This window comes from Chlamydotis macqueenii, chromosome 3 (genome assembly GCF_036417535.1).
Source record: "Chlamydotis macqueenii isolate bChlMac1 chromosome 3, bChlMac1.mat, whole genome shotgun sequence".
Classification (NCBI taxonomy): domain Eukaryota; kingdom Metazoa; phylum Chordata; class Aves; order Otidiformes; family Otididae; genus Chlamydotis; species Chlamydotis macqueenii.
In genome coordinates this window covers 124,561,005-124,705,183 of record NC_141558.1, presented here as the reverse complement: position 1 = coordinate 124,705,183, position 144,179 = coordinate 124,561,005, and the positions used below count along the sequence as shown (strand labels likewise).

The window sequence follows — 144,179 nt, the reverse complement described above, 5'->3', positions numbered from 1 at the left end:
CACATGAGACTTTCTGTTAAAAAAACACAACTGTAAATCTGTTTTCTCATGCCCAAGTAGTGCTTTACAAGAGATGTAAGGAAAAGCAGTGTGGATTGTCATGAACAGTGTAATAATAATAAAATTAGAAACAAAAGAATCAGACAGAACAAAGCTTTTTTTTTTTCAAAAAGATTTGAAGCCACACACAAAACATTTGTTCTGCTCCAGCTCTTTGTGAACTAATTGGCTCTCCTGGAGGGACAGGTAATTGTACTTGACTACACAAGCTGTCCTGAAGCTCCCTTGGAAAGCTCCAGTAAGCTTCCAGTGTTAGCAGCCATCAAGGATTTCACAGGTCAGGCATCGGATCGATACAGCTAAAAGCAGCAGGGACTGTAATGTCGACAGCAGGTTTCAGAAAACGCTGCAAGTGCCAGTTTGTTCCCCTTCATGCAGAAGCTCAAGACAGCTTAATTAACCCTTGGAAAATACAATTTATCCAGAGGCTCTGCAGGTCTGTACTAGGCCTTATTGGTGAACTGATAGCAGAGGTACTGCAGCTGGCAGTTCCGAATTCCTATTTCCCCCTTTAATGCTGTTTCAGTTAGGATGCAAACAAAACATGATTTTAGGTGGATGTGTTTGCCTTGTCCTGAACAGCATGCTACAGGAGGCCACGAAGGCAGCTATTTTGTTAGAACTCACTTGTGGTTTCAGCAGGAGCCTGGCCCAGCAAGTGCATTGATCACTCACATCTTGGGTTGTGTGTGTGTGCATCTGAGTGTGCGCGTGTGTGCGAGGGAGAAAAAGAGAGAGGGGGAAAGAGTCATCTCCCACAGGTCTAAATGCTTTTTTGCCCTCTTGTAAAGATGTTCCCTTGTTAGTTGTCTATTTTTACTGTCTTTTAATACCACATGGCCATGAAAAGTACAGACAAGGTAATTTTCCACATCCCAAAACACCTACATTTTAGAAGACAAAGAACTTGCCAGGAATGACAGAGCAGTAAGAAGTTAGCTTGTCTGACGTGATATTCAAGTTTGTGTCTCCAATGTCAGGCCAAGAGGCCAAAGTGTTTTTCCTTCTACAGCTCTTTTCAAGCTAAGGAAATCTTCTAAGACATGCATAGAGCAACTAAGAAAGAAAAAATATCCAAGATACTGAGGCTTAGTAATTTTAACATATAAATCCACCTGTGAATTCAGTCGAAGAGTTATTTTAAATATTAACTACTTACACCTCCAGGACTTATGTTTTTAATTTGTCTAATTTAAATTAAATCATGTAAATTTATCTTGTTCAGTTTATATTTACTTTCTTTAGTGAATGAAAACATGCCGCTTTTGTTCCAGAACAGTGAACTCTCACTGGAAAAAGTAAGGTAGACGCTACTTTCCTTCCACTGGTTTCTAACTGTTTCTTATGGCAAAAGACTGTGTGAATGAGTACAACGAAGTAGATAAAATCAAACTAGAAAGATTTTTTTACATGTGTGCGTGCATACCATCATATACACTCACACATATATGCGAACACTTGTGGCATTAACTATGCAACTTTGAATCCACGTTTTCATCTTCAATAACTATTGAAGACATAGGAATTTATGATGAAACACAAAAAATGCTGAACAATAAGCAACCAGGATTATTAAAAAAGCAAAAGCAAGCTGGTCTACATCCATGATTCTTGTACTAATGCACTCACAACAACACAGCACAAAAAGCACTTGATAGAATTATTTAATGTATCTATGTCACAGTCCCCCTATCCAAGCAACTAGATATTAATTTTTCAGGATAGCTTGTAGGAGACAGTCTGCCAGAGGTAGTGAAAGATGCTGCCTGAAGGCCTGCAAGCAAAGGGTAATGATAGATACTTGACACATTTCAACCTGGTATATTGCTACCTACTGGGGAGCCAGAATGTTCTGAGGTAGGCCCACGCTCATTTGACATTTGTACTAATGACAGGCAAGAAAAAAATAAAACAGGGCTTGGAATGACAAATGCAGAAGTGGAGAAAGGACTGGACTGTGTCCAACGTAGGTGTGCAAATATAGAAGATGCATTGTGGAGGAAGAACTTGAGCTTACTCACGTAAATGCTAATTTCACATGAGCGAAATCATCTTAAATACAAGTACACTGCATTCTCCATGAGGAGAGGGTTTTGCAGATGAATTGGCAACAAAAAAAGGACATAAGTAGGCAATAGAAAACAAGTTCTATGGCTGCTTACACCAAATGTAAGTCTGTCTCCATAATTTGAGAAAACATCCTACTGTTTTCAAGTCTTCACTTACAGTTTGGACTAGAACCAGAAGATGCTTGAAAAGACCACAGAATCCAGCTGGTTATCCAAGATTTATGAGATCAAGAAGGATAAAAGAAGCGCTCCTAAATGTGTTGTCCCAGTTCTTAGGAAAGCTTGAAGCTGGACTGAAGAACGCACAAGATATTAGACAGTGCTAAGGGCAAGATTTACAATTATTGTTAGAATGTCAATTACATAAGTGAACATTTTGATCACAGACTATACATGCATGTCCACGGCAAGACAATGAGGTATGCAGGTATGAAAAGAAGAGCTGAATTATCTTAATCTCAGCCACCAATCCCCTTGCTGTTTCTTTTTTTCCCCTGTCACTATCTCCTTTTATCTCTATCCACACCTTCAGTTTTGTTTTGTTTACTATTTTGTTTTGTTATGGGGGTTTTTTTGGTTGTTGGTTGGTTGGTTGGTTTTGGGTGGTTTGTTTCTTGTTGGGTTTTTTTTTGGTTGGGTTCCTCCCCACTCCCCCAAATATTTGCCACTGTAAGGACTTCATCTCTACTGGAATCGCTTGGTGCTACCATCACACATAGCAACATCTGACCAGCTGGTGTGCATGTGAGAACAAACACAAAATTTGTAGTTAATGCCACAATATGCTCTTGTGCTTAACAAATTAAGTATTGCAAGATATCACACTCCAGAGCTGTTCAGAGGCATGCTAGTGTCCATGCTGGTTAGACTGCTTGCTTTCTTCTGCCACTGCTTGCAATCAACTTTAGAAACAAAAATAGGTGTTGTGAGCATTTTTCTTCAGGAAATACAAACGATTTCTGAGGACACACAACGAAGTGCATTTTATGACAGTTCCAGAATATAGTAAGTAAAGATCCTTAAAGAGAGCTCTACCCTGATATATTCTAAGCAGTGTTATTCATTAGAATCTGTAAGAGCAAAATCTAAATCTGTCATAGCTCAAAAATTCCATTTTAATAATATCAACAAAGAGCTTTTACATTCCCACAATACAGTTTAAAAACTAAATCCTCCTGTTAATTATCAGGGAGTGCAGGCTCTCCAAGGTTGAGTACCTATTTCTGTTTAAAGGTCAACACTTTAAGTGCTCTAAAAATCCACATACTTGCTCAAATTGCCTTGAAATTTGGTGCGCCTCTTGGGGATCCAAGGCAAGGTTAGAGTCACAAGCTTAGGGTCACGTTTGTCTGTGCTTTTCAAGATATGGCTTGAAAAAAACCAGCTTTTCCTAAATGACACAATTCTGATAAACGTTTTTTTTCTATTTTTGCATATCCTTAGTGGATCAAACAGTGCTCCAAATGTTCTTAACATTCAACATTTGCCACCCTTCATAGGTAAGTGTCTAAATTCCTGACTCTAAGAGACTATAGAACATATTAGGATTCTGAAATCAAGAACAGCTTCAACCTTACTGACCAACTTTAAAATCAGCTGAGTGGTACAAGAGGATGTATAATATTTACATACTCTATTTTATTTCTAGTGGCAGTTTGTATTTGAACAGCAAAACGAATTCTGAAAACAGTAAATATTTCTAATGCAAAAACCTTTGACAAAGGCATTTTATTATTTAAGGTAAATAAAATTATAATATTTTGTAAAAAGACAGTTACAGGTATGAATTCTTTCCTGAAGGACAGAGGAACTAATGAACAGTGAGGAGATCAAGGAAGGAAGAACATTTTAAGTGCAGTGGGGAGCCAGACAGGTAGGTCACAAGACTGAGAAGAATCTGAAGACCAAGAAGGAAGAGGGTTAGCAATTCTCATCCTCTTTTTCTCCTCTTATGAGTGTTTCAGGAGTTTCAGAGGCTCCTCCACATTTGTGTCAGGTCCTGGGGAAACACTGTTCCTCTGCAAAGAGAGGATAGGTGTCCAAAAGCGTGTCCTGTCCATATGCAAGGAATACAATTTTAAATCTGTGAAAAGCAGGACATTCAAAATAAGATACCTGCCACCTCTTTGGAGAGGTGGGATGTTGGAACGGGCCAGCCCTCACAGCTGACTTGGAAAAAGGCACAGGGAACAAGGCCACAGAGGCAGGCTCATGAGAATACAAAAAAGGAATCTTGTTACCTTATTTCTAACAATGAGGGTGGTGGAACACTGGAACAGGTTGCCCAGAGAAGTGGTGGATGCCCCATCCCTAAAAATGTTCAATGCCAGGTTGGACGGGGCTCTGAGCAACCTGATCTGGTTGGAGATGTCCCTGCTCCTTGTAGGGGGGTTGGACTAGATGACCTCTGAAGGTCCCTTCCAACCCTGACCATTCTATGGTTCTATGATTTCTAAAGGGATATTAGCTTAACAAGACAAAAGAAAGACTGGAAATGGTGACTAGGGAGGTTCTTTTTTTAGGAAAATTAGGTAAGACAGACTCACTCACTAGTTTTATACTACATATTTAAAATTCCTGTAGCCATCCTGTAATTAAAAAAAAAGCCTGAATGTTGGGCAATGTGTCATATTTGTGATTTCTCTGCTAGTAAGCAGGAATTTCTGATTACATAAAGCATCTGCTTGCTGATGGTGTGTGAGGAAAATATGGCATGACTTGATGACCATACGCTTAGTCATTTCCCTGCAACAATTTGTTGAGGCGACTGTCTCAGCTCAGGGCATGTGATGTCAGCCTTATCAGAAGAAAGTAAAGTTGAGCTTTAATGCTGTTTAAGCTCAAAAAGTCTTAAACTTATACACATCCCTACATATATAGAGATGCATGCTTCATTTGTACTCCATGCAATCTGATCAGTTTGTTTTTACTGAGAGCTTTGATATTGACAGTTTGAAAGAGTAATATACAGTCCAGTACCACTGGTCCCTCCTTTTCCACTTTAACATGCCTGTACATTTTTGGGGGGACATTGTTACCACAAAAATGTACAGGCATGTACCACAGAAATGCAGAGTTTGTACAGTCTTATATACATGGAATAAGACAACTGTGTATGTGCTACTGTCAAGCATTAATCAGCAAAATGTTCTGAATAGTAATTTTCTCAATAGTAAGTGTGGTTTAAAAAAATACTCAAGCTTTTATTGTAGTCAGGCTGGATTAGCTTAGAAGTTCCAACTGTAAAGAGTACCTGAAGAGAAAATACCCCAATCGGAAATCTCCAAGAGAAAATTTGGCTAGCACCAAAAATGGGTCATTTGAAGATGTGCATGTACAAAATTTAGTCTAAGAAACTCTAGACAGTAATATAACTTTTTCTAAGTATGACTACTTCTGCCATCGTTTTCCAATGAAAACAGTCTCATTTTCCATGATTTTCCATATCAGTATGTAACCTTTTGCATTTGATCTAACTAGACTTTTAATATTTCATTCATCTATTTAGTCTGGTGTATTACATAAAAATCATGGAAAATGCAAGTTTATCAAGCCACTAATACTTTCCTTTTAAGTTCACCCTTAAGTTTAGCCAGTTAACTCCCAGTCTTTCATCACTATAATCCACAAATGATTTTGGAAAGCCAAAAGGCATCAGGTAAGTCTCACAAAAACTACACTGGGAAGGATTCTAACACATCTATTGTCCCCTTCTGATCACATTACAAGGAAGTTGGTTGCTGTTTCTTTGAAGAGTCCTCATTGTAGTTTGATATACATACACCTGCTACAGCATTCAAGCATTTGAGTTTTCAAGTATATACAATTCATTACAGAGAAGAAGAATTCTTACAGAAGCCAGGGAAACAGCACTGTAGAAGTCAGTCTTGCAAACATGAGCACAAATTATGTCCCTGTAACAGCAGACGGCAGAAACTGCAGATGTCCACAGCATATTACCGAGAGCATGCTAGAGGTCAGAACTGCTGTTCCAGGTCAGTGCAAAGGGAGTGAGAAAAGGAGGCAGGTAACATAAAGACAGTAAATACAAACCCAAGTGACAGACAGAAGTGTAGTTGACACTTCTGGGTGAGCAGCATCCTGCCCATCATGAAGAAAGTCTTAGCTTCTCATAATTACACGCACTTACTAGAGTTGAGTTTATGATGGGAACCAATAGCTGTATTTCCTCCAAGCCCAGACAGATCACAATAGAATTACATTGTGCAAGATAGCCCAACAACTGGACAAAACCTGGAACATTAGGTGTCACCAGAAAAGACCACCAGAGCCATGAAAACCTACAGCCATTGCTCTATCCTAGAACAGTAGAGGACTGGTACATAATCAGGACAAAATCAGCTCAGGAAAATCATCCTACTGCTCCTATTGATGCCAGAAAGATAGAGAAAATCTTGCTACTTTTGAAAGGAACAACTGCCTTTTGCAGCAGTTTAAGACACTTGGCCTAAACACTCCAGGAGAACTAATCTGCTTTTCAAATCTAGCCAAGCTATACCAGTGTCCAGCCACATTACTGAAAAGTGTAATGGTTAGTGACTTTACAGATAGCAAAGAGATTTTTCCATAAGAAATAATGTAATAGAAAAGATTTTTTCCCTAATAAATAACATAATAGATGGATGCAGAAACTTAAAAAACTCACACATTTAAATGCACAGAGTCAGTACGGTGAAACAGATCTTTCCAGCTATCATAGCAAGGTTGCTCATAACAGTAAGATTTAATTGTGGGAATCCAGAAGAAACATGCTACTATATAGCCACGCTGGTGATCCTCCATGCATTTCTATCAGCATTGAAGTGACACATGTATTACTTCCATATTAAAAACACTGAAGACTAGTGTATCTTTTATTTTAACATAAACAAGTTCTCAACAGGCACCACTTCAGTGCAGCTGGGTGGCTCAGAGTAGTCTCTGTCAGGAGAGGAAAGAATAACGATAACGGGATGATGGATGCTCAACCTCTAACACAATGGCTAGAGAAGTCACGGGTACCGACACAGTACTGTATAGACACAACAGCTCCCAAAGCCAGAATTCTTTGCTAGCTGTAGAAATCTGTTGCTCTGTCTAACTACCCACAGCTGAAGTTAGTCCAAGTTCTCTCTTTAGAGGTGTTGTGCTCCATTCTCTGCGATTTTTAAGGGCCACCCCTCTGAAAGCAATTGTGGGAAACAAGCATACATAAGAGTTTTTTTTCACTGCTAGAAAGAACATAAGGAACATATGGTTAGAAAGGGACAGGCTTCAGTTTCTTTGTCAGCATGAGGACTTGCGCACAACAGTACAGAATAAAGCTTCTGAAAACTCTGGGAGAAAATGCCTAGTGTAAGCTATTAACTCTGTAATTTTCTACATGTGCTGGGCAAGTATCCTGCAAAATAGCAGGACTCTCTCTGTGGTTACAGGTACTATAAAACAACCCTCAGTAACTGTTTAGATAGGAACCTAGTTTAAATCCTGAAGGCCTGGGATCACTTTATTTAGTCAGCAGTGAGCAAAAGATGATTTAGAAATAGCTTCCTGGTGAGTCTGGAAATACATCTGTATTTCATCATATAATGGAACAAACATGGCGTAGTTCAAATGCAGGAATTGCTTACCTAGATGATGTGTTCATTACAGGTACAAATTCGGAAGCTCCTTTGGGAAGATCAGCCTATTCTGAAGGTCACTGTCAGGTCAGATATATTCCAAAGCAGCTTCTTTTTACAGAACCTGGAACTAACACACTTCTCTCACATGCTCAGCTTTTGTTCAGCTGAGTTTTCATTTGTGTTTTGCTTTTTAATTTGAGAAGCCCCAAACTCAGGCAGACTCATTGCTGTCTTCACAAGATTTAAAACCTTGATGCTGCAGTGTCATACCCTGTGAGAGCTGACACTTGCCACCGCTGTCACTCCATTTCTGCTGCTGATGTGAGGCTCCTAAGTCTGAGCTGCGTGCACTTAGCCCTGTTTCCCCTGCAGCTCTACTCCAGCGAAAGGAGACTACACTTTGGACTTCTGAGCAGAGGAGAAGCAGCATAGCTGTCCCTTATCCCTCTCACCCTAGTTGGATCTCACATCACAATAAAGCAGCGTTATGACTGTACAGAAGAACTAACCCTCAGCATAAGGACCTGAAAAGTTTTACTGTGAAGAAGTGAAAGGAGTGTGGAGTGGTCTAGAAAGGAAGACCTGAGTTGGAAGATGAGGCTGTTCCAAGAAGGGAGTGCAATGGGAATGGAAAGCAAGGGGAAAAGCAAAGGGATCAATAGGAAGAACAGAGTGAAAATGCTAGCAGACAAGGAAGGAAAGGTCTTGCAGCTACACATTTATGTATATACATACTCATCTATTTTGGTCTTTGATACTGTTTTCCTGAAGGACTTCAGAAGACGCATGACTTTCATGTGCATATGTAAAGTGAAGACAGAGACACTTCCACTTGCCAAGTGGCAGCAGTTTCAGCTACTTTGAAGGAAATACTGCTGCTTATATAGGCTATATCACACCAGAACAACTACTAGTGTTTTTGCGTTAAAAGCCGGTAGTGAAAGTAATAAATGCAAAAGCTTAAGTAGTTTATGGTGGCAAGCCAGGCTGAGGAAAAATACGCAAAACCCTATCTTTTCTTCTCTGAGCAGTTAGCCAAAACCTCAAGAGCCTTAGAGTTTATTCTAGTTAGAAGGCAGAACTGGCAATGGAGCTGTGTGTCCCCTGCAAGCAATTCTATTCATCTGTGAAGAGCATACAAAGCTCCATTTCCCTGCAGACAGCAGGACTCAACAAGAAGCGCTTTTCTGCTCAAATTCCAAGACCCCTTCCCAATCAGTGCCTAAGCCTGTAGTCCTCCTCCCCGAGATTCTTCTGCGACCAAAACATTTGGCTTTGTTTTTCTTCTCTCTCCTATACTCAGAAACGTAGAAGCACACATTCAGTTAATTCAGCTGGTTAGTGTGGCAGATGTGTCAGTCCCTGGAAATACATCTTAGTGCTATTTGTCCTCACTTCTGTTTACTTTTGACAGACTAAGATATGGTATACCAGATTTCGATCAGAATTTTTTAAAAAAATTGCCCCTTCTGAAGCCTAGATGGCAGGACAATTCCTAGACTCACCACTTATAGTGGCTTGTTCACAGTACTAGCCCCTCTCAAAAATGAGCAAATGATGTAATATTAAAGTAGTATCTGATTCCTACTTTTTATTGCATCAAGGATCTTTTTTATTCTCCCACTGTTGTCCTCTGATACTTGAAGTATCTCATAAAGGACTAGCCTTCTTAGGGCATTGTGAGTCAATGAAAGTTTCATCTCTTATTCTGAAAGATTGCAAACCTTGCTGTTAAAAAGAAAAGTTGGAAAACATGAAATCATAGAAGCCTAAGAGAAATAAAAAACCTGACAATTATTTACTTAATCACTTCAAGTCAACACTACAACTTTGCAGAAGTGGATATATAATCTTTGAACGTCTGACAATTCAGCAGATATAAAACCTGAGTTTTGAAGTTACATAGAATTTACACAACAGATGAGAGACTTACAGCTACTTCCCAGCAAAAGCAAATCCATGTCCATAGGAGTTGTGTCCACGACCATCAGAAAGCATGAATAATTTTAACTCTACCTAGTTGAAATGGAATATAGGTAGTAAGTCTTATGATATGGTCCTTATAGAAGATTTTCTTTAGGCTAGAAAATATAAGAAGATACTTGAATATAGCAAGAAGCTGCAGATACCTTCAGCTTACATTTCTGTCAAAATTAGGATTAGAATTTGAAAACTCTGATTTTTAAACCTGCAGTTGTGGGTGACTGCCTCTCATGCAAAATAGTAAAAAGTACTAAAAGGTAAATTGCTTTCAGAAGTCTAACTTTTCTTTAAAGCAAAAAATCCCAAACCAACAACACCAAAACCCAAACAAAAACCTCCCAAAACATAATCTTTAAAATAGAAGTAAAGAGGATGCTCTAAGTACTTGCAGGAATTTGGAAGTTCTGTAGATTTCTGAATAGCAAGATATTTCTATTTCTATTAGATCACAAATAATCTTGTTGACTTTTTAGGTCAAAAACTTAAATTGTTAAAAATGGGCTCATATTTTATCACTAAGTGAAAGATTCTGCCAAGTACTTTCAGGGAAGTCGGTCAAAACAATGGATCACTCTGCAGATGCATGACTTTCTGCAAGTTTGGAATTTACAACATTATGCAGGGATGGATAGCAGAAAACTGGTCTGCAATCACCTCCTAAAGCCAGCTGAAAAATACAGAAATTTGGATGCAGTCTTTAGCTGCTTTTAGACACAATAGATCTACCATCACCACAGTAGTTTCCAAGAATGAAAATTCTGCAACCTTGCAGAGTTTCGGAGGAAAACTGAATCAGACTGAAAATACACCTAGCCCAGTGAAGATAACTCTGTTAAAAAAAAATTGTGTCCAAGACCCATATTTTTTTATGTTTATGTGTAATGACAAACGTCTTGTTGACAGAATTGCTTGGAAGAATCTCCTGGAAGACTGGGATAAATGTCAAATCAGCAAAAAGTAATTTTGGGGGACATATTTACAGGAGATAACTGGGGAATAGAGTAGAAACTGTTAAGTACAAAGCAGTCCGTTGAGTCTGGCAAGGCAATCTATTAGGAAAACACGCCAGGGCCTAAGGAGTGAATGTTCCCAATAATGTGCTGCAATACTAAAGACTGCCAAACATACTTAAAGCAACACAGCTTCCAAGAAGACTTATGAAGTTCTATTTATTATGGGGCTTGCATAAAAGCTTACAAAAACTTTTCAAACATTCACCTTTATATCTGAAGAATTCTAAACATTTACAGGAAAAAATACGGAACACACTGATTGGCTTCTTATCACCTTGACTCAAATAGGTTTGCAAAGATTTTGGTCCAAGTATCAGCATCACAGGAACAGTAATTTTGGGAAAGGTATCCTATTCACTCTATTGATGAGTCACCACATAACTATCAATCTCTTCTTCCTGTACTGACCTCCAAACAATACAACATTGAAGTCCAGCTGACCTATTTTAAAATATTGTCTTTGAATCCAATTTCCATTTTCACACAACAAAAGAATCACATGATAAACAGGAAAAATGTGAGAAAGAAGTGAAAGAAGGAAGCATAAAGTATTCCGTTCTAAGCCTTGTTTCCACAGAACACAACGGGGAGTTTTCCATTGACTTCATTGAGCTGGGAGTTTACTTCAAGTAAGTGGGGAGAAGTAAAAGGAAAAGAAAATATAACGGTACTTAGGCTTGTAAGATAAGTTGTGTTTACATAATGTTAAAAAGATTGAAAGGAACTGAGCTAAGTAATTTATCTAGTAGATGCAATTATAAGGCTTTTCAGATCTTTGAAAATCTTCTGCAAGTAGAACTTGTGCAGAAGACAGTTACTTCCCTTTAGTTATAAAATAAGTCTTCATACCACTAGAACAAATATGACTTTTTGATGTCATACAAACCTTTAGTAAATTCATATTATTCTATATATTGCTCTATATGTTACAATTTAGTCAGTGGATTTGTTCAGAATTACAGTAAAATGACAAATCATTAATAATTATATTCCTCAAATGAGAATTTTAACAAGCGGTAAAAACCAGAGGAGAAGGCAAAATACTTGAAAGAATTTTCACTTGATTTAAAAAAAAAAAAAAAATTAGCCTGTGTCTAACAGTGAAAAGCTATTTTTGCAAGGGGTTGGAATATTACATATCTGTCACACAAGATACACTTTTATGAAATAAAATATAAAAATAACATACAAATATGTTTTAAATACATTCTTTGTAAGCTAAAAATCATCTGGCATGGGACTACCTTCCTGGGCTACCAACAGCACTGTAGTCTACTTTAAAAAACACTAAGCAAATGCACTTTAATACAGGCTTGTTAGTTTGCTGCTACTCCTGGGAAGTCAACGGTTTAATTACAAAAAACCTAACCACAACAAACAAAACAAAACTCCCACACGAATGTAGATGTTTTGTGGGAAAAAAAAAAAAAAAAATCCAAATTCTTATGAACACTTATTATACACCTTGGAAAGGCATCAGCACACTTGCAAAACAGATGCAAGTTTCAGGAAAATGCAAATACTGATAATGGTGAGTTTATTTTGTTCCCTTTAGTATATCACGCTCCTGCCAAATACCCATTAATTACATCATCAAACTAATAGCCTGTTCTCGCTCACTGCAGCGGAGTCCTGAGATGTGCTTGGATTCCATTTAAACCCTAGGAGCAACTTCAATGCTGTCATCACACCAGTAGAAGCATGTGCTTGTACTGTACTTTCAACTGCTTCCCCTTTCAAAGCAGTAAAAATTCTTTAACAGTTTTGGGGGTTTTGTTTTTTTGTTTTGTTTTTTTTTTTTTTTTTCTCCTTTTATGATAGTCCATAGTCTCAAGCTTGGTGCAGACAAAAGACATGCAGTTGTAAGTTTGTAGTTTGATACATAAACTACAAAGCTTTTGCTTTCTTTGCAAAACTGCAGAACCCTCAAATGACTCAATACGTGAGCGTCATGTGTTGCTTGGGACAGTTCATCACATACTCACTCATAGCACATTATGAGATATGAGGGTGGTTTTTCTTTAGAAAAAAAAAAAACAAAACAAAACTCACAACTTGAAAGCATGCTGCATACCTTAATAGTAACTAGCAAACCAGAAGAATAATGCACTGAACTCTTAGACCTTCAACACTTCTACATTTCTGTTTCATTTGTATTTCACAGCTCATTCAGATGTCAAAGTGAAAATCACACTTATAAACACAGTCCTCTAAGTATTTATAGTTTTTACTGTGCATTTTGAACAAGCTTTTTGATATTTTCATTTTACAACCAATTAATTAAAAACCACTCTGAGCTGTAAAGAGGAAATAATGTCAGGTTCTGACAGATGTTTTTCATGCATGCTGCATTTATTACAATGTTTTCACTGAAAAGCTAGAATGAGAAGCTGCAAATATTTTGTTTATCCATCACACCTTAAAAACACATCTTGGGGAACTCTCAAGAAAAAAATAAAAGAGAAAAAAATCATTCCAGACATTGAGAACAAAGTTCCTCGAAGTTACAGAAGCCTCCAACATTCTTGCCCAAAATAATAAAAAGTTAAGTTCTTTCCTTATTCTCTTTTTACAATCTCTTTAAACTTGGAATGTAAAAGATCTATTACCCTTTTTCCACGTACTACACTTGGACGTCCTTTGCCTTCTGTTCTCTGGATTTCACTGCACTAATCAGAAGCTGAATATCACTAGAACCATTCTGCAGAGGCTGAGCCTGTGTATCAGAGTGATTATCATTTGCAATAATCTCATAAAACTGTTCTGTCCTCATCTACAGAGTTCCAGAGGAAGATGGTTTTTATGCTCTCTGTTTAGAAATTATCTCTGTCTAAACCACAAATCTTCTTCTTCCCCTAAATATTTTTAAAGGTATATTATGCCAGTAATTTTTCTTCTTCCATCAGGAAAAAAAAAAATTCTCCTTGCTATAACAAAAAAAAATTTCAAAATCAAGTTACCCTTGAACTTTACCAAAAGGCCTAGTACAAAACATCCCAGACCAGCTGATAAAAAGTACATAATTTTTTTAACACTTAGACACTTGCTTCAGGTTCTGCCTTTTTTAACCAAAAATTACAATAACTTTTTCATCAGTCTGCCTCACACGGTTGCATTACAGCAGTATTCAGCATCAGCAACAGTGTCATCTAGGGCAGCGTGGCTCTGGGAAGGATAGAGCTCAACTGAAGAAGCTGATTCCTCTGAGGGCTGCAGTGTAGTCCCTTGTGAAGCTCATCAGGAATCACAAGCGCAGCTGCATTCAGGCTTTCTGCGCTAAGCAGCAGGTTGCTCCTGACAGCAACCGCTCACTAAAAGAGATAAGCGAAAACAAAGGAGCAGGAGGGTTTCCACAGGGCAAGGTAACTTTTCTGCCATGGAGTGACACCAAGTTTTTGCTCAGTGTTACCAAGACCCTCTAGAGAGGCCATTCTCAAAACAGATCAAAGGTGATCTGGGCAGTTACCAAGCATACGCTCCTATTTAATCAGGAAGCCTGCATAAGGACACTGATGAAATTAGAGCCTTACATTAGACAAATACAAAAGCATCACAGTATCAAGGAGTCAAGAAATACAGAGTAGTGCCAAGAGAGTGCATTTGGAATTCTCTCATTCTTCTTTTCAGCAATAAGTAATCCTGTAATACCACAGAAGAACCAGGAACAAGAAATATCTCTGAAGAACTAGCAATGAACCGCACTCCCATATGCGTTTCAATATTAAAAAGAGATTTTAAAGTCACAGTGAAACTCCACCATAGAGTCAAGGAACAAAGCACACGAGCGCTAGAGAATGACAAGATCACTGACAGCTTGAATCATAGAATGGTTAGAGTTGGAAGGGACCTTCAAAGGTCATCCAGTCCAACGCCCCTGCAAGGAGCAGGGACATCCCCAACTAGATCAGGTTGCTCAGAGCCTCACCCAGCCTGGCCTTGAACGTTTCCAGGGATGGGGCATCCACCACCTCTCTGGGCAACCTGGGACAGTGTTCTACCACTCTCAGTGTAAAAAATTGATTCCTAATATCCAATCTAAATCTACCTCCCTCTATCTTAAAACCATTACCCCTCATTCTATCAAAACAGGCCCTACTGAACAGCCTCTCCCCATCTTTCTGGTAGGCCCCCTTGAGGTACTGGAAGACCACTATCAGGTCTCCCCAGAGCCTCCTCTTCTCCAGGCTGAACAACCCCAACTCTCTCAGCCTGTCCTCATAAGAGAGGTGCTCCAGCCCTCTCATCATCTTCATGGCTCTCCTCTGGACCTTCTCCAGCTGGTCCATGTCCTTCTTATGCTGGGGGCTCCAGAAGTGGACACAGAACTCCAGGTGGGGTCTCACCAGGGCAGAGTAGAGGGGGAGAATCACCTCCCTCGACCTGCTGGCCACGCTCCTCTTGATGCAGCCCAGGATGCGGTTGGCATTCTGGGCCGCGAGGGCACATTGCCGGCTCATGTTGAGCTTCTCATCCACCAGCGCTGCCAAGTCCTTCTCCTCAGGGCTGCTCTCAATCCATTCCCCACCCAGCCTGTATTTGTGCCTGGGATTGCCATGACCCAGGTGCAGGACCTTGCACTTGGCCTGGTTGAACTTCATGAGGTTGGCACGGGCCCACCTCTCCAGCTTGTCAAGGTCCCTCTGGATGGCATCCCTCCCTTCCAGCGTGTCGATGGCACCACACAGCTTGGTGTCATCGGCGAACTTGCTGAGGGTGCACTCTATCCCACTGTCCATGTCACCAACGAAGATGTTGAACAGGGCCGGGCCCAGCACGGACCCCTGAGGGACGCCACTCGTGACCGGTCTCCACATGGACATTGAGCCGTTGACCACCACTCTCTGAGTGCGGCCATCCAGCCAACTCCTTATCCACTGAGTGGTCTGTCCATCAAACCCATGCCTTTCTAGTTTAGAGGGAAGGATGTCGTGCAGGACAGTGTCAAAAGCTTTGCACAAGTCCAGGTAGATGATACCTGTTCCTTGTGCCTTGTCCACCAATGCTATCATTCCATCACAGAAGGCCACCAAATTGGTCAGGCACGATCTGCCCTTGGTGAAGCCATGTTGGCTGTCACCAACCACCTCCTTGCTCTCCATGTGCATTAGCATGGTTTCCAGGAGAATCTGCTCCATGACCTTGCCAAGCACAGAGGTGAGGCTGACCGGCCTGTAGTTGCCCAGGTCCTCCTTGTTCCCCTTTTTAAAAATGGGGGTTATGTTCCCTCTCTTCCAGTCATCAGGGACCTCACCTGACCGCGACGACTTCTCAAATACAACGGCCAGTGGCTTGGCAACTTCATCCGCCGGTTCCCTCAGGACCCGCGGATGGATCTCGTCAGGTCCCGTGGACTTGTGCACCTTCAGGTTCCTCAGATGTTCCTGAACCTGCTCTTTGAGTACAGTGGGCAGTTCTTCATCCTCGCAGTCCCTACTTGTGCCTTCCACAGCTTGGGGGGTGAGACAAGAGCCCTTATTAGTGAAGACTGAGGCTTGAGGGAAACTTCAAGAACTTAGGAACAGGAAGAGAGTATTGTGAAAATTGGGCAATTCTAACTCATGTAATTGTGAGGAACAGGTACCTTCTTGCAAGGCAGTAAAACAGTCTGAACTGACTTTTATTTGGATTACAATATTATGTTAAACTACTGAGCACAATTGCTATGAAACCAGAAACAATGCATGTATCAAATTAACAATATGCTACTGCTAAAATGTTCAGATCACTGGATGCTGGCATCTGTTTTCAAGTTCGGAGCAGGAGCAATGACACAGAGATGGAGAACAGAGTTTCCTTTACTGAAAAAGGAGTGGCAACCAGGGCTCCAAATATCCACTGGGTACACCTTTGCCTGACAGCGCATACAGTTGAAAGGTCTAGAAATTTCAGAGATGTCAAGGCTTTGACAGCTACCATGATCATCTGTTCAAATAATCACAAGCTATAAAACTTCACCCTGTAATTTCCACACCCAGCTTAGTCAATGGGACCAAACCTGTGGCCTGCCATAACTTGGTAGGATGGAAATGCTGACAGAGCTTTACTCTGAAAGATTACTGTTTATAGCCTGTAAGCAAGAAATTAATCTCAAGACACCTGCAAATCTTTCTTCTCTTCCATACTTCATATCTTACACAGTCAGTACTCAAGGCAAAACAAAGTGGTTTCTAGACATTTTAAAGTAACTCAAGTTTTGGAAAGCTGAGGTATGGAGTTGCTTCCTTTCTCCCAATCTTATGACTTGACCATTAACTTCATCTCATAACTATTAGCTGGGAGTTTTTGGCTTTGTGTCATCAAGTCTTTTTAAAATAATCTGGCTGCTTTCCATAGATAAAAAGAATCTATTTGTCAATATTCATTGTGTGTAGCCATACATCTTAGAACACCTATAAACAGTGACTGGCCGTCTTCCCCTCCTGTGGCCAGTTTTGCATTACATGGTCGATGCAATGGAAAGCCATTCCCTACACAGCATACTTCAAAATGTGCTGTTCCGGAGTTTGGGAAGGGGGTTTAGCAACACTGAAGAGGTTTTGCAGCCTGGATTAGTGGTGGATTAAAGCTGATCGCACAGATTCCCTGCAGGCCATTACCTTTTGCTTGTCATGCTCCTTATATGTTCTTACTGTACTGTGTAGTACATATAGCCCTTCTAAAATGTTAGTAGAGGGCAGGCACATCTTCTGTATGGGTAACATTTACCTTGGCTGCATTATTGCTTCCTCACATGCCTCGTGAAAAATTTACAAACAGCTTTATAGATTTTCTGCCATCTATTAGAATAGGGAAGGTAACTCCATTTTCTTTATGCATATTGTCTCATTTGGGTTCAGGTGCCCTTCACTTCTTAAGAGCAGGGTCAGCTCTTTAACAGAGAAAAAGTGCAAGATTGTATTTCTCCATCTGAATGGGATGCTATCTATATGGTGATACCGCTGCTGGTTTATACATTGCTCTTATGGTGTTTATAATGGTTTCACAAGAACGCAAATGTAATTCAATGTAACTTTATAAAGCTATGTTGCATAGAATTTTTGTACAGCTACTCTCCTTACAATGTTTCATGTCTACCTCTTCCAGAATTTTAGCTGCATGGCTACCAAAACCTCTCAACAAAATCCCTAGGATGTCAGGTAGTTTCTAGCACCCTTTCCCCAAGCATTAACTCCATCAGGTGCTGAACTGAGCCACATTGACTGAAAGGACACAACAGAGAAGATTTACTGACTTACTGTGTGTACACAGGCAGTGGTGTAACAGGGGAGAAGAGAAGGTGTGGTTTTTTCCCTACACCAGCCCCATAGAGACACGAAGAGAGCCATATATATGTGGGTCTCTTTTTTTCCAGGTAAAGAGTGATAGGACAAGAGGAAACTGCCTCAAGTTGCTCCAGAGAAGGTTTAGATTGGGTATTACAGAAAATATCGTCACTGAAGGGGTCATCAAGCACTGGAACAGGCTGCCCAGGGAAGTGGTTGAGTCACCTGACCTAGACATGTAGATGTAGCACTTATGGACATGGTTTAATAGTGGACTTTGCAGTGTTAGGTTTACAGTTGGACTTAATGATCTTAAGGGTCTTTTCCAACCTAAATGATTCTATGATTCGATTCTATGTGAACAAAGGGATGGACTAGGATAGATTAACAGAGCTTAATGACCCCTTGAGTAATTTCTTGTTGACATTTAGTCAGAGGAGGCAGCAGGACAAAGAGAGCCATAAGCAAAGGAAAGAAAGTCCCTGGAGATTGCATAGGGTTTGGTGTGTGTGTAAACTGAGTTAGTACATGCCTTCAACGGTTATGCTAAACAGCTGTTCCATTTTTTACTTAAAAAGTAGTAGCATATGAAGACTAGGACTCTTGGAAGGAAATAATTTTCCTTTTCCTAAAGACATGCCTCTGAATTCCTGCAAGGGATGTTTATATCCTTACAGGATTTCATCAAATGCCTTCCCGTGACAATCTACATTCCAGAAAGCCTCGATCTGATGAGACACTCAACTACAGCAGGTCACTGTAGTGACATAATGGCAATGTCAGGGACAGGCACTTGTACAAGGCAATAAGACAGCTTTGTCTTATACAAGCAGAAAAAATTGTACTAGTCTCAGCTGAATTTCCAGATATTTGAGTTACAGTGCTTTATTTTGGAGTTGGTTTTATCCTCTTGGTGCAATCTTCCAAGTGGGACTTGACATAGTTTGCAAACAGTACACTCAGCACAACAAAGCCTGTGCACCATTGGTAGTGCTGCTGGAAAGTTCGCTGCGTAACTAAGGAATTCAAAGATGGTCTAAACATCAGCCGCTTCCAAAACCTGCCTGCCCCATGTCTCAGTAGCTGTCTCCTTCCTACCTAAGCTAGTCCACCCACAGGCCACTCCAGAACATTGGCTGCAAGGTGGACAACACAAAGCCTTGAATATCCGCTCTCTATCTCATGCTCCCACCAAAGGGAGATTCTCGTAATCTACATTCTAATGACGATACCATGTAAGTCTTGTGATTTACACACAATGTTGTAAAACTACAATGAGCTCTCCTTTGCTCCTTTTCTACTAAGTTTTTCTCCATTCTCTTCTAAACTTCAGGAATGTTTCTGTCATTTGGACTAACTGAGCAGAATTCTCTCTGAATACTCAATTGCTCAAGTCCCCTTGGACCTCTGTAGCCTCACGCATGCAACAATTCTGCTCTGTTTCAGCACTGCAGAAGGCACAAGATATCTCAAAGAATTGTCCAGAGCTTCCAGAATCGCGGCCAGAGAGCACGAGTATGGCCACTGCATGACTCCTTACTGCACAACGAAACTGATTCTGCAAACATGTGACACTGTCTAAGGAAACATCCGGCTCAGATTTCTACTACTCAGCAATCCCATGACAAGGTGGTTTCAGAGTTAATAACTACTTTGCCTTTCTATGTGAGCAAAATTTATAAGCACAGAATTTTTAAAAAGTCTGTCAAATGAAAAGACCCTCAACACTTGCTGCTTCTGGCATAAAATTCTGTAATCCATTCATTAGTTACCTCAAGGTCATTGTTTCTTCAACAAATTTATAACTTTTAATATCTTGAACTCATCTTCTCCAACAATGCTGAAACACAGACATTATAGAAGTAGGATAAATGGTATTTTTAGAGGCTATAGGTATCTCAATATAAAAAGCCATGGACCACGACTGAAGTGTAAATGATATTGACATTAATTATATCATAAACTACTTCAAACCGATGTGTACAAGATATATAATGCTATAGGCACTGCTAGGTTGCCATGTATAGACTTGAATGAGTACTTGTGCATCTTTTTCTTAAAGGTAGCAAATAAAAGCTTGTTGATTTGGGTCGGATGAAATGCTGAATGTCTTCCACTGATAGATTTGTTTGGGAACAAGAAAATTTACCCTGTGTGCACTTATTGTTCACATAGCAGATGAACCAGAGTCATGAATCTGCACATTGTCTATCAGGTGCTGTACAAAGGAACAGAAAGATGGCTTCTTCTACCACAAAACATTTAAACCTTGTGATCATAAACTACATTTCAGAGAGTAGCCACTTCTATCTCTCTATTTCTACCACGTTTGCTATGCAAAAGATCCAGTCCTAACAAAGGCCTGTGGATGCCACTGCAATATACATCTGTTATTACTGCAGGATGAAAGCAATCAGAAAAAATGTAAATTGTAATAAAACTGCCAGACATTCAATAACAAACTATTACAGCTTTCAAAAGACAGGGAAGCTCTGGCCCTGAGCAATTTGATTTAACTTTGAAGACTGCTGTAACTTCAACATTGGTCCTGCTTTGTGTACTGGCATTTGACCAAATGACCTCAAGAGGTCCTTTCTACGATTTTGTGAAATTATAGTCACCAAAGAGAAATATAAATAGTCTTGAACTTTTATGCAATATTAATTTACACCGTCAAACTGTAACTTGCATGTATATTACAACCAATACCATGAGCAAACAAAAAGCCTTCATGATATGTGGAGCATCACAAGAACTTGCACATGACCTAAGAAATCAAATCCCTGATAAATAAATCAATACAGTGCATTGCCTCATAATGCACAAAGAGAAATCAGATATATCATACAAAAGCTTTTTATAACCTAAGTCCTTTTTATCATCACATGCAACTTGCATACTCTCCTATCTAAAGATGGTAGTTTAATAGTAATGCTTGAGATCTGGACTTGTTCTTGCTTCACCTTTTCTTCTAAACTATGGATGATCTCCACCAGTGTTTCTTAGTTCAGATCAGGGTTATACTTTCAAATAAAAACTCCTGATTTTCCCCCCTTGTCATGCCTTAGTTTGTGTAACGGAACAGTTGGAGTATGAGAGCTAATTTCTTTTGGAGTGAATAAAGCTATGTTCATGTGAGTTTTGGAGTGAAAGTGAATACATCTAGAAAAGTATTTCCTGGTGAGTTCTAGGATACTGATGCTGTTAAACTGAGTTGCCTTTTTCAGCTCTGCATATCTATCAAGGGTTACTAAAAACTAACCCTGTGATATACCTAAAGGGTGAGTAAATACAATCCATATATTACTGATGATGGGAAGAAAAGCTGAATGCAATGGTTTACCCAGTTAACAACACAGCATTGGCAGAGCAACTGATAGAAAGCTGGCAGCGACAGGACTTCCTCCTCCCCTTCCTTCTTAGGTGTTGAAACAGAATTCAAATGTCAGTAAATGAGAACTATTGCAAGCTACTGCTCAGTAAGCCAAAAGTCCTATTAATGCCCCCGCGCAGAAGGAACAGTTTATGGCTTTCATACAACCTTTGACACCCTATTTGCAACTTTGAGATACGACTGCTGTAATTTGCCCTAATGCCCATCCCTTGGCTTGCTCACGAATTCACAGTTTCACTGCTGTCTCTATATAATACCTTAAATATTGGCAATATAGTCTCCATTCAGCAGTTAAAGCAAGTATGGAGTGTACTGTAGTAAAACAAACAGCTGCACCCTACCCAGAATAGTTCAAACCTCCAAATGAAATACTGAAATGAATCTCTACAGTGCATCTAGCTTTATTGCACAGAAAGATGAGTCCATGAAGACTATGTACACAGAAGCATTACTTTTTGATGGAAGTATAGTACTTAGCTTTTAGAAAAACAGTGTTGACTGGTTTTCCTGTGCTCTACTTGTAAGTACCATGTACCCAGCTGTCCCTTTTACACAGCTTTATGTATCACTTTATGTATTATTTATACTTGGAAAAGGCAGAGCCACACAGGAGTCAGAACTCTTTCACATATCAGTTATGTAGTAAGCTATCGATGCTATTGTGTCAAAGGTATTTTTGTTTATTCAGCACTCTTACAACTCACAGACGATGAAAATAAATTAAAAAAATTTTTAAAATGAAGTTTCAATTATGAGATAGTTGTGGTATTTCCCCCCAAATATAGTTTTATATTGATTTAATAGCCTGTTACTTTTAAAGTGACTGCTTTTAAAACAGTTGCACATAATTGCCTTTATTATTACAAAAGCACTGCCAAGTGTAGAAGTATGGAATTAGTGTACTTACGTTAAAGAAAATTAAGGCAGAATGCCCATCTTCTTAACTTTATGTTCCTTTAATAGACACTCATTCTTCATCTTTTTCCTTTCAAATATAAGAAAGCTTGAAAGACTTAAACCGGGTTTAGTTTAATAAGAGAAAATAAGAGGACTGCCACACAGAAAACTACTGAATTGTGCTCAGTTTAGGGGTTCCACTTTCCTCTTTTGCCTCAGGCTTTTGGGACATTAAGGCTATGTTATAAATCCTGGTCAGTGGTTTTTTTTCTAAAGAGCAGAAATGAGAGTTTATTAGCATCACAGTGGTTGCCTCAATAATGACAAAACAGTTGCTCATTACTGCTCATTAGATTCATATTAGATCCATTTGCAATAGCAATACATCTTCTATTCATACTCGACTGCAAACAACAGATATGATTTGACACCTGCTGTAGTATAGAATTCATTAGAAAGTAATAATACGAATAAGAATTCAATGAATGGACGTAGTCTTCTGTTTCTGATGGGTCTAAAATTTGTCATTTAATGTAAAATTTATATAAGATAAACACCACAGGAGGCAATCAGCTACTTCAAATCATATGTACTCCAAGAAAACATCACACACAGAAGCAGATATGCAAAGAGCAGACAGACACATAAAAAAGCAAGTTAACAATACCACACACAGTATATTATGTAAACACTAATATACATGAACTGTTTCTGTTGATATCCTTAGTATATAGATTAATGTAGTTACTAATTTTTTAAATCAGAAAAAATGCAGAAAGATACATTTTCATCAAAATATTCAGTTAACAAGTAAACAGGTCTGATTTTCCTATGAAAACTTCTGGGACAAACTCAGCCCAGGATGTTACTGAAATGCTACTTAAATGTTGTTCTCTTAATTTACTTGAATAGCATATAATCATTATTGCATCGCTATACTTGGGACGTAAACTAATAATGGTGCTTAAAATCAGCCGAAATATCTCCTTTTTCTAGAAAATCTCAAGGAGAAAAAAACCAAAATTATCTCAAAACTTAGCCGTTCTTGCCTTTTTTTCCTGTGCAAGAGATGAAAGTATACCCAAGTAATAGGTCTTCACATCATAAAGAAGTAAATAGAAGGATAGATTGATTCCAAAATCTAGCCCTGCATATCCCAAAATAATTCACATTATATTGCCCTCAGTCTCACTGTTACCTTTCATGTATTTCTGACGTTATTTCTCAAGGTACAAAACAAATATCTCATTTCTGTCTTCTGCCTAGCTCCTAATTAATTCCCTACCACTTACTGTTTATGCAAAGGAGTTTCTGTGTGTTCCTACTCCTCAACAGACCTAACATCTGAAAAACTATATAACTTTGCTAACTCTACCTCTGGAAATAAATTTCTTTGCAACTTTTTAAATTCGTTTCTCACAAGAACCAGTTTCCAGCAGAAGAGGTCCTCTTCCAACGCAATTTACAGTCATGATCTAGCTCTGCTTTCCACAGCAGAACTGGATATGATCATTGCCCTCTGCCTGCACCATTTTGGAGACAACATTCATGATTTAACACTTAAGGAACACACACAGGACAGTAAAGACGAATTCTCAATGAAAGACTGCCAAATATGTAGTCTGAATTTCATACTAAAACTACTTGATCTGGCACAACCTAGGATTAGGCCTGACTTTTCTCCAGACTCGTTAAGTCACATTACCAGCCCATGGCCATTCTGTGATTCTCCTCTTTTTCCCCTCAACACCAGCAGTCTCAAGAAGTGGAGTCTCAAATTTGTGTTATGAAATTCTGTTCTGTTTTTCTTACATCAATGACTACAGTGCTTCACAACTTTATATTCATCAGCAAATTGTATAAGGACATTTCTATTTTTATGTTGTTGCTCATGAAATTAGTAACACTGTACTGAACAGGTCCTGAGGAAACTGGTAACCTCTGACATTCAGAATTTCCCCTTTCAGTTTATTACTCCTTGCCCATTTCTCAACCATTTTACACTTATTTACATATTCTTCAGCTTAATTAATATTTTCCCATACGATTCTGTACTAAATGCCTTGCTTAAGGCCAAATGAATTGGTTCTATCACACTTCTGTCTAGCAAATCAGCTACCTTAGCAAAGATAGATGCCAAGTTATTTTGGCATGATGTAAAGCAATATGGCATTTTATTCCATTTTCCATTTATCGTCATGGACTGTTATTATTCTTTCTTTGAAAATTAGTTCTAAAGTTACAAACTGTTGAAGTTAGACTACCAGATTTTTTTAGTTGCTCAAATCATTTTTCTTCCTTAATTTTAACTATTTTCTGTATGATAATATATAATACAAGACACATTTTCCCTTGCTCTCTGTAAACTATGGAATGGAAGTTGTCATCTTGCCTCTTGACTTATGTCACCTGACACAAAACCCTCAAAACATGTATTAAACAGCATTTATAAAAGGCATACAGGTATTCCTCCTCTGTTTAAGGGGGCACTGTTTTCCCAGGACCTCTAGAAACTATACAGTATTATTTAAAGGCTGTTTCAATGCATGATCTCTTCTCTCTCCTCTTTGTAAAGCAGACTTTATGGAAAAGTCGCATACAATCCCTCTGTGAAGAATATTTACAACCAACATTTGTGTCTTGGCTCAGCCAACCATTAGAATAGCAGTTCTACGCCTGGATTTTTGAGAGTCACTATAAATGCAAAAAAAAAAAAAAAAAAGGGAAAAAAAAGTCACACAGCAGGGCAAAGCCTCACTTGAATAAACTAACTGCTTTTAAAAATCAGCTGTTAAGGAAATTACTAGCATGATTACTGGAGAAATCAGAGCTTCAGATACTGAACCCAAAACTGTCAAACTATCCCATCAGTCTCCTTTCACAACTACTGTTCTGCTCCTGGAAATGACTGCATGGCAATGGGTTGGTGGAGCACTATCAAGTAAGGACACCACCTTGCTTTCTGGGCACACTGGAAAAGTGACACATGGCTATCTTATTAGATGTATTATACAATCTATTTGCCACTTCACTACTGTTTTTAATTACAAAAAAAAAAAAAAGCACAACAGCAAATTGAAAGCAGTCTGAACAGTCATTAAAATCAACGGCTTCCTGATTTCTCCTGGGAAAGAAGGCATCAGCACCCTGCCTCCTTCATTCTGGATGGGATCTGAGAAATAACAATGAAAGTATATTAATACTGCATGGTCAGGGCTACTTTCTATTAATATGTCATTAATATAGGGACCTTTGCATTATATTTAAAGATCACGAAGATCAACATTTATTCTGAGGTCAGGAAAAAAAAAAAAAAATCAATCTTGCAGTAAAATGAGTCATATTTAATATATCCTATAATCATAACTATATTTGTATTAAAAAGTTGTACTGATATGTGAATAATGAATGCTATGACAGATGGGTTTCCCTTCTCAAACAACACTAGGTGAATAATTTCAGAAGTGGAAAGATTTAAACGAGTATATGCACCTTCTCCCCAAGTGCTTTGCCAAATTCCTTTTTGTTTCTCTAAACCTTTTCACATACAAAGTCACTGCTGCCTGTGGATCAACAGAACTGGTGTGCTACTACTGATGTCTCTAATTTCTTCACTTCCATTCCTAGACACCCTTTGACAAGGTCTAATGTCTAAGTAATAACTACAATGGAAGCTTAGCAACCTTCCTTCTGCTTTTTGGGCCAGTGTCCCTTCACTTTTATCCCTAGGAAAAAGCACACGAGAATATCAGTGGAGGCAAACATACTTATTTCCTTCACAAGGCTGCGATAACTTTAACTTCACACAATTTTTGTGTTCCATATGTGTTAGGTTTTGAAGAGGAAAAGCTAGAATAAAAAAAAAAATGCTTGAAACTACAATGGAAAGAAGAACATATATTTAAGTTGCCTATATAAGAAACCAGTTCTAATGCATCACACATCCCGTGATAACGTAGGGCTAATGTCCACCATCAGATAATAGCCATAGCGATAATGCATAAACAGTAATTCTCACCTGCAAAATCTCAGTGCCTTAAAACAAGCCACTCAGACTGCTTCAGATAAATAAAATGAAATAGATATGAAATTATTCGTGTAAGGTCAGTCAGAGCAGAGCCAGGATTAGGATTCCTGGAATTACTCCCACAAGGAAAATAATTCCTGATCCCCTTCTCTGCTCTAACCACTAGACATTCTGCTCTCCCTGCAAATACAATCTGTTCCCACAACAACAATAAACTTACATTATCTCTGTACATTTCTGAAAGTAAATAAAGATGGCAAAGAAAACAGTTTCTCTTCAATGCTCATAAATAATTGCTTTCTAAAGGTATGAGCACTAAAACCTCTGACATCCGAGAAGAGATAAGGAACACACCCAGAGTCTGACTGTCTTTTCAGTTATAGAGATTGGAACTAGGAGCAACATCTCATCCCAGCAGCCATTAAAATGATGCAAGAGCAGGAACAGATTTGGGGAGAGAAATCCTGGCCCTGACTGGGCAACAGAGATTCTGTAGCTCATTCAAAAAAAAAAAAAAAAAAAAACAAAAAACAAAAAAACCCAAAAAAACCAGACATCACTTCTTCCCTGTTTCAGAGCTTTTGGTGCTTTTGTTGCCAGAAGGTTTGACATTGTTGTATTAATCCCCTACGCTGGTTAGTTAACATTGTAGAAGTAGTTACATATTTCCATGGTATCAGTAGCAAGGTGAGCATTAAGGGAGACCAAGTAGACAAGCTGCAGAGGCTAAAGCAGCCTCTCTGGAAGCATGGGGGTCATTCATCCATTCAGGCTACTTGGCATTAAAGCAAATATCACCTATCGCCATTGTCATCTCCTAGACTTTAACAGAACTTTTCAAATAATTTGTTTGCAGTATTATATTTAAGATTAAATTTCCAGGAACTCCAATTTTTGTACTTTCTTTGAAGCAAGGACTAATTTCTTGCCTGCCTTTTAAAAGTCTTAGCTGTTTTCTCCTTTGTTTAACATGTAAAAGCCTTTAATACTTTGAACTTATTGTGAGAAGCAAAATACAAGAACTGTCTACAAGGAAAACCTTAATCAGTCAGGAATTTGGTAAATTATATCTTCATGCCATCCATATTGAGTGTCCATTACTCCTGGACATAGCACATTAACTGACTCATTAGCTATTTCAAACCATATGGACTTAGGTTTGGGTGGGTTGCTCTGATAATATCCTGAGGTGAGCTTCCTAATTATTGTAATTATGTGATCTCAATCATGGGGCCAGTCACACAAAATAGAGTCAAGAGTCTTTAAAATGGGTGTCAATGCACCTAGACAATGACTGAGCTGAGCAACATGCCCCTTGGATGTTGGAGATCCCTTGATACTGCAAAAAGCAATTACTTTAAAAGTTCTAAGAAACTGGCAGCAAGCACAGCAACAACTGAATAAGCACAGCAAGCGCATGGGACTCTGCACAGATGCACGAACAGGAATAGATTTCTCAACAGAAACTGGGAAGCAGTCTGAAACTTGATGCCTTGTTGTCAATGGTCTTAATACAAAGATGTTACATCTCCAGTGTAAATTTAGCCATGATATTTTAAGCAACAAGGAGATCTGGAGTGGAGGAGGAAATTAAATGTGGAAGTGCTAAAATGTCAGTGTTAAATACCACAAAAGCATCACAATGCAACAGTGAGAGAAGATACTAGTTGCTCACATACTATAGCAAATTTAAGGGGCTTTGTGTTCGTGATACTGCAAGATCTCATACAATTGTCTGAAATCTTTTATATTCAAGCTTAGGTTTGAGCAAGAAGAGGAAAAAAAAAGATTTACATAAATGGTAAATTGACCTAATGTTTAACATACTGGGCTTTAAAACAAAGACAGAAACTAATGAAGCCTCAAGACAGGGATAAAAATAGTTTCCTGTATTATTAATAGTTTAAAGAAAGTGCTTACTCCCTAAGAATCTCACCACACTTTTAAAATGCAACCAAAGATAACACAGCATGACTTTTAGTCACCCCTTAGAACTTATTCCAGAAAGAGGATTAGGAGTTGAGTGCTGCTTCCAAGCCACAGATCATAAAAAAACTTGCAGAGTTTGCACCTTACAGGTTTACTTCCAAGTTTCAAAGTGTCTATTGGGCACCTACTAATCCAAAAGGCCAAATATTAAACAGCACCAGACACCCGAACACATAGCTAGATAGCAAAGCCATACACTCAAAAGTTACTTGGGTACGTAACTTTGTTCGACTACGTAAAATGATGTACATTCATATCTTTGCTTCAAAACTAGACCATTGTATTTACCCTGCAGAAGATCCAGCCACTGGTGTTAGCAATGATCACAGAATAACCTAAGAAGTATAGCACCACCGTTTCCTTCAGTAATACGACAGTGAACGTACCTGGACCAACTCTGCAGAGAGGGATAGAAAATTTCTTCTGTATTGTGCATCAGTAAGTGCATACCGAGCAAAACATGTGAATAAAACTCTGAAGACAAGAGGAACACTAAAGCAACCATCAAGAGCCTCTTCCACCACTTCTAATGTATATAATTCTGACTAACGAGAAAATGCCCACCTGAGCTTCATGAGGGATAGATTCTTCATGAGAAGGGCCTGTGGCCTTCAGCTGTTTGCAGCAGTGCCATTGGTAAGTAAAATAACAGCAATTTGCTAACATTTTCTGTTGCATGCTGGCAAGATTTGTGTATTTTTTACACTTATTAGCATACGCACCTTTGTCCTTGTAGGATTCTTGAATTTAGTCATAATGCTGACTATATCACCTTGAAGGGAAATTGCTTCCATCATAATTCAGCTTTCCTAAAAAAAAAAAAAAAAAACAACCCAAACAACAAACAACCCACCCCTCCCATCTGTAATTATTTTGGCCATTCATCCCCCCTACATCACATTCCTAAACTGCAAATTTGAAGCTACTGTGAAGAAGCAATGGAGGTTTTAACCTGAGTAAATGAAGCTCATGTTTCCTGGGAGGGTTGCTAATTGGCTGATGATAAGCAGAGAAGAAAAAAAAAAAAAAAAAAAAAAAAAAAAAAAAAATCCCTGTCTCCAGTTCAGCCCAACAGGAAAAGAGGTTTTCTTAGTCCCACCCACAAAACACAGGGATCTGCTATTTATAGGGCAAAAGGCCCCATTGTCAAGTCCCAATCTGCTTAGAGCTTTCTTTAGGTAATGCCTCTGATCTTTCTTGATTTTTAAAAAGATGTGTTTATTTTTTGTTTTATCTAGAACAGAATTGTATGAAAAATTTTCTAGTGATGTTTTTATTAATTTTTTATGGGCATACTACATGGTTGTTTATTAACAAAGATCTGGATTTGAGTAAAAAACAGACTCATTCTTCAGGAGTAGCCTGGTGTGTGCAGAAAACTCTTATTTTTAGTAAAACTTTTTTTATTTAGGTGATATTATTAGTCTCTATTATGTTCCTGTGCATTTGTCTTTGATGGGTTTTTAACTCTAGTAATGAACGATAAAAGCTTCCAAGCCTTTAACCTTAAAACTAGTCTCTCTTAAAAAAAATAAAAACCCTGAAAACCAAATACCACAACCCACAACTTTTTTTTTTTTTGTGTAGAACCTATTTTGGTAATTTCTAAGGTGTATGTCTTAAATCTTTTTATATTACATGATAGTGTTAAACTGCAAGAGTTCTGCAACAGTTGTATGGTGTTAAAGATGGCTAAGACTTCAGACACTCTTGCATTTGGATGGAGTTGGAGGTACGGACTTGCAATTTCTTTTCTTTTAGTAGTATAAAGCAACTTTCATTTAAAAACTAAGGACCTTAAACCTCAGCTACCTATACAGGTGTCCGTGTTGTATGAGTCAAACAGCTGCTGTGGAGCCTAAGTTTTCAAAAACAGTAACAGCTTGTATTTGATACTGTATCCACAGACCCTTCTGTATCTATTTCTACCTTTAGTTGTGCTACTAACTTACAATGACTCTTTTTTGAAAATAATCTTTTCTGATTATTTCATTGTTCTTCAGAACTGAATAAACTTGTTCTCTTTTTGTGATCTTATCCTTGCTTGTGAATAAAAAGCACTAAATAAGCTCCAAAAACTTATGTTTTTGGACTGGAACTGGTATGCTGAACCCCAACCTTTCATTAAATCAATGCATTCCATTAACTTTCTGATATTAGAATATTCTCAATGATTTTGTGGGGACAAAAAGGAAATAAATTCCAGTCCTTCTGTATTTAAAAACAAAATAGGACTATCTAATCAGTTTTGTTTCTTTAGAGTTGTGTATTTTTCTATTAATTCATAATTAATCTGTTTTTTTTCTCCATGTGATTTCTACAAATTCTGAGTTTTTAATTTGTTATGTGGTTTTCTCTTGCTTCTAAAAAAAAAAAAACAACCCAAAACCTTAAACTATATTAAAAATATAGGTGCCTGCCAGCAAGCTAGTGTTATCACTGGTATCTGCTAAAAGTCTAGAAGATGGATGCAAGCCTCACCTGATTTGTTTCAGTTTCTTGTCCTGACATCATACTTTTGTGTGCTGGTAAAGACTGCTCAGAAGCAGCAAGCCCTCTAACACATGCTTTCACTTGAGTTTAATCATGTGAATACTTCTTTGCAACAGTTGAGCAAAAACATCTTTCTCCTTAAACAGAGGCTGCTTCTCTGATTCCCAGGCAATTTGCAAATTATGTAGCTGCTGAAGATGTCCTGGATTTTTATTAGTCTTGAACACTTTGGTGAAAGGATTTACAGTCATTGCTTGGAAGATGCGGAGGTGTGCAGTGAGCTCTACCTAGGTGTAGTGTGCTGGCTGGGTGGGTAGACCCTGCTAACAAAGCAAAGCTCACACAAGATGGTGGCTTGTGATTGGAGGTATGCCCTGTGAGATGAGGAGTTAAAAAACAAACAAACAAAAACCACACATTATTGTGTCCTTTCTTACCAACTCACAAGCTGATGGTGTTGATGGGGCTGATCCACCTCTGGGTGAGCTGTATCTGTCTTTCGTTCCTGCCTGGAGCCACGTCTGAGCAGCCCGTGAGGCGGCCGCGGCCTCTTCCCGCTCTCCTGCGGGGCTGCTGGTGGCTCCCGAGGCTCCAGGCACTGGAAGTCTTGGCGCTGTCTAAACTTGGAGTGAATGCAGGAGGTGCCGATGCTGGTCGGGGGTAAGTTTCTATGTGTAGAAGCGATCCTTGACCAGTGCCAGGAAGATCTTGAGGTAAAAATGAAGGGCTGGCACCGTGGCAGCTCTGTGAGTTCATTACAGCTCTTGAAGTCCTTGCTGCACCCTGAAACCACCGTGAGCTACGATTTTTTTTTTTAATTTTTTCTTTTTTTTTAAAGCTCAGGCAGAGAATAGCCTGATCAACTCCTTCTATATGCACCAGACCACTTTAGGGAAGAAAAAATAAAAAGTTTCCTCACTTGCGAAGCGCAGCTTGAAAAGGGGGGGGGGGGGGGGGGGGGGAGCAGCCCCCGGGGGCCGCGTGCGCCCTTTCCCGCCCAGAGGCGAGGCGCTCGCGCACCGCACGGGCGGGCTGAGCGGAGGCGGGAAACGGCGCGCGCCACCGTCCCCCCCCCCCGCCTCCCTCCGCCTCCATGTTGGCCCCGCCCGCCTGAGGGGAGCAGGGCGGGCAGGGCCCGCGGCCCTTCCCCGCTCCCCGCCCCGGGGTTTCCCGCTGGAAGACGGTGGCCCGCCTCCTCCTTCGGCTGCCTGCGGGCTTTCGCCGCCTGGGCCCGGCCTACGGGAAGTTCCCGCTCGGGAAGTTTGTAGCCGGCGCCGAGGGGAGGCCGCGGGCGGCCTGCGGAGGTGGGTGCGGGGGGGAACGGGCCGCTCGCTGCTCCCGGCCCGTCGGCCGCTGCGAGTGAGGCGCCCCGGCCTGTCGCTCAGCTGAAAGGCCCCTTGGCCCTGAAGCAGAGCGAGGGAAGCTACCTTGAGAATAGAGCCGCGAAGAGGTGGGCCCCTGCTCGGTGCCTGTTGAGCAAAGGACAGCGCGGGATATTGTTTCTTCTGCCAAAAGTAAATTTTTCTTTCTTTTTCCCCCCCTTCTCAAGGTGCGATGCCGCCAAAGGGTCGCGGCGGAGGCAAGCTGCCAGTTCCTCTCCCAAGAGATATGATCCTGAAAGACACCGAAGGAAAAGTTTGGAGGCTGGGGAGTCAGATCGGCCAGGGAGGATTTGGCTTGATCTATTTAGGTAAATAACCTAAATTTAGGTTAGAAGTGTGACTTGTAAATTTCTTTGTAACTTTCTGGTGTGAATAACACACAGTTAATTTAAAGTTACTGCTGTTTACATGCTGGTGGTCATTTGTGTTGAAATGTGGTTTTCTGAGGCTTGCAGTGCCCTGTTGGGTGTCCATGTTGTTCTGAAGTGTTGCTGATGATACAGCCTGTTCTCCCTGGGCTGTTCATCCCAGTTTAATGGCTCCTAGTATGCTTTTCTGTGGAGTTTGGGTCAGGTAGGCAAGGTGCTGCTGCTGTCAAAGATGACCAAAGAGCGCTGCTGGGCGATGTTCTTCAAAGTAATGATGATGCTTTCTTTAGCCATCGCTTTGTGCTCAGGAGCGCTCTTTGGGTTTCCAGTTATGTGAAATGTTATCTTCTGGCCAAGACTAAATCAAATTTCATCCAAGAAACATAAGAGTAACAATAGTTAGCTGGATGTTTGTGTGAGAGATCTCAGTGATGATCCATGTAGGGCCACTGTGGGAAGCTACAAGCTGCACACAGCTGTGGGAACGCGACCTTGGAGAGGGGAGCTAGGAGGGTTGTTATCTCAGAGAGAGGAACTAGGAGGGTTGTTATTGAGCAGTGTGTTGCTGCTATCTGGGAACTGCTGTTAGCCAGCAGGGCACGTACTTGGCAGGCCTTGCTGCATGCGCTGGCCACGCGTGCATCAACACCTGGTCAGTACTCTGCCACTGAATCTGCTGAGGGGATAAACAGAGGTGGCTCAGAGCAGAGAGGGAGAGAAAGGATGCAGAGCACACTCTACGAGCAACGGGGACGCCCTGAAGGTGCTGCACCTATCTCCCTTCTTTGCTATGACCCCACTGATAGTAATCCTCCTGCTCGGCAGTGTCTCTGGCTTAGTCGGGTTGGGAAGACTCTCATGAAGGGAAAAAATATGCTAGTAACTGTAACTGCTTATGCAAGGCTATAACAGAGCAGTAAATAGTGTTGTGTTTCTAAACATCATATGTTGGGTGAACTTTGTGCATAGGAACCCTACGAACCAGTTACAATGTTGCCTCTGAATTAAAACTTTTCACCAAAGGTGGAAATGCTGTTCTTTATTTGCCCTAGCCTAGATATCCTTCTGTATTTTCTTCAGAAGAAGCTGCTGCATTCCACTCAGTCTCTGTTTTATAAAGAATTGTTCTGAAAGTCACTCTGTAAAGCATTTTGGGTCACTGGAGAGGATATAATGCATGGTACTATTGCTGGCCGCTGTGAAAGAGCAAATCCTGTTTTCAAGGCAGTGTTATGAGTTTGGGTTTGCTGTTTTGTTTTCCATTTGGTGTTTTTTTCACAGTAAACATATACAGGCAAACTAGTCCACAGTGACTGTTAAGGACTAAATTTAGCTTGTATTAAGACAGCAGTAAAGAACTATCTACAAGTAGTTTAGTACATTATCCCTGGAGTAAAAACATGATTATCTTAAGTTAGAGGTATGTTAACTCTCTATTTGGAGTATTCATGCTTAAAGCTTGATGTGCAAGTCACTCCTATACATAAATCGACTTCCTTTTATGCATAAATCAGCTACATCTTTTTTTTTTTTTTTAATCTTTTCTTTTGTGTGTTTCTGCCATGGAAAATAAAGTTTTGATTGTTTCCCACTCTTGGGTTTTTTTTTTTTCGCTTGATCTCTTAATGATGCTTGCTTCACATTGAGTGATTTGTCAGAAAATAATCTGTTAATACACTGTTATGCAGCATGAGCTTTCTACTTACTGTGATTTCCGGATTTTTCTAATGAGGCAAGTTTTCATGAGAACAGGTATCATATGTCATGCACCTTCTCAATTCTTTTGTCATTAGTAAATTTTTTCAAATATGCAGAGCTGTGCTAGATTTGGCGTGGTTTCATGGAGGTGAAGGAGTTGTCCTTCAGTGTAAAACTGTAGCATCAGGCACCTGCTGTAGAGAGAAAGTGTGCGTTTTCTGTAGAAGGGTTAGCATGTTTGCTGGTTTTGTATTTGCAAATGTAAATGTAGTACTTGTGTGCGACGGGTCTCTTGGTAACAGATTTACTGTGATCTTTGTTACGTCTGTCTGGCTATCTCATGGTGCTTGTCTGCTTTCAGCTGTTCAGGAACATTTTATATTGCACGAAGGTCCCTCTTTTTTTCCTCCTCATGTCCATTGTGATTAATCAGAAATAACTGGCGACTGAAGACTCGTATTTTATTTTGTGGTGTGATAGTCCCATATACGGTCAGATGTTGCTTCTCTGATCTGTTCTTCCAGCTCTTAATATGTACCTGTAAACTATGGCAGAGTGGACAATTTTACTTGTGCATCTGGACTGAAGTTGCAGCTAGACTTCAGGTTTGAGTGGAGAAAGTTGAGGGGGACACACAAAAGGAGTAAACTGGCTTTTAGATCAAGAGGAAAGTGCACTTTGTTCCACTGAATGTCTGCAAATTAAGCAAAAAGATTTCAGTAACAACCTAAACGCTACTGCTTCTGCTTTTCTGCAAAGTAAACAGTTGCTGGAAAAACCTGCAGGACACTGAGGCTGTGTATATGTTTGCAAGTAGTTTGGTGGAGAAGTGAGTAAGTAAGCGGCGACAGTTGGTGGCTATGCTCCTACATCTACCCTGTATTTAAGTTGAGAGTTTGTTTTACTTTGGACTAGATTTGGTGTGGTCTGCGGCACTGAATTTCCTCACCCAAGTGCATGGTTTGAGGCTGTTTGAAGGAACTGTTTTGAATTCTTCTGTTGCTGTTAATAGCTGGAGTGCATGTGGTGGATTCCTGCAGAGGAATTTCTGGTTTGCTTTCCTCTGGAGTTTATGTAGTTCACACATACCTGACTGCTCTGAAGACTGAACCATTGGGGATGAGAGGGGTTTCAGCTAAGTGCAATTACAGAGGAATCAAAGGCTAGCACACTTTTAGAATATTCCCATCCTATTCTTTTTCCTTTTTATATATTTGATAGCTTATTTTGACCTTCTTTGAAACATCAGTTGGTTATGCTTGAGAGATGCAGTGTATAGAGCAGATATGAGAAGTTACCGTAAGAAAATAGACCTTAGCATGAGCTGAGAAGTGAAGTTAAGGTTTCTCTGGATATTGCCATTAAAGGATAAAGGAAAGGGAGACAGAAACTTGCAGAAAGCTCCCATGGAGAGAAGGGACTGAGGAAATTGGGAATGCAATGCAGAAAGCATGGTTGTGGTGAGTGTAGCTGTCCAGGTGTAAGTGTTCCTGAATCTCTCAGAATATAGCTCTGCCTTTTTCTGTTGCAGTCTAACCACATGGGACCTTATGAGTGGCGTAGCATGTGGGATTCAGTCAGTTTCATTTCCAGAATGATCCAGATTTGATTAGTTTTCTGCCTGATCAACAGACCACTGAGATGATTTCATATATTGTGGTGTTTGTTGCAGTTTGGCTCCCACTGAATTGAGGTGGAAAGCAGCCAGTGGATTAGCTGAGAATGAGAATACAATCTAGGACAGTTGGTGTTGCTGTTCTGTGTTTTATCATAAGTGACGGGATGGCTGAAGAAATACAGCTGCAACTCCTATGATGATATTTGTGTTTGCCTTCTTTCAGAAGGGGTAGTGAATGTTACATGTAGCACTGAACTGAAGGCTTACTTCCCCTTGTAGCTCATCCTACAATTAAAAGAGGAAACGGGCAAGATGTATCCCCGAACATTGACACTGAAGCTTTCCTGTTTTGCCCACCTCTATCTTTGATACTTGTTTATATTATGTAAAGTACATCATTCATTAGCTTTTTTGAGCTTGATCCTGTAAGAGAGTTCGGCTGTCTTTGAGAGTCAAGAGGAGTGAAGTAGAAGATGAACCTTTGAGAGTAAGATATGGGTGCTTAGTGCTGAGAGGCACTGTGCTGTCCAGACTAAAATAGTGCATATACAGCAAGATGTGAGTGGACCACTAAATTTTCAGTGAGATGCTAACCCAGAAAGAGCTGTAGAGAGAGAGGCAAGACAGGAGAGTGGAGAAAATTCAACTGCCTGCCAGATATGAACAGCACAGCCCTTTTATAAAAGTAAAGGTTAACTTTGCGAGCTATATCTTTTAATAAGTATTTTTACAGTAGTGGTATAAAGATTTTGATGTGTGTTGTTATAGCTTAATTTCCCATTAAGGGTACTCCATACTCCATTAATCTGTAACAATGTTCTTGAAAAATTTTATGGTATCTCTGTGAAATATATTTACAAGGGATGCATTCTGTGGAAGGTTCTGTTCACTAAATCAAGGCTGCTGAAAGCCATTTACTGATCCTGAGCCCTAGGATGCAAATAGACTCTTCAGGTGCAGAGCTTTTAAATGTCTAATTACATACATGAAAGTTACCACTACCTATGAGTTCTGGCCTGCCTCGTGTTTTCCCTGGCTTTCTGATTATTCTTTCTCTTTCCTGTCTGTGCCATCTTGTCTATTTCTTTGACTTGTTCCTTTCCTGGAATTCCCTTTGCATTTTTTATCTTGACCAGAGCAAATCCAGCAGTAGAAGGCTTACAAATACTGATTCCTCCCAATGCTTCTCAACAGGAGAGCTTCCTCTGCTGCCCGAAGCAACAGAAGCTGTCTGGAGATGTTCTCTCAAGCATTGTTTCCTCTCATAGCGAGAGCAATATGGATCATATGTTAGAAGTTTATTTTTGTTACTGGTGATGATTTGCTGTCCAGCATCTCAGACAGAACTGGTTTCCCTTTTATATGGGGGAGCAGAATCAAGAGCAACCAAGGAAGAATGTGACATATTAGTGGTCTCACCACCAGTTTGTAGCCCTGTGGAGAACAGTGGCAGTACATTGGAAAATTAAGCAGGAGTTGAGGAGGGTGCTACTGAGAGCCTTACATTGTCTCATTTATCTTCCTGTTCACAGTCAGTAATTAACACCAGTCTTTATATAAATCATTCTCTAGTCTTCTGCAAGTACTCTATTAATGCACAATTTGGACTAAAAATTTAACTGCAGAAAGGTCACACAATGTTTTGTTAAGATTTCACTATCACAGTGAAATCTGCTACACACAGCATTATCTACTTGTAGGCTTCTTTCTCATGGAAACTGATGAGTTTTGATACGTATGTAAACACATTTGTTAGATGTTGTCTTTTACAATAGAACTTACTACACTGTAAGTGTGTTTTAATTGTATTATGCATGCATATTTTAATGGAACTTTGTCAGTGATAGGAGAAAACAGAGTTTTGAAACTATTTTTTTGTAGCTGGCTTTGCAGCAGGTGTTTATATGCTGCTGTTTGCTATGTTTGCATGTGTTGTTACAGTATGAGAAGCTTGGGAAAGTATGCATTTATAAAGTCATAATCAAATTCTGCCATTCTGCCCTGCTTGGAGATCTGTCACCAGTATAACCAGCACAGTATCCTTTTCTTGTTCTTTTTTTTTTTTTTTTTTTTTTCCCCCCTCATTTTTTCCTGAAGAGGCAAAGCATATCTTCTTGGACAGTAAACTGATTAAATGGGTGAATATTGTCTTTTAATACTAGCAATACAGGGAGCTCTGCTGCTGGTGGAGGTAGGGAAAAGGTGTGGTTGTGGCCTTTGTGCTTTTAAACTTGGACCTTTCTATGCTCTGCTGTTGATGTTCTGAGGCCTGGTGTTCTGGGAATCAGACTGAGGTGTAAAAGAAAGTTTATTTCTATTTTAGAAAAAGTGATTTCCATGGATAATTTGTAGAGCTGTGTGGCAGGGAAGAGAAGTGCTGACGGAAGTGCATTCTGTCATTGTCATGATGTTCGTTCCTTGGTTTGCACTAGGAAGCTGGCTTTAGCAATTGCTTCTAGAGAAACAAAGCACTCCAACAGTTGCTTAAATTAACTTCACTGAAAATACTTACTATAGTGCAGCAAACTATTAAAATTAATTAATTAAATCTAAAATGCAGTAAAAATTATACTGAAAGATACATATTCAGCATGACTTTTATAAACTTGATGAAAAGAACAATATTAATAGCAAACTCCTGTAATTAATAGCACTAGCAGGTAACTATCTGCTTAAGAATGGATTTTTTGTAACCTTCAGTTGTTAAAATGCATTTCAAAGGTCTCAACGTACCTGTAGGTGTGAACCTTAGTGTGAAAATAAATTCCTTTGCAGACAAACACCACTTCAGGAAAGAGACTCTTTATCTAGTCACTAATTTTAAACTGTATAAATATAGATATAGCAAGCAGATTATCTAATTTTTCACCCTGTCTGTAGGAAAACTAAATAATAAATGTAGCCTGATTTTGCTACTCGGTGGGTACTTACGGCTGACCACCCTGCACCATCTATTAAAAAGGAAATATTCCTTACCTCAACTAGTTCTTACTGATGACTGCTTCGTCTTGAATCTTCCTTTTTTTTTTTGTCTTTTGTAGGCTAGAAGTCTTAACTTCAAAAGCATAACTGATTTTTACACAGTAATCTAAAGCTTATTACAAAGTCTACAGAGATCATTACTATTGCTCTTCAGTGTTTTGCATTGGTTTTGGTGTTTTCCCATACGTTTGGGAGCTGTTGTCATGCTTATCATTTGTCCACCTTGCAAAAGTTCTGGTCAGGGACTGAGACCCTAGCATGCTGAGAAAAACTAGAAAGTCAAGAGCAGATTTTCTTTCCCCCCGCCCCGCCCCAGGGAGGGGATGTATTTCTGAGCAGTGTCATATGGAACAGGAAGAGCTTTGGATGAAAGATAGGGCACCTGTTGCTTTATGGAGGGCACTTCTTTCAGCTGTCTTTGGCACCTGTACCCTGCTGAAACTGGCATAGTATCTTCTCAGTGGGCACTACGTCAAACTAGCAGATGGGCTGGAGCAGAATCTTGCCAGAAAACAGTTTGTGCATCAAGTTTTAAATATTAGAGGCCTGGACTCCCACCTGAGAGTGCTGTAAGAGCAGACCATGCATAGCTCTTCTGCCTGGGGTTAAAGGATGTGTCATACCTATTCCAGCTTAGAGTAATTAACTTTGAAAGTCAAACAGTGGCTTCCATTGCTATGGAATACAAAACTTTGCCTCTAGTGAATCAAGATTAAGGTTTTATAGAAAGATGAGTAAGAAATGTAGTGAAATTTCCTACCAGTACTGAATATTCTTAACTTGGAGGCATTTGCAGTTATCTGCAAAACAGTTCAGCAGTTGAGCACAATTTTCTACCAAAACCAGTTTAGTTAGGTCTTGTGGAAGACAGTTTCACAAGCATAGTACAGAGGGTGATGCATATGTAATTTGTATAATAAAACTCTATGTTCATAAAGCTACGTAGAAGAGATTCTAGAAAAAAAACCTGTTCATAAACACCACTCAAAAAAGAGTCTGTCCAGGAATCCACGATGTATCTTTAAAGTAGCAATATGAACAGAGAAGCAGGTCTTCCTTAGGCTACATTAGAAATGGACTGCAAACACCCTTCATACACACTGAATGTTTGAGTTGGGAAATACTGGCTATTGCAGAGGCAGGAGGGGGAAAGCGATGTGCTTTGTTCACCTTTAAATGTTTGCCTATGTACCTCCATATACAGGAAATATTTGAGGTTGTGTGTTAAATAGCAGATGTTACTTTTAATTTGTTTGTGTACGCTTTGGTTTTAGTCGCTATATTCCTGCAACTTGGGTTGTTTTTTTATTGTTGGATGCTTTGAGCAACACTCCCCCTAGTTTGTTAGCCATTGAATTTAGCAGCTCTTGGCTTGACTTAAATGGGGTCAAAAGTTTTCCAGCTTTTTTTTTACAGGTAGCCTGTAAATTTAAAGTGTGGTGTTTTTGAGGTTAGTGTTTATTTCCGCAAGAAACTAAGCTGACAATATAACTCTTCAGGATTAGTTAACCAATGAAACAAAATAAAAATAAAATACCAGCAACTCAAGAACTTCTGAAAATAATTTTATTCATGTTTCCCAAACAAATATATCCTCAAAATATCCAGCAGTGGCGAAGACACCAGTTGCGGACAGGAACAGGGATGTTTTTTCAAACTGCCAAATCAATGCTGTTTTCTTTTCCACTGTGTAAACTTTGTCAACAAAGCTGGTTCTGAGAGAGCCATTGAAAATATTTCACCATATTCCAAATGTGACTGCCACAAATTAACTGCTAAAACTACAACAAGCACGTTTGAACTGGCAAATAGAATTGGCACATTTCTTTGTCAGACTGCATACAATTGTGCCGTGGTTGTAGGAAGTTGCAGTTCATCCAGAAACACCCTTTTGTTCCCATGTCTTATGAATGTTTAGAAAGCTATATTAATTAAGGTTATGGCACTCAGCAACGAAATGGATGAAATTCACTATTAAAGTGGATAAGACCATGACTGCTGTGCCTGGGTGAAACTAGGGAATTCTGGACATGGGTTAATTTGAGGTAAGTTATTTGCTGTGTTCTGTAGGTGCAACAGTTGGAAATTATGGCAAAGAATGTGAATCTTACCGCACTGCTGTCTTTCAGAGTGCGTTTTAAACTTGTATACTTTTCACTGGCATGCTAGCTGTGATTGTGGGATGAAGGGGAGGAAGGGAAAATAGATCTGTATTCCTTGCTCTTTGCAAATGTTTTGTGATTCTTGTCTTGGCATTAGACAGAACCACCACAGTGCCCTACACAGCTTCATCTTGCGCCAGTGTTCCCAGTTAACAATTATGCAGACAATTGGTTTTGATTGTGTGCATACATCAACACCCCTCCCTCTAAATGTAAGGAGAGTGTGTGTTTTTAGTTGATAAAAGCAACATAAACTGTAAACTGGGAACTCTCACACTTGTTATGTTATTTTAAGATATCCTTTGCAAACATAATCTTGACATATAGTGCTCCTGGTACTCTGTGTGTACTTAGACGCCATCAGAGACCTCCTGCCTATCGGCATTCCTCTCCTGCAGGGTCTCTACTTACTGTCCTGCAGTCTAGCATTTAACTGATTGTAATATTATAAATAGCCATGTGCTACCACACAGAACGAGGCTAGCACATGGCTAATTACGAGTATAGAGTAATTAACTATGAGCTAAACTCGCAGGAGAGTATGTGGTGGTGGTCTATGAGGTATGTAATCAGACTGTTTGTTAAACCTTGGGAGCCTTTCCAGTCTGTTAAGTGACTATACATAGTAATGAGACAATTTTAAAAAAAAACATTTATGTTTATTTATGGACAAAAAATAGTCTTTTTCCTGAGCTGTGGCTAAAGTATTGCTGCCTGATATATGAATGGTTAATTACAATGATATAACAAAATGTACGCCTGCAACTTTTGCTTATCTGTATGCATGAGATTGTCTAAGCATCTGCTATGTAAGAAGTTTCGAGTGAAACATTGTGAATGTTAGACCTTGTTTCATGTATGTGCAGTAAAAACAATAATACCATTTCTCCTTTTGTAGATTTGAATGTCATATTACTCATTTTGTGGAGCAGCTGTTCTTGTGTCTTGTTGAGCTTTGTCTGAATTGTCTCCCTTTTCACATTGTAACAATTGCCAGTTAGTTTTGGTTTTATTTTTCTTCAGGATGTTCTTTCAGTGTGACTCCAGAAAGCGTCCGCACTGGCATAGTGTAAGAACCACAGGGGTTAGGCCCTTTTGCTGGGCTACCTCCTGTTAATTGCTCTTCTTCATTACCCTGACAGCTGTTACTGTCTGTTCCAGATTACCATGAATGAGGCCTCTCTTTATAAAGTGTCAAGATGTCTACAGGGAAGTTAGATCAGACTCTTTCAAATACATTTAAATTTAATACATCTCTATACCCATCAAATCTCTGTTATGTAACTTGGTATTAAAATACAGTTTCTTATACACAGATTAATTTGTGTCAGTAAGGGAGCACATCTAAGTCTGTTTGGATAATGTGATGTTGTTGAATGCAATGAAAACACATGGGATGTGTTCCTTTTAAACTAATGTTTTCAGCTATTAATACATAGTCTACATGTGGCAGAGAAAGACAAATACTTAAGCACCTGTGCCTTAATTTCCAGTTCAGTATAAGAACAAAGTTCACCAAAATTTCCTTCCTGGTTGTGTGATAGTTTTAAATTGTATTCTGAATGTGACTGCTACTCATCTGAGTCTATGAATAGTTCACACCTTCCAGAGCCACTGTTTCAGGATATGTTCATTGTATCTTACTGTGTTATTAGCACAGAAACATTCTGATGGGGAAGTGTCAAGCAGAAGACAGTGGTGACTGTGCAGGTGTTTGGGGTGTGTATTCTGCCAGATTCAATCTAGGTGCTGAGTAGAATTGAAGGAAGAGAGCAGCTGAAGGAGTCTGTTCATTGTAAAAATATTTTTGTGCCCTCACCATCAAAAAATGGTTTGATTAGATCCAAGTTTACTTGATTTTTATTATGCGGTTAAAAGTAGTCTATTTTTGTGTGAGCTGACAGTTGAAGTGTTTCACACCTGGACTGTTGTTGGTATTTGATCATTATAAGAAGTTTAAAAGGGACACTTATTTCTTAGGAACTGTATTCTTTTTAGGTTTTTTTTCAGTGATGATTCTAAAAGGTGATTTAGTCTCATTAAATTTTAATCCCAGTGTAGCTCTGTGTAGCTTCAGTAGTATCAGAGAGAACTGATAGTTCTCTCAGGGTCAGAAGAAAATAGGATTGCATTGTCTGTGCAGAGAGGTTCTGTCTCCTGGGCTGTAATTGGAACATGTGGTCAATTATTGTTTTGAAATTTCTGCTTGCACTAAGAGGCACAATCCCTCATGTCCCCTTTAGGCAGGTGGTGGCTGTGCTATCCCTAACTTAGGCCAGTGTCTAAATAATGTCAGAATAAAAATCAAGAGGGCCAAATTAATTTGTCGTGGAGGAAAGCGGACAATCCTGTCTAGAGGCGTAATGTAGGTCATAACTTTTAAGTGGTGTCTTTCTCAGGACAGTGGATTGACAGCAACCAAATACAGAGGTTAGCCAATTGACTGGAATGACTTAAATGTGGTCTGTTATAATGGAATACCTCATTGTGGTGCAAACGTGTGGTAGGCATATCCTGCTTACTCCTTAACCAGCATCGATAGAGAGTGTTCAGAAAATGTGGGTTAAAATTACTTCTGTACTTGTTGATTAAAACTTTTGTGTGTGTTGTTGCTGTTTTGTTCTTCTTTGAACTTGGCAAAACTCTGATCTTCAAAGGCAGGGTTTCAGACAAAATATTGGGTATCTTTGTCTATTTTTTGGTCATCTTATGCAATGTTATCTTGGTCTTTGTTTGCAATTATATTTTATTTCATACAGCTTGATCTCAATCTCGTTCTTATTTTGCAGCTTCACCTCAAACTCATGTTCCTGTGGAAGATGATGCAGTACATGTAATTAAAGTGGTAATGTGTAGATCTCATGTCTAAATTAACTTGCATGCAGTTCTTTCTCTTAATTATCTGTCCTTATTTTCAGCATTGCATCTGTATTGCATGCTTGCGGCTTTTGGTTTTTTCCCTATTTTTTTTTTAATATCTTGATATACTTTCCCTGCTTGGGGATATATTTGGCATTTCCATGACACATAGTATTTCCTTGATTTGATTCAATCCTTTCCTTAATTGCTGCCCTCGACAGGTTAGTAAGGAAAATCAGATGATGAACTTAAACACACCTGACCTGCAGTATTTCTGAAAACAGTATTACAAGTGATTCCTGAAATAATCTGTGTTGTTTGTGAAAATGTATTGCCAAACAACTTTTCTTTTTAGCTACTTATTAAAATTAAATTTAAATGACATGGTATATGGGAGGTGGGGGAAAAAAAAAGGACTTTGAATTTCTCATGCACTTCTTTGAATTTCTCGTGCACTTCTTTTTAGAAACTGTTGTCTTTCTAATGCATTTTATGATACTGAGTTTATTTCTCTATAGGAATATCTTGAAAATGGCCCGTTATTTTCTGAACTGAAATTTTACCAGAGGGCTGCAAAACAGGAGCATAGTAAGTAATATATCAATTCTGATTCAGGTAGATTTAAGTACATGTTTGAGTTTAACTACTTCTGATAAGAACTGTTGCTTTAGAGCTTGTTAGCCAACTCATTTCATATACTCTGAACTAATTCTAGTTGATGCTGTAATAATTTTAGATTGCTATAGATTTCTTTATTTGGATATCTGTCTTGTCCTTTCTGATCAGAAAGGAGGACAGAAGCGTGCCCAACTTATTATGTGCACACTTCAGAGTGCACAACAATGAATGGATGGGCCAGGTAGTATGTGAACTAATTGGTGACCATATTTCTGCTAGTAACTGTTTCTGTGTAGAGTTAAACGTGTGTGTAATCATCGCAGGGTTTAGTAGTAATCATAGCACTTAATTCTGCAGACACTTAAGCATGGATGTGATTTATTCATGGGAACTGTCCTAAAGACTGTAGATGACTTAGCTGGTAGACATAAGCACTTGTGATGACTTGAAGCATTCTGTATTAAATAAAGTAGAGCTTCTAAAGAAACTGTTTCTTCAGCTATCAATAATTGCTTGTCTGCCTTCTAAGGGAACAAGGTGCCACAATGCTAGAACGAAAAACTGCTGCTTGTTTTGGAGAACGTAGAGAAATTCACACAGTTATGGTCTGAGTTGTTTGCTACACAAACTGCCGAATAAGTCCTCTTTGATTCCTTGTTTCATTCAAAATCTTGGCTTGATAGCTAAAACAAAAGGAAAAAAAAACTACACCAAACCTGAAATTCCCTAGCTACCTTTAACGCAATGTTAATCTCTTTATTATTATTACAGTAAGAAAATGGATGGATCTCAAAAAAATAAGATGTTTAGGAATTCCAGTGTTTTGGGGATCAGGCTTGACTGAGTACAAGGGAAAAAGGTAATAAGATGAATTGTAATTAAGCCTCAAATTGAGTGAAGATCCATTTTCACCAAAATGGAGATACATTCTTTCAATCAGACCCAAGCTTGCAGTCTTGCCCTAAAGGATTCCTCCTTTGTATATATTTCCTGGTAGCTATAGATTCATGGTCATGGAGAGACTGGGGGAAGATCTTCAAAGAATCTTTAAAGATTGCGGAAGCAGATTTAAGAAGGAGACTGTTCTGCAGCTTGGGGCACGATTGGTATGTACACAGAGGAATAGAGGAATTTGTTACGTCTCAAACTTGCTGAATTAAACTACAAAACGATCTTTCTAATATACTTGTTAGGCAGCTATTGAGTTTAGATTTAACTGTGTAAATGCTATGTATTTTCTTATATTTAATATTTTTTTTTTTAAATAAAATTAGTATTAAGTTGAAAATCAAGACCCTCTGCAGACTGGAAGTTTGTGGGCTCAAACCAGAATTTTTTTTTCTAATAGACTAAAGCATACACTTCAAGATGTATGTCTAGACTGAGACATGTAAACCTATTCTCATATGCTTTAACATGTATTGATTTTTTTTTTTTTTTTCCCAGTGTCTGAAGGGTATTGTATTAGACATCCATATTTGTCAAAGTTCACCATTGCATGCCTGAATGCAAAATTTGCAGTGTGTTTGCTGACCACATTATTTGTACATGCCAGGATTAGGCTAGTCTGCAAATACCAATTTTGTTTTCAAATGTGTGTAGACTGGCACATGCTAACAGAAGATTTTATATGTGCTCCTTTGGAATATCATTTGTGTTGTGAAAGACTGCTTTTACTGAATGAGGTGCACAGCAAATGCAGTAGAGGCAATGGTCATAAGTTGCAAGAATAACAACTCCCACTGAATATAAAGGAAACATTTTCACAGAAAGAATGTCTTAGCACTGGAACATGCTTCCCAGAGGTTGTGAAACATCCGTCCTTGGGGACTTTTAAAACTTGTACTATTCTTGTACAACCTGATCTAACTTACATTACTCCTGCTTGAAGTAGGGAGTTTAGACTGGATACCTCCAAAGTTTCCTTTTAGCCTAAATAATAATAGCAAAAAAGTGAAGGGCTTTCGTAGTCATATAACTGACAAACTTGTGTTACAAGTTATACTCTCCAAAAGCCAGGATTAGATTGTCTGACTGTCCTTTATATGAGTTGCAAACATGTTTTTTAATTATTAGAGCTATTGTACCTCAGTAAGGTGCTGAAGAAGGGTCATGATTGTGGGGTGGTGACATGAAATGCAGGTCATGTAATAATTGGCAAGATCAAATATATTATAAACCTTCAGGGCTGACTGAATGTTATTTTTAAGAGATTGTTCTCAACAGTTCCTCGAGTGTTTTAAGTACTAGTTTCACTCTTGCTTTGTGACCTTAGAAGCTGGTACTCATCAGTAGTTACCCAGGGATACCTCATGGCAAAGTATGGCTTGGCTGTGATTTGCCATCAGCTATGTGTGTGGTGGGAACAGACCCTGTGGACAGAGTGGGAAATTCTGGTGCTCTAACTCAAAACCAAATTTGTCAGCTCATTCTGTGTAGCCTTTGATTTCACTGTATAAGTGAGAAAAGTTTGGTGTGCTACGGTTAGGGCCAGAGTGGAGATGATGATGTTTTGTTTTCTGTTCCAAATCCTTTCCTAGTTGGATACTTTGGAATATATACATGAAAACGAGTATGTTCATGGTGACATTAAAGCAGCAAATCTACTTTTGGGCTACACCAATCCACACGAGGTAAGCATGTTTACTTATCTACACTGTTACTCTAATGTGTTTAAGACTGTTTAATAGTTTTATGTATATTCTGCGTTAACAATTCACATATTGAAGCTTATGCACGAATATTCACATCCTCTCATGACGAAACTGAGAGTGGCTCTGTGGAGCTTAAGATTTGAGAAAAAGCAGGACAAAACTCTTCCCTTTGTGCGGTGCTGACTGAGGTACAGGTATGCATGGGTAAACTAATCAAGAGATTAAGTTAGAGAACCTAATTGCTGTTCTAGGTTATGCCAGTTTAAGTGTATCAGTAGAGTTTAAGCATGTGGCCCATTGTATTTTCATTCTTGGGAAGTTCTAGCTTTCTACTATTGTTGTGAATTGTGTTTCCATGCCACTAACTCTTATGTCCTGCTCGTTGTAGTAGATGTAGCAGGTGAGTAGGATTATGGTTGCTGCTCTCTAATACTCTAAAGCCTAAAGTTAGCCTTGAAATTAAAGTGTTTCAGTGAAATGTTTTGAAATGAATCTTTTGATCCCGTCTTACACCCTGTGCTCTTGCAATGTCTTTTTACTTCAGTTAATAAAATCTAAGTATGCTTTTTTCTTGGAAAAAAAAAATCTCTAACTTCACTTAACTATAAGCAATACTTCTTTTCTTTTTTTTTGTTTTTATGCTGCAATTATGAAGAAACAAATCTTACAAAATAGCTCACTGCCATTGGAGGTTGAACCATTGAACTGTATCTACTTTTTTACAAGTTTAAAGTTAAATAGTTGAGTCAAATTTAACTTTTTAGCTTTCTAAAACATGTTGTTTTAAACAGCCGTTATAGTTTTTAAACTACCATGGCTTTAGACAGTGGTAGTAGCCAGTACATAATCTCAGTTTATGCTGTTTACCAGCCTGCTGAATCTGAAGGAGGAGGCTATTTAAAGGCAAAATGATCTGCCACCCAAATCCATTAAGATAACTCAAAGGACTTTTTTGTCTTGGCTATTTTGTATTTTTGACAGCAAGATATGCTGTTGTTTTTCACATTGAAATAATTTTGAAGTGTCGATTTACAGTAATCACAAAGTTTTAAGATATGTAGCTGATTTTGATCAGCTGCTTTTGGATTAGTCAGATTGTGGGGTAATTTTCTGATTTTTCTCTCATGTTGTCTGCATGAAGATTGTGCTATAATAGTATTTTGTTTTCATGAGTAGTAAATTAATTGACAGATAAAATAATAAGGGAATTTTGAGTTACTGGACAGAGGTTTTAGGTGGAAATAGAACTTGTTATGTTAAATGCTTATTAAATAAAAGAAATAAATAGATATTCCAATTTAAGTAGCTCCTAGCTGAACAGTACAAGCTGTATGCTACTGCTGAGGTTTTGTGTAGAATTCTGTTTCAGTAAAATTTCTTTTCCACTGAAAAAATTCTATAAAACTTTTTTAAAAGTTCACATTCTAATTCAGAAGAGCTAACAGGAGAGAACTTTAGAATTTATATGCATTTGTAAGATATGAATTAAACTTTCAGTTCTGTATGCTTAAGAAAACTTAGAGCTGTTCAGAGATTATTCAGATAAACTTACCCATCATGGGCTACAGAATTTCTGCAATTGGCCACAGGTCTACTGGTTTCACTGAAGCCATGATACCATATACCACTATGCCCTACCAGTCTACAGCCATATAGACAGTGATGATATCTAAGTGTATTTTAAGGTAAAGTATACTATATTTAGCTTACACAGCAGGGCAGGTGGCTCAATGGGACTGCCCCTGGTCAAATACAAAATTATTTTCCAGATACAACTTGCACTATATTCTGAAACCTGTGTCGTCTGTGGCTTGTGGGGTATGAGAAGAAGGAATAATCTCACCAGCATGACAGTTAGATCTTTCAAACTGGCAGATATACATATGCCACTAATTGAATATCCTTCCCTTGGATTTGTTGACTGTGATGTGCTGTCTGCCCCCATACTTCATACTTCTTTACCTGGATTAGGAGCAGTACTAGACAGTATCCTCCCACAGATTCAGATATTCAGAACTGTGCATATGTACTTGCACAGATGATTTTGCATTTGTTGGGTTCTGGCTATTTGCATGTGCCATTAATTCGCACGTAATTTTGCCATGAAAGTTGCTTCTTCCTATTCCAGGAAGTCCAGGTCCTATGTAAGACTTCATGCAGTTGTGACAGGTTTTTCTAAAATCGGCTCTCTAACATGCTGGTGAGCTGAATGTATTATGTATTTAGCAGAACAGTATTTTGGGAGGCTCTGTGGAGCATTACCACTGACTAAATATGGAATATCCTGCCCTGTATCCTCTAAACTGTTGTTGGAGATGCTGTATTTTCATTTGTCAAATTATGCTAACCTTAGACGCTTCAGATAAAAAAAATTAGATGCTGTTGGTTAGTGCTACCAAGTGCCTGTGAAGTGATTTGTCCAACCTTCTCTCTCTGTTAAAATGAGGGATAGCTGGATTGCATTGGTCTTGTTTTTTTTTAAAAACAATGGAACAGGGAGGTAAAGTGACCAACCTAATCTTATAAATAGGGAGTGAGAGCATCTAGCCAGTGGCAAACTCAAACTCAGCAATACAAGCTGAGAGACCTGTAGCTCCAGAGGGAGTTGGCCTAATAAAACTGTCTGACCTAAGAATTTCAGTGGTGATTTTTTTAAAGAATTTTATGCTAGAGGGTTCTTGCTCTTTAGGGTCTAGGATTTTCAGAGAAAATAAATTGGAAGCATTCCTTAATTCTAGAAATTTGTTTTTAAAAGAAACCCAGAACTAATATCTTCAAAATAAATAAAAAAAAATATTCAAAATGTATTTCTATATTCTGTTTTGGTGTCTTCAAAAACACGTGTACCTTTAGGCTCAACTTTGCATTTTTTTGTAATTTAGTGGCTGTCTATGTGTACTCTTATATGTGAATTTCACTGACTTCCTACAGTTCCAAAAAATATAATTTTTCTATGTTAGACTTTCTGCTGCTACTGTCTTCTGTAAATTAACCTGGTAAATTTACACCACAGCCAATAAATATCATAGTCCCCTTTTTGAAAGAACGTGTAAAATCCATACTGCTGTCCCCTACCTTCTGTAGCAAGGCAGAGAAACAAATAAAGTAAAGGTCTTGTCACTCTGTGACCTCCAAATGATGTTTAGAAATGGTTAGAAGATCAGAATCCACTGACCTCAAAGAGCAGCTTGCTGCAGATCTGTTCAATAGAAGGGAGTGAGGCCATTCAGTGAGTTACAGGTCAAAAGATCAATTCTCTAGTCAATATGTTTCTGAACACAGACCCAACACAATGACTGACAGAACAGGAGTGATGTACTGAGGGAAGTACACAGCCCATGAATCTTGTAGAGGCCTGAAAGAAAACTTGAAGTGATCAGACCTATAAATTACGGAACAAGTGAAGCACTGTCTCAGTGTTGCGGCAAGTTAAAGATAATTTGGTGCATAGTAGTAACTGTGTGATAAAGCAGAAAAAGCATTGTTGATGTATACTGTAAAAGAGAAATTCAAATCCATTAAACTCCTTTAAATTGTGATAGAATTAAAAGGGACAAGTGGTCACCGGACAAGCACTTAAAATCGTTGTTTATAATAAATTAAATAAGGTTTGGAAAAATGCCTCTTCAAAAAAAATTACTTTGCAGTATTCTCTTCCCACCCCCACCCCGATGGAATACATGGGCAGACACACTGCAGTGTTGCAGACTCAGGGCTCTAACAGGAGCTGCCTGTATGGATTTTAAAGCTGTAAATTTTAATTGCATTTGCACCTCGCTTCTGATTTTGATTTTAAGTATTTCTTAGACAAGATAGTTGCAGAATAAAACTGTGACTTGATTATCATAGATAGCCCTAACTGAAAAGGAAAAAAGAATACAGAAATATTTCAAAATGTTCACGTTTAAGACCGGCTTTCAGTGCATTGGCACAGAAGATACAGAGCTCATGCATTGATTGTATGGGAAGAACATGCATGAAAATAATTCCAACTTTAAGTAATTTTTCATTGTGAGATGAATCATTGTGATTCCTGCTCTTTAGTCCAGTATGATAGATTTGCTAAAGAGCAGACGAATTGAGAAAAATGAAAATCTTTTCTATTTTCCTTCCCAGGATTTTAGGAAGGATACAGTGTGCAGAGATGTCATATAGAAAGAGTTGAGTTTTAATTAATGAATGCTGGCTACACCCCTGATCTGAGATGTCGCTTCACAATCAGATGGCCTTAATTTTATTTCATCAGTCCTACTGCTATATTTGCATACACGGGTTTAATTTATTTTTGTGGTAATGGCCCAAATACCTTGGGGTTCAATTGGTTCCAGCATTGCAATCTGTTGCTGACAAGTCATAGAAGTTTTCTTCCTCTCTCTCCTTTTGTTTCACCTGCTTTCCTCCTCCTTTGGCTTCTGTTTTGGGGAAGGTGCTCTTTCTCTCCCAAACACTATACTTCAGACTTCCTGTGCCTAGATGGACTTCAGTCCATCTTTTAGCCTCTTTGTAGCGTAGTGTCCAATTGAAGTTGGCAGCACTGTGGCCATTAGCAACCAATCTGCCTCTTATTAGTAAGTATCTACTTAATTATTTACAGTGCATTACATAAGCCTAGTAATGGAACCACTGGAAAGAAAATGTATAAAGAAAATCACTGTATGGTTATCTTTTCAGCGATAAATCTCCTGCAATGTGTACATCAAGATAAAGAGAATGCCTTGAGAATCTAAAGTGCCGGACTTGTGGCTTCCCAGATCAGTGCGGTTGTGTATCATAATATATACAAGTTGTAAGAATTCTATAAGTTTAGTGGATACTTAGCACTCCAGACATAAAGCACTGTGAGGGAGTCATGGACAGAAAGGACAAGAGGACTGCTGAATCTATGGCTGGGTGCTTGTGCACATAAGCAATTATTTGTGCCTGTGTGGCTGTTGGCTTGAATAAGATGGGAACATTCATGTTTGCATGAAATTAAGTGTGAAAACTTTAGAAATTGGCTCCTAATCTATGACAAAATCTATTAATAACAGACCATGCTAAGGACTGCTGTGCGGACTGGGATGTGTAAAAAAAGAGAAACTTTAACAAAACCAAGAGTTAAAATAAGTGTGGGGGAAGGAGCATACAATGTACCACAGCTAAACCCAGCTCTTCTAGGCTTATGTCACTGTTGCACCTTCATCTGTGTTACCATTTCTCATTTCAAGTGATTTGTTTATCTTACTCTGCATATGTTTTGTTCTCTTTTTGTTCTTATTTGGGTTTTTTTTTGTTCCTAAAAAAAAAAGCATGCAGATGAAAAATATTTATAGTATTGAAACACATATTAACATGGTCAATTTTTCTCTCTTCTTTAACACTCATTTTCTTTTTCTTTCTCTGCACACCTAAAAAAACCCACCCAACAACATATATATTCCTTAACTATCCCTATTCACCATTTTCTGAGCAAATTTGGAAGGGCACGTTCTGTTATCTTATCAAAAAGTGACAACTAGCTATAAAAAACTGTATATCTTTTTAATGATGAAAGGGTTATAAAGAGAATTGATGAAATGAAATGAACAGTAATTTAAAATAATGTAGTCGTTCTGATAATGGTTGTGGCAAGGTTGTAACAGTACATTGCTAATTTTGTACAAGCTGAAGGGGATTTTTGTTTGGGTTTTTTTGTGTTTGGTTTTTTGGTGGTGGCTGAGAGGCTTTGCCTTGAGAGGCTACCATCGGTTGCATGTCTGTGGAAAGAATCTGCTGTTTAAGTTGTGGAAGTGATAAATGGCTCAGCTAGAAGCTGAACAGTGACACTCCTGAAAAACTTGCGGAGCAAATGTTGGTGCTATCGTAGATGATGTTGCAATTGCACGTGAGTGGCTTTAAGAAGTGATTGCTTCTTGGTTTCCAGGTCTTGCCACTATCAGTCAAGGCAGGATAACCTAAAGCTACTTTTCACTTTTAGAGGGGTTTTTCAGTATATATCTAAAACTGCTGTGCTGATACTACTACTGCAGATATTTTAAGCAAACCTCTTGCTTCAAAATAGATTGAGAGCACATAGTTACTGTGATTTATCTGTAGGATAATTGGTAACTTTTTTACATGGTTAGATTTGACTAGGAAATATTTGTGGCTACTCTCTAGATGCCATTTTAAGATGGTTTAAAAGACCACCAAGGCTGGGCTGCCATATGGGAGCGTCTATCACATAAGCTAGTGTTCCCAGCCTAGACAGAATCAGAGCTGGCAGAGATGCTTTTCTTCTATTGTTTTTCCTAACAGTTAAAAATCTCATTTTAATATAAGGCATAGCCTGAATTTGTAAAGGTTGAAATCCACTCTGTATCTCATCTTCCTGTACCTGATCAACTAACTGTACATGTCAGAAATCTATAGTCAAGCAAAGTCCAAAATGTACCACTTAGCCTGGGAAGAATACACCTTCTAGCCTACTCTCGCTCCTTCCCAGCCCACAAAGGATGCAGAAGACTTGCAAAACTTTATATTAGAGTAGTTTAAATTAGTTCTCTCACTAACTGTGGGCTCAATTAGGACAGGTACCAGAGCATCAGGAATACGCTGGAGAACAGATGCAGGAGAAAATCAAATCAGTCAACCCAACAAAGTTTATGCCTTGTCCCAGATTTTCTAAATGTGCCTACGGTCTTTAATCTTGTATCACAGTTTGTATAGTCTGTCAGGTGAAAAACATCATCGGTAGTCTTAAAAGCCATCACCCTGCAGGAGATGAGTGCTGCACCCCAGCTTACACGCTCCAAATAAGCACAGATCCTGCAGCAGAAACAGTAAAATCAAGAGACCAGCCATCCCAGGACTTGAAGCTGCCTGGAGCACAAACAGGAATCAGTAGTTCAACAGAATGCGCTAAAAATAATGCGTTACGTTTTCTTGAGGGGTTTTTGTTTGTTTTTCCTCCACCAGGAGTGACATAATTAAATTAAAAGTGAGTGTTAGAGGAGTTTATTTTAGACTTTTAAGGTATGAACTGTAAAGAGGAAACAAAACTGAAGTTCGAATAAGCGAAAGTTTTTCTTTATGATATAATATAATTTAGTAGAAATTATTTCTATATGCCTTCAGATGGCTTAGCTTTTTCCCCAGAGATCTGTTCCATTGACAATATAACAGCACTCCGTAGCATTTTTTTTTTTTTTTTTAAGTTAAAGTACTATATTTGGGTATTTATAAAAAAAGCAATTACCTAATGTGAGAACTGGTCAATGTAAGGAGCAAAGGCCAGGTGGGAGTGTGAAAATGACAGTGAGAAAATAACCTATTGGATATTGTGGGGTGGGCAGATTGTGATTCAGTTCCAGCTGCTTTCAACAAGTTACTGCGTGTCAGCTGCGCTGCAGTAATTGACCATGTGCATGTATTAAGTCCATACCTGTTGGAGGGTAGAAGATGTGAATCTGAACTTTATGCAGTGGACTTGTCCCCTTAATCTAAATTGTGTGAGTGGCAGAATTGACATGGATGTGGTACTGTGTGCACTATGCCTACAGCAAAATCAAGGCGTGGGAGCCAGATAGCATGTTCGGGTTTGTCTTGTTGACAGGCAACAGAAGAAAAGAAAGTAAAATTCAGGTCTCCTGAGCTGTTCTTTTTTCAGCTTCAAGTACCATAAAAGTGAGCAAGACTAAGTTTAAAGTCAGTTAATGCTTTTATATTTAAGTCCCAAGAATATGCAAGTGCATCTCCCAGATAGGTCATTCAGAGCTGTGGGGCTTCCTCCCTCTGATTATCAATCACCTATGCCAGGATGGGAAGGTAAATGTGCAGCAAGCTCATGCATTCTGCCAATATAAGTGGGGGTCCAAATTTTTTCTTACACTGTTTTAGCTCCGTGGATTTTCTTGAGAGTAACTTAGAATGAAGTCTGGCTCTGTGCCTTTTAAAACTTTATTACAAATTCAGGAGTGATTTACTGAGATTGCTCTCTGGGTTGGGGGGGGAAGCTAGTTTGTATTGCTTTGGTTTATTTCGCTCTTCACGTTTAGATAGTTGTTGCCTGTATGAAGATCTGACAGTGACATTCAAAAAGATGAAACTACAGTTAGGCTAATGCCCAGTAGCCTTGTGGTCATGGTCCCTGTTAGTGCTGGAGTCCTGTGTCCAGTCTGGCTAGGGGAAGCTACTGCCTCTTGCTTCCTCTGGCTTTTGAGTTGCACTACTGTTACGAAATTGGACGATCTCAGCTGATGGAAAATTTGAACAGGAGTGTGTATGTGCCTGTTTAAGTAAAGAGAGGAAGGGGTCCCATAAGCAACGTGAGGATACATAAAAGGCATATTGCAGTTTATGATGTCTAGATGCCCACCTAGAGAGGAGAGAGCTTAGGAACAAAATAAAAAGACTGAAATTCTACTCGACTCTAAAATAAGATAAGAGTATAGTAGTAGAAGGATTTAAATGGGGAGGGCAGCTGTTATAGCCCCCAGTTGTACATATTTTATCCTGAGGCACCATTTGGTTTAATAAAATTTAGATCTAAGGCTGTCCTTAACCTATCAGTTTCTTAAGACTTAATTATAAAGGTTATACTTTCAAAGGACAAAAGCATTATTCATTTGTCTGTTCATGTCTTGCAGGTTTATCTTGCAGATTATGGACTTTCCTACAGATATTGTCCCAATGGGAACCACAAACAGTATCAGGAAAATCCTAGGAAGGGCCATAATGGGACAATAGAGTTTACCAGCATAGATGCTCACAAGGGAGTAGGTAGGTTTCTTTTTTTTTTTTTTTTTTTTTTTTATTTCAGAGGAGTGATTACAGAATGAGTAATCAGGCTGTGTGGGCTGATGTATACAATGGAAGTAGCTTCGGGAATTGCTCAGGGTTGATCAGACCCTTGTGTGGCGACTTCTTATTGTACCTGGGAATGCTTCTGCAGGGCTGGTCGGGGAAGGGGGACAGCACGATTAAAACAGGCTGCTGCACGTGTGGTGCTAGAAGGTGGACCAAGACGCCCTAAGATGAGCTTGCTGTTAAGTTTAATTGGTTCATGTTGGGAGTACTGGTTTGTGTTTGCTATACTCTCTAGAGGCAGAGGCAATACTTGCTCATGTTGCATTGCCAAGGAAAAGTGTTTCAAATCTGCACTGGCCTTCAGGGAGAGCTGTGTCTGAGTGTCACCATCTGTGTTATGAGAGGATGCTTCAAGATGACATTCCTTCTGCAAGGAGAAAAACCTTTTTTGAAGCCATAAAGTGTTAACTTTTGGAAATCTTTTTCCAGTAGCCTTTCATATATCTTACTTATTTAAACTCACTTTGATGGTATTGGAAACACATTTGCAGGTAAATTACATACATAGTCCTTTTATTGGATATTGATTGTACTGCCTTGCATTCCAAGGCAGACTTAATTCAACAATTCCCTAATTAGTTAAAGTCATAACCTATGTCTTGTATTCATTTACCATTAATTAAACCTTAGCTGTTTATTACACTGCAGTCCAAATCCAATAGCAGACCCATAGAGCCATGGAAAAGGGAATGGGAGGTCAATATTGAAAATATATGGTGCAAAGTCCCACTGATGGCTGCATTGTTCACAATCAATATGGTCAATGCAACACAACTTTCTTAGTTGCTATGTCAGCAAGACAAAAAGTCAATTCTAATGTTATGCTAGTGAAAAAAAAATGGTGATTATTGAAAAAACTTTGACTCCTGCTACGAAACAGTGTTTTTGTTAACTTTTCTTTCCCCTGTTGCCCCCCTCACCCCCAAGATCTCCTAAAAGAAAAGGAGAGGTTTTCTGCTGCCAGCTGTGCTAGGATCATAGTGTCACAAGCGATAACTGTAGAAATTTGTGCTTGTTAATAGCTGCTGAACTGTTACCTTAAACTAATACTTCTAACGAGTTTTAGTTGGCACAAACAACTGCATATTATTGCTTTTTCTATTAAAAGGACCATTGACCATGTAATGTAGAGGGTCTCGATAATTTGCCAGCGCTGTTAAAACCTGCAATCGTTTAACTCTGGTCATTAGGAAAAATGAAATAAGACTGTCAAGTATTTGCTGCTAAGACAATTGCACAATTTCTCACCTGCTAAAAAATATTTTGTGGTGAAGAGGGTGTCTGTTTCAGATGCTTCTAGCCCCCCCCCCCAACCATACAGCACATATTCTGGAGATCTGACTCTGGCTGTTTTTCCTGGTAGTGGGAGTGATGCTGTTTGAAGAACAGGTGGAAGCTGGAGTATTTGGGATTTGGCAGCTGGATAGTTACAGCAGCTAGTTTGTCTAGTGGACGGGTGTCTGTTGATGGATATGTGATTACAGGACAGCTAATTCCATGTGTGGGTTAAGTTGTTGTGTTTTGCAATCTATGGGTTACATTAACCCCTCGAGTAGCCAAAGCCACAATGGCATTGGTAAAAAGCAGAGGACTCCAGAAAACAAAATATTCAGAAAGATAGCTTGAGGGAGCATACCTCCATCTTTCACATGAAAAATTTTTACTTGTTAATAGCTGCAAAGAGAAAATCTGCAGATTTTTCTGATATTCCTGCCAGAAAAGCCTGCAGAACATGATGTGGTATCTGGTGTGTTGCAGAGAACCCAAACCATTCACACTGAATCTCTCAGCTCTGACCTTGTAACCGCCTGAATCTATTAAGGTCAAATCACCAGCACTTCCCATTTGCAGCAGGTCTCTCAACATCCCAGGGAAAATACGCATGTGCAGTGACTTCTGTTGGAGATTGCACGGGTCCAGGTGGCAGAACATAGCAACTGGTTCCCCTCATCTCATCTCTAGTGGTGAGGTTTAGAGTTGCTGAGATGTTTCAGAATGCTAAGACTTGGAACAGCTGGGGCAAAGTGCTTCTTTGCTCAGGTCTCCTGTACTCCTGACTCATGACTGAGTCTCAGTGCAGTCTCACGTACCGAGTGAGGTGAGGTGCTCTTCTGAAAAGTGTTTAAAGACTGTTTCACTGCTGGCAAATTAATGCTGCATAGACAGCCCTCATTCTGATGCTACCTGTTTTTTCAGGGTGCAAGATTTATTTCCATGCCTTTGGAATATAGTTCCAATTTGTAAATGTTATTTTATATAAATTAGATCCTTTCCAGAGGGCAGTTCCTGAGTGTATGTAGCAACATAAATATATCTCAAATCTCAAAACCCCTAAATTTGAGCTAGACAAATTAGAACATTTTGACTTGCTCTGCTTTTATTCATAAAGTACCTGCCAGAAGACATACAGTGATCTGAGGTACATGCTGAAACTTAAAACAAAATTATGAATTTGTTGCTTTCAAAAGTGCCTATTGGCAATGTTTAAAGCTGATAAACTCCTTGCATAAAGCCAATCAGATGCAACCACTTTCCACTAATTTAAATCAACATTGGTGTTTCCTAGTTGAATTCAGAGATTAACCCAGCTGCATAACCCAAGCTTTGAGTGGAGTTCATCAGGTGTAGAGGGTATGCAGTCCACTGAGATCCAGAAAGTTTCCTCCCAGTGGTAGGCTGTGCATGGTAACACTTCTGGGTGGTAGAATTAGTTTCTATTCTTCTGACAGCCTCTGGTAAGGGCTGAGTCGGACATGCTGTTCCTGTGCCAGCTGATGGTGAATTACTGCCTTTAAACTTCAGGGCGTGCAGTGAAGGTGCTGGTGACTTTGACTTTGCACTGGAGCTGAAGATGAATTCCCCCTCAGTTGGGAAAGGCTGGGAGCAGCTGCCCTGCCTCATGTCTCTGTTCTTCATCCTGGTTTTGTCTTTAGTTTTGCATGGCCCACCTGCACTCCATCCAGTGTGTGTAGGCCCCACAGGCTGGCTTTTGGGGGCTTCCAGACTTGTTGGGCATCTGCAGGTATTCAGGGTAACCTCCGTTACCTCCCCTGTCTATGTCCGGAGTTCCCTTTCAACCAAGTCAGGGCCAAAGTTGCGCTTTGCCACAGGAGCTGACCTACACCATCAGCATTCCTGTATTTGGTGGCTGGATCTTGTTGCAACCAGTGTGTGGGTTTTTAAAATTTAAAACCTTTTTATTTTGATGCAAATTTCATGTGGCACAACTGCACTGTTAGTTTTAGTTAGTATTTGAGTGTATTCATTTTTAAAGACTATACTGTATAAACAGTATTACATGTTTGTTTGTTGATTGATAATTAAAGAGAATTATATCTGTACCTACTGTACGTTTAAAAAATTGTTGCATAGTTAGTGTTAAAAAGTAATATTTGGATCAATGCCTCCTATGGATTTTTGTAGGTTTTCTACTCGCTGAGGTATGCAGTCAATACCTAATTTCTCTGGAGATGTACTGCGCTTAACATATTGAGTTTTTTTAAATACTCCAGTTCTGTGCATCGAGTGCATAAGACCAGTTTTAATTTGCTGTCATTGATGAACATAAGAGTATGAACTGTCTATGCTGAGTTCCCTCTAGTGTATATTTGTATTTGCCACAGATTTCAAGATAACTCTCCTTCCTTTTAACAGCCTTTCACAGTATCTACTAGCAGTTTTGCAGTCTCTCGCGTTGGGCAGAGCTCCTACTGAAACCCTTGCAGAACTTATATCTACTTAAGGATAAGTAGCGTGTCTGATGAAGTTGGCCTGAATTAGGCCCACTGGTTGTATTTTTTTTTTTTTTTTGTAGCTGGTAAATCAGTTTTCTCTGAGCTGGTTTCATTGAGCAGAAGTGTTTGTTTATTTTTTATCTCCTGCACTGGGGAAGGCAGTTGCAGCTCTGATGCCACAATTAGGCCAGTTCTTTGCATCCCTCATGTTGGGTTATTGCAGCACTGCTCCTTGAGATCTGTCCGAAAGCTCGTACACTATGTTTGTGCAGGGCAATGCAGGCATCGGGCTGATAGCGGGGAAAGCTCTCCAGTGCTTATTTTCCTCACAGGTCTGACAGAACTGTTTTTGTTTGATACTAAAAACAGAGCTCAATGCTTGTCCATTTTTCTTTCTTTTACATTCAGGGGTTGACTAGAATATATGCAGGCTTCATTTCGTGAGGAAGGATGTGTGAGAATATAAACACCTATGCCTGGAAACATATTTTTTCTGAGCCTGCATGGCTTTCAGAGAACTTCAGCTCTAAATGGCTCTGGATCAAGAGGTTTATTTGGCATCTGTCCATGTATAGTTAAGAGTCAGAGGGAGCCTGCTGGATTTTTTTTTGTCGGTCAAATGAATTATTGATTTGCTGCAGTTTGGTATGTGTTTCCCAAAGACTGTGTGCAGGACAAACTGTAAATCCTAAAAATAAAAGAAAAATACAGCCAGTCTGGCGAAAAATGGGTGGAACTTTGCAGTGTGAAATAAATAAAAAGATGTTTTGGTTTCTGAGTGTTGGATTAGAAACGTGTGCCCAGCAGAAGAGGGAGCAGGTCATTGTAAGCGAAAGAAGAGTCAAGCTTTAGCAAGGAGAATTTTGAATAGGTTCCTATAACCACCTCTGTGTAAGCTTATTCTGTCCTGCCAAGAATGTCCAGAAGCAGCAAAAATAAGATGATGAGCATCACAGCTTCTTAGCACAACTGATGAGTGTGGCTGGGAACTGGCTGTTTAATTTTGGCTCTTGTTCTCTTCATCAGGAATTCAAAAAGTTAGTGAATCTCACTGCTGCTTGTCAGCTCCTACTTGCCAGCCCCTTACCTTTGTGATTTTTTTTTTTTTTTTTTTTTTTTCTTTCCCTCCTGCCACTCAGATGTGAAAGAAGAGTAAAAATTCCTGTCCCCACTCTCCTGCCACATGTTCTCCTTACTGCAAGCTTGGAACCTTTTACTTTGACCAGGTACCTGCACGTCTTGCCACCACCATTTTGTCTTCCACCCAGGTCTTGTGGTGAAGTTCCCTTGCATCTTCCAGCCTTCCTGCTACATAAACTTCTCCCCTCCAAATCAAGACCCCAGCCCTGTTTCTTTCAGCACATCCCATTCCACCAGTCCTGATGATTATTCACTCTGTCCACGTTCAGAGGAGAACTGTGCTGCTGGCTGCACTCTTCTATTACAGATGCAGCAGAGCAAGTGTGAAAACAAGGAGGCTCTGCAGTTAGATCCTGCTGGTCAGTGGATGTGTGTAACGGCTTATTTGGAGGTTGCTCTGCACATGTCTGCACGTTAGGCTGTTGTGATTGTCCAGGACAGCTGTGCTATTTTGAAAAGGTTTGAGGATCACCGTGTGGGAGCTTCTGGCCTGCAAGACCTGCTCACAGTGTGCTCATGAGCTTGGCCGTGGCAGGACAGTGGCAGTAGTGTTGCTGCTTTTGTGGGTCTTGATGCGAGTTATCAGAGTACTGTGCTGGGACTGCATCCTGTGACTGATGGGACAGCGCCGATGTGCGGGCTGGTCACTGGCTTTGATGCTGCCCTTGGGAGGCCGCGAGCGCTCAGCACTGTGAGGCCAATATTGTCAGCACGGCACCTCCGTGACCGCCCAAGGCGAGGTGAGTGCTGAGGAGTCACGGTTGTATCCTCTGCGGGAGCTCCTGCCAGCTCTGCAGCGTATTTCGTGCCGATTAGCCGTATGACAAGTTGAGCGTGTAGCTGCAGTATCTGAGTTTAGGAGAGCGACTCTAGCTGGCGCAGGAAGTTGTTCGTTGCCACGTCTCAGACTGAGTTCTCTGGAAGTGTCCTGGTCTGGTTGTGGTGACACGGTGCTTGCACTGGATTTTTCTTTCTAGCATTCCACGGTGGTGATTATTGTCAGTGAGTACTTCAGCAACATGCCAAGCTAACAGTGCAGAACTGTACATGAGGGGAGGACAGATTGTTCCCAACCCCTGCTGGCAGTTGCCCTGCTTGAGACTGGATAATTCCATACAGAATGGCCTCCAAGTATTAAAATTCATCATAAATTTAACTATATTTATCTAACATTTTCCCTGTAGCCACCCACTCTTTCCAGTTAGTCACTGTCCTGCTGCAGTGAACTCCTCAGACTGACCAGTAGGGAAGCAATACTTATTTCTTATTAGCTATACATATAAATATAATAGTTATTAGCTTTTTTAAACTCTCTTCCTTTCTCCTGCTCTTAATATAGGCACTGATTTTTGACAAGTCTTATTGTCTGTTTTATCATCTCAACTTTGAATTAAGAAGTTGTATCACTTTTAGTTCATTTATTAAAACATTGCTGATACATTTCCAACAGAATTGTATTTCCTTATGGTCATGTTAACACTCCTTCCTTTATGGGCTTTTGGATTAATGGCCATGGGATGAGTTATATTTGTTTGCGAGTTAACGTGAATTTGTATGCTGTAGCACCGGTGAGAACTGGCGGTTCCACAGCATGTAGATGCAATATCAGCAACTGATATGATCCTTTTTATTAAAATCTTCCAATCTAAAGAAACACTAATGGTAAGCTTATAAGGTAACAGTGCTAATTAAAAATAATAGAAGGACATATCTTCTGTCACTCGTTAGCCTCCTGGATCTTTACAAAAGGCTTGAGAAAGTTAGCTTAAGGGCTGTAGAGGAAAATTCACTTTTTTCTACATGGGTTTCAGATGAATTCTTGGGAGCAGTCTAGCTTTGAGAGCATATTGTTGCCACTGTGATGTCATTTATGATCTATTTTGAAATAGTAATCTGAATATAAATTAAGGCTCAGATAGCTACCAAATGTGGTATACAGAGATACAAAATTTGTTTTTCTTCTCAGGGTTAATTCCTTCAGATACGTTATTCTGAGTTATCGTTGAACCCTGTGCCTGCATGTTGAGTGTATGTTTATCACGTATATAAAGGTTATTATGATCTGACTCTGATTTTCTTGACATGGTTGTTAATTCATTAACTTCAATTGAGTTGTTTCTGATTTATCTTGGCAAGTGAGGACAGAATCAGGCCTTAAATCCTCAAATTCAAAAATTAAGCTAGAAAAGTTTGTGAAATAAAATATTGCAAACGTGTTCCCATTAAATAGTATTTCATACAAGACTAAAATAATAATTTTTAAAACCTAGTTAATAGAAAAGCAGAAATCAAATATCTGTTAAAAGAGAAATAAAAAAACAATAAATTTTTAGTCTATAAAGAAGTAAAAACTTGATTTAAATAAGTACTGTTTTGAATGTATACTCTTGTCACTGTTACAAGAGATCAAGCAGAATAATTTTAGTTTTACATAGCTATCACATTTAAAATGAAGCCAGGTTGACTTCTCTCAGTTGGTGTTTATCAAGAATTCTTGTAATCTCCAATTTTATTAACAGATTTATTTTTTCAAGTAAACATCTAGTTGAAATTTATGTATTGGTGCTTTATTTGAGTTTAAAAATCTAATTATTCCATTGTTCATACATAATATTAATTCATTAAAGTTTAGTTAGTTGAATACTTTAAAAAAATCATTTAGGTACTTTATAAAAATTGTGGAAGTTAGCATCTCTAATAGCAGGCTGACAAAGGAACAGAGAGAATGAGTGAGCTAGTACAGTCAAACAATCAAACACTGACATTTTCATGTGGTTCTATGAAAAACACATGTAAATGTCTTTATGTAGTAACACTTGCAGTGACCTGGGAGATAAAACACGAGTTTACCATCTCCGTGTAAAACATTTCCCCTTTTATTTGTTAGTGATGTATGGCTAGTTACATGTACCTTCTTTTTTATTTTTTTTTTTCTCCCAGCTGACTGCTGTGGCTTTAGGGAAGGCATTAGTAAAGTCTTACTCGCAGGCATCTCCCTGTTTGTGATGGCTTTGCTCTAGTGTTAGTCAGGAGAGGGCTGGAAGATCTGCATGTGAGTGAGAAGGTAATTAGTCATGGCCAAACCGTTAACTGTGAAGTAAACTTGACACTCTGGGGACTGTTTTGTCAGAAAACGAGTTATCTTAGGTTAGCTTCTGAAATCTAATTGACTTAGCGTTATTTACAGATTTGTATCAATTAGTCCCTCAGTGGAAAAAGTGGTCCATTGTAATCTTGACAGTTTTTCTCAAAAGGCCACTTTCCATAGCCTGTCTTACACAAGCAGGTGCCGGAAAAGCCTTGTGTAAAAATTAGAGGATCTGGAATTAAAAAAAATGCTGGCTTATATGGTTTTAATCTGGAATTGCCATAATGGAAAAAGGAGTTGTGAACACATGCGTATGAATGGAATTGTTCCACAGTTAACAGGAGATTTATGGCTGAAGAAATCACTACAGAACAGCAAGTGGTAAAGATTGTGTTTTTCTTTTAATATGAGAGCCAAGTCTTGCATTAGGACTTTGCTGAATCTAGTGCAGAAAATAAACGACACCCAAGGGACAGTGTCGCATTCTGATAGATTGAAGGGCCTTTAATAATCCCATAGGCTAATAGCGGTTAAGATAGAGACTGTGTAAGAACTAATCTTCTGCTTTTACAATAATGTGTGTATGGTAACAAGAAACAGTTACGATGTGTTGGCACCATAGCTTTTAGCAGATGACTTTTAAAATTAAAAGATAAGTTGCTGACTAACTTTCTGGAATTTATTTAATGAAGGCCCATAAAATATGATATCTGTTTACAGCTGGATTAACAGCACTATGCTCAACTACTAGTCTTTACACGAGACGAAAAGTACCGAACGAGTCTGAAATCTTCTTTTGTTCCTGGAAAGTTCAAATACATTTTAGAAAAGTTTACATTCAACTTCTACATCTGGCTTTCTTTAATCACGATTAACAGTTTGTTTTTGCGGATTCCATGTGGTCTTGAGTTGCAGACTATAGGCTGCAAGTGAAATGCTTACGAAGAAATATTGCAGCAATCCTGCTTGTTCATTTTTTTCAAGTTTGGTTTCCTTTGAATAGCAGCAAGCAATAGCAATTTTATTAGTATTGCACTTTTCCCCCCCTCCCTCTTTCCCTTGGAAAAGTCAATCTATAGATTAACTTCTGCTACCTGTTTTTTCTGCACAAGAGGTGTTTGGGGATGGGTTAACTTTTGATGGAATTCTATCTACTGTATTTGTATTCTGTAGTTAGCATATCTGTTTGGGGCGTGCAGGGTGAGAGTAAGTTGTTCCTGAAATAACTTCCTTTTTTGGAAGCAGTATTGGCATGTTTTACACAGGACTTGCTAAACAGCAAGTGTGTTTTAGCCTGTGCTAAAATGACTCTTTAAACAAACAGTTCGCTGTACTTGTAAGCAGACAACTTTGGCGTGTTCGTGTACACTAGATGGCAGTTTTGTCATACCTTCCAGGTTCAAATCGCTCTGTAGGAGAACAGGAAAGGCCATCAGTGTTTAGTCTGCACTCGCAGGGTCCCTGCATGACCAATGTGGACCCCATGGACTTCCTGGAACATGTGTTAGCAATTTAGCAGCAGACATTTATTTCTTTGTTTTACTGCTTGGCTCTTTGAGAAAGTGTTGGTACTCAGTTATGGGCTGTCTGGATCATGTCAGAGGCCATGGGGATCAAGTCCATGTGACAGGCCAGACTGAGGAAGGATGAAGTTGGAGGAGGTGAGGAAACTGACCCTTACTTCAGCAGTAACAAGTCACTGCCTGTCTGTGGACTGTGGCCAAATGCCGGGGCCTTTTAGGTCTAATACAGCTGAATAAACAAAACACTTTGCCCATTTGGCTTTTTCATATTTCATCAACACTAGTTCAATCAAAGTCTTTTCTATTTCCTAAGAAGAGGTTCTTATTCTTAATCTTTTTTTTTTTTTCCTTTTTTTTTCTCCTCCCCGTTTCCCCCACCCCATTTTAGCCCCATCCAGACGAGGTGACCTTGAAATCCTTGGCTACTGCATGCTGGAGTGGTTATGTGGGAAGCTGCCCTGGGAACAGAACCTGAAGGACCCTGTAGCTGTCCAGACTGCAAAAACAAAGTAAGAATAAACAACAGACACGTGTACAGATGTGCACACACCTCCTACCCTAGAACCCTGCAGCATCCTCCTCACTTAACACACCAGGTCTGAAAAAGGCAGCTTTACATCCTGCAGAATAGCACCCTTCGAGAAAGCTGAAACAATTTCCCATAATTGAGAGACGTTAGAAGTGGTTAAAAACGTGAACTCTGTGTGCGTGTGTACTCTCTTCTGCATGTTTATGTATGTACTGCTGTAGAGATATAATAAATTCAAATGCACAGTACAGGCACTTAATCTGCCGTGTATTTTTAGTGCTCTCTTTTAAAAGAAAACATTTGTGAACTAGTTACTGCACATACAGTGAATCAGGCCTTACTGCACATACAGAAGTTTGTTGTGTGTTCCCATTGAACTTCATGGGAGCTTTGTAGAGACTAGCATACAAACATCTCTTGGAAGTTTTTCCACATGTGCATTCAATTTATTTGACTTTCTATATGATACTATTTTACAGATGTTTTTATGTAGGCTTTTAATGTTATATAAGCCTGCTGCTGTTACAAACAATTAAGTACCAAAATACTAAAGAACTTGATTAAAATCTTTCCTTTTTCCCCAGCCCGGCTTGTTTAGAGCTTACTACAGCTACAAGAGTGTGTTAGTGTTTTCTTTCTCTGCTTTCACAGTTGGGACTTGAGAGAGTTAATTGCATGCGGTACGGTGTAGCCTGTAGAAGGCTTTACAGAATGCTGGTTACCCATAAATGTAACATCACAACTGGAGAAGGCAGCAAACTTTTAAGTAGGGCAAGTCACAACAGAGGTACACAATAGGGATAGCTGATCCACAGAAATCGATCTGCAAATTCAGTGTGGCATCGGCTCTCAGCAGAGAAAAAGGTTAGCCTGCAGACTGCGGATAATACAGATTCCATCTTTAAATGTTGACACCGTATGTTATGTTTAATATTTCTCCTTTAGAAGTTCTGATCATTACACAACCCCCTGCAAGGTAACACTTATACAATTCAATGTTAGATCAATTTAATCAATCAAGCTGCTTCACTAATTCTTCCCTTGCAGTTAACCCTTAGATTGCTAGCGTTTTCAGATGCCAAGCAGACAGATGCTTAGAGGCAGTGAAAGGAAATTCCGTTTATCAGAAATACCATATTAGTCTAATGAATTATGTTCTTGGTATTAGGTAACTTGCCCAGGTCATCCCCTACTGTAATTTTTAATGCCTATACTTTTTTAAAGGCCAGAAAGACATCCAGATGTATGTGCATATCCAGCTGCTTGTAAGTTAAGTACATTACCAGTCGAATCACTTCTGAGCATGCCAGTGCCTTGCTGAGGAGCCTGTGTGACGGTGAGGAGGAAGGAGCTGGGCCTGGAAGGTGGGATGCAGTTGAAAGGCAGGAGCCAGAGCAGGACCACAAACTCTGTCCACCAGTTGTTTCATCCTCTCATCCCTTTGCCAGAAGTTCTTAAGTCTTTCCTGCCAGTCACACTGGAGTGGTGAGGCAACTGTGCCAAAGGTCTGGGCATTGCTAAGGGGATGTTTAAGGACTGCTGGTATATTTGAGTTTAGATATGTTCATGTGTCGTGGCCATATTGGTGGAGAGGCTCCATTTGAATTTGAATTTAAGGTAGATTACAGGAAAATGTTTGTGTTGAAATATTTCATTTCCCCAAAATTGGAACCCCTATTTCTGACATTGAACAACTGAATTTTGAAGGTTGTTAGCCTACGTACTCAAAAGATGCATTCGAGAACACATCCTGTTACTTATTGGCAAACCTTTATGGCTCCCTTAAAACAAAACAAAACAAAACCCCAAAGAAAAGGGATCCTTTAACAGTATTAACAGCTAAACTGGACTACTAGATTTCCCTTACGCAGGGCAAGGGGGCTGCAGGTTCCTACAGGTGCTCAGAGATCATTGTGGTTCATGTCTGCACAAAGATGAGAGCTGGTGTTATTTCACCCGTTCTTAGGGTATGATTGATTCTGAGCTCCAGTGTCCTTTGCTGTTGCTGTTTCTGAATAGATAGAAAGTACCTCTGTGGCCCTGCTCTTCGGTTTATGAAGTGCATGGGACTTAACGTCGTTTGACCTCCCTCTCCCCTTTTGTCTCTGCCATGCCTGCTTGTAATTTTGACAGCCGTCCCCCAACTGCCCCTGGGCCGCATGGCAGGAAGAACCTGATGCCAAATAACTGATATGCAGACCAGAACTGCCCCTTAAATGCCAAAATACAAATATTAATCATTAAGCTGAAATCACAGCAAGCCGTTTCAGCTCAAAGGATTTTTATTTTTCTTTTCTAGAAAGCTTAAAACATCTGCAAAGAAAAGCTTAATGTTGAAGTGCAGTCTTAGCTGTAAGCCTAGTCTTGCTGAAATCAGCAGTCTCCAAAGAGTTAAAGTATAGCTGGTAAGAGGAGGTTTTGTTTTAAAAGCAGTACTGTGAATCATTAGCTATCCCGGAGGTCCACTCCCTTTGGAATTGAGACTTGCTGTCTTCCTAAATCCCAAATGAAGAATCACCTGCTCCAAAACCACATTAAATTGTTGCACTCTCCTGTTGTTTCAGACTTATGGATGAGCTCCCAGATTCGGTGATGGAATGGGATTCTTCTGGAAGCAGCTGTAGTAAGTGTGCTTGTACAATGTGTCGTGCAGCTCTTCGGTCTGTTAAAAAAATACTTAAATGTCTTCGTCTACTTGGTGAAAGCAGTACAAAAGTAAAAGTAGCACAAATTTAACAAAGTCTTCACTTTAAAATCTTAAATGCAATTGCTAAGTTTTGCACTTTAAGGTAGCTGCCTTCACCAGGCCTGAGACCACGCGGTGTTGCCGGGCTCTGGTCTTAGAGCAAACTACAGTGTGCAAGCAGAAGTCATCCTTGAATCAACCCCTTGAAATCAAGGCTGCGTGAACCACTCTTACACGTACTTACTCAACAGAAGAGTTCAGCCTGCAATATCTGTATTTAGCCGATAACACAGTAGTTATATAATACTTGTCGTTAGACTGTGTGTCACACTCATTAATTCAGAGTGCGGTTTAATTGAACTAGTATTTCTGACCGCGTTGGAACTGGATCAGGCCCTTCATGTACAAGCTTATTATATTTTAAGCATTTTCAGCTCAAAGGCTTGTTTACTGCAAGGGCAGAAAGTAAATTCCTGGATGCTGTCGAATGCTGGTCACTGCAATAAATGATTCTCGATGTTTACTGATACAGGGTACTTAATGATTTTATTGTGGGAACTCTTTTTTTTTCCAGTACTAAGTAGATGATATAGACATTGAAGAATGTATTTTCAACCCTCGTGTGTGGTAGTACAAAAATCTTGATCAGTGTCATCTGTGATGTACGCCAGAGAGTGACACAGGGGTCTTAGCCATATGTAATCCAAGGTGTTAGGAAGCAGCGACTGTCTTCGAAACAGAAGTAGCTGTTAGTATGGGAATAGTAAGCAACTGCCTATAAAAGGTTTATTCTTAGGATTCAGAGTTTGAAAAAAGCAAATGAATGGAAGGTTTGTATTGTCGTACGTCTCTTCCTTCACTGAAATATGGAAATAACCCAGGGAAAACACCAAACTTCCTTCAAAGATCAGTATCTATTTTTGATTTATTCAATTTTTTCCATAACATTTCTGTATTTGAATTATTGGAATGTATCATATATTACATAAAATATCTTCCTGATGTGTATACATATTTAGTAAATCTTCACTTCTGGGATTTTACCAGATGCTAATATCTGGGTGTAGTACTCCAGGTTTAGGATACACTTGGGTCTCCAGCTGAAATAAAAGTTTGATCCTCCCCACATGTTTTTCCTAATAGTGTTATTTCTGCCTGCTCAGTGGTTTCCCTGTTTCTAGAACCACTCGATAATGACAGCAAAATAATGCTGCTGTTAGACTGCTTTAGGATGTAATCTCAAACCCAATATTTGTCCAAGTATTAGAAGTAAAAAAAAAAAAAAAAAATGTTTTTTTCCAAAGCATTCAAAGTATAGTGTCTATGCCAATTAAAAGCTTTGAGAGTATTTTAGATCATAACACCACTTTAAATACATCAAATAAAAAAAATATTTCTATTTTACACAGAACTATCAATATTTGTCAATAACCTATTTTGGTTAATTTTTATCCTTAGCTAACTTTTCGTACTCTACAAATCAGCGCATGTGCGTAACAAGACGTAGCGCTTAAGAGTTATCTGAGTCTATCTTTTTTGTTTCTCAAGTAAAAGAGACAAGAGATTGTCAGTTCTGTGTTTTCAGTGTCTCTTCAGCTGAAATTGTGTCATCTTGTTTGGCAATGTAGAATTGGCATTCATTTTGGAATTAAATTCTTTCTGAAGTTCTAGGCCTACAACAAATGAAATTTACATTAAAATATGCTCCGCAGGTGAAATCGCCAAGTTTTTGGTGTGTGTTTATGGCTTAGCTTATGATGAGAAGCCAAAGTATCAAGTGCTCAAGAAAATTCTGCTGGAGGGACTAGAGTCAAGTGGAACTCGCTACGACGGCCCTCTGGAATTTTCCTCTGCAGCCTGCGCGCGAAATCACTGTGCTGCTAAAGTGTCAAAAGTAAGTAGGACGGTTCTGGGATTATTTCTGACATCTCCTGCTTGGTTGTTGCCTTTTCTTTTGTGGAAGAGGAAATAGTTTAAGATCTCAAAATGAGACTGACACAGCAGTTCTTTTGCCTTAAATACACCACGTTTGTGAATTCCTGTTTCCCCTGGCTTTGCTAAAAAGTGGGATGTCAGCCCTTAAGGAGGAAGAACTGTCATGAGCCCTTTTGACCTACAGCCTCTCCCTTCAAAGCGGTAGGTCTGTGGAGAAGGATTTACTTTCAGGATAATGGGGAAGTCAAGGACTGTGTTCACTAGTGTCTTGAAGAGAAGCCTCAATGCCAGGTTTTTCCTTCGTTCCAGATTAAAAGCGAGGTTACCTTTATTAGTGAAAGCATTTAATCCATTTTCTCGCTTCCAGACCGTTCTTTGTCATTTGCCTTTATGCTCCTGCAGCCACTAATGTGGCAGAGGTATTATTCTGGGATTTAACTGTGTTATTGGTATGCAGTGCTATGTGATGCACCAATACAGAATTTAAAAACTGACAGCTATCGTGTTCTATTTTCCTTTTGTGCTTTTACGCCTGAAACTATACAGTTAATAAACCTGTGTTTTAAGAAGTGGAGATTGAGGTAATTAGCAGTCTTGCTGGGCTTGCTGTGAAATGTCAGTCCCATCGTACCACTGCCTGCAAACTCCCCGTATGCAGAAGCCCTCTTTCTGTCTCTGGTGCGTGTGCAATAAGGCAGGGTCAGGGTACCATTCATTTTTAATATTTCTGGTGAACTTTGGACCATCACAAGTGTACGTGAGCCAAGAATGCAGGATGCAAACTAATGTGACTGATAGGCTGCTAGATGAATGGTGATTCAAGTATCAGTGCACAGATGGTTCTGATTTGCTGAGTTTTGTAGCTGCTGCAACTGAAGACATAAAATATCCTTCTAGTCATAAATTAGCTCTTTGGAAGCAAAACCTTGGCACCAGAGCTTTACAACCTTCAATTAGTAGGGAAAGAAGTATTTGAATGACTGTGGTATTGACATCTGTAGGCCTGCATAGTAATCATTCCTAATAGAAGAGAATATCTGTTTGAGGGGGTTTTGCATGGCTAATTAACCACCAGTGAGAATATGTAATTTTTTCATGATCTCCTGATTGTCACCTTTCTCTCATGATACAATTACATTTTATTGTAGCGAGTGCCTCACAAACCAATTGTCAGCACTATTTACGTGTTATGGAAGGCAGAACAAAAGTTCATGTTTAATAAAAAGGCACTGGGTTTTGATCTTGGTAATTACAGTTACTTATTTTAGCAATTTTATTGACTTTTCTGGTTTTATCACTTTTTTCTCCTAACAAAACCAAAAGCTACTCCAGTGACAGTATTTCTCTCGCTACGATGGTGACCGCTTCTCCTCACTAATTTGAGAAGCTTTTTCTTTTAAGTTTGTACTGTTTTCTGAACTTCATTGAAAGATAGGTAACTGTTAACTGATCTCCAGCTGGTCCCATTGGATCTCTGGTTCACAAGAGTCTTTGATTTCTTAGAGTCAGATATTGAATAGTAAATCTATTTTCTTCTTATTACCTGGCCTAAGGACTTGACGGTATGCTGGCATAAAAGATGATCCTGAACTTCCAGGCCGTAAAAGTTCACAGCCCCACTGAAAAATCCATGAAGGAGGAGTGTCAGTGATCACCACCCGTGTGCTGTAGGACTGAGCAGAATGGGGTTTGATGGCGAGAACAAGATCAGAGGGAGAGTGTGTCTGCATATTACTAACTCTTGGCACCTATTGTCACTTTTTTCAGGGAAATTTTTAATGTTGAGTGTCTTGCTTCTTGGAATAGTAAGAATCCTAGCGCTGCTCCAATGATCACCTGGTTTTCACCTGAGTATGTTTCTTCTGCCAGTTCTACCACTTACACGTGCAAGTTTCCTGTAAGATTCACTGCAAAACAGCTGCAGAAAGGAAATTTCTAGGGTTCTTCAAAGGACTTAAGGAGTACTTAAATACAAGTAGAAAGAGGAGATAAGTGAACTTTCTCCAAATGTATTGCTATTTTCAGAAAATGGGATTTTTCAATCTGTGGCTGTTGCTGTGGAGGATATTCCAGGCCTGGTGTGCTTTGGTGCTCCAGTCCTGACAAAGTGTTCGATGACAGGCAGGCACTTCCCACTGCATCTCTTCACGGCACTGTCTGTAGTTATCCTAGGTCTGCCGCTTTTCATCTCAGCCCTCTGCATTCCCTTTCCACCTCTCCTTTTATTCACCAAACGCTTCTCCCATTAAAGAGCAACCTAAGAATAGTGGGAGCCACTACAAACAATCCACTGGCTCCTCACTTCTTGCTGATGAGCAGAGTCTGACTCCAGATGACCTGTCTGCTTCCACCTGTACCAGTTTGGTACACAGGAAAGAGGTGACTTGGGGTTAATTCCCTTCTGGAGACCAGTAAACACCCGTAAGTACCAATAAGGGGATCCTGTAAAGCGAGCTCCTTGAAGATGATGTGAGGAGGAATCACTACAGAACATGAATTTTAAGATGCAGCTCCCTGTGTAGTACAGGAATCTGATCTTGAGATGATGTAAAAAGTGTAACAGTGGCTCCATCCTCGTTCTTTGTTCCAGCTGCACACCAAACACAGGTGACAAAATATTAATTGTGTTGATTTTTGCATTTGTTTACCCCAGTTTTTGCCACTGGATAAATACTTTCAGCTTTTTCACCTACAGTGATAGTGCTAACATTAGGGCCAAATAGAGTATGGTAAGGCCAGCTGACTGCTTGCTAGATTTAGTAGATTTCATGTTAAAAAATAATTACATCAATACCACTAGTAATTGTTATTAGTATGGAATGTAGTGATTTTTAGGCATAACATGAATATTTTCACAAGTCATGGTGTGAAAGTGCTGGGAACACTTAAGGCGTGTATACACAGGGGAGATGCCAGAGCTAGCTGTCAGCAAGGCTGGCCCATCTTGCGTGGCGCAGTTCGGTGCTGTGACGCAGAGAGCACAGCTTGGGCCCCTGCATTCCGGTAGCGGTCGGCGTGGCGCTCGGCCTCACCTCGGTAACGCCGTTTCTCAGTGTTACAGCATTGTGTCCTGGGTTAGAGTGTTGGAAACTAGCTTGAGTTGCTGTTTGGAATAGGTACACCTTTACGTTTCTAGATGTGAATAACTTTCACAGAGCAGAACTGTGGATTATACTCTTAAGAGGTGTTTTGGATTAAACAATATACGAAGAGCCTGCTGGCACGTTCAATGGTATTTGCTTTGTGCAGTGTCTGTCCCCAGCACGTATTTAATTTGCAGGATAAAAAAGCAGCCCATTATTTCTTCTTTAGCTGCTGCATTCGTATACAGCTGCTGCATAGAGGACCATATGCAAACAGTACAGTTACAGAGTTATTAGCGCGCCAGAAGCACCAAAGGCATGTGGCATACAGCTTGTGTTTTGGCTGCGTTTGTCTTCCAAGTTACAAAAGCCAAAACCAGACAGCGTTTGATACTGAGTGCTTAGCACAGCACTGGAAAAAAACTTGCATTAACTCATGCGATGATTCACCATGCATTCGCCATTGAAGTTTTAGAAGAGTGTAAAAGAATGTAAGACCTAACTCTTCAATTCTTAAATTAGATGACCTGAGTCAGAAGACTTTGGTTCTCTTACTTTAAAGAGTTTGCATTTGACCCTCTCCAGTGCTATGAAATGCATTCAGCTCTACTTAATGGAACAAACTGGGACTTACTGGCATCGTTCCCTATAAGGGTTATCAGTGAGTGTTGTGAAATGTATAACCGAAGTTTATTTTCTAGCATACTTCCCAAACACAGCATAGCTCTAACTTCATACTGTTTGAAGATGATGTTTATTGATGATTAAAATGCTGACAACAATTATTTTGAGAAAGATAAAAGCTTACTTTCATTCTCTGTTCTTGGAATTGAAGATGAAATATTTTTCTTTTTGTACTACTGACTTTTTTTCATTACGTAAAATTGTTCACTGTACATCAGCAGGTTCGTTTACCAAAGGCTATGCCAAAAACAGTTCAGCAGAAGCAAAAAAAGATGGAAGGTGAAGAATGCGTCTGTGAAAACAAAGCCTGTCCTAGGGCACCAGGCAAACAACTCCAAGGTGAAGAAAAGCCAAGTAAATTCAACAGGATGCTTCACCAAACAGAGCCTCAGCAGGTGAGGGGTGGGGCACTACTGTAACGCATGGTGTCTCCTGGGAGTTTGTCGGCTCTGGTAGCTCCGTCTGCCTTTTGGGGTGGGCAAGAAAGAAAAGTGCTTGAAAGGAGCCAGGAGCTGTGTCACAAACCCCAGAGGCTGGTATATGCTTTTGGGCTTGTATTATTCCAAAGGGCAAAAAAGAGTTTCTTGCACAGCCCAGGTAACCAGTGCAAACAGGGCACTACCCTGTCTCAAACCAGACGGGCCCAAGTATTGGACTGGTACCTGTGGATTTTGAATGTTACTGAATTCTTTTCAGCACCCAGAATTACTGCCTGTACCCTGACAGGTTCACGTACCGAAGCCTTCACCGAAACCAGTGAGACAGAAGGAAAACAAGGTGAAAGAGGAAGAACCTAACAGCCTAAGCAGGCCACATGCTCGGGTAACGCGCCGGCAATTCCAGGCTGAAAAGCAGCCGGTTACATTTTACGCTGCGACTCAGGAGTCTGACCACCTGCCAAAGGTGAGGGGTTTTTTTGGTGTTACCTTAGAAGAGTCCTGGCACCCTGCGAAAGAAAGGTCAGCTGTTTGGAAAGTACAGCCTCCCTTTGTGGAACCTGTTGTTTTCTTTGTGGAAACTTACTGCAGTGGTTTCCTTTTCTACGTAGTGGAAAACTTCATAGCACTCTTTAAGTTCTTCAATTCTGACTTTTTAATCTGAGGAGTTTAGTATTTAACTAACTCACCTCAAGTGTTATTGGTAATTTACTGCATAAAAGGGTTGAATGAATGCCTTCAGTCTCACTCTTCAACCGTACATAAAATTGATGAAAAAATCAATCAAGGTTTTAGTAAAAATAATGTGGGATAAAGTACATCTTAGTAATCACACTGTGCTCCTTTTTTATGGAATTTAAGTATATTTTAACAAAGATTCTACCTTGTTTTTATTTCATATCAAAAAATAACTTGTTAAATGAGGACAATTTCTAATAAGCACAGGACTGTGACTTCAAAGATGACTTTACTGTTAATCCAAAATTCTTTGCTTCAAGCAGTCTGCTGATCACTGCCTGGAGACTCCGGTACAAGCTCGGAGGGTGAAGCAGAAAAAGCACAGCTGTACCTGAGAGCATCAGGCAGTGAAGTGGTGAGCAGAACAATTTTTGGAGATGTTTTGGCTGATGGCAAGGTAGACAGATTCTGAACGGTCTCTGGAGTCCTGACACAACAGTGACTCAAAGGAACAAATACAACTTTGTGATATGAAGATATTCCAGTGCTACTTCCTAGTCCTCAAATGTAAAATTTAAAAGATATTAGCAAAAAAAAGGTAGCAAATCTCTCCCACAAACCACCTCCCTCCTTTTATTTTGCATAAAAGAAGCAGATGTGGAAAGAAAGGCACACTTAGGATTCCAACAGGACACAGTAACTTCCTCTGTTTACTTGAACAGCGAGCACGCGGTACAGGTTGTATATCTGGACACTGGAGAGTAACTTTGGGAGTAACTTCCTCCTTTTTGTGGGGGAAAGGAAAAGTGCCTTTTTACAGAAAAGGGACCAATCGCTGCTCCAGTATTTAGATTATATTTGTGTTTTCCTTTAGTCTTTTTAAAGGAAAAGCCACTGTTCCAATGTGACTAATGATGCTGTAGCTATGTGGAATAGTTCAGTGGAACTCACTGAATGTTATGCATAACAAGAGAGTTAAAATAGATGTCAGACAACATTTAAGATATTCAAATGAGAAACTGGAGAAGGGAAAGAGGCAGGATTGTATTAGTTTCAGTTTGCAGACTTCCTCACATAATTTAGGAGACTGGCAAAGGAAAGCTCTGTAGGAAATATTAGAGTTATGAGGTAATGAAAATTCAGGAGGATTCTTCATTAAAAGAAAAGAAACAGACATGTCTGTGACTACTTTGGAAGAGGAATAAAACAGGGAGACAGAAACTTCTATTAGATAAGTACAATTTAGGTTTTGAATTGTCACCAAGAAAGCTGCATTGCTAGGGTTGAAATCTAGTGGGAGGCATTGCTAAAAAATAGCGTATTGTGAATGGGATCATGGAAAGGAAACCAAATGTGGAAATCTTTCTAAGGGACAGTGGAAAATATGGTCAAATCTGGGATATGGGGAAACAGAACCGGAGTGTTTGGGGATTCCTTCCAGAGGTGGAGATCAGAACCGTAAGAGTGATGTTGCTTCTGGAGACCTAGAGACCCCAAACCCCACCTAGCCCACTGGAACAAACCCCACACTGCTGGCATGTTTCTGCTGTCTGTGATACATCAGGAGAACTTCAGCTTCACTAGGAACTGCAAACACACAAATGAAAGCAGCAAATCAAACTTCAGACTAATGTCTAGGGTTTCTAGGCTAAACCTTTATTAGCAGGAACAATGTGAAGAGTTCACTTATTTACACTTTCTGGAAACAAGTTAACTTCAGCTGTTGAGTTCAGTAACAAATACGGAGTACATCTCTTCAGGAGGTGCGTAACCATACCCCATGTTATGTTACATACGTGTGATATACAATATAGTTACACCTGCTGATTCCAGAGTTAAGACTGTGTAACAAACAATTGTTTTGCTTTCTCTAGGATAACTTCAATAGTAGATGGCATCTTTGTTTTACCAATTCACATCTCACTTTTCTATATTAACTTTTTTTTTTCCTGCAGAAAGATACTGCAAGAGAAGTACCACCATTTGACCCTCAAGCAATATTTACAGAATCCAAAACGAAACATGATCAACTCTTAGCTGCAGCTCCTCCAGTAGCATTGCAAGAAGCTGGTTCTGACAACAATAGACCTTCTGTCTCTGTTATATTTAGGCTTGCGTTTACTGGCGAAAGATACCACTACAGTATAGCCATACTTGTACTCCTGCTGCTAATATTACTTTCAGTGTGTTTTCTTTGATGTCAGTGTTTCAGCGTCTTCAGTGTAGGTGCAGTGGTGTTCCCATCACACGCTTTCTTCTCAGAGTTTCTTCATGGAATATTTCAGCGTCAGTGGCTTGGAAAAGATGTTTTCAAATACTGTCAATACAGCCCTTTGGGAAGCAAGTTCTCTTCAACTTTCCAGATCTGCACTCAAGAGTTACTTTAGTCGCTGTTTTGTTACAAATGTTCAGATTCTTCCCCCCCCCCCCCCCAACTAGACCTTTGCTACAGCAACATTAAAAAAATATCATGAAATACAGTGTAGCGTGATATTTAATTATTCTAGGACTAGTATGGTGATACCTGCTGTGCAGCCTTCTTTATACTGTTTCAGAAAGGCTTTTGTTAAATACTGATCCATTAAAAGCATGAGAATTAAGTTTTCCCCTCCTTATGCCAATGTGTACAGGGAAGATACTTTACACCTGACTTTTAGTTACAGTTTTTGCCTTTATCTAAGCTACCACACACTATTTAGTTCAATCACTCATTTCAAGAAGATTTCCTTACCTTATTACAATATGGACATTCACCGAAGATGACATTAAAACTCTGCCTGCTGGAAGGAAGACCTTGTAGCCACTGCAACACAAGTAAGTGGATTAAAATTCACATCTGTTTGATATCAAATGACGTGGTGTGTCTCAAGTCAGGGTCTGTATAGCGCCAAGTGGGGCAGGTTCCCTTCCACCCAGAGATGATGTAGGGATTGTGGGTTAGAGGAAAAGAGGAACCACGCTGACTGTTGTAGCACTCCTCAAAGGACTTTTCTTCATTGGAAATTCAAGTGAGCAGTGCTTCTTTTCTAGAATCTGTGAGTTAATGAGCAAGTTTGTCCCATTAATTACTGTACCTCATACAGGCAAGCCTGATGAAAAGGTTGTCCGCATCGGGGATCATCGCACACCTGGTCTGGAGTGGTGCCATTGAGCCGATAGGCATAGCAGATCCCACAGTCCTTAGCAAAATCCTTAAAACACAACATGTTTTCACTCACAGTACAGCTGACAGGAGGAAACAGGGCTGGCAACACAGAAAACACCTTCATCTCTTTGTCTTTGTTTTTTGCACTTTTTTGTTACTTAGAATCACTAAATATGTATGTTATGTTTTAAACCATTATTGCACACAAAGATTACTTGCCAGATGTAGTTCACTAGGTTATATTTTATCTTCTCCCTGAATTACAGTCAAATTGACAAGCATTTTCATACTCTTGGGCCCCACGCTTTCTTTTTTATTAAAGACAACGATTTGTCATTACATTTGGACACTAGACACACAACCTAATCATCAGATATTAATTTAAAAAATTTCACAAGTGAAAGCAAAGCTAGTAATCCAGTGTTACAGCATTGTCAGAAATTAATTCTGAGTTTGTTTGAAATGCACCAGTATTTGGATGGCCTCTTGTCCCCTCTAAGCAGCTCTGCCTAATTAGAACTTAAGTCATCAACATCCATAACAGAATGTTTGGATTTTCCACATCTCATTAGCTACTCTGGAACTTCCTCTTTCCCTTTTCCTAGCGAAGCCTGTTATTAATCGCCTTACTGCGATGAAGGCCACAGGAAAGTGTGCACCTCTAATCAAAGGTTAACAAGCTCTGACAATTGTTGCTTGAAGTTCAGAAGTCCTTATGACAATATATTAATCCAATTACCTCTTCTAACTCTCTTAATTTTTGACAGCAGTTGCAAAGTGACCATTTTAAATTTTACTTACTGAGAAATAACGACTGATCATTAACCAAAAGCAACTTACACTTTTTTCTAACACAGCACGAGAGGGAAAATCAATTTCTAAGAGGTCTTTCAAGTTTTGTAATAAGCTGGTTTCTGGATCCCTGCAGGTGGGAGAGAGGGAGGAAACAAGTCAACACTGGGAATGGCAAATACCATTTCAGTTTCACGCCTGTATTATTAGAGACGCTTACCATAAGTGCATGTTGTTGTTCAGCTTAATTCTCAAAGGGTTAACCACTGCAAACAATGTACATAAATAATTACATCACCTTCAGGATCCCCTTCGCTCCCCCACCCTGTTTGACTTCTCAGCACTGAAGGGGAAGGCAAGGGTTGGGGTTTTTTTTAATTATTTAAGACACCAAAATAAAATGACTGCTCTTACATTTCAGTTTTGACAATTCATTACACTAATATTTAAAATACCATACTGTTGAAGATACAGTCTTATTTACCTCAAAAAGTTGGTAAAAAGCTGTGGGACACGGAGTAAAAGACTGACTGACTTAAATATTTCTAAATACTGTTAGGACACACGTAGTAGATTTTTAAATAAAATTATATTAAAATCTAAACATGATTGGGTAATGATCTGTAGGACACAGAGTTCCCTCTAAGCTGGGTTTGTTAGGAAGGCACTGGAAAAAAAGTGTCACTCACAGAGCAAAGCAGCATGCTATGGATTTAGGCTGTTAAAAACCCCAGCATCTGCTGTGTAAAACTCTCCTACACATACTCAGCTTAATTCCTGGCTCTGCTTAAGTAAAGTTTACCCGTGGAGCCTGACATAGCTTCCACTAGTATCTGCTCACTAGATTCTGAAAGAGGAACAAACGGTGTGTGGCTGCTGCCTTACCGTGATCTGCTCCAAGAAAATAACACTCGGGGAGCATGTTCGGATGCCGAGGATCTACCTCTACGTTCACCGAGACATTGGTCCCTGGAATGAGAAGGCAAATAAGTCACCGGAGAAGCTGTTGTTCGCAGTCGAGTATTTGAAAATGGACACATTAACCTTTTTTTAAAAGCAGTTTTAAATTGGTTAACGTAGGCTGGTTTTCATTACTACAAATAATAAAAAAGTAGGTAGGTATCCAAATTAATTGTACACAATATCAGTGTATATATATAACCTATTTAAATTTCAATGGAGTGTAACTAAAAATAGCAACTGATTTAAAAAAACCTGCCAATCTTGCATTTCTTTTAGGCTAGTCTTAACACTTCTTTCTGAATAATCAAACTCAAGCTAGATGACAAAATCCATTTGAAATCTTAGTGAAAGTTTAAAGGTAGTAGAGTAACTGTTATTAATTCCTCATTGCCTTTCACAGTCACAAAGAGAAGCATAAAGGCAATATTAAGCGGTAAAAGTCAGTCCCCTCCACAGCATCCTCCTGGACTGAGCAAACAATGGCACATTTTGAAACAGCAAATATTTTTTTTATTACCAGATACCCCATCGTCCTTATAAGATCTGCTGTGCATATGGGGTAAGCAGCTCAAAAATGTTTAGATCCAGGTTAAAAATCTCACAGCAAATTATCTCCTAAATAAAAAGAGGTGAAACCCAACATTTTTTGTTATTAAGAGGTATGCTAGGCTTGCCCTCCTTGAAGAAATTGGACTGAATGAAATCAAAGGTTAGTCAAGATTGTGACCGACCACAAAGGGCTCAAAGCCTCATATTGCCCTCCGCTGATCTCCTGTGAGGGGCTTCTTGAGGCTTTCCTTTCCTTTTCATTGGTCTGTGCCAAAGTACAGCAGAACCAAAATAAACCCACCCTGACTGCACACACACACACACACACACAAAAGCGTCCAGCCCATGTCATTTTAGCCAGCTGCTGAACTTTTTCTGTCCCTCCACTCCCAAAGGTGCAGCCCCAGCACCCCACCAGCTCCTCTCCTCCCTCACACTGCACACAAGCAGTCTTTCTGCAGGTTGCAGGGCCAGCTTAGGTCCACTTTGGTCCATTGCCTGTTCTCACATTTCTACTATGTGCTACTGACATAGATTTCAGACTTCAGCTGAAAACCAGAACTCTTCTCTCAAGGACAGCATTTCCCTCGTATTTCTAACCTCTGACAGTGGCGAGTTTCTCCTCTGCAATTACAAGACTCCTTATCCTATCTATAAGACCTTGAAATGCCAGACATTGGCATATGAATGAAGGTACCTTTTCAGATGGTTAACATTATATGCCTCTAATCTCTCTTCTCTTATTTCTTTATCCTTTCCACCTACCTCTTTTAACCCCCTTTTCTTCCTTTTGACTGCACTCTAATATTCCTTTCACTCCTCCAGGACAGGATCAATCTAAATTAATATTCTGTTTAAAAATCTGGAATTTGTCAATGAGATAAGGGCTTCACCTAAGCTGATTCTTTACAAACACTGATTTTTCTAGAGTTATTATGCAACTCCTCAGTTTTTGACAGTTATGCGTTCGCAATTTACAAATAGACAATATTTTCCTGCGGTAACTTTCATTTTATATAACCCCATAAAGTTATAATTAACTTCCTGAACATGTTCAGTATTCTGCAGAAGGTTTGGGTTTGTGTTTTTTTTTAAATACAGAAAAAAAAAGAGAGCGGTGTCTTGCTGGTTTTAGTGCTCCCTTTTGTTTTCCTAACTCAAGTAAGCACCATCTGATTAGATAAGTAAAGCAAAACAGCACCCTAAGTTTTATTTCTCAAACCTATTGCGTTGCTTCAAATTTTTTCGTACCTATTGCAATTCTCCTTGTTGTAGAGCTCCGTGTGGGATTTTCTGGCTCAAGCACCCATGTCTTCCCATCAATTTCATCCATGGCATCCCAGAATCCTTTCAGCGATTCTAATGCTGCCAGGAACTGATTATAAATATCTATTAAGGAGTTCTAAGAGAAGAAGAAATTTAAAACAAATTTAATACAGTTCGCACCAGATAGAATATTTAAAAAACAAGCTGTAGGTAATTTAAGAAGTTTTAAGATCATGGTAGCACAAAATGTTGAACCTCACAGGTTTTTAATTGAAACAGAAGTACAGAACAGCTGTATCCTGAGTACAATGTAAGTTTTATAATCCTGGTAGTTCTACCACGTTGTGATATACATACATCATACCTGGATTTGATAGTGTTCTATACTCCTTTTCCAGAAAAGTTTTCAGAAAACTGATAAGTATTAATTTGCATTGTAACTTGTAACCAACTACTGTACAATTAAAGCAAAAATCATCACTATCTACTGTTAAATTTCAAAGATTCTCATATTCTGTCTCTACTTCAGCTAAGCACCATGGCAGTGGTGCCACATATAAACACACAGAAATACCCACATAACTAAAGTAGCATATTTATTTTTTAAAGATTCTAAGAAATATAGCCTAACAGTGTCATAATTATCTCAAAATTAAGCAGTATAAAAACAAGTACTTAACATTAGATTTCAAGCCATGTAAGTACGGTAAGAGAAGGAGAAACCATCTAATAATCAGAGGATTACACTCAAGGGATTTCAATATTTGAGAGTGGATTAGATGGAATAAAAAAAAAAATCTTTCATTATACAGGACAATATAGAGAACAGCAATGCAAAATATAGCTTTGCAAAATCATCACTGAGCACAAAAGAAGTAACTGTTTCTTCAGAGAAAGACTTCTTCCGGTACAGAAAACACTTGTCAGTCAGGTTAACACCCTTCCAGATGCAGATGCCGAGAGGGTCCAAAACATGAATTTAGGGAACAGAAAGGAGGTGAAGAATGCACGAGGAGAAGAGAAAGTAAGTTTTAAAAAACCCCAAAGATAACAAAAAGATTTCAGATATCTTTTGGCCTAGGAACAAGTTCTTGGGGCCAAAAAGAAAAAGCAAATTAAATGTTCAGTTCTTAAAGGGGTATTTTTCTAGAAATAACACAAAATATACACGGAATGGTTTCTTTAATCTTTAATAATTACGCTCTTCCTTTCTCACCTGGACAAAGAGATGCAAATTATATGACCATTCTCAGATGAAGAAATATGATTTAAGTTTTTATTTTTTATGCGTACATATTTTAGAAAGAAATGGTGTAGCTGAGAAATAAAATGCTACATTTTTCCTGCTGTTATTAAATTATATTAAAGTAGGAAAGCACTTAAGCAGAAAAGTGTGAATACTGCCAATCTCAAAATGTAACGCTTATTATCTTTAAAAGCATTTTGTTACTTTTATAATACCTGAAGTGATATAATAGTGTCAGTCACTTAACCATATCTTAGAGTATAATATCTTCATCTTAAGTACTATTATTTCCAGTATTTTAATAATTTTCACACAGTCCTGAAATGTGATCTTTTGTGCTCTGATGACACTTAAATTAATAGCATAATTTTCTGGTACTTGCAACAGTTGCTTTCCATTTTGATTTTTTACATTTTTCTGTATCACATACAGATAAATCCTCTAATAATCATTTTTATCTTTATCTTCCGGGAATTCAAAGGGTTTCAGTAGAAAAAAGAAACATCAAGGGATTATAACCCACAGATAAGTTTTAAAATCCAATTAATTTTAATACTAATTGTAATTTTTCAATGATGTTCCTTAAAAAGGTAGTTAAATCTTTTTTTTTAATGCACTGTTCATTTGATCTTATTTGCATGCTTCATTGATGTTGCCAGCTGTCTCCTGCTATATACATAAATGCATCTATAGCAATTTAAATACATCACATGCTTGTCATGCAAGCCATGAAAACTGTACACTCCTTTTAATCTGATTAACCAACTAATTTTTGGTCATTGCCCAGCAGTTTTAGAAAAGACTGCCACCATGCTTCTTTTTTGTCTACCAAAATAGTCGTTAATAACATCAAACAGCACAAACTCTTTGTTTCTTGGTCACCTTTGTACAAATGCACTAGAATTTGCATGAAATAGGTCAAACATTCTTTGGAAAACAAGGCATTCCGAACTCGGGATATCCTCACCGGCTGGAAAGCGATCCCTCTGCAGCTGTGCTCCCTGCTCCCTAGGCTGACCAGACATCAGTAAAGTCAGGGCAGAAGGCATGAGTGAGGGTGTGGTCCAAACTGAAATGCTGCACATGATTCTGACCAGAGCTTCTCAAGCAAAGCAAGCAACCACAGCTGGGACAAAGAAGTTCCTAAGCTGAGGACTAGAGTCCACCATTAGACAACATGTAAAGAGTTTTACTGGTTTGGACCAGCAAAACAGCGTAAGAGGAGGTATTTACTATTATCTACACTTGTGGTAGCTGTACAAGATATTGAGAGGTTGGTTGAAGGACCCATCAAATGTGAAGGACCCAGCAGCTGGAGCTGGGTTCCTCTCCATTACAGCACTGAGGTCCTGAGAAAGCCTTTCAGTCCCAGGACACCTGTTTACTTTCAAGTGGGCACTTGTTAAGTTTTTGACAGAGATATGCTGCATGATTTAGTGATCCCACTCCCCTCAGCTCTCTATAATGACCACCACAGCAACAGAGCAGCCCAAAAACATTGAGTTTATCACCAAAACGCATTTTCAGATTAGATGGTCTCATTCCGAGTTTTCATATGGAAAAATAAGAGACCAAAAAAATGTTAGTTTGGAACACTCAGCTTGATATCCCCTTGTCTGGCTTCAAGAGGACTGTTTTTATTACAGCATCACTCCCAGCAACCATAGTCATAGCTTTAAACACTCAACACTTCTCCAGACTTTTCAAATTTCAAGTTGTGAGCATAGAAAACAAAGAATACAATTAGTGATGACTTGCGAAAGGCACTGTAAGGGACTCTCAGCACAGAGTTCTCTCTCTACAAAGCACGTATTCAGCCTCAAAGCCCTAGTTATTCAAGGCTCTATGAGACAAAAATCTGACCTATACTGATAGAAGTTATACCAACACAGCCCTTTGGACTGGACAGCAATTTAATGTTAATTTGGAGAGCTGTGATTGTGATTTAACTTCTGAAAACAGGTGGTTGTAGAGACTGGGTTAAATGGATTATTTTACAGGAAAACAGACATTTAAACGTATTAGCATTGATGATTCTCCAGCAGTTTTAGAAAACTTTGACCCAAATGTTACATTTGTGCTATCAGACTGTGTATCCTCCATTCTTTTCATCAGCTGGTAGGAGACGAAGCACTCATTTCGGTCAGTGAAAATCAGATATTCTGGACTTATCTGTTTCTGAGGGGAACATACCTTCTTCTTCTACCAGGAAGAAATCTCATGTGGTTTTGCAATATTTTTGTTTCCATTTCTAGCCTCTACACTCCTATCTCCATCTCATCACTGGTAGCTCCTCATGCCAATTCTTCCTTTCTTTTCTTACTTTATTCCAATTCAAACACTTCCCCAAGTTTACCCCTATTGCCCATATACTGTTTGTTTTGATCAAAGGAATAAGAAGGAATGGAAAAAAAGTCCTTCTACTCTTGGTTCTTATTTCTAGAGCCACAGAGGCTGGGAAGAATAAAGAGGAAGTTTTGAGCCTACGCCTGCTATAAAACCCCATGAAGTCTTTCAGTAAATTTTAAGAAGTGCTATATATGTGTGTATGTATATAAATGTGTGTGTATATATATATATTTATTTCAAACACCGACTCCAAATCCTAGATGAACTAAACATTCATCAAATGTAGTAGTAAGTAGGTAGTAAGAATGTTCTAATTAAGGCAAATATAGAACATTTTATTATTTTTTTTAAAAGATTAAATCATCTTCATTCTGACATTATCTTGCTAAGATTCTTCCTAACACAAAATTCGCATATCCAAAATTAAAACAACTGCAAAGCCTCCAAATGCAAAAGGCACCCTTTATGAATTCACAAAGAGAATACAATCTAATAAAGTGAACAGTTGTTGGATGGAAAAGGGATCACCTGTATCTCCTAAGTAATTTATGATTCTTCAGATTTGTTTGGTGACTGTTTATTTCTCACAAACAGTACTTTAACAATTTCCCTCCTCCTTAACACAAATCAAACTGAGACCCAACACTCTGAAATCTTTATTAAGTGTCTCATCAACTATTTCCATTTTTTTGTATTTATAGATGCATATAAAGCTGGCGGCTGTGAAGCTCCTTTGCTAAGAAAAAGCACAATTATGATGCCTTTTACTGTATTTTCAAAATAACTGAAGAATAATCTCATTCATACCACTGTACCTTCTGAATCTTGTATTACTGTTTCATTGCTGGCTGGCTGCATGACCTCATTAGTCATTAATTTCCACTCATGACCTTCATGTAGCCATCCAGGTGGGCAGTGGTCAGTATAGAAACAATACCCTGATGTGAGGGCAGCAGAATACAGATGCACTGAAACTGCAGAACCATGCTTACAGCATATGCTGAAATGTGGAGACAGCACATTTATCTGGTTATTTAGAAAAAGAATATAACTGAAACAAGATGATGTTCTTGCACTTGTCATTGAGAAGCACTCTGCATTTATTTGGCACTTATAACAGTAGCAGCAGCAGCATTGCCCTTGGTGCTGATTTCTTACTACTCTAAAATGTCTCCTCTGAGCCAGAATACACTGGCTGTTGCTGATCATGCTGTGAGACACCTGCACTGGCTACTAGGCTTGTCATGACGCACAAAACCCTACCATCTTCAGCTTGACATTGTGCAAGTTATAATTATTCATCCAAATGAATATGTCAGAGCAGCAGCAGCAGACCTCTCATCAGAGCAAAAGAAAAATACATCAAAACATTATCAACCCAGCAGGAAGACAGGGACCATAAGGAAAATTACCCATTTTTAATATGGATGCCATAAAGCCATGTCTATTATTATACGGAGGGGGAAGAAAAAAGAAAAAAAAAAGAAAAAAGAAAAAAAAAAAAGGAAAAAAAGGAAAAAACCCAACCACCCAACAACCCCTCAAGTTTAAAGTCCATGAGCAGTGAAAAGAACCTGAAATAGGCAAAAGCACACGGGGGCCGGGGGGGGGGAGGGAAATCAATTACCTAAAATCTATTTATATTTTGTTTCATAGGAGTTTATAGTCTAACAGTGCAATTGCATAATTTTAGTTAAGCTTTGGCAGTTTTTTACATTAAAGATGACAGACAAATATTAAAATCTAAGACATATCAGTATGGAAATTTCATGTTATTTCACTAGAAAATAGGTATAGCATGTTCTTTTTCCCTTTTAGAAACCAAAATTTTCAACCATTTGAGGACTTGCTAAATTCCGCTACCAGTGGTGTTTCAAAATTATCTGAGCTTAACCCTTATTTTACCATGGCGTGAAGACTGCTCATTGCAATGATTTCCATGCATTTTGAAAATAAACACAATTTACACAATTGCTACACACATTTTTCTCCGGAAGTGTTCCGTTCATGTCACCCACACAGATAAGGTTAATTTTCAAAAAAGACTGTACAACTACAGCATTTCTGTCAGCACAATGCATGGGTTGCTGGTATTTGGTTCAGCATCATAGCAGGCTATCTGCACCTAGAATTAGGATTTCATGATCTCAAAACAGGGTCTTCAGTTAAAAACAAACACCCATTGTTCATGTTTTCAAATAGTCCACAGGGATTTCTAACCGCAAGAAGATTTTAAGATCTGAAGCACTAGAATGTCAAATTTTTAACATCAAGATTTTTGTTTGCTTGCAGAGTCAATATTAATATACTCGCTCCCATCTTTAACTTGTCAAAGAAGGCTGCTTTATATCATGTTTTTCAAGAATATTTTATTAAAACTTAAGTCCAGCTAGTAGCTTTAAAATTACTAATAGTAAACACAGAGAAGCAATGACTGTCAAGGATATTTGAAATGTTGTTAATTTGAGGCAACATATATTGCAAGGCTGTAAAATTAATAAAATACTATTAAAAGTATGTATAAAGTTTGAGGCTAGGAACAGTACTTGAAATCCTGCCTGTAGTATATGGAATCCAGTATAATTTAAGGGAAAAAAAATATCTATTTAAATTGTTCCAAACCATATCAGAGAATCAAAATCTGAAGTTATATGTGAAACTAACTATATTTTTCATTTGCAATGATCCATTCTTGTAGTTATTTCTAATATCAGAAATATCAGAAAGCTCTAACATTAGAGGATCTGAGGTGACACACAGAACTTTGAGCTTTGCAGTCAAAATTATATGCCAGTCTTAAAATCATTCTGATGCAACCTCTCAGCCATGTTCCCTACGTAAATTTAGTACCATAAAGACAGGCTTTATTGATGGGTGGAAATCCTCGTGAGACTTAGAATTATGAAATGCAATCATTTATGTAAAGTCTATTTTCCTGAATTAAATGAAATTAAACATCAACTATTTTCTAGAGATAATTCAAATTAACTTACATCTAAGTGGTCACATTTAAATCCATTTAATCAAGTACACATGCTCTATTAAGGAAAAAAGGTACTTGAAATGCAGATAGACTAAAAAAAGACAATGGCTCTTGGTTCTTTATATTAACAGTATCAGTTAAACTATGAAATCAGAATTCTATTAAGTACTTTTCTGTTGTTCTTTTGATTGTAACTGGAAAAGTTTTCTTATGTAATGAAAACCATATAGGATAAACTGGAGCACCGCCTTTTTTTTAAATGTCTGTTGATTCTAGAGGGTGCTTATTTTCTATAAGACAATTGTTTCCCGTTCATATATTTTCCTCAAATCATTCCTAAAGATATTTCAGCCATATGAACAGCTCAAGAAAAAAAAAAAAACAGCCAGTATGAGTGTAAAGCATACAACATGCAAGGCACATCTATATGGCAAGGAAAATATTTAAAACACTATCATAAGGAATATAGAGTTCAGTACTATTAGATTTACATAAGCATGTATAAAAGTAAAATGCACACCAGGGAAAAAAGCTGGAGTTCAAAAATAAAATCCAGTCCCTCATTACCACCTACATATTGCATATGTATCTCAGTTGTTAGAATAAGAGGCACAGTACAGTAGTTTACCTGTGGCATCCAAGAAACAGCAAAACGAACAGGAAAATCCACAAGGCAATCTGGTGGTTCTGTTGGATACTGAGGGAGAGAAAGAAAACACAGTTTTTCTTATTTCTTTCAAGTGATTTAAAGTCAGACTGATACTCAGCTGCCAAAATTGATAACAAAATATGAGCACTTCAAGCATCTTGAGAACTTGGCTCTTAGAAGAAACAGTATGTAAAGCATTTTCAGAATTAATTATGAATCTTAATTATCATTTACAGAAAAAAAATCTACATATAAACAGTTTGTACATACCAGTTTTCAGAAAAGGCAGGAGAATCAGTTTTCTGTGTTGAGTGTTCACAGAGACACATTAAAAAAGAACTTTAGACAAAAAACATCAATAGTGAAAAAAAAATTATCCTCAGTTACCTGTACTGGATAGGAAAGTTAAAAAAACCCAACAAACCAACCTTTTCACAAGTCAAGAACCAATCTTCATTTAATCTAGAATATTTGCTCTAATTGATAACATTTTTTGTTTTGAAACTGAAAAATAATCCAAGTACTTAACTATTTAGAAAGAGATGAATTAACACACACTCACAATCAAAACAGCTCCCTGGCCTCCACCCCAAATTAAAAGCTATCAACAAGGAAAAGAAAAAAATAGCTGTATTAAGAAAACTGAAACTGTAAAAGGTTTGATCACTCCAAAAATAACCACTGACTCTTTATTACACCAGTAAATCTATTGTTGTTCAGCATCCAAGATGAAATCTATGGAAAACACTTGGTATTCTCTGAAAATAAAGTAGCAAAGGAAAGCAACATCTAATTACAAATAAACAGTGTCCTTTCTAAGAGCACCTATCCAAAATTCCATTCACCTGAGAAGTTGCCTTCTCTAGTCCTATGGTACCTTTCAAAGTGTCTGTCTGAGGCTATGGATATAATAAGTATTTTCAGAAATCAGCACCACTGCCAGGAAGTGGCAGTGGAAAATGATATACAGAGTAGTTTTATAGAAATTGTACTAGTAACGCATCAACTGCCAACACAAGAAAATGTTGTAGCGTATCTTATTTGGGGAGACATATGAATAAAAGGCCCAGCTTCCTCACAGAGTTAAGGAGAGTTAAGCGGAAGAGCTGCTGCTTCCCATAACCATTCTCCATTCAAAGTAAACCTTCAGACATAAACATTGTCCTTATTTGCCAGACATCTGGCAATTCATGTATCAGAATTTTTAAAACATGTCTTCATTATATGCAAAATGTAATTGTACAGTAATTAGTTTCAAATTGCTCTTTATGGCTCTTTTTTAGCTTCCCTAAAACATCTATTCCTCCTTGCTTTCACTTTAATAATAATATAATTAATAATAAAAATCTAGTGAATTTATGGATTTGTTTAAACTTTATTTTTAATTTGCCTTGTGGTTTCTGTTAGGTATCCACTTTCTGAAGACAGCTTGTACAACTTGAATATCTTGTGCTTTATCATTTTACCGAATTGGTGGCAGACAAGCTAAACAACAGCGACGGAGGAAGAGAAGCGAAACAACTGATTTGGATAAGAGGCAGTTACAACTTAGAAATGGATATCCACAAAAGCTGTTACAGTTTCTTTTATTGTAGTGTTATTGTTCTTGTGTTGTAGGCATTTGTAGCGTTAGTGTTTTTGTACTGTAGGCATTATCTTTCATGAAATGCTTGCACAGAAATAAACTTCTTTGCAAAGTATAAAAGTATGCCTAGAACAAACCAAGTCAGAACAACTTTTCTGTAGGCTTGGTTTTAGGATTACCTCATTTAAATCCCAGCAGCACTAGCCAATTATACGTTTACTTTCCCGGTAAGTAAATTCATTTTACTCAGTCTTTTGTCAGGTGCCTTTGAACAAATGCTTACAAACAGATTCTACTAACTTCGGACGACTTAAAAAAAGCCTCAAAAAACCTACAGCACTTTTCCCCTGCATTTTCAGTCAAATTTTCTCTAAGAGCACAATGTTACACTGTGCACCAGACAATTGCCAAGAACTAAGCAACAATGATTCTGTACATACCTATGTAATGTTTTTAGACCTTGCAGAGTGAAATCCTATATAAAATAAGGTGAGTGATTCCTGTGATTCCCGAAGAGATAGTATTTTAAAATACTATACCAGAGCATATCAGTGATGTCATATGTTATTACAGTTACAGTCAAATGTATGTCAGAAATAATCCTATTATTAATTGAAACAGCTTAAGAAATTATTAAACAAAATATTTATGTTGTATTTTTGAGCATGTACCTGACTTTATCTAGAAAAAAGTATTTTCATAACCCTTGCCAAATCATTCAGATAATTACCAAAGCATCCTAATTACTATATGGCATGCAAAGTCTTGCAGTGGCCTATTTGAATCCTTGGGCTCTGAAATGGCAAGCACCCAATTCACTTCTCATGCAATACAAAACGGAATCTGTCAAACGAAACCAAATGTATTTGGTTTTATAGTTGCAAAGATGAATGCTTTGTTTTCAGAAAACTTCTCTAGTCATTTATTTAAATTGTGAATGGATAAAGATTTCCAGATCAAGCATTTTCAACTAAATAAATCAGAAAACTATTTCACAAAATGTAATATGAGCATTAAACAATATATCCTCTTACAAAGTTTAAGTCTAATAATTTACAAAAGTTAAAACTGCGTAGCACACAGTTTGGCTAACATACATAACTATGATATGACCATTCTCAGTTCTTCCTGGTTCAAACTGACTGCCCCAAGTTTCCTAGACGCTTTACAATTGTGGTTTATAGAGAGCAAGTGTTTTGACATGAGAGTTCCTAACAAAAAGTACATTAAGACAAGGATAACAGGTGGCAACATTTGACAACACATTAAGGAAAAGTCCTCAAAACACATGCAAACCATTAAGAACGACAGCAAAGGAATATTTAGGGGATTATCTCAATACACATGATAACCTCATGAAAGAGAACTTCTTAAATCACTTATTGAATAGTTTCTTCCTGCAAGCATTGTCAGCAGGCTTATAAACTTGTTTCCCTGCATGGCATCCATGAGGACAAGGCTGAACAGACCTATCTGTCAGAGTACAGACAAGAGTCAGTAATACATGCTGGGGAGGAGAGGTTCAGCTCACATACTAACCTTAATCAAAGAAATAGCATTAAAAAAAAAAAAGCACACTTTCATTAAAGCAGGTTATCAAAAGAAATACCTTCAAAAAGTACTTCAGCAAAGTTTTTCAAATGTTTTAGGTACACATACGAAGGAAAATCGAATCTCCACGTCACCAAAAAAAAATGTTTCACATATGCACTTCCTCTATAGTTTTAACAGTAAGACTTGGTAAAGAAGGAAGTCAACATCCTCTACTTCTTGTTATATGCATGGTCTCCAGATGGAGTGATAATGAAAGTCGGTTTTGTCTGTAATTCAGTAAAATAATCGCAATATCATAAAGTGTTTTTCATGTGATACACACTTTCATATGAAAAGATTGTTACAGATAACCATAATACAATATCAAATTAGAATCAAGTCTGAAAACTCTACATAAAATAACATCTCAAAAAACCCCCCACCATTATCTTGCAGAACAGACATACTAATAAATAAATCAATTTTCTAAAATCTTTATGAATTAACAGAAAGCCATTTATTTCAAGGAAGCCTTGAAAATATATTCTCCCCCATAAATTCACCTTTGCATTTAAGTTCAGAGCAATGAGATGCTGTCGACCACAAGAGTCTTCAGCTTTCAGCTTGATTGTGGTCAGACCAGTGTCCACATATGTGACTCTGAAAGAGAAAAGAAAACTCTAATAGCGTTTTAAGAAGTAGAGTTTGAAATGTCTGCAATGCTCTTATTAGTCTGTTACAAATATTAATCAGAGGAAGTCCTATATGCCAACCATTTCTGCTGTTCTAGATTTACTGCTGTTAATACAGCAGTCTACTGCTTAATGCAGTCATATATCTTTGGGTTATTTACAATGTGTGTCACGGCTCATGCTGTGGTCAGTGAGCACTGTGTTTCAGTTTTCCATCACTGGAACCTTTGACACACACAGCATGTTCCTGTCAGCCTCTACTTATGTACACATTAAACTTCCTGTCAAATCTTTGATCCATTTCTGCAGTTTCTTACTGTATGAGACTTTTATGCTCTTGATTTGCTTTTCTCTTCAATGAAGTTCTCTTTTATTATCAGTACTATTATTGTGGAAAATCCAGTGGATATTGGTTCATATTCTGAAATTGATTTTCTGCAGAAAACAGTACCCAAACAGGTACAAAGTGAGTTATTTATGATGATTTGCCTTCATTTCATGACAGTTTTACACAGTGTACATGCACCCATGCAAGTAGCAAGTACATACTAAAGTTAAATAAGTTTTAAAACTTCTGACATAGTCACTCTTTGCTTAAGATGTCACTGATTTGTGCTTTCTTTAACAATGAAGACGAATACAATTGTAAAATACAGTGTTCTCTAGAAATATATTTTGCTGAGTAGCTTCAACAACTGCCAAAAAGGTTCACACTTTTCCATATACTTACCTGTGAACTGAGCTTGTGGATATTTTAGCATTTTTGCTACGTCATTCTTGTGTAAAGATAAAAAGCGGTGAAAGATCATTGTACAACTTGCCATCAGACTGATGAAAAGGCCTATCAGAGTTCAAAGAAAGCATCTGCTTGCTTATCTAAGTAACTTTTTTTTTTTAAAAAAAAAACCTTAAACATATTAGCCCAGTCACTCAAGCTAGCATGCTGTGAAAAATAGTTCTCTTTCAAGTGAAACTGGCAATAGAGTTGCAGAAGCCTGTACAAGAAAAAAAGTAGACATACACCAAAGGGTGTGCACATTCCTAGGAAGGAAGTGAAAAAAAAAGAAGGGAAAAAAAAAAAAAAAATCTACGTAAATGACACAGCCTCAATATGAGGGAACTGAAAAATACAGATGGAAAAAGCAGTAGTGGTAGTAAGTAGGGAAAGATATATTATTTCATGTTTAGTACTGATTAAAATAATTTTAAATAGTCCTACAGATTTCTGGGAGTATTTTGACACTCCTTTTTTCCACAACAGTTGAAAGAAATACAAGTCTTTATAAAAGTGTAATTCAACTGCAGTCAATTAAACTTGATTTATTTAGAAAGAATTAGAGCATTTTTCCTCTAACTGGAAAAAAAATCATTACTCCTGCTTTGTTCCAAATTTGTCTGAAAATTATATCACAAAATTTTATAAAGATAGGAAACTACCTATGTACCACCTTTCCCTATCTACTGTCGCCTGGGGTGGGGAAAGCCTAAAATCAGTAGCTAAGGCACAGAATGGTTACTGCAATAAAATACATGGCAGTGTCCAAAAAGCACAAGTGGTGCTTGCATCAATGCACCATGAGGCTAGACAACAAAAGAGAAAAGAAAAATTAAAGCGATGCTGTCAAGGTGTTTAGGATTTAAAATTATCTGTTCTGACAGTCATTTTGTCTAGACCACTTCGCTCCGGAGGTGCCCGGAAAGGCATGGTTAATTTTATTTTTAAATGAAGCCTTTTTTTGCAGTTCCTCACTCTGTATTGGGTGAGGGGGGGAACAAGATTAAAAGAAATATTTTTATTCTTAGATAACAATAGATACATATATCCTAAAATTTATTTAGGAAATCCATAACGGTTTAGTACTTTTACAATTGGTTTAACAACCTGACATCCCCTAAAATAAACATATATACATGTGTGTGTCTATTTACATACCTAAAATATAAGCACACCATTATATAGAAAATAGAGCAAAAATATTATTATGTTCAATCACATTTGTAAAGGATCTTCACGTTCAGTTTTATTGACAGGATAAATTAGACAAGCTTCCAAAAAAATGTAAGCACTTGTAAAAGGTACTAAGAGCACCAATACTGGCCACCAGTTTAATTATATATAGAAGAATACATCATAAAAGGATTTTGAAGTTCTGTCCATTATTCACTTTTTAACATATTTTTAGTTTTAGAATTCATATGTAAAGTATCTTTTAAAATCAGTTAAAAATGTGATTTTCACCGAGCTTGGAGATAATAGAAAAAAAACCAACTGTAACAAATGTAGATAATCACTGCTATGAAGCACCACTATAATACAGACCAATCTGGAAATTCATATGACTTATTTAATATTTACTTCAACAACTGGCCACTAGGAGAAGACAACTATTCAAGCTAAGCAACACAACAGCTTTTAAGTATTATTCATTACAAACCATCTACTTACAGGTTTTCTAGTAAAACATCCTCTTCCCTTTCAAATTTTTTTCACAAACAGGAACACCCAGGAATACAAAACTCCTCAGACCAGGGGCATACACGGTTTAAGAATGCCCAGGATGAAAATTCATTAATTTCCTTCTTCTGAACAGGATACAGAAACAATAAACTGCCTCCGGGGAATGAAGGAGGATTCAATTTTTCATTTAGGATAGAAAAAAATGCACTCAGTAGCTTTGTGGCTACTTGTTCAGTAACACCTCTCTACCAGTCTTTTGATAACAAGAGATGAAAGGGTCAGTTCTGTAGGACTGGAGAAAGCTGGACAACACTGTAAAGGTCATATGAATTTCTTCGTATGATTGTATAATCAAATAAGGAATTGTTTACATAGGTGATATTTCAGTTACACAAACCTTTATTTTTCTAAAGGCTCCATCAGTTTTTCATACAGGAAAAAAACAGAACAGCCATGAAGATGGAAAGCCTCAGTTACATCCCTGAAACACTGTAATTCAGCATTGTGTATTAACACAAATTATATTTCATTGAGAGCACATGACAAGGCACGATTCCCACGGAAATGGAGAATGCAAGAGGAGAAGATATTTTCTATGAAAAAAATTGGCAAGTGTCAAGCAGAAACGCATTGAGACTTGAGGTGATTGGCATTATGACTCACATCATGGACTTTAGAGACACTGGTAGCCTTTATGAATCCACATGAGGGTGATGAGAGTCCTAAAAATGTTTTCTAGTCAATAATTTACCTTCCCAAGACACTATTGTTGAATCAACTAGCAAGATTATGAGATAGCATTAGAAAAGCCTTTCCTAAAGATTAATGCTACTACATAGGTACTTCTCTCCCACCTCAGTTAATGAGGTTTGTGCTGGTATTTTTCCACATTGTTAAAATGAAGGAAGTATCCTCCTTTGAACCCCTCTGCTGTTAGGACAGCACTTAGTGTTGGAAATTTGGTACAATTTCATACCCTGTTGAACTGTGACTTTTGTGTACAAGTACTTGAATATGAAAGCATATTCATCCTCCCTCACACCTAAATTAGGTCAAAGAATCAAGTTTTCTTTACCACAGAGAAAATTATTATGTCTAATCACAGCAGCCTGCCCACTTGCAATCTTCATTACTGTTTGTATTTTCAGTGGTTTAGGAAGTAAAGAGCTGTAAGATCATTGCAGATAATGTCTTCAATTTGTTTCTGAGAAACTTCACCTATTCCTTAGATGAAAGCCATTAGAATACACCAAATGTGTGCCACACCCGAGAGCTTAAGTCACTTCAGAGGTAAAGGAGCCATAGCCTATTACTTTGATTCTCTTTCAAACAAAATATCCTTCAGTTTTTCAGTTGTATTTGGATGCAGTCATCTTCCAGCATGACCTAAAACTCAGTAGGAAAAAGTAAATCTAGGGTCCCCAACGAGCCAGTTCTTTTCTGAGAAAAATCCCCATCAACAAGGCTGGAGGCTTCTCAAGGTGTGAGCAGTGATTAATCCTTACTGCCAGTACTAAACACAGGCTTAGTTTTGTGCTGAAAGACCATACCAGGGTGTTCTTAACTAACATGCTAATATGCATCATCTGCAACTCAAAATCAGTCTAGGTTAAGAGGCCTTCACAGTAGTTCATTATATTGTTAAAAGCACACTAATATTAGAGGCGGAACTTAACAAATGTACTTCAAACTGCCTCTCTGAGTTATTCTCCTTCCAAATCATAGTAAACCAGATATGATCTCCTGTATACAGCCTAGCCCTTTGATTAATGATTGACTTCTCCAACCAAAAAGAAACCAAATTAATTAGAGAATTTATCTGTAACATAAGTAGAGAGGTGTATGTTTACTTAATTATACAAATACACTGGACAACAGCATAGCCTAAGTTGTGTCTACATGACAATCATCTTTCCCTAGAAACCAGGTCAAATTCTGCCCTTAGAAGCGTGCTCTCTGATAAAACACTGATGTGCTTTTTAATAATAAACCCCTGGATATTCTGTATGTACAGTAAGTCAGAAGAAAAATCAGTTTTGAGATAAGCTACTAAATTACACTTTGAAAATATATTCTATTTAATTATTTTTAGCTATATACTATGTTTACATACCAAATTATAAATATCGTGTATTTTATATATTTATATCTTTAAAGTATATTTATTGTATGCCAATGTCTGTTTTCCTGGCATGGGCTTTTTGAAGGTTTGGGTTTTTTTTCCCCATTTTGGGAAAGCAGGCATGATTCAAAATTTATTTTCCAAGTATTCAGGAAATTTTAACTAATATTCTCAGATCTGAATCTGAGAAATTTGAATAGAGTATGTCATCAGCAGGCACAACTAGATGCTTAATAATGGAAATCACTGAAAAAACTTCATCTGATTTAACCAGGATGTTTTAAATCTTTAAATAAAAGTGGGCCATCAAAACAAGTTCCTAATTCATGTTAATCACATGTCATTTATTTATACACATACCAGATCAGAAAACTCAAAGCTTCTTTACTTCATTTAGCAAAACAAACATTTGTGATAGTTAACTTACCATCCAAGACTGAGGTAAAAGTAGATTTGTCTTGTTGAAAACCACAAATGTAGACTTGTTTTTAAACTTTCCATTTTACTGAAACTAAAAAATAGCTTCTCATTCAAAACTCTTCAACATCCTACCATCTTTTGTTTTTACCCCTTGACAGAAGGCACTGGGAGATTAATGGCCTATCATTAAAGACAGCCTTGAAATAAATTTCCTTAATGCCTCCTTACACAGAAACAACTACTTTCTTCAACCCCATGGAGCCTCTTCTGGAGGTTCTAGCCAAAAGGCCAAAAATCAGTCCATTCCAGGCTCTCTGCTGGAGGAGTGAAAGACTCAGTATTAGAGAACTTGTCAATGATGGCACATGTGACAGCAGTTAAAGCCTTTCGAGTAAAAGTCTACAAAATAGGAAGCTCTGCAGATTTAAAAAAAATTTCCACGTGGACCTTGTGTACCTGATCACAACTGCGTGTTCCTTCAGGTTTCTTTAAGAGGTGTGAGGACAACCACCTTGTTTTCCTCTGTAGGAAGATGAAATTAAACTTGTTCTATGAGCTCATCTGAGAGTATAAAGGACTGGGAATAATATAATGTGTTTGCACTCATTCAAGACCCTAATGAGAAGGCACCCAGAGGCAGCTGTTTGTGCATTTCATTCCTCAACAACATTAAATATCCTTTCCTAATGTGACATTCTTTCCCATGGTATTAAACCAACCATTGTAGTTGGGGTGGAAAGATTAACTTCTAGTTCTCCTTCCCGCAGAAGACGACCTGAACTGTCATTTCCTGTTTCACAGATACTCAATTTATACTACAGCATATAAATAAATATGTATATATATACACACATATAATATACCCATGTTCTTGGGTACACTGAGACTCCATCCTCAGATGACACAGTTTGTACTCTCCCTGTTCAGTAATCAACAATTTTCTCACTTGGAAATGCCCCTCATTCTCTCCCAAATGTTGTCTGCTTGCATAGTTTTTGGAGACTAAAATGTTTTTCAATAGCCCTCACCTCTGCTTGAACACATCTGGGTAGAAAAAAAAATCTCTGTGAGTAGTTTCTCTCTGAGAGTGTCACAAAGAGCTGGCTGTTTTGCAGATCTAGATTTACAGCTTTCCAAATTCTCCCCTCCTCTCACTTTTTTTTTTTATAGCTTTACCTTTTTGTGGATTAACTATGTTATTCCTTTGTCTAAGGAAATTCATGTGCTATGGAGAGCAAGACAGAATTGTCCTTTAAAAATAATTATTCTCATTCTAAAAAACATATGAACTGTTTTTATAAAAGCATAAAGGTACATTATGATCAACCATAGCATACAAGAATAGTCAAAAAAAAAGCTGTACAAAGTAGGAAAAAAAGGAGAGCTATAGAAGTTGTATTAAATACGTTTACTATGCCAAGAGTTTATAGGTCAAAGAAGAATCGATTTCTTACTAGAGGCATCCACCTTTCAGCTCAGTTATTTGAGATTGAAAATACACCTTCAATTGAAACAGATTTGTAGGTTGTTTTTTTTAAAAAAAAATAAAAACAAAGCAGCAGAGTTTTTAAAGCAAAACCAGTTTCTGAACAGGATAAATTAACAGAACAAGTACATTTGACATGTTCAACTCAAAAACACAAAAGAAGAGTAGATATTCTAAAGAGAATGTCTGTTAAGAAATAGAATAAACATACTTATTCCAACCCAATATTTCTAGATCTCTGATAAGACAGGAGTAGTATTCTGGCGGCCGTGGTATATGCAGGTCTTGTGTATTCTTTAAAGCAATTTCCTGTTTAAAAGAACATTAAAAACATCATTAAGAAAGATTTCAATATTTTTGCATCTATTTAGTCACGTGATTTTTGCAATTCATTCCAAAAAATTAAGCTTATGTAAAATTAACTGTACACTGCATTTGTTTTGTTATAGCCTCCAGCTAAAGCAGACAAAGAAGTTGTTTGGTAAGTTACTTCAGATACTGGTAATGAAAACATCTGCAATTTTAAAAAAACCCACAGATGTTGACAACATAGTCTTCAGATGCAAATATCAAACGTGCCTCTTTTTCAGCTAATAAATTTCAAGTCAAGCATCTTGACTGAAAGAACATTTCAAAAGAAAGTTCTATTTAAGCCCACAGCTGTCTCCTGGGCTCCGCAGCCACAAGAGATAACACATATATGAAATCCTCCATATTATTTTTAAGTAGCTATATACAATTTCATATAGCAATCAAAAAAAAAAACCAAACAACAACAATTTCTCAGCTTTAACATCATAGGATCCCAGAGAGTAAGTTTTGGTACAGACACTCAAAGGAAACTTTTATTAAAAAGGTAATGCCACATTACAGACAAAACCAAAACCAAACCACACCAAATGTTCCATGTTTGTGTAGTGCTACTTATTCTTTAAATGTGTATTTAAATTAAAATTATGCTTACCGGATAAATAAATAAATGAATGAAATTTATAGTAAAATTATTAGTAATGTGAAATAAAATATCTTTAAATAAAGAAATAATAAATATAATTAATAATAAAATCAGTGTTACAATCATTTACGCCCTGTTCTCCCACAGCATCTTCTGGTATTTTTACTATCTGCACTAAGGATCACTATTTTAAATGAATTATACTTTCATTGCATTCTCATTTTCTGAGTGCTTGTGTATCCAGCCGAATAGATTGGAATATCTTTTGTGAAATATTCCAAAATAGGCACACGTAGATTGTTTTAGTCAGTCCTATTTCAAGCGCCTTTGCCTGTTTTAGTGTAATCCAGTTGGGCAGGGATTGAACCAATTCTGAGAAAAGGCATTCCCAGCGTAGAGCAGTGTAATATCAGGAGGGTATTTTTGTTGTTTTTTTGAAGAACACCTAAGGTGTCTTATTTCTAAATTTAGTAGATTGTATACAAATATTCTTTGCATGCTCATAGAATAAAGTTTTACTAACACACAAGAAGCTGTCAGTTTCATGTCATTAACTGAAGACTTTGCTACTCTTCAATCCCAGATTAGAGAAAAAAATTAACAAAACCCACACAAAACAGTAGTCTCTAAACTACAAAAAAAGCCATCTGTATTTATTGGTCAAGTTGTCACACAGGTGAAAGCACCTTCAGGAATCCACTGACTGTATAATCCTTTGTGTGATTATAAGCCTTCTTTACTACCTGGTCAATACCAGGAATTCAAAAAAAATGACTGTACAGAGGATGGCTCTATATTGAGATCCCTTGCTGGGTTTTTTCTTTGTTTGTTTGGTTTTGGTTTTGTTTTTTTTTCTATAACACTCCAATATCCAAAAAGAGTATAGTAACTTAAAATCCTAAAAGATATTTATAGAAATATTACATGAACAACATGCACATAAAATCACCTCTTCTTTAAAAAAAACCAAACCATAAATCCATCTATCAAATAGTAAACTGTAAAAAACGGAAAGTGAAAACTAAAGCTTTAAGAACATCCTATCTCCCACAGATACATTCTGTCACTTACCAAAATAGTTTTCAGCTCCACCATAAAACTTACAAGATCTGGACAGCTGTGCAACCTCTGGAGGGAACACAATATCAGTTTGTTTTCTTCACTTGTAACTTTCAGTGGTAAACAATTTGAGTCTAACTGTCCATTTTTCTAGTATTGTCAAACCAACTAACACTAAAAACCCAATTGTATATCACAAAATTAAATATTTCAATGACAGAACAAGCCTCCCATAGTACAGGAAACTTTACTGGAAATGAACCATCACCTTCATTACATCATGTCACATTACACATTAATACAGTTTATAAAGACTTTACACTTTATGTATTTATGAAAACATTTACGAAGCCTTTAGTCTTCACTAATGAGAACAGAAGCTATAGAATCATTCAAAAACGTTTCTTAATTGGTTACATTCTCTTTAAGAACTCTCCAGACCCATCTGCTTTTAGATGCTGTACACAATTAAGGATTCCTGTCTATCTTCAGATGTGGTACATATTTACAGTTCTGTTTCCTCAGCTCTGTATCTTTGGTTACTCCCTAGTCACAAACCTTGCTCTACAAAGGGGAGCACCATCCATGAGATACAGTGTCTCAACGAGCGCATGTGGCAAAGATGCCTTCTTAGAAACAAAATATTCTTCACGACTGCAGGGCTCTTGTATCCTTGTTCACAATTTTCTTCTGGATAGGGATGTTTAACTTAGATTTCTTGACTGTCTGCAACACAGAATGAGCTAGATCTATCAACAATAAGTGTGAATTCTCTTCTTTGCATTATGAACAGTTTGTAAAAAATAAATTAAATAAAGGGGAGAAAAACCCTGTTTCTAACAGAGAGATTAAAAAAAAAAAAAAAATCAGTAAAACAGCAGCAGTCATTAGTTAAAAATCATTCTATCTTAAAAAAACCCAAGCTTGAATGAAAATAAATATTTACTAAATTCTATCCATCTCTCTTTAGCTTGACTTGCAAATCCTCAAGCATTTCAAAATAAATCTTGGCTATACAATGAGAGTTCTTTAACACCTTTAGAATAAGTGTGTGAGTATAAGCTTTTCAGAATTATTATAAATATATGCAACAGAAATTATTTTAAAGTTTGTATACCTGCTTTAAAATATGCTGATATTCATGCAGTATCTTCTTTAGGTGCCAGCTGCATTCTATCCTAGACAAATAATATATTGTATAAATTTTAAATTCACAGCATGTGATTTTTAGAAGAGATTAGAAAGTCTGCTACACCACAACATAAAAGTTTTTATTCAATAAAACAAAGGAAGTAAACAATACTTCAAAATTTCTTTGAGTTCTCATATTCAAAGTTATTTAAAACTTTCAAATGTCACTATCCCAAAGCCCATTAAAAATTAAGTATTTGCCTACAAAAGCCTCTCTTCTTTGCTGAAAACAACAACATAATTCTTGCAAGCTAATATGACTTCATAAAACATACCAATATTTTAAAATGATATCCTGAAAATGTCAAAGTTACCTATAATGCAGTTTTAAGTATCCGACCTAGAATGTAATAAAGCTATTGAATACCACACCTGTTTGCAGAGCAGAGCAGGCTGGCCTAGCCAGAGGCATGGAACACCATGTTAAAAACTAATCCACGCATGTCTGTGTACACAATACACACACACAGCGCCACATTACTGTGATAAACACTCGCAGTAATAAGAAGAGAAATTTTAAAGAAAAGATGGGTAATGCAAATTAATATATATTAACAGGAAAGAAAAAATGATGGCTAGCAAAGCTTTCTTAATTTTAAGTATATCATTGCTTAAATTCACAACTTTGCACCCAATTGTCTGTTTCCCAAACGGTGACATATAGAAAAATCTGATTTAAATGAACATTTTTTCCAAGTACATTGACTTATATATACATACAACAAATTAATTACAACAGGTTTCCAAGAAACCAACAACAAAATATTTTGATATAAGCAATGTTTATTGTCACCTTTTATTAACACTGATGCTGTACAATTTTGTGGCAAGGTTAAGCTGAAATCAGTAAGAGTTAATTACCAGCACTGACACTGGAAAAAGTTAATAATAATTCATATATATATACATATCCATCATTGCTTTTATCAAAATAAGCTTTTGTTACATACACTTACAAATTGCTTCCATAAGACTATCTTACCTTGCATTTTTCAGTTGAAAATCCGCTGGTAACAGTATCCTGATATGGAAGTCTCGACCCTTGAAAATAAACATGTAGTTAATAGGAAGGTCAGTAAAGAAAAATAGACACTTGCGGGAAGTATTCCCTGTTAAATCAGCTACTAAGAAAGAAAGTTTGTCTTATCTGACTTTCAGGAATATTATTCAGAATTTTTAGGAAAAAATGCAGCATGAGTGATAGGTAGAAATAATGTTGATTTTAATTCCAAAGTTGAAATACTCTTGACCTTTAGCTCACAGTATTCAGTAAAAACTCTTCAGTGCATCACATTTCATAAAGCAAAAATAACACCTTTTAGAAGAAAAATAAACATTATTCAAATCTGGACAAAACCAAGAAATATAATTTAATCCAAGTCATGCTGAAGCACGTGAAAGTCTGTCTTCAACTCAAGTCTAAGTCAAAACAGATTCTTACCATAAAAGTACTACGCTAAAAAGGAAACTTGTGTGCTGATCTGCAACGCATTTCAGCAAGGTTTTAGAAACTGTAAACAAAGAGTCGCAAGTACATGAACGTAATTTTTGTGCCTGTTAGTGCAATCCATATGGGACAGTTCCTAAATGCCACCTACTTGTATTTTCAGTAATTGTCCTGATTTGCGATCCTCCCTCTCATTTCTTATGGGATGATCAAAATAAAACCAAAATAAAGAAGGTTTGTGAGCAGATTTAACTCCTTCCTGAAGCAAAGAGGGCAGTTAACTTCTCTCAAAACTGTTATTGTAAACTCCATTCCAGCTCGGCAGACCTTGAATTATGTCCACAAATTCTGAGATTTCTTCAGCAGGAAGTGAAAAACAAAACCAGATTACCTCCTGTGATTAGGTGACTGATACAAGGGATGCTTTATCAGTTTCAGAAAGGTTTTAATACCGTTTCTGACAATATCCTCATAGAGGACCTGAAGAAGGATGAACTAGATAAGCTGACAGTGAGGTGGACTGAAAACTTGCAGAACCGCTGGGCTCAGAGGGTTGTGATCCGCACTAGCGGTGCACACCATTAGCGACCTGGATGATGCGATAGGATGCACCCTCGCTCAGCAAGTTGGCAGAGGATACAAGACCGGGAGGAGGGGTTGACAGACCATGTGGTTGTGCTACCATTCAGCGGGACCTCAACAGGCTGAGGAAATGGACTGACAGGAATCTCATGAACTTAAGACAGGAAAACGCAAAGTCCTGCACCGGGACAGGATTCACCCCATGCCCCAGCACACGCTGGTGGCTGACCAGCTGGGGAGCAGCTCTGCAGAAAAGGACCTAGCTGTCCTCGTGGACATGAAGTTGACTGTGAGCCAGCAATGCACCCTTGCAGCAAATTAGCACCTTACTAATCCTTATAAACTGGATTAGGCAGAGCATTTCCAGCAGGTTGAGAGGGGTGACCCTTCCCCTCTGGTCAGCACTGGTGAGGCACACCTGGAGTGCTGAGCCCCCAGTACAAGAAAGGCATGGAAATACTGAGCTAGTTCAGTGAAGAGCTATGAAGGTGAGGAAGAGCTTGAAGCATCACTCATACAAGGAGAGACTGAGGGAGCTGGGACTGCTTAGCCTGGAGGAAAGCAGGCTCAGGGGGATCTTGCCTATGTGTACAAACACGTGATGGAGGTGAACTAAAGGTGTAGCCAGACTAAGTGACACACATTGACAGAATGAGAGGCAATGGGTACAAGTTGAAATATAGGAAATTTCACTTACATGCAATGAAAAAAGCCTTGAAGGGTGAGTGCTGCCAGAACAGGCTGCCCAGGAGACTGCACAGTCTCCATGCTTGGAGATAGGCAAAACTTGACAAGACATGGCCCTGAGCAGCCTACTCCAGCTGAGCCTGCTAGAGGACCTCCAGAGGTCCCTTACAACCTCAGTGTTTCTGTGATGCTCACAAGTAAAAACAAGATACCTGTTTCAGAGCTGAATGTAGCCCATTGGCACATCACTTGCTTCCAGAATTCTCCAAAACCAACGTTTACTGTATGCTTAAATTAAGCACGTAATGTCAGACTTTGCTACCTTAAGGCCTTAGCACTAATTAAAAAAAAAAAAAAAAAAAAAATCACATCTGAGAACGGACACTCACACTCACTTCTTAAACTTTGCATTAACTCCCGGATGCGTTCTAACACACGTAGCTTTTCAAAAGTTGCAGCTGTTACTGTAATGCAAATATAAACACACGCTTGCAAATGTCTTGTAAGAGTTGATTACAAGAGTCATCAAAAATCTTCTGGATTGACTGCAAAACTACATTTTTTGAAAATGCGATCCCAGGTCTTCTTTCACTTATTTTTATAGGAAAAAAATCCCCGCTGTTTCTAAGTTACAGTATCTGTTCAGAGCTGTTTCTGTGGTCTGTGTGCATGCACTTGTGTGACATTTTAATAAGCCATGGCTGTAGCATCACTGCATAGTGCCTCTGATGGCAAAGCTGGCTTAAGAGCATCCACTCCCAACCTGTCTTAGGTGCCGTTCTCCTCCCTGCGCTGCAGTTTACCAGATCCTCAGAGAGACGATGCAAGCTGCTTAAGCTGAAACTTCACAAACACACTAAGTGATACGAAAATACCCAGAATTACTAATTTGCTTTAACTTTTACCCTAGGCCAAGAGCGCAAGCACGTTCTACCTGCCCCAAAAAGAACATTCCTCAGCACGGCGAATACGGCCCTCAAGCCATCAGCGAACCCGCCGCGGGACGGCGACGCGGGCCCCTCCCCACGGCACCCTCACGGGGCACGGAAGGGAGCCGGGCGCAGGAAGGCCGTCGCAAGCTGAGGGAACGCGCTACGGCCCCAGACGTTTCCTGCTTCACGAACCCGGTGGCTCGGCGCCCGGCCGTGAAGCTGTCGGCCGCGGGAAGCGCTGCCTCTTCACACAGACCCGGTGCCGGTACCGCAGGCCTTGGTGAGGGGGCGGGGGGGGGAGGCGGAATAACGCAAGCGGCGCGCCAGCCCCAGTACCTGCGCGGTGACGAAACCCTCGTAGGCCGTCCCGTCCCGGTTCTGAGGCAACAGCAGCGGGCACTGCCGGAGCAGAGCCCCCGAGCCCGCCATACTGCCCACACTCCCTTCCTTCCCGCCCGCCCAGGCACGGCAGTTCGAACCCGGCCCGCCGTCGGAGGACGCCCCGCCCCCGGCCGCCAGACGGCGCACGCGCCTGAGGGAAAGGGCGGGCCGTGCGGCGCCGGCCGTTGCGTGAAGCGGGCGGCGCGTGAGGGGCGAGCGTGCGTTAGCTGAGGCGGGCGGCGCGTGAGGGGCGGGCACGAGGCAACCGTTACCTGAGGCGGGAAGAAGTCCCGAGGGGGCGGGCGCGTGCCGGCCGTTACCTGAGGCGGGAAGAAGTCCCGAGGGGGCGGGCGCGTGCCGGCCGTTACCTGAGGCGGGAAGAAGTCCCGAGGGGGCGGGCGCGTGCCGGCCGTTACCTGAGGCGGGAAGAAGTCCCGAGGGGGCGGGTTCCAGAACTCGGGGGGAAGCTCAGCTTCCCGCGGTTTCCTCACGCTTTAGCAGCTCCTGCGAGGACAAGCGCCCTGGACTATGGAGAACCCTCGAGAAAGGCTCTTAATAGGCAGCCAGCTGTGCCAAGCAGATTCCAGTGCCACCCCAGACAAGACAAGGCAAGACAAAGGGTTACTTCTGGCTTGACTTATTTGTTGCTTTTGTAGGAATCATGCAGTGTTTGCTGCTACAACACATTTAGGGCAATAAAACCTTGCTCTTCTGCCCTCTCATGCAGGTGTTGGGATAAAAAACTTCCTCAATTTTCTGGGTGAGCTGCCACTAGGACTTGACAGTCACTGTGTTTAGGAAAGCCTGAAGAAAGAGAATTAAATAAAACTTTGGTGTCTACTATGTATGTTTGAGAAAGCCTTAAGGCTTTCTGAGCATCACACAAAACACAGCAAGAGGCAGTTTCTGACAAAATAGACATGTTTGAGAAAGAAAAAACAGTTTTACCATGGGATAGATAACTTTCCAAAGTCACCCAAGAGTTGCGTTGCAGAACTAGCAACTGAATCTTGAGAATGCCCGAGGCTGCTTCCGTTGGAAACAAATGATTAGCATGCAATATATTACTGAAATTTGTGGAAGGTCATATACTTATAGGCCAGCTGATAAGGACTCCACTGTTGGATATGGTATGAATGACTAAAGTGGCTAAATCTTGTCCAATTTTCCAGTTATTAATCTGTTGTAATAGAGGAGGTTATTTCGCTCAACACATATTGAGTCGTTCCTGTCTTTAAACTAGTGCTTCTCACTGCAGAAATGAGTACAGCAGGCTCAGCAAAATGTAGAAAAGGCAATACTAGCACGAGCTCAGGTGTTCCAGTCCAGGGAACTGGGAAGTGGCTGCAAGTATTTTCTGCAAGTTTTTATGGCAGCCAGAGAACCAGCATCTCTGCTGGCAGCAGCTCAGTACCTGCGGGACAAGAGAAGAATTGAAAGAGGCAAAGAAAACAAATATATTTATAGCTGCAGCTAGATCTTGTTCCCGTAGCTTGGGACATGGGGGTTGCATGGAAACAGAGGAGGCAAAAGGGGTCAAACCTTTTGCACTTTTGTATTGCTGTAGTGGCTATTGGAAATACAGTTACTATGTGAGGGAACCAATGTGAAGACTTGTTTGCTCATTTGAGCTAGATTGTATGCTGCCAAAGTTTCTCTGTCCTGTATCCAAATTGTGCCAATGATTTGCTCAAGCATCAGGCATGCAATGCACTAAGAGTCAATAGAGAGGTGAAAGAGTCCCAAGATTTGCCATTTAAATTCATCATAGTAAGATTTTCAGGAATATGTGCTAATAAATTTATATACTTCGTGATGGTTAACTTTTTTTTAACACCTTGCACAGGTCAGTGATGATTTCCAGACTTCCAGCAAATTATCAGCGTACCTCAGAAAGACAAGTTCTAGCAGTTCAGTTCTTTGCACTGATGTTGCTCTAGTCACCTTTTTTTTTCTCCAGACAGTGCAAGACTGTTACCAATTCAAGAAACATTTTCTGAGTATACACATAAACAGGTTTTAAATACCATTTTCTTTAACCTGTATGCCTGTAGTTTGCTCCACTAAGGCTGTTCATGTGCATTTCGATACCCAGCGTGGCTCACCTTGAGCAGTTAATCCAATGCTTCATAGTCAACTGCACCCTTCTTATATTATCTAGTAATTTAATTTTGATCAAAACATTTCTTCTCTTGAGCTGTTTTCTCTCAATATGCATTACACTAGAAATTACCCTATTTAATTGTGAAGTATCTCTGTACTTTACCAGGTACAGGGATTATTTCTTAATTGCATCAAATGCAAAACTGAAGACAGTTTTTTTTTTTCTTCTTCTTCTTTTGGCCATGTTGATCTCAGTCTCTGACATTAAAAGAAATGTCAAGTCACTTTAGCCAACTGTGGTTATGGAGTAATGTATCTAAATAAAAATACTGTAATACCAGAACCCTAAAATATTTTAGTACTGGGCCCAGAGAACATTAATCATTGTCTTACACTGTATATACTGCACACTTTTAAACTTGGTCTAAAAATGCAATTACTTGAAACATCTTGTTCCTTTGATTTGGACACAGACTTCAGCATTTTTAAAACAGGAAAATAACAAAATAAAAGCAAGAAAGAGGTTTGACTGGTACACTTCTTAAGGCAAAGGAGTCTTGATCTGGTCTTTCAGCTACAGGCCACCTTTACTAATTTAATTACAATCACTGTTTGCCAGAAAAGTCATAATGGAGTTTGTTACTAATTATTTGTCCATTCAAAAAAAAAAAAATCACATTCAGCCAATTAATTAATGAAAAAAAATCATGACTTGAGTGACAAAACAAACAGTATGCAGACCAAACATTTGAAAGCAACAATTTTTAGCCTAGATTTTGTCAGTAAAATTATCCCACAGAGTTAGACAGCAAGTACATTCACAGAAGACAGAATTCACATGAAACCACTCAGTAACCTAAAAAAAAACCCCAACATTTAAATAATGTAGATTTCTTAAGAGCTTGATTTTTAAATTTATGTAAGGATATTATGAAAGGCAAGAAAATAACAGTGCATTATTCTCCAACAGTAGTATCTCCAGCATAAAACAATCAATTCAAAAAACATGCAAAATTGCGAATACTGTTATTGCTCTCCTTCTTCATAACTCAGTGTCACTTTATTCATCTTGCCCCTAAGAAATGATCTTTTCTGTGCCTATCCCCACCTTTTTCCACAAATCCACTGAGTGACAGAATCTTATCCTAATCCCATTTCCATTTAGATGTTATGGAAAAGCATTGTAGGCCTTAGAGGGAATAAGTAATCATAATGGAAAAATAATAATATGTTTATGAAGTCTGGATTTTATATAGCAAATTAAAAAATTACAATAGTATTTCACACCACTGAAGGTCAATGTTACTAAATGCGAAGCCATCAAGTGTTTTTAAACTTTTCATAGTTTAGATTATTTTTTAATACAAAACATCTCTATTTCAGAGAGCACCTCTCTTCTGAGGCAGTTCCTCACCTACCTAGCGATCCTAGAATTTGGTGTTAAGAGCAGTAGTTGTTTGTAAGGAAAAGCCACAATAGAAATATGTTTAGTGTATTTTAAGCAGACCTAGCAACACAGAACAACTTCACAGGCCTCTACAAAATACATCATAGAGCACAGTTTAAGAATTCCAGCCCTAACAAATTCTTAAAGGTGAAAGCATATGAAAGGATTTCTAATTAAATATAGCAAAATAATACTTATAATAATATGCAGTTGTACCTTTTTTTTACTAAAGGTAAATTTGCTTGCTTATGCCTAAAAGCTACACCAAAGGTATACATACCAGTGAAACTTCAGGCAAAAAGTAATGCTTAAATCTTGTCCTCAGCTAATTAAGGAACTTCCCTCTTGTGAGCTTTGGTTTTCCACTGTTTGAAAGCACAGCTCAAACACGCTAACAGCCACTGGGACTAGATGGAGTTTTCTGTGACTAAACTAGCAGGCCATGGTTGTCATCTGAAAGAGGTTCTATTGTACTGCTGCTCCCACTGAATGGCTCACTGTTTTGACAGAGAGTTCTGCTCTTCCCTTCACCCTGTTCCTGGCTCTGCAGCCCCTTCTCACTTGTGCCAGCTCTGGTTCCCCATAGATCCCCTTGTACACTGACCAAAATAAAATTGCTTTTTTGAATTAGTTTCAGACTGGCCTGGGTTGCTGAAGCTGTGACACAAGCACTAGAGCAGACATGAAGGCAGCATCAGGAGGGCACATCCACAAGCCAAGCCACTCTTTTTTTAAATAGTCAGATGTTAGATCAGATCCTGGAAAAGCACACAGGTGAGAACCACCAGGCTTCCATTTCTAGCACAATCCTCCCAGGCCACAGCCAGTTACTGGCACAGTTTTCATGTATAATCTATCCTTTGTTTTACCCAAGAAATTTTTGCTACAAAATACTTCAGTAATTTGCATAGAGTTGTCTTACACTGTACTTTTATTTCTGGCTGTTTAAAAACCATTTTGCATCATTAACAGTTCACAAACTCAGATGGAGACTCTGGACACCTCTACTATAATGCCTCAGTACAAAGCAGTGCAGCTGTTAAAAAAAGCATCTGAAAGCACCAAATGTGTCTGTTCTGCTTATATGAATGCAATTGAGAACTTTAATATTAGAAAACATATGCTGGTACCAAAACCAAGAACACCGATTGATCTATTAACAGTATAAAATTATTAAGTAAGCATTGGATATTTTAAAATGTCTTAGGTCTAGAGGGCTCTCAAAGCTCACATTCATCTTTGTACATATAGGCAAAATCTTGGCACTGTCTTTGGCAGATGACCCAGTGAAATGACTGCTGTATGAACATTAATGTATTCACATAAATTAACTTCTGCACATAAAAAACACAGAGGCTTTAAGCCCAATTACATCTTCCTGAATTGTACAAATACTCCCTTTGCAGTCAGTGGCGACTCAAGAAGATGAGGCCAATCCATATGTTGTATTGATTCTAAAGGCACAAGAGTATGCAGTTAATCCCTTTCAAACCTTGCAGAGCACAAGCTCTTGGAGATCTTCCAAGCAGCCAGATGAAAGGTGCCTTTCAGAACCAGGGAATGTATGTTGTTAGAGATTCCAAAAGATTCTGGGCCAAAATCTGGCCTTGCTTTTACCAGTGTAAAATGAGAATATTTCAGTGGAGATGTGTATTTGAATGCCAATACAAATACAAAGCTGATCACTATCTTGCAAGATAGAGTATAATGCTAGCATCCTCTTTCCTGTTAGTTCCTAAGAAAGCCAAAGAGAAGATAACAAACAAGTGAAAATATTGTCTTGTTTAGCTAGAAGTTTTATAACCCCCAAAACATGTTAGACACTTCACAATAGCTTTGAGGGTCTTTTGTCCTGCTAATAGGTTTTACCTGGAAATAATTGTGATACTAGAGCAATGACTGACAGAAAAAGTCTTCCAAGGTAGGTTGAAAACTGTTAAAAGTTGCAAATGCACCCATAGTCTGTGTTTACATGTGAATGGAATCTCCTGGGCACACGCGACTTGCAGCATCCATGACAGTTGTTACAGATGTGAAACTTGAGGATTGTCTTTCTGTAAAGTTAAAGGCCCTTAGCACCTTTAGATATGTTCACACTGGATTTTTGTCCATCAGCCAGGCTCTAAATCTGAGTATTTTGAACATACGGTATTTCACTTGGGTGTTGGCACTGCCTTTTTGTGGGCTTTTTGAAATACTGTAGGAATACAAAACCTCTTAAGATTTTGCTCTCTTAAGCATAGCTCAGAATCCACAGTCTGACTCCCAGGATCCAGTTCAGAATCCTTGGATTTTCCAGTGTAGCTGGATCATGCAAGTACCACTGAGGCTGAAATTAACTAGGTTACTAAATAAATGTTGCATTTGTGTAGTATTAAAGTATATTGTTATGACTGGCTAAGTGCCAACCTTAGTGCCTGTTGTAAATCAGTGTTGTCTAGCAAATAAAATAAAACGTCTGTATTATCCATAACAAGGAAAGTCATTAAGACAGAACCATGTCACCAAGCATCATTTTCCCTGCCTATTCAAGGCTTCCTCACCCTCAGTTTAGAAAACTTGCATAACAAAAATTTAGAAGCAAAACGAAATATGTTATTTTATAAATTTCACAATAACATAAACATGTAAAACAAAGGCACTAAGTTTGTATGCATTTTAAAATTATAAAATTACTCTGTATTCCCATATCTTTGGGAAGAGCAAAGTATACTGACAGCAAACACTAATTTTTAGAACACTAAGGTCAGAAAGGTGAGTCAGTGCTGCCCAGTACATTAAGAATGTCTTTCATTACTTTAACTCTTGAACTATTTAAGAGTTGCCTCAAAAACTCACAGAAGAAACAGCAGCAGATAAACTGGGGCAAATCCATTCTTTGTCTTAGAAACAAAGAGGATGAATATTTACCATTCTGTCTAAATTTAAAGTTGTATGTGATCAGTGGCTTAAAAATTCATTGTAGCTGCATATGCACCTATGAAGAAAGTTAGTGTTTGTCTAGATTAGTTTTCAAGCCAGTAGCTGCAACTCTAGTGATTTTAGGCTAAGCAAAAAGTTTACATTTTAGCTCTTTATTACATTTAACTTTGTAATAGTTTTACGTGACTGTGTAAAAGGAGCACAAGCTATTAAAGTAGAGAATACTGTGCAGGAATGAGAAAGAAAAAAGAAAAATACATAATGTATGATATAAAAAGAAACAGATAACGAAAATTAAAAGGATTTTACTAGAGAAAAACAATTTCATTTTATTGTAAAGCTCTAAATGAATAAAATAAAGTCTTTGAATGTGAAGATGATTAAAAAGACAAAATCATTAGCTAAAGATATTTACAAGTTTAGACTTTCATTTTGATTGTAATTTTAATTAGCCGGACACTGGGGGGGATGAAAATGAAAGCCTACATCATCTACTTACTCTTTAAATTGCATTCCACCTTAATTTTCTGCTCTTCAGTTCTTAATTTTCTCTATTTTTGTTCTAAGTAATCCGGTTATCAGAATAAAGTGATTTTCTCTCAGCCAGGTTTAACATTCAGTATTTGAGTCTGTGAACCAAAAGTTCACCCCACAGCTTCAATTTTTATTCTTTCAATAGCAGAAACTCTCCAGGAAACTTTTCCAGTCTTTTGTCTGTACAGCAGGGTGCTTTATGTACACATGACAGTTATGTAGCTAATAACAATGGATTCTATTTTAAAAATAATTATGTTCCATTTACACAGTTTCCCATGGAATTTACTCATAAAATGCAGGATGCACCAAAAGATTAAATGCCATTTTCCTGTTCATTAAAGTCATTTTTCTAAATGTAACAGAGTTATTTGCTTTTTTGTCTTGAAAGAACCACACGCCCAAGAAGTGGTTAGAGTCAGTTTATTCTTAAACAAAAGAACTAATTACATTTAGGCTGCGTCTGCAGCGTACACTTAACTTGCTGTACCCCAGTGTCGGGGCACGGACAGATACTCCTTTCCTGAATAGCTGGACTGGTTGAAGATGCTGAAGAGACTGTTGACCTGACTGTCCCTTCTGTACCAAAAAGTGCTTTTTCAGCTCATCAGTCCAAGAGAGGGCACACAGTAGATCCTCCTGCTACTAGCAAAGCCATCCAGGTCAATTTAAATATTTGATGAAGGTGATTGAAGCAGATTATGTTGCCTTTTCCAGAAAAGCCCTGGAAGCAGAAATGCCGAGCTGAAATGGCTGCTGCAGGTGCATAAGCAGGACAGTCTGGTCACTGTGTGAGCACCCTCACTATCAAGCCTCGTCTATATGAAGGATTCCTTACAGTTTCTGCCTTCCCCTGAACATGACCTGTTGTCAAGTAACATGGGATTCTTCTGCAAGTTGACTTGTAATACACCTCGTTGGCCCATGAGGGTGAGCTGTGGAAAGGGTGTAAAGGGCCCATCAACACTTTAGGGCTTTCATCTACACTGGAAATGGAAGATGTTATATAAAAGGGAGCAAGCCTGTATTTCAGCCTTTAACCTAGCCAGATCAGCTGGTTTGGGCTAAAAGTATCTACACTGCGATCGATGTTTTCTCTTAAAGGTCAGCAGAGGAGCTAATGTTATCTCAGTAAGTCCTTGTTCACTTCCTAAAAGAAACTGTCTTATATACCACTCTTATATTACATTATTAGTTTTAGCTGGCTGAAGAGCAGCAAGCATAGTTTGATCTTGACAAGATTATTTTATGTCATTGTTTAAAAAGTAATTCACTCACAGGCCTTCTTGTCCTGTCTTCCCACATCAGGAAAGAACACAGATAGGATTCACTCAGGGCCTTTTTGTACGACAGTTTCCACTAAGTGTATAAACAATCTTCAGCAAAGCCTGCAAATACCTTTCTGTACCTCTCTTTAGTATCGTTTTAGTTCAGATCAGCATTGTGTTTTGAAGCTAATCTCCGATTGTTTCAATGTTCTGTGCTTTGTGTCACATGATGTGGTATTCAAGCACATGAACTGAATTTGTTTTGGATAAAACTGAAGTGGAAAGTGTTGTAATGCATCTAATGCACTCCAGCTGCAAATGTGTATTCAGTCAATTAAACCCAACTACAGATTTATTTTTTTTTTTTAAGTTAAAAAAAAGTCACCTGGACATCAGACCCTCATCACTACCTATTTTGCTTCAAGTTAAACTCCTCATAGTCTACAAACACTGCTAATGCAGATGCAAGTTTAAGAATAATCTGCTTCAAATTCAGCACCTCCCCATTTCTAGTTTTACTTAAAGTCTCTTTTATAGAATTAAATGTTCATAATGTAGTCACCTTCTCCCAACTAATTCTAATAGGTTCAGAACTCTGTCAAGATACAGTTGTCTGTTTCCTGGGCAGAACAGCCAATTGAAAGTGTTATATTGAAAACTAAAGGTCCAATTATGGGACCAAGTTATGATCTCAGTTGAGCCAATATGACTGATACAGTTCATTGACTTTAACCTGACTGTAGTAGCTTTATTCCAGATTTGCCCATGTGTAATGAAATTGAGTTCAGACAATGGCTCCAATTATTACTTTTTAAAGAACTAACTAGTAATGTAAGTTGCAATACAGAGTCCTTCCACCTTTGAAACAAGGCTTCGTAATTGTCACTTGTGGGTCAACAGCATATATCGAGTCCAACAGTGCTTCAAGGACTGAAATGCTTTAAGGATTTTACTTAAAAAAGCAAGAGGTGGGCATATTGACACACAAAGAATTTAGCCACACTGCCTGGAAATAAGGACTGGTCGCTTTGTATAATACATATATACAGAAATAAAACAAAGACTTTGTTTATCCAAAGTAACTGATAAGGTTAGCTTGCTTTCTGTGTGCATGTCATAGAAGTATTAAGAATTTTCATGAGTTTCAGTTTACAAGGTTCGGTGGAATTCTCCAAAGGGAAGGTACACTATGCAGAATCTGCAAAGGCACATTTCTGTAGGCTGATTATTTTCAATATCCAGATTGAGAACAGAGATATTGGCCTAGAGTTTCAGTGCTTCCATCCTGTTCTTTATGGGGTGTGCACATATGCTGACTTTAGCACTGTCAAGCAATATCTGTATAGCAAGAATCTAACCCTTCCAAAAACAATTCAAAGCACTGAAATTTAGGCTTTTGCTTTGTATTACTCCCCTGAGAAGCCAAGTTATCTGTTTCTTTTTTTTTTTCTCAGTACATTCCCTTATTCATACAGAAACATAGTAATTTTCTGGGTATGTCATTAAATATGTGGTAGAAATTTGTATACAGGTTTTTATTTTAAACACATAGAAAGAAAATACTGTCTCATTTTTGTGTGCTTTTGCAGAATGTGCTCTTAAAATTGAAGTGGGCACATGACTTCCATAGTACACACAGCTATGGAATAAGCAAGCATCAGTACTGCATAGTCACTTTTCAAACCAGAACTTAAAGTATGCTTTCAAGTTTTAAGTGAAGTCTCCCCATCAGATATTTAGCATCTACACCTTCTTTCCTCTGTTTTTTTTTTTTTCAAGTTATGTATCTTTCTGAAATTTCCTTAACAGTGGCAGGCACCTTAAAGGTATTTGTTTGGTTGATGATTTTTGGTTTGGGGTTTTTTTGTTTGTTTGTTTGTTTGTAGTTCAGTTATGTTAGATCTTGCCAATAATTCAATGCCAGTTCTATTTTTTTTTCTCCTCCTTACTGGCATTTTTCAGAGTACAGGAAATAGTTTGAATTTCCCTGTTTTCCAGTACTTTAAAGACTCTCTGAAATTTGTCAAAGGAAAAATATGGCAGTGGAACTCTCTTTTGGTCTTTCACAGTCAGCCTAGTGTCCTGTTTTCTGTGATAGCTACTTGTGAACTGCTGGAGAAGAAAGGAATAGATACTTTCACAGGTAACTTGCTTATGTTAAATAGTCCCGCTGAAATAAGTATGACTATTCACCCCCTATATTCAAGAAAGAAGAGTCATTCATATTTAAGTAAACATTTAACATAAGTATTTATTTCAGAGCTGTCCAGATGATTTTGTTGTTTTAAGCAGGTGCTATCCTCAGGAAAGCTTTGATCCAAAACTCCTTGAAATTCATAGATTTCCCACTTAACTGTATAGAGTTTTATTTTTATCAAATTAACAAGAAGGTAAGTGAATAAATACTCTACCCAGTCAGTCTGCTGCAAAATAGCTGAAGAGCGTTGATTTTCAGAGTAAGTGACTAAATTACATTGGAACAGATGACCAACTATAGGTAGTGAGTACTAGATCCAATAAAGCACACAGGGACTTAAAACAGGGTTAAAAGGGAAGTCAGGCATCTAAACCTCAAACTACACCACATACCATACATTAGCTATATAATAAATAAACATGCTTTAATTAAAGTTAAAAGTGAAATTCTTGACGGTGACAGAATTTTCTTACCTGGAAATCAAAAGTTTGGATAACATAATCCAGCAAAGCTCTGTCAGCCTCTGAGTTTATACTGGCCCTGGGTTTAGGTCTGCATACTTGAATGCTTGGAATTAGTTTCAGGTGTAGTAATCACAGAAAGAAAACATGTGCAGAGACACAACCTTTTAAAGAAACAACAAAACTGAAACAGGTTTAGAGAATTATCCATCAAATTACATTTTTAAGAGTGGCTATTAAAATGTTGATGGAAGAATATAAGATGATGAGTCAGGGATACTAAAAGACCAAATGCATGGGTTCTACACACTTAAGTACTAAGAATTTCACTTTATAACTCAATGTGATTAAATAGCATACTGCTGAAAATGCAGATGTTGTACTACTATAGTAAAAAAAAAAAGTGCCTTTTAAAGATGTTTCTAATTAAATCATGAAAGATCACAAAGAAAATAGGGAGGCGTTTTGCTATTGCAGTCACATAGATGGACCAGGATTTGAGGCTGATCTTTGACGTTTCCTTCTTCAAACTATATAGACTTGAAGCCATTGAAAGCTTGAAAGATTTTTCTGGTGAAAGTGGGTAATGTTATGGTTATGTTATACTACTCAGTAGCATGTCTGAGCAGCTTGTAAGGAAAGCTTATTTATAAGGAAAATGTTTTTAAATTGCCCTTGGACTTGCATTTCTAAGGCAGCTAAAGAGAAGGCAACATTCACAGGAGTGCAGATTCCTGACAGCTAGGTAACATTCAAATCTCAGTTAAGCATGTTTTAAAATGGCAGTGATAGTGATAGACAGAAAAAAGTAAAATAATTCACCTATCTCTCAAAACAGAGATGTTAGTATAAAGTAAATCTTCATCCAGGATGGTAGGATTTATGAAAAAAATCATTTGTATATGGGATTTTTTATTTTTAAATAATCTTGATTTCTTAGGCATTGGACAAGAGTGTTCCTGAGCTAAAAGAAGTGTGAGCAGTCTGTTATGTTTCATAGGGTTAGAAGTACATGTCAGTCAGTATCAAAATAGTCCATAACACAGCTGAGATTGCGGGCTTTGCTTAATCTCAAAATATTCCAGTACTTGCAGAATGTCGTCTGTATTCCAAAGGCTTTTTTTTCTGCCATTCAACCTACTGTTATATTGTATTGTCTGAAAGAAGTACTTAACCATACAAAGTTACAGATGAATATATTCAGGTATGGGAACAAGCCCATGAATGTATACCAGACCCCCTTGTTCTGGAATATTCCATTCATACACTTAAATCCATTTTTACAGGGTCACGTCTGGCTCTCCATCACTATTTTCTTCTACGTAGCCAAATTCTTCCAGACTGAACAAGAAGTGAGTTTCTGTTCAGACTAATGTTCTTTATAGAAATTAAATGTTCTGATTTGTCAGCTAATCTTCACTTCCCAGCAGGAGGGTAGTAATCACTTGATTCCATGCTGTCCACATCCTTCAAAATCTGAGACAAGATACTCCTAAAAATCAGCTGATGGAATTGTGAAACATATTAATTCCTGCAAAGCTCTTCTGAAAAGAGTTGAAGGAACTCTTTATAGAGTTATAGGAGTTCTTTATAGAGTTAGACTTGCCAGGGTCCTTGGCTGAAATCCCGAACGAAAAGCTCTCTTGTATTTTGAAGTCTAGATATGACCTCTTCACCTACTTTAGGTTGATTACTTTATTCATTTTTTTCTTATCTCTAAAGTTCTCATAACTTTTTTTTTGTTGTTTTAGTACAGTGACTGTACTATTAACCCAGACAGTAGTGTCTGAATTAACTCCAAATGAGTTCTGGCGAAGTTTAGCTTGTTTTCTGTCTCTGAGAGTTAATTGGGTTTTCTGTGGCACATTTATTTCAGAAAGCACACTAGGGCCTATAGCAGTGTGATATATTATAGATTTAGTGCATCCGAATCCATTAAAAACTTCATCAGATTTATTAATTGTAGTTTGTACATCAATTTCAGTAGACAAATTTGATTGATCCTGTGCATTTGCAGTTGGCTGTTATATCTAAGCATGTTTCCTCTTCCACTGCTTGTAACTTCAGCCAGTGGCATCTCCTTTGTGGAAAGAACAGTTTGGTTTCATCTCCTCAACATTTAAATTGCTTGCTAATGAGTCAATTTAGCACATTAGTATTTGAGCACTGGGTTGCTGTTAGTTTTTCTGCATATATTTACCACTATTACATTTCACAAATATTGTATTTCTAGCATCACAAACTATTATTGAAAGGGTCTGGCTTTGAATTTTTGTATAGAAACAGAATAATAGTTTCTTCGTGACCATCTAAACTTTGCTCTCTGAGTGTATGCCCAGGGTTGGAAATATGGTTTTTTGAATATTAAATTTTTGCTGGACATAAAACAATTTTACAGAATGGATACTCTCATGGTATGCCTAGTATCCAGTTAAAATTTTGAATTTTAGAGATGTGACTCTAGATAGCATGACTATTTTTTAAAAGACCTACCTGCTGAGAGCAGCTTGAGTCAATGACATTGTGGCTGTCAGCAGAGCCGTGGAAACACAAATTCTTTGTTCTCTATAGCAACAGTAAAATAGAAGAAAATTTTTTTTCCTTAAAGCAATGGCTTTAATGATAATCTTACGATTCATCAGGGGCTGATTCCTTATTTACAATCATTTAAAGTTTGCAAGTATTTCCTCCTATCTCTTCATCCTGCTGTGATTACTTTTCTTTGGAATTCTTTTTAATTGTTTAGCCTTGAACTTTGTTTTTATTGAGAGAAATGGATTTTTTTACTCAGATACATTTCAGTTATTTTTCCAAAACTTGCTATTTCATTTAGAAATATTTTTGTTATCAACGTAAATATTCACTATTTTTGTAACATCCATATTACTTCATATGTCCTGTAAAATGGTAACTATTTATAGCAAGATAGTCACCCTACAAACAATTACACAGAAACTGAAATTTATCAGATTTTAAAAAACATTTTACAAGAATATGTATTTTATACTTAGCTAGTGTGTATTTATTTCAAATGTTATTGTAATACTTTTTCTTTCTAAAGTTACCCCTTTTCATTAAGCAAAAAATATCAATGATCATTCTTACAAACTTTCTGTAGTTTTATTGATAAAGAGGGAATTACATTTTTGTAGGAAAATAAACAAATCTGAGAAGGGTGTCATCTTCCTCACAATACTTAAAAGCTTCCATTAAAAAAAACCCTGAATTAAATTGATTTGGTCCAGTGTTTTGAATGTTCCATGAGTAGGCTATTCACATCTAAAACATTCTGCACCATCACATGCATGTTCAAAATACTGCTTAGTGGTCTTTCCGTGCTACTAGTTTAAAAAGGAAATGTTTCTGTACTAATAACTTTTTTTGGTAGATTAATGTTTAGTTGACTTTTTAAAAAAAAGTTCAGCAATTTCAAGCTATTTCTTTTTGCAGAGAAATATACAATAGGTTTTGAAACACTCTGGGCCTATGCCATGCAATAGTGTACATGATTTGTCTCCTTTCTGTCTTTATTTTTTACAGTTGTTCTGCCAGGAAAATTTGGGAATGCTTCAACTGCTTCTTGGGTTGTAAAATTCCTTCCAGCATGAGGAACAGTGGTAAGTTCATTTGCTCTACTTTTGTCAAGATCCCATTTATTTCTGACACTATATAATTAGAACAAGTGGTGGTTAAAATTTCTCCCCAAAACTAATTTCCTGCTCCCATTCAATAGGATAGATCAAGGTCATGACAGGCTGTGGTCCTCTAACATCTCGGCATGTACTGACTCTAATGGATCCTCAACAAAATGCTGGAGTTGGTACACCTAAGGAAGGCATTTTTTTCCATGGCACTATGAGTTTTCCCCTTTTTAAAGACAAACCAAAACAGAAATCCCAATCATAAACAGAAATTCAGTGGAAAAATTAAGTATGTTCAACATATGGCATCCTAAAACACCTGATATTTTAAATCTATGGTAAATGTCAAGAACATTTTACTGTCCTCCCTACATTACTTCACTTGGATCATTTGTCTTTCAAAGGACTAGTAAACCTTAATTTGCTTTAGCAGCTTTGAATGGATTTTTATTGTTTCTTACCACAGCCTTTCAACTCTAGTAATTTGAAAACTAAATATGAACTGCAAAACTCAATCAATCCTGTACTATTCTTTTAATATCAATTTTTATATAATTAGCCCCCAAACTGTGTTCAATTACTGACAATTATTCTCATGCACTTCGAGGGACAACACTAATTTCACACTTAGCAGCATTTTAAAAGGAAGGTGATTGAAACACCATATAAAAAAAAGTTCCTCTTTCTAGAGCTATACAGCATTGTTGCAGACTTTATGAGAAAAATAGGATTCCACTGTGGTACAATACTGGAATTCAGATTTTACAAAAACACACATGTATATCTGATTCTGTTTGGCAGGTCGTTCATGTTAGTATTCTTATAATTCTAACTAGGCCTCCTGTAAGCTTGATTGTGTTCTTTTTAAACCAGTAAAATTATGGAAAAATCCACAGAAATTGATGGGCCAGATTAAGACTAATGATCAAAGTGATATAATCAGGATCTCTTACATCCAGATTCCTGTCTCTTAAGTTGTCTTACAGATATTAGAAGCATCCCTCTTAGAACTGTTACAAGGTGCTTTCCCTCCGTTTATAAAATCATCTGTTTTCTCATCTTCAGCCCATTCTTTCTCCCTATCCTATATGAACACAGGTGGAAAGGATTGGTGATGCCATTATGCTACTATGGTAATGGTATACAGCTTCTGTTCCTGTGGGGTCATTGGAACTATCAGTCTTTGTAGGGACAAATTATTTTTGTTGTATCTCTTTTGTTGCTGGACTCTCTGATGGATCTTGGAAATTCTTTTTATTTATGTGCATATTTTAAAAGGTCGTCAGTAGAGCCTAGAGCATTGACTGGGTACTCTTATTATAGAGTAGTAAAAATCCAAATAAAGAAATAAATCAAATGACACCTTCCTCAAATGAGTGTTACAAAATGGAGTTAACAGATATTGATAAGTAGCAGCCTTTTAGAAGATCTAAATTATCTAGTGTATGTTATGAAGCTTAAGCAGAGGAGACAAGGAAACAGAAGAGTTATTGTCAAAACAGCATGCAGACACTTAACAACAAAAATAACAACCTTTTGTTGGCAAATGACAGCCAATCTTAGCTCTAGTGTATATCTCAATTATATGAAGGAAAGTTATACGATAAACAATTTTATTTGTTGCATTGCGTTGCATTGCAACTTCCCAAACACACTGAGTTGCTGAAGAATAAAGACCAGTAACTAAATTCCTGCAAAGGATAGATACAAGGTTATTTTAGTTTAAATGTAAAATTTTAGGTAGAGTCCTACAAACACCAGGAAGCATAGTGGTTTTGTTGTTAAGATTTCATTCTTTATTGTAGGCTCTAATTTCAAGTGAAATGCTGATTTAAACCTCTATAATCGTGATGTTGAGGTGAATCAAAGCCAGCCCACAGTACTAAGTGTGATAACTAGTTGCAGATTTTTGCAGTATCTTGTATTGGATTGGTTCATATTTTTTCCAGAAAGCTGAGCTGTGTCTTCTTTCCCCTTTATGGCATACCAGTGCTATTACATGTCACCAGGAAAAAAAAAAAAGTCAAAATTTATAAAACTGTAAGAGTAAACTACAGATCATGTCAGTGACTACTTGGGTAACATGAGTGAGAAGATGAGAGTGTAATAATAAAAGGAAGCCCCAAATCATGCTGAGTCAGCAGCATTGTAAAAAAGAAGACCTAACTTGGGGGAAAAAGCTGACCAAAATGCAATGGAGCCTGTTGAGAACATAAGTAAATTATGACTCATATGCTAAGTAGGATCTTTCTTTGGGGAAAAAAAAAGGAGCTGTGCATGTTTAAACCTCATCTTTGAAAGGTATATTAAAACGTAAACTAATCCAAAGCCCACTGAAGGCAATACGTTTTTTTTTTTTCTGATGACTTGAAAGGCTTTGGATAATGATGCTACCGTGACAGAAGCAGCCTCAGAAGCTTCTGCAGACTGAGGAATGGTATGATTTCTACAGTATTCCACTGTTCATACAGGTAGAACACTGAAAACAATCTCAATGCTGTTAATAATGCTTAACAATCCTCAACTTCACAATAGTAGTTACCATCTCTAAAGTGAATAATGTCTGTGAGAATTAGGGGCAAACAGTATTTTTATCAAACACTGTAAATACTCTGACAAGAGCTTTTACAGATTATCAGGTAAGTAATAAACATTTTAAAATTAGGTTGCTCTAATCTAGCTAACTGCAGTGGGTTTTAGTGTTGTAGATGCAAACTTTGATGTGAATAATGTCTTAAAAAAAGTTAGCTAAACAGTTTAGATATTTACGCAGGACATCTATAAGGATATTTTTTGCTGGGTCATATAGCCTCAACAAACGTTTTAAAGTTGAAAAACTGAAATAGCAAAAGATAAAATTCAGGGAATATAAAAGGTCTGGTTAAAACAGTCAGGGCATAGAATATCATAGTGAAGACTGAAGTTGTATTGTGAGCTCACCTGCCTTTGTTTACCTATTGCAGTGTTCTTGGTATATATCAAAACCATATGTACAGCAATACCTAGGCACAACATAGTGAGTTAATAATGGAGCCTCAGTCTTAACTGTGAATTCCCTTGCATTAGTTGGTATATTGCTGATATAGATAGGGTTTTGTGGCTTAATACGTAGCAGTGCATAGAGTGTCAGCTGGAAATCCATTTCCTAGTTGTGGAACAATATACAGAATACAATAAACCCATTCCCACCTTCCCATTCCTTTCTTACAGTAGGAAGCCAATATTTAGAAACCCATAGCAAACAAACACCTGCTAGGCATAAATCAGAAGCATGAACACAGCACTGGACAAGTTCAGAGAGATATGATGGGAGAAAAATCCATGAGAAACCTTAATAGTCATTAGGAAAGCCTAACATTTATTGCACAAACTGACAGGTGGACAGTGAATCGACTTCAGAACAACCATAAAGAGAGAACTGGTTATTATGCTAGTAAAACTTAAACAGCAGAGCTTTTTAATAAGCTGCACTCTGTTAGGAGTACACTGATGGAGCCCAAGCAGGAAAAAGCAATAATCACATCTAGCAATAACAAGAGGATCAACTAATATCCATCATAATTTCTCCCTGTTTTGCTTCCCCCTATTAGTATGACATATAGTAGAAGTAGAAGCAGCCTAACAAGATACTGAGCAAAACAGGTGCAGAAACAAAGGCATCTTCCATTTAGAGAGTCAGCATTTTTCTTTGAAAAAACCTCTTCGTACTATGCAGGTTTGAGCCTAGGTTGCCCATTGTTTATATTCATTGTGTGATGTGTGAACTATTTCATCTCTTCCTGCAGAGTTTGGTTGTGACATACATAACACATGTGCCCATAAAGTTACCCAGAAATGCACTGAAAAGCTTCAATATATGTCATGGCAAGCGTATTTCTTTGTTAATTCCATAAAGACAGTCTGGAGAAGCCAAGTCTCCTACAGTTTTTGTGTCCGCAGTGGGGAGAAAACAGCACATTGCATGCTATCATTATCACAGAATTATAGTGTACTCTGTAATACTTTTACTCTTGCCAGAGAATGATAGTGGAAATGGCATTGCCCCATTACTAATGCTTAATGTATGACCAATCAGAAGCTGAAAATCATATGACCAGTGGCAGCTTATGCCATCCCATCAGTTAGTAAATTGGATGCAGTTTGTCAGATGGACACAATATCCCTCCACTGTAGGTGGTCTCTGTTTCATTAGGTTTCAGATTGATGGTAGTGAACAATAATCCAAAAGTGTGCAATAGGTACATCAACCTCATTTTTCATTAACAGTGCTTCCCAAACGTATTGGAAGCAGGTACAAAACATAGATTTTGTTTGGCTTACTTTGATCCATGCAGAGACTATTGGGTATCTGACTTCTCTGCTGGAGGCTTATGGTTTCGGTTAGCAGAACCTGGTACAGCAACTGGATGAGGTGGTTTTGATATAATCTAGTCATTTAGGTATGATGCAGAAATAGTGGGTGACAAAGCTGCTGATTTTTTTTTTTTAATGAAGTAATGAGCAACCAACATTCTATTTACATACAAGACATTGGAGTTAGTAGAGCATCTTTCTAAATTACATAGTAGATATAAGAGTGGTAGAGATTTTTTTCCTGTATTTCCCAAGAGATTAACAGAAATGTTGGTGCATTTTTTTGCTGCTTCTGAAAGAAATGAAAAGACTGAAAGTCTTTCCCAGGGTCACTGAAATGACATACAAATGAGCTACTGGTGTATCTTACCCATTTTTTGGCTTATAGGGATATATTTTACCTCACAGTGAAATAAATTGCCGTAGTATATTGTGTCACTCAAATACTGGCTAATTGAAAAGGCATTTTTAAAGCAGGGGACTTAGGATCTCTCCAAATAATGTAATATTTATAAAGATGGCAGAAAAATGATACTAGACACTGCGGCAGATGAGTAAGATCTGCTATCACCAGAACTGATATGGTACCACTGATATGCTTTCACTATCTTTGGTACAGTTTTTCCTTCTAATTTTTATATTGAAAAAGTGTGCACATACATTATTAGCAAGTTAAACATACTTACTTTTAAAAATAAAATCAAAGCTCTAAGTAAAATATTATGAAGCAAATCACCATAAATTTTCTCTTATTTAAATTAGTTTTTAGTATTTAGATGAATGGATCTTATTATGTAGAAGTATATATACTGTTAATCATGTAACATCAAGCCATACATGTAGTCAAGATAGGCAATATGGTTTACTCTTTAGATGCAATTTTTTATCTCAATTTTACAAGAAGTTTCCATCCACAATATTTCATTGTCTCATTCTGGAAAATGTATGTCTAGGTCTGGAAGATTTAAAGAAACCTCTCCATTTGAACAGCATGAACACAAGCACTCTTCTGTATGGGGCTGAGGGATGTCTGTGTGTGCATGTATTTCGCATGAATTTATATGGAATATATTGAGGCAGGGTGTCACATCATGCCATTTTTTCAACAACATCTCTTATCATTGTTTAAGAATGTCTTTTCACTTTTACGCTTCTCTGTAGTTCTCTAATATAACTGGGCAACTTTTCTTCTGAAGTTCTAAAACATATGTCCATTGCCCTGGTTTTTCAGCCTTGAGCGTATCTCTTTAATAGATCACTTTCAAGATGATGATACATTGATATTCTGCTTTAATTAGTGTCATGAAAGGAAAAAGCTCTTCAAATGTCAATGGCTTGCAGAAGTTGTTGGAGCATCTTCTTAAAGCAAATCTGAAGGACTGGCCCTCACTATTTCTTTTCTTCCTTTCACATGATCCTATTACAGGAGTTTTTTTGTAAACTCGTGTTATAAACGATTATTTTTAGTTAAGAGAAACACCAGGAAAGATTAAAAAATGGATATAAAGACATTTTGGTTCTTGATCTTCTTTCTTCTCATCTCAACCTTTAGAAAGTCTTGCTGGAAGAACACAAGGAACAGCAGGAAGGTTTCTAACAGATCTTTGAGACCTCCTTGCAGTCAGATCCCAGGGGAGCTAGAACAGTATACCTCTGTGGTTCAAAAACTCTTTGGGCCAGAAAAGGGGCCTTTATCTGCTGACATTTCAAACATATTCAATCAAATATTGATCTAGAAAATCAGCCACTTTTTCTCTAGCAAAGAAATTAAATTAGTGCTACCTACTGAAGATCTACAAATGGTTCTCCTGAAGATAATGATAGTACCCTAGGCTATTCCTAGGATCAAAAGTTTTTATGGACACCAAACTGATTTAATATTTTCTGTAAAGCATGGAGAAAAAAGGGTGAAAGATCTGCTTGCCAATAGTAATGTGCTAGAGATTATCTCATGTGGCGAGTCCTTGCATCAAGGAGCCAGGTAGGTTTTTCAAATCCATCTCATCTTTGGAATAAAAGAAACAGAATGTAGCCCATTTCACCTTACACAAAGATTTTCATCACCAGAGACATCTGATACCTCTTATTTAAGTTGGCTCTGGTAGCACATGCTCCTCTAACTCATAAACATTTCCTGTCTGTTCTGTTTTCAAGATGTCCCGTATGTTGCTTTGGACAAAGCTGGAAGTCTCTTCTTCATAATCCAAACACTAACATATCATAACACATGTCTAATGTGCAACAATGGGGTGAAGATTCCTTCAAAATTATTTTAAATACTGTTGTTGAAACATTTTCATAATTTCTATTATGAGAAAAGTAGTCTTTACAAAAGAGCATAAGGGTTTAATAATTTAATTAGTACTCTATGAATTTACTGGAAAAAAAATAATGAGGCATTAGTTTTTCTTAAAGCATTTCTCACATTCTCACCGATAAAATAATGTCTTGAGGATTTAACTACATTGAGACAAGGAACTGAATTGTTACTGGCTGCATCAGTAATGAATGGATATTTCGGTTTTCTCACTTCTTCACGAGAGAGAGGTGCATAGATTTGATGATGTTTTGAAATTCTAATCGTTTATATTCATTACCGGACATGTATAATTGGACTAAATTTATGCACAAAGAAGGGGCACTAAGTATAAATTTTGTAAATATATCAAAGCATCTCAGAAGTTTTGAAGAACTGACTTCAGAAGGAGTTAGTTAAGCAGTTTGGAAATTTTAAGCTTCACCAAAGACTGAACTGCTCTCATCTGTTGTTTGGTTTGACTGGTTTTGGGTTCCGTTTGACTTGTTAACTAGTTCCTGTGTTTAGACTGTCTATTCATAGTTATAGCTAACATTAAATAATTTTAAATAATAATCATTAAATATTCCATATACATTTACACAGAATTGTTGAGGTTGGAAAGGACTTCTTGGATTATCTAGTCCAACCCCCTGGCTCAAGCAGAGTCAGCTGAAGCTGGTTGCCCAGGACTGGGTCTAGTCAAGTTTTGAGTATCATCTCCACAGATGGACACCAAAACCTCTCTAGGCAGCCTGTTCTAGTGTTTGACTATCCTCACAGTAAAAAAGTTTTCTTGTGTTCAGACTGAATTTTATGCTTTTTAATTTGTATCTGTTGTCTTTTGTCCTGTCAGTGAGCACTACTAAGACTCCTTAGTCTTTGTTCCCTCCCATCAGGCATTTATGCACATTGATAAGATTCCTCCATCAGCCTTCTCCAGGCTGTAGCCCCAGTTCTCTCAGCCTTTCCTCATATGAAGAGATAATTGTAAGTCATTAGATATCAAAAAAAAAAAATTCAGCTTATGTATCTTGAAACTGTTCAATGCAATATAAACTTCCAAGGAATTTAGAACCAGAAAAAACGATGTGTTCCACTGCTTCACTGGAATTTTTTGAAGAGGGATCTTGTATACAACAGATAATCCAGCAAAGAGGTGGAGACTCCTTCTTGTAAATGGACTTCTTCATGTAAAAATATTTCTGTTCTGCATATTAAGCTCTCAGGTGTTCAAAAACCTCCAAAAATCACCAAGGCATGGGAAAAGATTCTGTAACACGAGTTACATGCAGATTAGAGAATTACCAGATGGATCTGTTAATTCTGTGTATAATATATTGTAAACCATGTTCCTGTGAAAATAATAATATAGTTTCCTTTTAAAGGAATTTAAAGAGCATCTAGATATGGAGTTAAATATTAATATAACTTAGAGGATTACTTCCCAATTTTAGGGACACATCAGTGAAACTTCTATAGCTTCCAGTCGCCTACCTCTACTAAATCCTTAGAAAACTCAATAAACTTTCCCAAGATATCTCAGGGAGGTCAGTAAGTGGATTAAATAATTCCCCCTATCCTCTGTTATTCATTCCCTTTTCCACCTTCCAAAATATCATTGGGGTTCAGAAAAGTCCTCTTGTTTCAGAGAGTAGAAGGCTCCAATGTTGCTATTAATTTCACTTTCATCATCAGGCAGAGGATGCCGGCAGAGCAGGGTGTCATCTTTCAGGGGAAAGACAGGTAGCCCTGACATACCTGCTTACAGTCTGGTTACTTTCAGAGTAGTAGTATGGCCCATTCTTTGGACTTCATTGAACTGATAACTTGCTCTCAAGGGACAGAGAACTGAGGAAATCTGCTAGTTAGAAATACAGAAAATTTTTATGTTTGAGCTAACAACTGCAAATCCTTTGCAGGAACAAGAAACTTAGCCTCTCAGTACTGGTAATGATGTTGCTTGCTATCCTAGGGAGCAATTACATCTCAGGTGGGGAAACAGGTTGCTTGTTTGCTTCTGAAAATGAAACCTTGCAAGGCTAAAAGAGGCTCCAAGTGCACTGAGTGTCCTCTCAAACATAAATGACAAATATAGGGGGCCACACATTCTGAAGGAATTCAATTAACCCCTTCAGACAAATATTTGAAATAAAGACCCATGTTGAAATGTCTGAAGTTCTCAGAACAATACACCCTAGAATTAGTATAATCTAAATACCACTTTTAAATGAACTTAATCTGCTAAAAAAAAGTGTTTTTCTGATTTTTCCGTATACAACAGGACATTCACATACCAATTTCTCCATTAGAATTCATTGAATATGTCCTGCAAATGTGGATAAAGGTAAACTGCTCAATCATTTAAGTTTAGCCTTTCAAACCCTCACAACATATAAAGAAATTAAGTAGTCACAAAGCTGGAGACAAAAAATAGAAATTACATGTCCAATGAAGTTCCCGTAGCTTTCAGGCAAAAAAAAGGTTTCACTTTGTTTTTGTCATGGATCAGTCCAACTAGAGGATGTGAAAAGGAGAATGAAATGAATTCTCAGTTTTCACTGTAGTAGAATTTGACATCCAAGTGCATGCTATTCTGAAGCAGGAGTGACATGGTTTAATATATTTTTTAATGAACTGGAAAAAGGGATGAGCATTGAGGTGATAAAATTTGCAGATGACACAAAATTATTCAGATTAATCACGTCCAGAGAGGGTAATAAGAAACTTCAGAAGAAAATAAACAAGTTAGGTGAATGATCAACCTGATGGCAGATTAAATTCAGTGTTGATATATGCAAATTAATGTACTTTACAAGGATTTCTAAAATCTATTTTTACACCTTTGTGAGTTCTGAATTAATTATATCAAAGGAAAAGGACCTAGATGATAGCATTGTGAAGAGTACAATAAAGTCCTGCACTTAGCATGCAGCTATAGTAGAAAGTTTTGTTACAGGAAGGAAGAATAATATGAAAAACTCTTTAATGTCATTAAATCAGTTGTCTTCCACATTTCAAACACCATGAACAATCCTGGTCACCAACTGCAAACAGAAGTTTAGCAAAATTAGAAGCAGCTCAGTTCTGTCTGGCAAGAATGACAGAGGATAAGGAGAAAAGACTGAAACAATTGGCATCACCAGCTTCACAGAAGGGCTACATGATAGGTATGATACAAAGCTATGGAATAATGTCTTGATAAGGATGGTTAGGATTTTGTCGTGTATCAATCGTGTCGTGTAACACTCGGTGAAATTTAAAGGAATTGGACATTTATATGAACATAGAGGTCTTAAACTCTGGAGTTAAATTTTTCAGTTTGCTCTTTGCTTTGCTTTGCAAAGAGAGCTCTGCAGGAATTGCTTCTATTATATATAGACTGTTTAATCATAATTTTCCTCAAAGTATTTCTTCGGGATGATGATTCCCCATTAAGAACATCTGTAGTATGATAAACAAGAGAAAAATTGAGATATAGAGTGATAAATAGGATAAGAACTGTTACTTAAATAGAACCTAAATGCAGGTAATGTACTTTTAGTACGGGTCAGCTGTGCTTTAATTGTGAGCTAAATTTAGTTGAATTAGTAGACTGCAAACAGGCAGCGCAGATTGCTGAAGAGCTGTCCTTGAGTTAATTTGGTAGCATACTAGTACTTTTGAAAAATGCTCATAGTATTTCTTTAAGGAGAGTTTTCACTAGTTTGTTTAAGGTTGATTGCAATTGCAATTGAATCCACAGAAGCAATTAACAGTAAGCAGTGCTTTACTGTAACCAGTGAAGAAGCCATATACTGTACAGTGTGGTGAACATGACGTTTAATAAATAGAAATTCCAAGGGATTTTCACAGATTTAGTAGAGTGGTGACATATGTTATCATCTTGCTCACCACAGACTGGAATATGATTTTACACTGTCATGTCACATCGGCCCATGATAACCAGAAGTCATTTATTTCCTAAGAAAATAGTAACTAGATATGACAACCTGTGTTGCCTCATGGTGCAGTTATGGTAGTATTTACTGCTAATGTGAAGTACAACTTGTGTCATCTATTATATTTTTCAGTAGAAGTTCAGAGCATTTCTAAGGCAAAAAGAACAGTCCAGCTTTTTTGTGTCTTTTCTTTTTTGTTGGTAATACAATAAAAAATTCTGTCACTTGCATAAAGCTTACATTTAAAAGTATATAGAAATTCTCAAATTAAAAATTGATATATCTTCAGAATATGAGAATTAGACTGCTTTGTAATTATAAAATTCCTCATTATTTAGCTCATTTTTTGCAGACATAGGGAGAGAGGTATCTATCTGTCTGTCTGTGTTTTTCTTCCTCTCTCTCTACCCCTTGGGTCTCTTCTGCTTTTATTTTTCTACATAGAATATATTAGTTGTATTTTAATGCTACAGAATCTAAAATGAGACCTCTATTAAACTAAGAATGCATAGTTACCATTTTGTTTTTATTTTCCTTAGAAAACATAAATAATTAAACTTGACTTCAAATAAAAAGATGAAGTTACCCCTCCTACTGTACTACAATCTTTTTTCCTTTATGGTTTGTCTAGCAGAATGGTAATCCTGTACTCTTGCTAAGATACGACGCTAGAAATTGTCACATAAGAGTTCTCTTCATTTCAGTCCTTTTGCAAGATGGATGCAGTGGATGTATACAACACAATTTAAAAGGCTTTTCATCAGGCTTCATTCTTGATTTCTACTGTAAATTCCACAAGCTACAGTAGTTTAATGCAGAAGCGTAGATGTCCATAAAAAGCTGGAGGGAATGGTGTATGTTATAATGCTGTTATAAAGCTGTCTGTGATATTAACACACACTGTATATTAAATACACAAAACTGTTACAATAACTTGAAGGTTAAGGCAAACTCATGAAAACAAATAAATTCTTTAGGGCAGTAGGCAAAAGATTGTTCTTTGCAAAAAGATTTAAATACAGTTGTACAGCAGTCAAAATTAACCCCCCCAAATAAAAAGCATTCTCCCACTAATCATGTAGTCTATGCACAAAAATCCATGCACAGAATAGACTCTCCAGGAAAGTTCTTCACCTTCAATGTAAGTTTAGGCACCCAATGTATACTCGAGGGAAGGCAGTCTCCCTGTATATGAAGAGAGTGAAAGGACCCTCCACAAAGCAGTTCAGAGCAGAAGCCTAATTCAGGTGCTCTCAAACACTCTCTGGAGGAGCCTTTCTTCCTGCATGGATTATACAGGAAGCTTTTGGAGTCTAAGCTCTTCACTAGGACAACACTCTTAATTTACTCTCCAATATGAGGAGGAATTAATACTTCCCTGTGGCCTGCCACATTGATATCATTGGCCCTCCCAGTGTGGCAAATTTTGTAAAAATTGTGAAAACTGCATATAAAAATGGAATAAGACACAAATTCGTGCTCAAACTCTGCTCATAGTTACATTATTGTAAATTCAGAATAACTCCAGTGATACTCTTCAGGATAATTTAGCTTAGTTTATAAAAGAATTAGCCTACATTATGGGAAGTGAAAGCAGGATATTCTGTTATCATAAGTAAGAACTGCTCTGAGTGTAATGGCTGAACACAAATAGACTGGTTGTCCCACAAACCTGATGAGTTTTGCAACCCTTGCAAATGTTTTGGGGTTTTTTTTAAGCAGAAACAACCTTATTATTGGGTTTTTGTTAAATACTATAAAGAACCCAAGAAGGAAAGAAATCCAGTTGGTTTTGTTGGGTTTTTTCAGTTAATTTTGAAAGATAGAAAAATGCTGCTTTTATTTGTATTAATACAATACACAGAAAACAACACTATCCACTAAATGATGTATTTGGGATCTAGCATTACAGGGCTTCTAGCAATTTAAGATTTTTTTAAATTTTCACATTTGTCTGAAATGTTGGGCAAAAATGATGAAAGGGAGCACTGGAAATTCTGAAAACTAAACCAAATGAAGATATTTGTCTCGCAAGTATTAGACATCTACAATGAGATACCTACTGCACACAAAGCTCCCTTTTAGGTTAATAGAGAAAAATAGTCACTGAACTATTTTTATAGTCTACTTCAAGGTGAAACAAACTGAGCACTAGGCTCCTTTGACTAGATCTGAACTAACTATACCAAGAAAGTCTAGGTGATGTCAGAACTGTTCTTAGCCAGATGAAGACCACCCTCAAGTCTGCAGAACCAGTGTCAAAAGAAATAAATGAACAGCTAGAAAATGTATCCCGTCAAAAGATTCTGTCTCCAGAAGCTACTATAGATTTACACCAGCATAAGCAATACAAAGACTTCTCTCACCTGCATTGTGCTTCTGCTCAGTGCCGTTAGGAAAAAATAGGATTATTAGCTGTGCTGTGCCAGTTGGTAATTTCACTCACAGTAGATAGGAATGATTTATTAAAGTATGTGCAAAACCTCACTGTTTTAACAGTGATTTTTCAGTCACACAGTATGGGTCTTTAATGTGCAGCAGGGACACAGACTTAGTTCAGGATAGGACAGAGCACTCAGACTGAATTTACTAAATTATATCTCTTTTTTTTTTCTCAATTTATAGCATTACCACCTGAGTGTAAGACTATCTTACATAGCAAGGTCTCTCATTTCTGGCCTAGCATAGTGTCTTGCTTTTAAAATGCCTCCTAAACCCACTCAACATCCATCTTTTCTTTTTTTTTTTTGTCTCTTGAAACATCAATAGGGTGAAAGTACAGATGTGCTTAGGCACAATTGCATTGAATTAAAGGTGGTTGCCATTTTAGGTAGTCCCAAGGTCATGAATAGCAAAATATGAAAATTTCAGCTCTTTACTGTTGGTCAAAACCTTAATATGTTCCATGACCCTACACTAGATTCAACCTATAAAATGAGAGAAGCTTAATAAATCTCTCTGTAATAAGTATTACATGTTATGACAAGGAAAACTTAGATCAAGCTTATCCTTTGAAGTTTTAATGGACACTCCAATTTCATGACGGCAACTCACCTATGCTTGTAATAAGTTCGCAAAGCCTGGAGCAGCTCCAGTCATCTTGGACTGTAGCTTTGGATGGCAATGAACTCAGGCAACTGCAAGCTTCAAAGGGTTTATTCAAATATTCTAGCTCTGGTCTTACCAGGCATTGCAGGCAAACTTTTAAATAAATTTCTCTGTATCAAAGGGTATTTCTAGCTTGAGCTGTTCATAATAATTTTGTCCTGTAATAAAACTGCAAAGTCTACTAGTCTGAAAAGGATTAGTCAGATATGTCCCTTTGCTCCACCCTTGTGCAAGCTAAAAGGGTGGCAGGGGCGGGGGGGGGAAGTGGGGCAAAGAGAAAAGAAAACTGGCTCTTAGATCTGTACGTTTCTCACTGCTTTGTGTAACTGCATCAGGTCCCAACAGAACAAAGGGAAGTCCACCAGACCCAAGGTAAAAAGAGTATAGCCATGGAGCATGACAGCAACAAATAGGCAAAGAGTTACTGTAAGCAACACGTTCCCTTCTGCACACTTACTGTGTCTGTTGGTGGATAATGTTTCAACTCATCCTATATGTTCTGTGACAAGGGAGAAAGCATTTGGCTGCCAGATGCTAGCAGTGAGACAGAGAGCTGACATTTCAGACTGATGCAGAAGGGCATCAGGACAATGTGTAGAAGGAGAATGTTTACCTGTTTTTTTTTAGGGAGAAAGGCAAAGGGATTTAATGCATCTGCAGCTCTAATGTACCCCTAATACAATTCCAAATTATGCTGAATTAGGGGAGAGAGATGTAAACGTGTACTCAGGCATAGACTGGATGAAATGGATGTTTTCTTCTGTGGAGAAAATTATTCTTTTTTTTTTTATTAAATGTGAGTTTCCTCACTGACTTCAATAAGGCTTTGGATAGGAATAAGAGATCTCCTCCATAAGAAGATGCATATTTGGGACCTTTCCTGTCTGCAGCCTCAGTACTAGGGATCTAAACATACTCACCTAATGCCATTTCGGAGGCCCTAGGGTGTCCTAGGACCAAAAAAATTTCTTTTACTACCTGGATTGTAAAGTGGACGTTATCCAATGTTCATGCTTTGGACAGGTTGAACTGGAAAAAATAATGGAGGAGAGACAAGAAATAATATTAATTGAAATAATTTGTAGTCAACAATTTAAAGTACAATAAATGATACTGGAAAGAGTTTCTAAAAAGCAGCTCTCTGTATAAATGCACTGTCACTTTGAGATGAGGGCAAATGAGAAAACACTGCAGTGAATGCATAGTGACTGAGCCCCTTTGTTATTATGACCTAAATCTTGCAAAGCTTTATGCATATATTTAACTTCCTGCATTGCAACCCTCTTGATTTCAGTGGGACTGCCAACCGTGTGTATAGACAATCATTTCTATAAATCTGTCTGATAATGAGCATCTAAAGGATCAGAACTCTATTTATTCTCTCTTTGCATAGGAAGGATGAAGCAGGACTAATGCTATGTTTGTCTAGGCATTGTGTGCTATAACCAGTGTTATGTGCCCTGTAGACATGAGTCTCTAGTGACTAAAATTGCTTTAAAATGCACAGAAAGTCATTAAACTTGTGTAAGATTAAAAGAGGACAATGCGGCCCTGTACATTTTTAAAAATCAAGTATGTAATAAGGATGTAGTTTACTAACAGAAAACATGAGGCAGTCATTTTTGAAAGACCGTTCTTCCTATGAAAACACAGGAACCTGCCCCTGTCCAGACACAGATCTCCTTTTCTTATATCATGAGTCAAAGATAACTTTGATTTCCTCAATGAGCCTTCTTTCTGGGTGAATGTAGCACCATATTATCTTGGCTTATATTTTTCATTCCCAGTTTAACAGTTATAAACACCTTTCGACATCCAATAAGAGCAGCAGGGTAATCCAGATAAAATAAAATTCTTCAACCTTAACAGTGCGACTCAAATTTATATGCCTGTTTCAAATTTCTGTTCCTCATTCCAAGACTTGAAACATTTCACAAGTACCATATAATGTGCTACTTGATTGGCCTTTCCAAGGATACAATGTGCTGCAGCACATTCTTCGGGAGTTTTATAGGTATGTATCCCTACCACTTCTGGTATTCATTGAAAAAATATATCATGGGCTTCTCTTTCTGTGTTCTACAATCTTGATGTTTCTTAATATAAGGTTGTCTTCCAAGATGTCAAACTGGTTTTGAATTATTTTACAGTGTTCTCAGTTAAAACAGTGTCATGTAAATCAATCACATCCTCAGTTCTCTGTCAGGGACCTGCAATCTTAAAGTACAGCCTTCAAATGGAATCAGTACTGTCACTAGATTTCATGGTAGGACAGGAATAATCAGTCTGGGATTTACTTGTTACTGTCCCAGGTAAAACCTTTGCTAATAAATTATTACCAAGGGTATGAAGATTCAAAGTGATTTTTCACTTGTTTAACCTTGATCCAAACTTTGCCAGCTATCACTGATAACCAAGCAAATAACACTTATTATTATTGTCCTGATGCAGCTTTCAAATTGGAGGCGGGCCAAGGGAGATGGTCAAAGCTTAAATGCAGCTTAAAATCCAAGGGGCAGATGCCTCCTGTGAGGTTTCTTGCAGGTTTTTCTCACAACTTAGCTGCTTTCACAGCAGTCGGATGCAAGGTTACACAGTTGCACCATATCAAAGCTGACTTTGGACATGGGAGAACGAGGCTGTAAAGACTGCTGGCACACAGAGGGCCATGAGATACTGTACAGATAAACAAAAGAGGCAGAAGAGAAAGTATTATTAATCTAATTTCACAGACTGGACACTGAATCCTAGAGTTGAAAGTCTTGATTTAGAAAAATAGGTCTAGCTCATCTTTTAAGCCTATGCTTAAATCTGTTTGAAGTCAGTGCTTAAAACTGCTGTGAATACAGATGATATCACACATTTCCAACAATCAAGGTATAGATAACTCACCTGAGGTCACAGAAGTCGTATGTGGCAGAGCTGAGTGTTGATCCTATGTCTTCTGAAGTACTGGACAGTGCTTCACTAAAGAATCATTGATCTTTTTTCTTCCCTTCACTGAACAAATTTTTGTTATTTTCTTTATTGTCTTATTCACTGCAACTGCTGACCTGGAATTTCACCTAATGTATTACCTTAACCATGATATTCCCAGTTAGTGATTGATCCTGTGAGATCTCACCCACATTATATTCCTTAAGTCCTGCTTTCCCAGACTTCAGCTTTATGTTTATGTGGGGTAAAGAAGGTGTAAATCAACCATCACTGATTATTTTTACTGCTACAAAGTTTCTTAAAGATTTTATAGAGACCCATGGTTTCTAAATGATTTCATATGTCCCAGAGTATTAATGTTTATAGCTGGTAGTTAGAACATCATTTATTAAACATCTTTTGAAACATCATCCATATGTGTTCCCACATGTTAAAGCATACCTACAATAATTTAGTTTTAACATAATTTCTATGAGTCATGTAACATTAGTAAAATATTTATAAATGTACCTTAATTTAACCTGTCACTATTTTATTCTCATAAGTCAATAGCCAGTGACAAATTACTGGTGAAGAAGGATGTTGCATTAGAATAATCCACAATTTTGGAGACTTCAAAGCTTCAATGCAGAGTTGTTTCTCCTTATATCATCAATATATGCAATTTTGCTACTTGTCCTCCTTTCAGAGTCATAATGTATTTCCTGTTGTCTCTTTCAATGCCCTCAAATCCTGAGGGGGGCAATCTTGTAATTACATGCATTAACTCTCTTATATTGTGGACTTCTGTGATTCTGTACCCACAGAATGAGTAGCTGCTGCGTTCTTAAATGCCAGCTACTCTCTAAATGCAAAGGCACCTACTATTTTATTGGAACTATTCTTGCTTTATTACTGTAAACAACTTTGATCATAATGATGCCATTTGAAAGAGCTGATCAAGCTGAGAAAAATGACACTACAGTCATAAAGTCACACTAAATTTTGCTATTAACATTTTATAGTGCATATAAGGAAAGCGTTCCAAGTTGCAACTACAGACAAAAGAGAAAATTAATTTTACGTAGAAATGTAGATTTAAGCATTAGCAATATACTGGTACAATCATTTGCACCATATTCTTAAGCACAACAGATGACCCTTTTTGTAGATAAGAAAGCATGCTGGTTGTCGTGTCCTAGATGAATCTGTGCTTGCTCTGTGGCAAACATGAGAATATATTATGGCCCTTATCCCTGAAACAAATATAGAATTATTATGTTAGGAAGAAAATATAGGAATGTCATAAAAAACAATTTGAAAAGTTATCAGAAAGAAAACACAGTTCACAGTAGAGCTCTTGACAGAAAAGAAAGCCTTCACTGGAGGCTAAATAGCTTTTTCCAGCAAAACTAATCACCTGACCCTTCGGATAGGTTTGCTTTCTGAGTTATATGCAAAGCATGGAGTTTGGTGACAACTGCTGAAGTAGTATCCTCCTTTGGACAGAATTAAAAATGGAGTAGATTGGTATCTGTACTGGGAAATTTAGCTAAAAGTGATTTAGTTTGGGCTCTAAGGTAAAACAAAGTGATTTTGGTACAACATATATTGTAAATTCACTAAGGAACTGCAAGTGACAGATCCAGTGAAGTAACTACTAGCTCTGTGTAATACAGAGGAAACTGTTTGTCACAGGGTGAAATGAAAATAAATGGTAGTTGGTAAGAAAGATATGCAACTGTTTTAATGCGTATTAATGAAGTTAGGCATGCAGGGCTGGAACCTAGCCTTCATTAGGGTAGTTTTCCTTTTCTCTAATAGCACAAACATGTCCTCGAGCAGCAATAAATGGGAAGTCTTTGGGTGAGGGTATTTTTGTATTACTTCAGCAGAAGAAATGGCAGGGGAAAAGCAACACTGCAGAAGCACTTCTAATTCTTTGTGGTTTCCAGCTGCAAGAACAGCCCCTTTTTGGGCTTAAGTTGCCCAAAGTTATGCCAATGATTTCAGGTCTCAATTACATGCAATGGGAGCTCTTGTCAGCCCTCCTGCCTTACTGTAGGAGTCTGAATTGTAACAAGGTGGGGCCATTATCTGGCAGTAGGAATGTGAAGTAGAGGAGATCCAGTTCCAGCAACTGTTGGATCTCCCCTTTGGAAGCAAACTTCCAGAGATCAGCAGGCAATTTCAAAGGAGTCCAGGTTTACAAAGCACCTTGGGCAGACATCATGATCCAGAGACAAAAAAAAAGAGTGAAGCTGTCTCTAAGCTGCAAGCATTTTCTGTTCCTATCCACGTGGGGAAAGTAGGGCTGCCTAGGAATGGGGGAGCAGAGGGGCTCTGTTAGTTCAGAGCAACATTGAATTACAGGGTCTAGTCCTCTACTGTCTGAGCAAGCTACCGGGGGTCACAGTACTGTAACAATACTTAGTAGCTCTCCTGTTTGGTTTTTTGTTTGTTTGTTTGTTTGTTTTTGTATATGTGATTGTAGCAAAAGGATTGCACTTGATCTCATAGAGCAGCTCTTCAACACTGCTGCTGGAGGGACATATCTTTGCAGGTTACACTGGTAGTACAATACCTGCACATGGAAGTGGAACAAAATCACCTCACTACAGCCTCTGACATGGGCTACTTGCCTTACTGACTTCTGAGTGCCATATACTTATAGCTGTGAGCTTTCAAATGAAAGAGCTAGACCTATGCCTGTGTGCCTTTATAGGTACACTGCCTTGACTTAGCCAAGCTCAAGATCTAGCAGAAAGTAAGTGCATTTGACAAAGCTCACAATCAGCTTTTGGGAACAATGCACATTTAAGGATATTAGAATGGTGTCACCTGAAGGAAGGTTAAAACAAAGATCATTCAGGTTCTGATCAGCATCATGCAACTTTACAAGGCTGCAGCAGAGGTGTTAGATCCTTCCTGGGAGGTACAGCCCTGTCCTCTGGAACGGCACAGAGCGGCTTTGCCTTGAGGGGTGAAAGTGGGAAGCGAGTATCCTTATAATGAAAAGCATTGTGCTTGCTAAGCTAATGGGAGTCACACCTTTTTAAAGAGTGCAGCAGGCTTGTCTCTAGGGCCAATGCATGAGATGCAGAGTCCTTGCTGAAACTATTACCTCTTCCTGCCTCCTTTAAGATATACGTCCCTCAAAGGCTATTTCAGTAGCAGCCCTTTACAATTATTTTTGCATAAGACCAGGAGCAATTCATTCCAGAAGATCAAGCAGGCAGATTGCAATGCAACTTTGTGTTTCGCTCTCATGAGATGCTGGCTAGGTATTTAATTGTTACTTTCTGGTTTACACAATGCATTAGGTCATCCAGTCTTTTAAAATATCTGGGTTTTTTTTTCGCCAGTCTCCCACTCATGTATCTCTTTTTTTTTTTTTTTAAGGCAATAGCATTATTTTCCCTTTAATCCCTACTTTTTGCATAATTTTATTTATAGATATTTTGTTTGCTTTTATGGACTTTTGCATAATAACATGGGAAGTTCTGTGAAGTTCCACTGTTTTGATAATACATTTTTGGTTTATTGCTGAGGCCTGGTAAAGGGAAACATTTTAAACAAATACCGGGTAAATTAATAAGTTTCATAAATTACAAAATCTCTGAACACCAGCTGCTGAAATACAATAGCTCTCTCACCTGAACCTACTAAGTGAATAAGTCTGCTGTACATAGTCTACACCAGTGCTATACATTAAAAATAGCCTATGTAAAAAGAATACAAGATGTCTTTGGTAGAAGCAGGACTTCTGTCCACTAAGATCATCCCAGCAACACTGGCTCCTCTGCCATTTTGTAACTTTCATGTTTCTTAGTATTTAATTTTCTAGAATCGTGCAATTATCAGTAATTTAGCAATTTAGTTCCTCTTGGTTATGATATAGGTGAATGGCTACTATGGTGTCTGTGATGCTGCATCTCATGCCGTATTTATGTAATGTAAGTGTACATATGTATATACTGTTACACTGTATGGTCTATCTTTCTGAAGAGTTCCATTTACTTCATATAAATAGCTTTGCCTATTTACTGAATCACAAATCAGCAGCTCCGTGTAGAACCCCAAATGCTTGGATAAGTCTGTTTTCTAACAATCATGAAGTCCTTTTAAATAAATCTACTATTGTGTTCCTTTAAAACTAGAATACTTTAATCATCAGGAAATCCAGAAACCTCTATAACTGACATCTAGTTCTTTTACCGTAAAATGATTGTAAGTTTAAGGTTGGATACCTATATCTTTCCACTGCTAAATGCAAATGTTGGCATCTGTAGCTTTGGGATTCTCCTCTTCCTGATAGCATAAGCTATCTTTGTCTACTTAAGCAAGCAAAATAGCTGACAGATAAGACTGTGAAGAATTTACTATTTGCATGGAGGAAGAAGAATTATTTCTTTGAAGACTGACTAAGGGTACAGCAAAGTGAACATAGATAAGAGAGAAGAGGAAGAGAAACAGCAATTTTAGAAACATCAGATTTCTTACATATGGAATAAGGAAAATAAAGCAGGGGGATGAAGAGAGAGGAAAATATTTTTTTTTCTTACTTGGGATCTAAGGGGCCTGAAGTCTTGAAGCAGGGAGCTTTGCAGTGCCCTACGCCTCTCACATTCAAGTTTGATAAATGGCAGCTTGATTATTCAACATCCCAAATGTCTCCATTCTTTATAAAGAGGAAAGATACATGTCAATACATATCCCGGTGTAAGAAGCATGAGTATTTCTAAACCAAACCAAACCAAACCAAACTAAACCCTAAGTAATTCTCTATAAAGCTATGGTAAGAAATGCAATGATGCATGTGGAGAGACCACCTGATTTCTTACTGACACTTTTATTTCTGTAACAGGTTTTTGTTTATTCTTCAGGGCAGAAAGGCGGCATTTTCTCTTGCCTTGAGCTAAATTCTCTAAAACTGCTAGGCAGGAAATATAATATCCAATATCCTACTATTTCTCACTTCATTATACTAATATAGTTTCACATACAATGAGGCAGAAATAATGAAGAAAATATGCTGTGGCAATGAGTCTTTATGTGACTACTTTTTTAATATAGTCTTGTACGGTGCATTTTCAGGTCCCTTATATGCAATTCTCTTTCTATATCTATTCTAATACATTTAATTGTGCATTTTCGTTTGATATGAAAGCTGCTAGGAAAGAATCTAAAAAACACCAGACAATGGCCCTGATTCTCAGCTGTCTCAAGAGAGCTCTCAGGGCTTCGCGAGTTGTGATCAGGGGGTGGAGTGTCTTTCAAGAAAATTCTTAGCCAGTACCAATGCCAACAAAATCAGTAGCTTAGGCTGGGACAAGTATGCATTAAAGAAGGGCATGAGCTTCTGTGGGGTCTCATCTGAAGGGTAAACTCCCAAGTGGAAGTGTTAGAAACGCTGTTCTGAAACTACACTGAAATGGCATTCATGTAATGTGTCCTTGCTGTGAAAGCAGTCGCAATACCAGCATCATTTGTGCCCCATAGCAGGTAGATACCTAAGACTTTTAGAACAGAAACTCCTTTGAGGACCATATTGGCTAATGCTTCAGCCATTTCAACAATGGACCTTCAAGAGTGGCTATGAAGCCTTTTTCAAAGAAACATATAAGAAATGTTTACTTATTTCATATTGGCTATATTACCGTCTGCAATATTTTGCTTATTTGAATACTTGAAGTCCTCCAACAGTTGAAGGCTTTTACGAGCCAGGAAACACAGCTATAAATGTGAAATCTACACTCAGAAAAGGCGCTGATTGGCATCCCTAGAAGCTGATGACCTCCATTTATCTGTAAATTGATAGAGCATAGGCTGCAGCTATGTTCGCTTCCGCAGAGCCTCCAGCATGACCCAGAGGAACCCCACATGGGGCTGACAGCGCTGTTCATTCTCTGTGTCCAGTCAATCCACAGCTATTTGAGACTTGTCAACAAGGATGCTAAGCAGTATCACTCAGAATGGTAATTTCTGTGGTGTGAACACTTGGGTGATAGGAATTGGACTGAAA

The 144,179-nt window shown here is 38.1% G+C and overlaps 2 protein-coding genes across 6 annotated transcripts; one reads left to right on the top strand and one right to left on the bottom strand.

The window, feature by feature from the left end:
• The first annotated feature begins 31,953 nt into the window (after window positions 1-31,953).
• On the top strand, window positions 31,954-77,969 carry VRK2 (VRK serine/threonine kinase 2). Of its 5 annotated transcripts, none has more exons than XM_086744070.1 (15): window positions 31,954-32,115; window positions 32,361-32,501; window positions 43,811-43,866; window positions 44,399-44,468; window positions 45,270-45,357; window positions 45,496-45,604; window positions 47,039-47,131; window positions 55,759-55,891; window positions 65,852-65,972; window positions 68,557-68,615; window positions 70,391-70,572; window positions 74,599-74,775; window positions 75,107-75,283; window positions 75,819-75,910; window positions 77,451-77,588. In XM_086744070.1, exons 2-14 carry the CDS (start codon window positions 32,366-32,368, stop codon window positions 75,888-75,890), a joined length of 1,473 nt encoding a protein of 490 aa, XP_086600196.1. In that variant the 5' UTR covers window positions 31,954-32,115; window positions 32,361-32,365; the 3' UTR covers window positions 75,891-75,910; window positions 77,451-77,588. The 5 variants fall into 5 exon arrangements, with proteins under 5 accessions (XP_086600196.1, XP_086600195.1, XP_086600194.1 ...); XM_086744069.1 differs by having other exon boundaries at window positions 75,816-75,910; XM_086744068.1 differs by lacking the exon at window positions 75,819-75,910 and having other exon boundaries at window positions 31,955-32,115; window positions 74,602-74,775; window positions 77,451-77,969.
• On the bottom strand, window positions 77,664-107,029 carry FANCL (FA complementation group L). Its single transcript, XM_086744071.1, has 14 exons — window positions 106,923-107,029; window positions 103,921-103,979; window positions 102,865-102,925; window positions 101,760-101,816; window positions 99,945-100,042; window positions 93,119-93,215; window positions 89,417-89,485; window positions 82,196-82,346; window positions 80,318-80,401; window positions 79,653-79,698; window positions 79,481-79,562; window positions 78,570-78,686; window positions 78,227-78,298; window positions 77,664-77,789 (listed from the first exon to the last, which is right to left on the bottom strand). Exons 1-14 carry the CDS (start codon window positions 107,013-107,015, stop codon window positions 77,754-77,756), a joined length of 1,122 nt encoding a protein of 373 aa, XP_086600197.1. The 5' UTR covers window positions 107,016-107,029; the 3' UTR covers window positions 77,664-77,753.
• Between the last annotated feature and the right edge of the window lie 37,150 nt (window positions 107,030-144,179).

Excerpts from the sequence above, each read along its gene's own strand:
- VRK2 (XM_086744066.1), top strand. The coding sequence starts at position 32,366 with ATGCCGCCAAAGGGTCGCGGCGGAGGCAAGCTGCCAGTTCCTCTCCCA. Across the intron at positions 32,502-43,810 it reads ATTTGGCTTGATCTATTTAG|CTTCACCTCAAACTCATGTT; the intron begins GTAAATAACCTA and ends CTTATTTTGCAG. Across the intron at positions 68,616-70,390 it reads TTCTTCTGGAAGCAGCTGTA|GTGAAATCGCCAAGTTTTTG; the intron begins GTAAGTGTGCTT and ends TATGCTCCGCAG.
- FANCL (XM_086744071.1), bottom strand. The coding sequence starts at position 107,015 with ATGGCGGGCTCGGGGGCTCTGCTCCGGCAGTGCCCGCTGCTGTTGCCT. Across the intron at positions 80,402-82,195 it reads AACAAGGAGAATTGCAATAG|GGACCAATGTCTCGGTGAAC; the intron begins GTACGAAAAAAT and ends TTCTCATTCCAG. Across the intron at positions 77,790-78,226 it reads AATGTCCATATTGTAATAAG|CCACTGACGCTGAAATATTC; the intron begins GTAAGGAAATCT and ends ATCTTTTCCAAG.